This window comes from Megalops cyprinoides, chromosome 19, assembly GCF_013368585.1.
Source record: "Megalops cyprinoides isolate fMegCyp1 chromosome 19, fMegCyp1.pri, whole genome shotgun sequence".
Lineage (NCBI taxonomy): Eukaryota > Metazoa > Chordata > Actinopteri > Elopiformes > Megalopidae > Megalops > Megalops cyprinoides.
In genome coordinates this window covers 9,529,231-9,673,409 of record NC_050601.1, presented here as the reverse complement: position 1 = coordinate 9,673,409, position 144,179 = coordinate 9,529,231, and the positions used below count along the sequence as shown (strand labels likewise).

Genomic DNA, 144,179 nt, shown 5'->3' with positions numbered 1-144,179 from the left:
TGAAATGCGCAAAGAGCATTGCCAATAAAATACACCTAGAATATATCTGTGAAAAAAATAATAGTTTTGAGTATGTTAGAAGGAACGTGAAGTTAATTACAATAATGCCATGTGTATTCAAAAATAAAATGTTGGGGATATTTTGGCTGAACAGACCAAGCACTAAGGAGACAGAGTTTACACTACTGATTCATGACAAACTGAACCAAATACTTTTTTTAGAGAGCAACCCTCAGTATCTGTCAAGTGATGCCAGACCAACACATTCTTTTTCTAATGCATGCCTTAATTTTTGACTAATATTTCAAGAATATTCCTAAATTTCTGTATTATTCTGAATCATTATGTGTTTTAACACACATTGACATAAGTCGTTACTTATTGAGACATTGCTTCTGTGAAGTGGAATTTTGGTGAATCTGAATATGCTGGTGTTGAAGTTAATGCCATATTTTGATTTAGCCAGGATAAAGCTATGGGGCAATATCACTGTGCATTGTCTGCCCACTGGTGTATAATGTATTTGGTTACTGGGCCTTCCTGTGACATTTAGAGGTTAATTTGTAGTGGTTCGCAGTTACAGATTGATGGCTTGCCGGGGAATTTGCATTCTCCACGCTTTTTTATTGACATAAATGATTGATGTGCTGCACAGTCGAACATGAGGGCTGGTCAGAAGTGAAAAGAATGGAGCATGCAGTCAAAAGCGAAGTAGCCGTCTAGTGAATGCAATGTTTTGCAGATACGCTGTTCATGACATTTGGCCTTATCTCTGTTTTCCTGTTCAAAACAACATTACTTTTATGTTCCAAGAAAACCATCCTCAATTCAGTGCATAAATATTATAAAATCAGACAGTCTAAATCAAAAAAGAGTTTTAATAATTCTAGAATCCATTCACAAGCTCATCATATATTCATGAAACTGAGGAATAAAAAATTCTTCTTTATACAGTACATATATCATAGGGATATCTCAAGGAGTAGTACACTATTCTGTCAAAATCCCATTGGTATGACAGCCTGAAGTATTTTCTCCCCCTTAGATAATCTGTCACCATGAAAACTAAGGAAAAATATTCTTCCTCATAGTGTTTTTTCAACCCCCCTTTTTATGATGATATTACCATGGTTTTAACCCCATGGATCTAATCATTAGCACATGTTCACATCTTGGCCACCTCAACTCACAGAGGTGAATGCATAACGACTGTTTGAATTCACGCATGTGTGTTTTACAGTGTGTGATTGAATATGCATATCCCCCCCGCTTCCTCCCACCCCTTCCTTAAAGCCAGAGTAATTCTTTGTGGCTGGTGTTGATGAGTTAGCGCCCTGGCGGGTCAGGAACCGGCCATGCAGGGCGATGGTGACCCTGCCCTTTGATCTGGCTTTACCGCCTTGCCAGGAAGAGGAGACGGAAGGAGAGATTTTTCAAGGCTTAGTGCCTGCCCCTTCCCATACATTTTTTTTCAGTCAGGTGACATTCTGACACCCCCTTCCAATCAATCACCATGGTTTTTCTCTCCCTCCCCACTCATGCTCCCTCGTTTACATTTACATTTCCCTCGTTTCTCAGGTTGTTCTGTGTATAATCCACTCCTTTCTCTTTCTGTTCTCCTTCCACCACAGACCTCTCTCCTCTCTGTTAACACTTCTCCACATCAAACGTACTTTCAGAACTGAAAACTACTTCAGTTCACTACATTATTGATAAGGGAAATGATGCCTCAGTGAATGTATTAACAGCTTTGGTAATATTGGCAATATTGGTACCCCCGAAATGTGATCCAGGGACCTCTGTGATCCTCTGTGCATTGAGGTGCTCCTCAGTGGCTGGCATTGTTGCTCATAAAGCTTTATTATTGTGTGTCTATATAAGGGATCAAGCACTGAGCAGTAGTCTGGACTTATTTTTTCCCAACAGAAAATTACCACACAATTAGTGAAATATACATCCTAAGATGTGCTATTAACTAAGATTCCTGACACTTGGCTTTTAACCTCACCTTACTTGAATTAGATTAATTAAACAAACTGAAGATGCAAGAAAATAAAATGACATAACCATACATAAAGATTACTGTGGCCAAAGCACTATCTGATGAACTCTAATTAAGTGCAGATGCATAACAGATATAATCTTTATATTTAACAGGTTGTAGGAGACGGGCATCATTTATTAAGCAGGAAAAACAGGTCATATAAAAAGGCAATACAATACCTGAGGCAAAATGAATGTTTATTAATAAAATCTTTGTGAGTTTGTACTGTACCCAGTTTTGAAATGCAACCATTGTATTTGATCAGAATGAAATATGCACAAAAATGTTGGAACAAATTTCATAAGTTGGGATCTTTTCAGATCGGCATCAGTTGCAACTTTCATAATGTTTCACCCCAACCATTCCCAGTTAAATTTACATCTGAACTGCCGTGGGCTAATCTTGTTTATGTTACATTCACATCAAGACAGATCGACCCTGTACCAGAACACTGGGGAACAATGTGGGAACAATGTGTTTTTTCCATTTCTAGGCCTAATTAGGGGTTAAGCTTTCCCGTCAGCTGTGTGCTTTAAACTCCCACTTGTGCAAACAAATCACTTTCCCACCCACCTTCCATACTTTCATTTAAGCAGATGTTTGCATTTGCACTAGCAAAAAGTTCAGGATTCTCTGCAGAAACTGTCAGTGGCATCATAAATGCTTTTGCTTTTGTTAACACACTCAGTTCCCTAAGACACACAATACATGGTTTTGATTGCATGTGCTGCTCAAGGCAAAGGACACATCAAAAATGTATTGTAAAGGCAAGAAGAATCATTTCAGTGGAATAAAATGCTTTGCGTACGTGGGTCTATGTGTTACTAAACAGTGGCATACAACTATGAGTATTACCAAATGTGATATGGAAATGACATAATTTTTATCCCTCAGGCTCCTCACTACTAATTCCATGGGGATATGTTTAAAGTGTGTCATTTCACAAGTTCATATGGATTATCATAAATCTGAAATAAAATTCACATTGGAGGGAGTGAAGAAACGACTTTACTGAGTGCCTTGAACAGGGCACTTGACACACATAAATCTTAGCAATAAATTTTGCTAATCCATTTTGGCAAAAAAAAAAAAAAGATTCTTCTTGGAATTCTATACTGTCAAGTATTCATGTCTCCAAGAATGAGTTACCACGGGAAACTTTTCTGGACTTAGTAATTTTCTTTAAAGGAATAAACTCTTTTCATTGAGAAAAGTTGTTTAAAAAGGCAAACAGATAAATACAGTTTAAAAAATTCCAAAAGTGTCTTTTGCACAAAATAACTGTTGCATTTAAGTAAGAGAATGCACATATGCATTTCATTCTGTTCACCTGATATGAACCCAATGGAGCTGCTCTAAAATGCCTGGGATTGCCGTGCATGTGGTCACGTGCTGCAGCACGCATCCTTGCTAAGGTGTGGGAACTGCTCCAGATTTTTGTGTAGTTCACTTGTTCTGACAAAGAAAAGAATGACTGGATTCTTGTTTTGTAAAAACTGCTGTGTTTTGAATGTCTCTCAGTATACTATGACTGAGGTGCAAAGCTCAGCTTGGATCTATGATATGTATCTATGACATGTACTGGTTTTGTCATAAGAGATGGTTTTATGAAACAAGCAGTTCCTTATGACAATTGACAGGCTTTTACAGACTACCAACAACACATATTTTTGCCAAAGCTGACATTATTAATATAATGTATCATTATAATACATGTAATGTTAATATTGTAAATAATGCAACATTATACTTAAATATGCACATCTCAGGGTCAAGTTTCGTCTTTTGTCTCTATATATCTATTTTAAGAGACACATCAGTGTTCTCCAATGGCTAAATTTAAAAATCAAGTAAATCACTGCCAACAGTTGTAATACCATCACAGTGAAACTCAATGACATCTTTGAAATTTGTGCCAGATTATGATCTATAAGGATGTATATCCATTCTCACTAATGCCTGTAAGGGTTTTAAATAATGTCATTCTTCCTGCCTGACATAAAAGGTACCACAGAACAGATAAAAAAGATATTCTCTTTTTTTCTTGGAAGTGACATCAGGAGGGTTAGCTAAAAAAAATAATTTCAGTAAACAGAATCCATAACTTTGACAGATGACACACAATCTTGGAACCCCTGCACTGTCCATAGAAATACATCATTATTGCTTTGATTTTTTTCATTTATTTGACCCTCTGTACAGTGAATTAAGTTTATTCAGTTCCTTTAGTATTTGCATAAAACTGGCTGAAAAGATATCTCTTTACTTATATGATCTATCCTGCAAGTCTCGCTGTTCAGACTCATATATGAATAATGGGATTTTAAATTGGAAGACACTCCCACAGAGAGGCACCCCTTTACAGTGAATGTACTTTATCACTTGAATATATTAAAGGTTTATATTGTTATTCAAGTATGCTATCTAACATTATCTCCCTCATAGACTTAACTTGCATTCAGTTTTAATAGCTTCAATTTGACTTGTCCAATATTGAGTTTTTCATTACTAGATTAATAAAGATTTTTAAAAGCACATTTATTTGAGCTAAATTCTTCTTTTCTGTGAAATGAGAATGCCCAAGGGCAATTAGTTCCTTCCTCTTGAGGTCAAGGGAGCTTACTTCTCCTAAGTGCATCAGACTCATACAATGCCTTAATTAAAACATGAGAAAATAAAACCCAGGCAAAGCATTCCTTTGGTTTTACCAGAGTTTGTAGCAATCATGTGATGTATTTTTACTGCTTGGTACACCACACACTTTAGCTCTCGTTCATTTTTCAAACACCAAGGTCTTATTCAATAAAATGTTTAGTGGACATAACACTATAGGTTCCCCAGAAATGACCTTAAGTCATGAGCCATATCTGAATGCAAACCATTCCTTGAAATTTGAAGTTAAAATAAGCTTTTCTGTAAGAGTAAATGTTAAAGGCCTTTCACACATGGCTTTAGAATTTGAGTGCTCTTTCATTTGCAATCAGAAAAGGTAACACTGAGCAAGAGCATACTGAAGGCTGTCAACTTCTAGTACCGTCCCAGAGATACGGACTGGAAATTCTGTAGCAAAAATGTTCTGGGCAGGACATCCTGCAGTCCACACTACCCAATGCAGGTGGCATGCCACATCTGAGATCCTTCATTAAATCAGACGAGAAACAAATGTAGCTATGGTTCCCACTTTCTCCAGTATTGACAATTTCATGTTAAAATACAGTCCCCTGTCAGAAAGAAAAATGCTTCAATCTTTGCTAATATAACATGGATTATTTTAAATTGTATTCAATGGTTAATAAAAAAACAACAAGGATAGTCAGGAATAATTTTGCACACTTTTTTTGCACTGAGCTGAAATGTCAGAAGGCAAAAAAGCAACAATTTGAATGCCATATATGAAAGGCTTTTTAAAGGTGAATATTTCAAGGCGCAAGGGCACAGATGCTATAACTGATAACGGTGTCACAAAACTAACCAACGGATAGTACTGACAGTAAACACGTCCAAGAGAGAAAATTGCTCTTGTGCTGGCATCATTACCTGTCATCCTTACAAAAAAAAACCCACTAAAAACACAATTTACTTTAGTTCTTCAAGGAGTGAGACAGAAACCTTATTAAACCAACAGAAAAAGAAACCCTAAATGGCAGTTAATACAAAGTGCAAGTTCTCTCTCTCTCTCATCCTGGCATTCTGACACGTTTCTTTTTGCTAAAAGGCCTTAAGAAGCATGTGCTGAGGCAGAGCTTCCAAGGTGTTAACCCATCTCTGATGGTCAGCCTGTATGTCACTCTCTCTAATTGCTCCCCCAGTTTCGGCGTGGCGTGACCATGGTCATCGTAGAGGCCTGTCCCCCAGAGGTGTCACACCATCATTATCACTCTTTATTGCTAGAGCCTTCTGCGATCGCTCAGTGTCAAGCAGTCGCACCAATAATAATTGAATTCTTTCCCCATCCTATTTTTTTGTGGTATTGGTTTTAATTATCATCACTGAGCCAGAGATGGCATCCTCAGCCAACGTTTTTTTTTTTTTTTTCCTAATTAAAGTGAGGAGAGATTTGATTAAAGGGACGACCAGCTCTCTCATCCATTATTAAGTGAGGCGAGCAACTAAATTCATGAATTTAAACAGAGAAGACGGCCCTAAGACTTATGAGGGGTAGAGAGGGGTGGCAAGGGCAGGGGGAACGGGGAAGGGAGGGGAGGGACCAATATTGTCTCCTCCTCAAGCATCACTGCTGATCTCGTGTTTCATTAAAACATGATTGACAGTGATGGGGCAGTGAATCCTCGTGACCCCCAAAATGAGTGAAGTTACAATCTAGTATTAGTGATTCACTGATTTGAATCAATTATAGGGAGTCATTAATGAGAGAATATGGTGTTCTGGTTTTTAACCCTCACCCTTGCGTTGTACTCTACCTCACGTGTAAGCCACTTTAGGTAAAAGCATCTGCCAAATAAATAAATGTAAATAAAAATGTTGCACTCCCACTACTTGTCAGGCATCTGTTGAGGCAAAAATTGAATGGGTTGAACTACCCCTGTGAAGAAATACATCACCCGTTCAACAAATTTCATTCCTCCCAACTTCTCTCCATTTCTACACCCTCAGTCTCTCTAGTCAATAGAAAATCTTGCTGTACATCATTAGCAGACTGAAGTATTAACCTGCAAACATGTCTTCAAGAGAAATGGATCATTAAATTGTACATCCCCTATTGTATCTGCCAATGAAAGCCACAGCCATTCCACTACAACAGAGCAAGAAACAGCAAAGGTGAACATGGTATTGTAATATATGGTTCTAATAATGCATGGAGGTCAAATTAAAATACCTAAGTTAAAATGTACAAAATGTGCACTTATACAGAATTAGAATATTATTAGAATACTCTGTACGGTGTCATTATGAATTACTGACTAGTACTGACTAACAAACATGCACCTCAAAACAAAATATTAAATAAAAGCTATGTAAGCTAAATGAACAAAATGAGCATTATATATAACCCCTTTTGAGTCCATGTATGTGTGTGTATGTGTTGGGGGAGGGAGTGGTATATGACTTATCATTACACATCATCTGTCAAGTAAATGGAAAGCATAAATCAGGTAACAGCAGGCTGGTTACTAGAGGATTCAGACAGAATGATGTCCTGTTTGATTCCCTGACTCCTCCCAAACTTCCAGTGACTTTAATGACAGCAGTTGTACAGGTGGGCCAGTAGAAAAGCTCACTGTTTTGGAAGGGACAGGTGCACACTCAAGTAGACAGCTGAGAAACACACTGGACAAGTGACACAACCAGTTGTTTAAGTAACGAGTTTTCCACGTGGCCAGGCTCCTTCGTCCATCAAAGAGTTAATCAAATGACGCTGAGGCAATCGCCAAAATAAGCACGTCCCATTTCCCCAGATGAAATGAGCTACAGCAGGCCCCACTTCCAGTAAGCTTTCTCTGCAGCTTCTGTGACCACTCGGAGACCAATTCACATGGGGAACTAAATAAACACCGGGAGGCAGAGAAGCAGCTTCATTATTCTTCATCTTCACAATGCGCGATCATCTTTTAAAAATGTAGGTCATGCAAAATGCACTTCCACACTCAACACACAATAGATGAAATGGCAATAGTAGGGAGGATGTGTTACAGCAGTGTTACAGGTCTCACTGAATTTAGCTGGAATGCTTTTAATGCCATAATTTCAAATGCTGCTCATAACAAAATTATAGTGAAGTGTAAATTACCTAACTAAACTGTTTGTTTATGTTTCTATTTGAGAACTTATGTATGAGCCCTGAAGAGTCCCTTAGATTGAGTTTTAGAACAATTTACTTTTTTGAAGAGCAAATGGTGAAAGCAGCGCTGTGGCTTTTCTGTTACCATCTTTCCCTCCGTTTCATTTGATGACAGCTTTAAATTAAATGAGTCATCTGAGCCATGAACATAAATGTATGAATGGAAAAGTATACAGCATAAAAAAAAGCTACGAGGGTTTTAGGCTGATCTTTCCTCATCCGTTTGTTTTTCACGTCACTGTTCAACAGTATGTTCCTTCTCTCCACCACATTAATCTTTTCATTCAGGTTATGATATAATCTTCCCTGCCTTTTAACCTTGCCCACATCATACTCTGATACCTTCACTTAACATTGTAGAGGCTGACCCAAACTGAACCCAGCTTTCCTCAGCAGTATAAGAGCCATTAGTCGTCAGTTACACCATAATAGACTATTCCTACAGCCTTGCTGGGCTATAGGCTTAGTCTGGGATTCACTAGGAGCCGAGATCACTAACAGGCCCATGATTCCCTGCACATGTCTTGGGCCTTGTGAAATGACTCTTTGGGTTTTTGTCAGCAGTAAATGTTCATGTTTATCACAACAGCAACCACAGCAGATCAGTTGTCAGCAACAACAACGATCAATGACACTAAAAGGCACAGAAGGTGGGTTTATGAGAAGATTAAAGCTTGGGAAAGGCTGTAGCTACACCTACCATACATTGATAAATCAGCCTTGTAAACTCCATTGACTTGATGTGCGCTTGGAGCATCCACCTAAACACTACCCTTGGAGTTCCTTTTCACACGATTATTCAATTTTTCACAAAGCTAATGGCTACTTTCATCCATCAATTAGCTATAACACATTAGAGGATGAAATGTAAGTTTAGCCAGTGATGGTTGTTTAAGGAACAGTGGTAGGTGCTCTTTATGGCAGCTTGATTCCAATTTTCTTTTGCTCATAACTTCATACTCTTCTGTTACTTGTATCCAGTGAGCATCCTAACCCAACCTTTTGCTGCTTTTAGTGGTTTCATTCTCTGGATCAGACCGAGTGAACGGTTTCTATATATCAGAAATCAAGTCAGATTACAAAAGCAGGTAGTAAAGATTGTGTTGAACAGACAGCAATTAAAGCTGCTCACACTTCGAACAGATTTTGTTCTGTCTGTGCTTTTTTTTAACCATCAAACAAATACACAAAGGTGTGATTTGCGATACATTATGATTTAGTACATTCAACCTGTGAGGGTGCATGTATGAAGACGATTTAACAGTGAACAAGGGGTGAGCGCATTGTTTGCCTTCTTTAAAATATATAAAAATTCCATTAAACCTATATGTATATATGGACTATTTATATATTCCATAAATCTTAGATTGACTGACAAACCATAATTCCAGTAAGCATTCCTTTCATTTCAGACTGATTAAATGAACTTGATCAACTGTGGCATGAAACTCTTGACTTTATTTGTAATCGGACAACTAAGGGACAAACCATGATTCCTGATGCGTATTTCTTTTTGGGTAAGGTTTGTTTTCCGTGACACAGAGGGGATGCTGTAAAGGTCAGGGACCCTAAAGCCTTATCAGAAATTCACCGCTGCCCGTTTATTACGACCAGCTTAGGGCCGAGCGGCAGGCCGTAATGCGGGAGGTTAAGGTGAATTGATTGCCTGTGGACATGTTAAACGTGACCCTGCCGGGGCTCCTCTCTCCGAGCGTGCCAGCCACCCCTCCTCACTCCAAATAATCAGCCGGAGCGAGCCTTTAATAAAACCCCGAAGGGCCTCGGGGAGATCCCGCCCAGGGACGCATTCTCCCACCCTGGAAATAATAGAAGCCCGGCGGCCGGGGAGATTTATAGTGCATTATCGCACAAAGCGGCAGAGCGCCTCAACCTTCCCCGCGCCCCTTTAAACAAACGCCGCCTCGCCAGCTGCTCTCACGTCTAATTGTTAACAAGAGTGGCGGACACGCCCTGGCCATTGTTTAAACGCGGGCCGGACGGGAAAGCTGTAGTTAGAGCTCCGCCGTTTCGCTTGGCGCGAGGAGGAACCAGCCTGCCTCACGGAGGGGGCTGCCCGGGGATAATTAGGCTGGGGGGGGGGGGGGGCGGGGCGCACGCTCCTCCTGGCCATGTGCGCCCCCCTCACTTTTGAAAGGGAGCTCCTTGATTAGCTGCGCTCTGGCGCAGGGGGGCAGTCCGCGCTGCAGAACGGCAGCTTTGAGTCCATCAGAGGGGTCTCAGCTGTCAGCGCATGGCGATGAATTACACACTGTGAGGAGGTGTTGACAGCAGCAGCTGGACATCAGAGAGCGAAGGAAAGGGGAGGGGATTCATTGAGAACTCTGGCGGATCGGCCTGTCAGGATGTCACAGCCTGGAGGGTGAATGTGCCATCTGCTGGAGGCAGGAGAAAGTGCAGCTCAGCCTGGCAAAGTGATGTTGCCAGTTTTAAGGCGCAGGGTTAACATATGTTGTGGTCTGCTTGTTTGGCCTGGTTGGTTTGTATAGCGTCTTCAAATATAGATTTTGTTTTTATAAATCAAAGACATAATTTGTTTTTAATTTAGATTTTTTTTTTTTTTTTTTAATACTGAAAAGGTTTGTATTAGAAATGGCTTTCATTACCTTTTATTATTTCATATTTAAATATATCTTTTGAATAAATTACTTCAAATACATGGTGGTCATAAAAGTCAGTCTATTTCTGTCTTTATTTCAACACAAAAGTATGATATTAATTTCCCATGTCAAAGAATTAATTCAACAATATGTTTGTTTGCTTCTCTTACATTATAATTGCAACTGAAATAAGTACAGTATTAACACTTATATGTTATTTATTATATATTTACCACTCACGCCCATAAGTACATTTGATGCACTTCAACCAATGGTGTCTCCGTAGAGAGTTTTTTAACTCAGGTAAAGACTTGTCAGGCCACACTTTATGTGACTCTCATTTTTCTGAGAAAGGAGCTGCACATTATGTAGAGGCTGAAATTCTGCCATGATGATCCAACCAATGAGAGCAGACCCTCATAACACACACACACACACACACACAGATATACTGTAAGTAAGAGTTACTGTATATTTTTTCCTTAGGAAATGACTTGTGGAGGAGACACATCAGTGGATTTAATGGTGAAGTGAGCCGTCAATTTTTCCTCTGGCCTGAGGTCAAGGGAAGGTCTATTTGGTGTGATTTCACCATCCATCGCTTTAATGAGTTGCCTCAAGGTGCAAATGATATTTAATAGGTGTAACTTAACTCAAGCAGTCCTACCACATGAAACCCTTCACATTCACAAAGATAGTTCTTCCACTTGTTAAAATAAGTAATTACCATGTATGAAGACTCAGATTGATACTGTAATAAAGTACCAGCCATTATCAATTTGGGATTTAATAAAAATGAAATTTAATATTCATTTAATGTTCACAATGTTCTGTTTAAAAACTTTTTTGGAAAAGAGAGGCTGTCTCCAAGAGCGTTTTTTCTCAGATTCTTCTGTGCTGTTTTCCCAGCTATTCATACCTCATGCACATTTCACATTTTAAATTCACATTTCATGGTATATTCCCCTTTAATAGCTTCTTATATTCCCTTTAAGTAGCTTCTTCCTTTGTATTATTTTCTTCAGAAACTTAGAGTGAAAATGTCTATACCTGTACAAAAACACCTTGATTAATAGTACAGCAGCCCTCTTGGCCTGGTTGAAAATAATATCAAAATACTAAAGAATTCTCCATTCAAAGGATGGACACATTCATACAGTATGTGTTGAAATGCATTACCCATAATGATGCATGACGTTGTAAATTGCGAATTTTCATTCGATGTTAGCATACATAATTTACATTGCATTGCATTCAAATTCCGAACACAGCTTGGGTATAGCCTATAATGTGTGAGTGCCAAAACTGGCAAGAATTCACCCAATGCTATATAAAACATAAATTTGGTCATTTGCATGTTTGTGCAAAACATTATTTAGCAACTACTACTTTGCAGTATAGGATTAATAGAGTGAAAAAAGCACACATTTCTTTTCCTGTGTAAACTAGCTGACGTGGCACTCATGACATTGGTCATAACAACCATTTGTCTGCAATATAGATTAATTTACATCTAAATCATGTGACCATGATGCAGATATGTGGTGTTATCAGATGAAGCTCTATCTCCCACTACAAACTGATATATTTTTTTTTGAAAGCTCTGAAAAACTGTCTGGGTTTCATAGCCATTTTTCAAAGGTGGTAGTAGAAAAAAACAAAATCTGCACAGTAACAAAAGCGTGCCCCGTATCTGTGGTGTTGGCCCCCTATTAAGGTTAAATTAGATGTTGCTAATTGGTAACTGTAAGGTAAACTACTTATCATTTTTCAGAGAATAGCCTGAGGTGCTCATTTAATGCTCAGTTATGCTGCACTGCATGAACCCAGCCAGCTGGAATCTCATTGGTCCTTCCTTGTCAGATGGGAAATACAGGAACAAATATTTCATTCTGGAAATAATGCTAATTGTATACAAGTAGCCTACAAGCACACATATTCTACACACTTTTAATTGTGTTCAATCACCTTTAATTTGTGATTGAACTGTTAATCAGTCCAGAAGGACATTATTGAATAAACACAAACTGTTTAGGACAGCAATAAAGCCCATATTTGTCAGTGTATTGGTATTTCTTATGGGCAAATTAGATGTCACTGTTTATGAGTGCTGTAGTGCAGGTCTGCTGGTAGGCACTGTGCATATAGTAAAATCAATTTCTTTATTGATCTGTGACTAATTTGAGGTAGACAAATAGATTAGATGAATGTATACTGGCCCTGTCTGTTGAAAAAAGACCAGAGGGTAGATGAATTTAGGCAGATAAAGAGCTGAGAGGTCAGACACATTATACAGTCTTGTCAGCATTTGAATTTGGCATATTTTCAGGTATTTTATGTGGCAGAGAATGAGATTAAAATCAAATCGTCTCAGCTAAACTTACATAACATTAAGCGTTTGTTAGGAAATGCACAACACACAGAAAATTGTACACCAAGCTTTTGCCCAGTATTTCATCCTATTCCACCACAGCAAGTGTCTACACCAGGCTAAGGCATGTCCACCATTCAACACACGGCATCCTATAGTATGTGTCTGTTCCCCATAGGACTTGGCTAATTTACCGTGGGTTCCCACAGTAAATTGACAATTTATACAGCACATTTTTCAGACATACATGAGACAGTTCACCAATCAAATGAGGTGGTGTTATTCATTATATAGAGTTATTTAATGTGTAGGTAACTTAAATACATGTGATAATTACAATGTAAAGTTAAAGTAAATCAGATCATTTGTAAGCATTACAAGAGAATAATCTGGCAGTTGTAACTGAGGAAAATGTACTTGGTTCCAGCTGAAAGAGTATGCCCGAAAGGGTCAAAGTTCATGACACATCACAAGGACCAGGACAGATCTCGGGAGATGGTGAGGGAGCAGGCCCAAGGGAGTGCACAGGGGTCAACAGCCTCATTATAAGAAACGTCACTAACAATAACAAATCACTGACTTGCTGCATTCATTCAGTTAGTCATACACCTTAATTAGGTGTGGTTGTTTGTTTGACCCCCACCACCACCACCACCACCACACTGCCCTAATGTTAGTGTCATGGACGCAGTTAAAACTATACAGAACGGGTGTCCTCTGCAGGTCTGATCTGGAATTGTACACGATAGTGAGTCTCAGCAATATCCACTTACATATTCCAGGCTGAATGCTGGGATTCCCATTACAGATAAAATAGTTCTCCAATTGGGCAAATTTAAAGTTGGCAGTGCAGGAATACTCTCCTTCATAGTCTCTGTGCTCTTTAGTATTTCAAAGTGACCTTTTTTTAAAAAAATTGACTTGGCTCTAATAATTAAACAGAAGAAGCACAGAGATGAATGTTACTTATGAGAAATAAATAAGTCAGAGGGCCGTGTCATCTCTCATCATCCAATGCATGTCAAAGCATGCATTGCTCTGCAATCGCACACAATTGTATGCTAGATACATTAAACCTCTTCAGTATGCCTACGCAGCAAGGTAGAGTCTAGCTAAAAGATTTCTACTCACTCAGCTGCATAAGTTGGACCGCACTGCAATGCCTTTCTGTATTGTGAACACTGCTTTGTTCTTTTCCCACGAATATATTGTCCAGTTTAGCCCCACTTTACTGAGGTAATTAACCAAATAAGCCTCACATTATTATACAGAACATTACTACGCAAATACATTAAATAGCAATGCCCGAATTGAAATTATTTTTGTCAAAGCATGCATTGCTCTGCAATCGCACACAATTGTATGTAAAATGTACACTAGTAGAGCAAGCTAGCCATGTCTTCAACTGAAAATAAATGGGAAAGAGGAAGCCCCACCCCCTCAAAGAATATCATCCAAAATCACCAATTAATATTTAATGGTCCTCTTTATTTTCAGTGGTTTAGGGGAAAAATTGGCAATACTTAGATTTCACAAGTGTCCTGTGCACTTGCGACCTTGACTTTTCCTCAACCCTGACTTATGTAATTATGTCAGGTTATGTATCAAAATGTGGTCATACAGAAAGTTGTTTTGTGACTACAGTGTAAAATGTAATTGCTAAATTAATGAAAAAAAGAAGCAAGAGAATATTAATTAATATTAAAATGTAATATTAATCCATATTAAAATTACATTTTAACTTACATGGTATAAAACATTTCTTAAAGGTTCTACAGAGCAGTTAACACCTTATTAGACAACAGGTTCAGCAACATCAATCAGTGCTGGTAAAGAATACTGTACAGGTTCTGGAATTTCCCAGCTTTGAGCATACTCAGAAGAATTGAATCTTCAAAACTGTATTGTCATGTACCTTCACACTCCTGAGTTGTGCCTCTGTAAGGACTTCCAATAGGACTCCAGAAGCACACTTAAAGGGCTTTTATCAGACAGTGTTTCATTAAATACAGTTTCCAATTTATTTCAAAACCTCCTAAACTGTGTTTCAACCACTTCACTAGTATGAACATGATATTCATGGAAATTAAGGTACAGTCCACAGTCTGGTACAGTCTGTGTATAAGTGTGTACATTGCACATTAACATTTACACTACACATACACTTTATGCGTGTAAAAGAAATCAGACAGACATTAGGAAGACACCTATTAGTCTGTATACAAACAAATAAACCATCATATTGGCTTTTCACTATCTCAAGCTAAATTGCAACCATATGCAATTTTTAAAGGCTTTCTACCTTCTAATGGTTCCCCAGAGAGAAAGGGGTTAATTGATCCAGCTGTCAGCATCTTTTATCCATGACATGGAGAGCAGATCTCCCACTTGGCTGTAATACAAAGTGCTGAACAGAAGCCTTTTTAGTCCTCATACCAGAAATGTACCTGATTTTCAAGGTTCTGTAAGTCCTCAGTGAGACCTCCTCACAAAATAATGGTTCAGAATCTCAAAATAATTTTCCTGTCTAGGACACAGAGTGGCATTCAAGAGCTAACTGTGAGGCGCAAGAAGGCATTTCTACTCTACACACTTCAGTAAGTAACTCTTCACACAAGCAGTGAATTTATGTTTGACTCCAGCACATTTTGCAAACAGCAGGATTCCTTCATCTCCACACTGGTTATATCGTGATGTCATTCTTGACAATCAGTATAGTATTATTATAATACATCAAGAAATTTCAGAACATTTTGTATTAATATGTTTGTTTTCCCATTCAGACTAAACAATAGATTGAAATGAATGTTTAAATGTTCAATAGAAAAAGAGGTTTTATGTTAAGGATAAGTGCCCCAAGCAAGTAATTACATCCTCCAACTAAAACTGAAAACTAAAGTCAATATGTACTTGGGAATGTGTAAAGAGAACAGGTAATTCCTTGATATACTGAAGTTGAACATAGCTGATCGTTAGAAAAGGGATGGAGGGTGTGAAAGTGCTGCACTTCTATGTAGTGATAGGAGAGTGAGGCTTATTGAGGGGTAAGGGGTGGAGTTATGTGTCGTCAATCAGTGACTTACGAGAACCACTCAAAATACCTTGTTCTCCACAGCAATACACGTTTTTGGTTCAAATGGAATTCAAAGGAGTGGTACAGATTGGTGAGTTACATGACAATACCTGATGGATCCACTTCAGAGGTTTATGCAGCTTTACTCTCATATGACTAGTTCAATGCCAAACATAGGCATGGATAAAAAGGGCATTGGCTACTCCCTAAGGTGATAAACCCAAGCACAGGGTGAGTAAGACAGGAGATCCAGCCATGCTCTCTGGCCTAGCACATTCACAAAACCCTGTCAATCGTTTGTCAGTGTACAGATTTTATTTTTCCCAGTAAACAAACACAGCCTCTCCTCCAGGTAAAAAACACTGGTCTCTGCTACTGTGAGAAAAATCACAATCTTCCCACTCAGTTTCTCGCTTCGTCTGCCAGCCTCTTCCCTCCAGATTATCCAGAGACGCCAATTTCAAAGAGACAGCTTAATAGTGATGTCAACAAATTAATTAGATGTGTTAATGAGCTAAAGGCAACCCAAATTAAATTAATGCAGTAATGGGCACAGACAGCAAAATTAGCTTCATTTCCTGTAAATGACTCTGAAGTGTACACAACAGCTCAGCCTGCTCGAGCACTCCCATCCCCCCAAAGCTAATCAAGAACTACATTGCAATTAGCTGCTTAATTACAGGAGCTCTCAGCTCGGAAAAATCCAGCACCATTAAGTAATGGCTGTTACAGCGTGAATCTAGGCAGTATTTTCTCCAGGAAAAAAGCATATTTATACCTAATGGACTGTAATGACTGTAATGATTTCAGAGGGCCAAAATCTGCTAAGAAGGGAGAAGTTGCAGCTTTGTCTTCTATGGGTTTCTTTTCTCCATCTGAAAGCTGTTCGAAAGAACTTCATGACAACTAGTTAGATCTATCTTCTTTACTTAAAATTTCAGAGGATTCATTTGCGCAAAAAAAAAAAAAAAGCTAGCATATTGTTTGCGCTAGCATATTGCTCCACATGCTTCCAGTTTGTTTTAGCCATTCTGGGTGGTTAAACTTTCCCTTCATGATTTAGCAGTGGAGCTTTAAGTGACCCCAGCCTGCCCTGGACACAAGATGATTGAATGCAGCTCCACTTATCTCTTATTGAGAAAAGCATACAATTATGCAAAGGCATGTTTTTAAAACAATTGGGTGGCATCTTGAAATGACATACATTTTCTGGAAGTTGACTGACTTATAAATTTGTCACTACAAAAGATGGCTATCTGTTCACTTCTGAAGTTAATAAACAATATGTAGAAAATAAGGGAAACTGGGTTGCTCTAGACCACTGTCAAAGTCTCTGCGGGAGACACTTCATAGGCTAATTCAGTACTTCATTGCACTTAAAGACTAATTAATCCCTACTCCCAGTTCACGGTGGACTCCAGGGTAGTAACTCACAGAGCAATTGCCCATTGTTTCAAAGACACTCATCACACCAAACCCTTCCTTAGCAACAGCAGCTCCCTAGGAGGAAAGAGTATGTTTTTTTCAGAATGAGGTGACAAAGTGTGGAAGCTCCTTGCACACAGAGGAGAAGCTGAACTTCAGAGGTTGAGCAAAACAGGTTGTAGAATGATATGATATATATATATATATATTTTTTTTTTTTTGACCAATGAGGGCTTACTTAATGGAAGCTGTCAAGGACGCAAGACAGGTATGAGGTAATGAAACAGTTGGGAGGGGTTACACTGTCGAGGAAAATAGAGGAGCACTGGGGCATAATGGAGCACTGCTACTACACTGAGTCTGGAGTACAGGCAAAAGCCACATTCTGAGTGAGCCTATGATGCATCTGCCCTTTCCGAGGTGTCCTGATATAATAACTGCTTTCATTAATTTTCCCACTTGCAGTTTTGCACATTACATTTAACCTTCCACTGTACACAAACTAAATGGTTATTTATGCTTTCATTAGTGTTAAATAATGTGAGGCCATCAGTGAGATGAAATGCATGAATCCTTTGATGGCATGCCACTGACCTCTGAGCTCATGGAGTTTGCCTGGCTTCCCACAATAGATGGTAACAAATTCAATAGTGATGGAAGAATGGGGCTTCATGAACCCTATAATGAGCAGAGCTACCATATGCTGTCAATCACTGACAATAATGAATTTACCCTCCATAGTACAACACTGTGAATGTTTCAAATCTGGGAGACCGGTAACATATAATCATTTTACCCATTGCGGTTTATGTAATCTCACTGTCCCTTTACTGAAATTTACACATGAATCTGTGTTTCAGCCATTAAAGCAGAGCAGCCATTGTCTGAGGCGATTGGTCTGAGGCCCTTAAACTTAATGAAATCCTGCTCCAGTTCTCTGCCTGTGGTGGCAAGGAAGAGGCATCACCTGCTGCCGTGACTACTTCAGTGACTACTTGATTCATCAGCTGAAGATCACATCTGTTACATTGTTTAGAACGGTACCAGTAATGCCAACTCCAGGTAAGAACGCCATTTTAAATTTCTCATCTCACAGCCTTCAGTGCAGCGGGTGTGAGACAGTACGTTCTTGTGAGGCAGTGTGCTCCATCTACGACTCCCACTTGCCGTGAGTGTCTCACAGTCTTATGGGGGAATCAGAACCTGACGGACCAGGTGGCAGACCCTCGCTATTTTGTATTTAGTTATTTACTGGTTTAAAAGGTGTGTGAGCGAGCTGTGATTAACACCACTGTTGGAGGCGGCGCCGGGGGATCCCGGTGTAAACTCGATCCTTCGACAGGTGTCAGCTGCACCCACGCACCTGCCATTGGGTTGGCTGGGGTTTTCTACAGGGACCGCCCTGTTGGCGTTTCCCACGGCGCGGCTCAGCCCGCAAACACCATCTGTCAGGAACAGGCCTACCTGCTAGGAACATTTAACCGAGGAAGCGGAGGTACTTTCCGACAGGACTCCCTCGCAGCTGTACCACCAGTCCCCTTTCCGAAGGGGACACAACAGCCTTTCTTCTACCTTCGTAAGAAGACCCATGGTGCCTTAGTGTCTGCTCATATTGCACACCTCAAATGCACTGAGACAAGCGGCAAAGATCAGCCCCCCAGCCCCTGACCACCTGTATTCGATGGCTGCTTCAGCAAGAGAGAAGGAGTGAGGTTAAAAAAAAAAAAAACACCTTAAGTGTTCAAGACTAAATGAGTTTTTCAAATATAATAATTAAACTTCTTCCCTCAAGGTAAATTACCTGCTCTCTAATAGAGCTGCTTTCTAATTATAGGCTTTTGCTCCTGGTCTATTGTGGGAGCTTGCCTTACCTCTGGAGGTAGATGAGGCTAAAACAAGATTTAAAAATTCTTACATATGTATAGCATTGTTGAAAAAATATGCTAACATGTATATATACTGTGTTTTAACATCCATGAAACATGACAGCTAACATAATTAAATTCTCTAAGCAGTTTTCAAGGCAACAAAGTTGGTTAAACCAGGATTATATTGTGAAATTGTCTGCATATTGTAACTGATTTGATCAAAGTATTTAAACCCTCAAAGTGCGCGATTAACAATGTGGATTCCAGATGAGTGAAAATGCTAGAATGTTAGAATAATAATTAGAGTGTTACATCACACATCCGAATTGCTGAATGCCTCACCCTAATCAACAACATGGAGTTCTAACACTCATTCAAGTTGTCACATGACAATAGAAAAAGCAGACCGATACAAAGCTTTAACCACCATGAAACAGAGATTAGATTAAAATGGGATGGCTTCTTATGGGATTTCCATTCAAGAACATTAAGGAAAACAATGTAAGGCAAGAATGATCAAGCCAAATGCATATCCATCCCTTATAATCATAGAAATATCCTCAGTGAAACATGACAAAGGCATTATTTTTCCAGCCAAATCCCTTGAAAAATAAGATTGTTTTTTGTTAATTACTCTATCCTGCTTTTTGGCTCCAAAGCCATGAACGCAATCCTAAACTACGAACCTTTTCCCCACGGGTATCATCTAAAAGGTATTAATTTAGGATTCTAAGAAATATTACAGATGGGAAGAACAGAAATTCATGTTTCTGTCTTTCTCAGAGACAAGTAACTGACAAGCTAAACTTCCCTAAAAAAAAAGCTTTGATTCAAGAAGTAATCCAGGTGGCCATACAAGGTTGTGTTAGACCTATGTGAACAGACCTCCAGACAGACCTCTAAAGGTAATGGTTAATCGTTAGTTTTCTATGTACTGCTGTTCTAAAGCTGTTTCTTCCCACATATCATTTTAAAGTAACTGACTGAAAATAAATTGAACATTTGCTGTTGCATTCATCCATTCTATTCTGACCCATATTTTGAAATCTCATCTGCTAAAGTTTCTCTTTAGTTTATCTACAGTTTGTGCAAAGCAAACTTACGTATTTTCAGCTGCAGTTGCCCTTTAAATATCACAAATTTGTAAAACTTTTAAAAATGCTACTTTAATCAGGATACTCCCAGTCAGTCAGAACACAGATCTGAACAGTGTATCTACTTAGATCGGGGGGGGGGGCTGCTGAATCTATATTCCTCACACTTTAAATGTGACCCCCTAAGTGGGTGGGAGCAGGAGGGGGGGGGTGAGTGCAAAATCAAATCAATTGAACACGACCTAACCGATTCTTAGGCTTGTGGAAGACAAGGTAACAAATCAAGGAGTTTGTGATAGAGCTTCCTCCGCAGTCTCACTTAAAGCCTTCCTTAACTACCCTGTTTTTGGGTCAGAGAGCAATCTGCACATTCTTGTACCAGGAGGAAGACCTGTCAGTGTTACATATTTATGATATTTCATTATATGCAACATATCTAACCATCACCATCATTACATCATTGTCATTTAACAGGCGCTCTAATCCAGAGGAACTTACATACTGTAGGTTACAAATTTATCCATTTATACAGCTGGACATTTACTGAGGCAATTGTGGATTAAGCCCTGATGGGAATGGAACCAGCAACCTTTTGGTTACAATCCCTGCTCTTTACCAATACACCACACTGCTGCCGGAGTGTGAAAGAGGTAAAAATGGAGAAGTTGAATAATGTGTCGGAGGTTTTCTGTGGCGAGGACTGTGGTGAAAACTTGAGTGTTTTTTTTTTCCAAATCTGGGCACTGGTAATATGTCTGTGGAAAGAGACAGGTGGACCACTTAATGCCAGCTCTGAACCAAGGGCCAGATATTTGAAGTCTACCCATATTGCCAAACGCTAATTAATATGTAAATCTCATGCTGCTTGTTAGTTCTGCATTCATATTTTACTGCAGAGAGCTGCTGTAGGTTAAAAGGGATTTACAGTGGATTGTGGACTGGATAAGCGCCAGATCCCTGACAGTCAACAATCTATTATTTCTTAAATAGATTGACTAATATGTCTGCCGCTGCAGAGTGTGGAATCATGGGAGAAAACCTAATAATATATTATCAAGCCAAAGTAATTAAAGAGCATCATCTGATCTGAATTTGTAATTAAACATTTTTAGCATAATCACACAACACAGCAGGATTCCAAATGACTTCATTAAAAGAAGTCAATACATTATTTACTTGGATTCTTCTCATCTGCCTGTTTTAATTGCAGTGGTTAACACTCATGTCTAGTTCCTGGTTTGATTATGGCAATCCATACAGCATTCTTTGTGTCATTAATCAGTGAACAAAAACTAATTTTATATAAACATATTTGTATTAATAAATAATATCCTTAACATTAAACTAAGTGGTCTGTTTTAGTGAAAACGTTACAAGTAGAAAATCAGTTGCACAATATTTCACACTGCTCAGTTTTTCAGTAATTAAGTAACTTGTTTGTGTAGCTCCTGTGTGTTTTGCCTTCCCGTTGGCAAATACAAATGGCTCCCACAGCCTGAAAATGAAAGCTTTCTGACCCATGACATGTCAGACCACTCACTATCAATCGAGCTCACAATCTATTTCGTGTTTTACCTACTTTTTCCAGTAACCCATTAGTGAATTAAACAGTATCCCCAACTGAACCAGCTACCAAACTAGCCATTTTCTATATGCTATGTTGCATGATTCTATAGTCTTCATCTTCAGTTTTAACTCTCTACATCTCCATTGATACCCACTGAACTATGAAGATATTGCAGAAACAACATGATTTAAAGCAGGCTTAAGTACCAGGCTTAAGTAATAACCAACCAGAGCTGTGTGCCTTTTTTTTAGAATCCAACACTTAGAATTAACACATTATTCCTACAGCTCACTCCTTGCTGGGCAAATTTAGTGTGAGAGAAATGAAGCCGGACTAAAAGAGTGAAGACACAAACCGAGCTTCAGGCTGGTATTTAGCCTGTTCTGCTCAGTGCGACAGAGCCGTTAGGTGTGCATAATTAAATGGTCTGCAGACACCAGTGGCACACACCTGCTTACTCTTACACACAGGCAACAGCAAGATGTATCACGCTTATTGTTGCTGTTCTGGATGTAGGAGCAGACATGTGGGATGCAGGCAGTGGTATTTGTGGGCTCTTTTATCAGTTGTGTGAAGTGACTTACTTGGCCATCAGGAGAGCACGTGCACTCTGCTTGGCCTGACCCTGTGCTACACCATGTACAAGGGTGTGAATTTCCCGTCAGGAGAGTGTGTGTAGCACAATGAGTGGGGGTTTGAATTGCCTATCAGGAGAGAGTGTGCTACATCATCAGCAGGGGTTTGAAATGCCAATCAGGAGAGAGTGTGTAGCACCATGAGCAAGGGCTTGAATTGCCTATCAGGAGAGTGTGTGTAGCACAGTGAGCGAGGGTTTGAATTGCCTATCAGGAGAGAGTGTGCTACACCATCAGCAGGGGTTTGAAATGCCAATCAGGAGAGAGTGTGTAGCACCATGAGCAAGGGCTTGAATTGCCTATCAGGAGAGTGTGTGTAGCACAGTGAGCGAGGGTTTGAGTTGCCCATCAGGAGACAGTGTGCTACACCATGAGCAAGGGTTTAAGCAAAGGGAGAGGCAACTCCCGCCCCAGCGGAGCAGTTTACCTTTCTCCAGGCGGGTCCAAGATTGTAATTAAGATAAATGTACCTTCATGTTGGGATTCTGCTATCAAGTAATTAATCAAAATTATGTTAATTATTTCTGTAGGGCAGCAGAGTTATTAACTCGATCATGTCTGATTTATGTGAAAATTCATGATTTAATAATTCAGCCTTTGAAACTATTTGGTTTGGGAGCATTACACCTAAGCATCTTAGTTATGGAGCCAAAAATCAGACAAAATGCACACACACACACACACACACACACACACACACACACACAGCAACACTGCAATGCTAGTTAAACTCACTCTTTCCTGATCTTTCATAAAGAAACCAAGATATGGATCTATTTCTTAAGCTGTGAATAAGACATATTTGTAAGATTTTATAAGATTTTTAAGTTGTTTTGCAAAGAATTCAATTCTTCCATTTAGGACACTGCTGAATGTATTTCAGTATACTGAATGATCATAGATTCCTCTGACAGGCGAACAGCTGAATTGAAACTTTGTGCTTTTAAGGATATTTAACACTATAATGTAACATAATTAATGCGTACATCAATGCTGATAATTTAGCTTGTTAATTAAACTCAAAGGAGATAATTAAGGAGAAGCTACTGCTTGGCTTCCTAATTGGCTTTGTCATATTTTTGGGAGGTCTAGCAGCTGCCACCATATCAAAGCACTCTGTTAGAGCATGTGATCCTTCATGTGACAGGTAAGCTAGTGGGGTCCTCAGAGATGCTTGTCATTACTCAGCAAGTGATATACCCTGCTGCTGAGCAACCCAATGCAGACATTTGTTTGTGCAGGGACATCTGGAAATATATTTCATATGTTAGCAGTAAGGATTATTGCCTGGCACTATCAAATGTCTCAGTTTTTCTCAAAAAAGTATTAAAAATGAAAACTTTGAAAGGATAATGAGAGGTCAGGGCATTTAGGGCATTGATTACATTTAGATTAGGAGGAAGGGCTTGGTCCCACCCTGCACTCATCCAGATGACATTTACCCTGGATCACAGTAGTTCTGTTGATGCGTCTTAAACCCCCAAGCACTACCAACTATGAATACCAGAGGTTTTATTAAGACCCATCTAGATTACAGATTTTCTGACATCATCTATGACCTGCTTTTAAAAAGTCACACAAACACAAACAGGTGTGTCCTACTTTGGCACAAAGTAGTTTTGTATTGCTTTAGAATGCTCCCATATTTACACCTTACAATGATCCAGGTCACCGAGTCATTAAACCCATGTCCTATGACCCATTAGTCTCATAGGGCAGCAAATTTCCTTATAGGAAATTCAATTTAATTTTGACCTGTCTCCTAATGTTGACTTGTCTCATACTTACAGTATGAATTAAATGTATTAAAAAACAAATTTGTATTATTAATCTAGGAATGATGACGCCTGCACACTCTTTAAATGTTATAGTTAACTATTCACTCAAGATTTCCTTTCATACATGAATGAAGAAACACATGTGTATCTCCAACGGTCCCCATGCAAGCACTTTTTAACTTTTTGAATCTGAAAACATGTCTTCACTTGATCACATAAGTGATTAATAATTCATAGATTTGGACATTCTTATATAGGAGGTCACAGATTCAAATAACAATGATTTGTATGTCATAAAACTGTAAATTGCATGTACACAATGATTCTACACCAAAAGCAGAAAGTGTTACTAATTATACAACAGTATGTTTTATATGGAGAAACTTACAGAGAGATCATGCATACAGACAATACGTAGGTGTTAAGGTAAATTTCTGGGGCTGATTTGCAGTCAGTGTCCATCTGACATTGCAGAGATTATAATGTACAGTGTTTTTTAGGCAGTTATGAATCACTTTAAACAGCTGAAGCTAATTAAAGTGGGCTTAAACAATGGAGAACAGAAAACAGTTGCCAGAGATTTAAACAGGCTGCCCTGTATTGATCAAGCTCTGGTATAAATAGCAAGAGATAGAAATAGGAAGACATCCATCCAAACCACATATAAATGAACCCATATGTTCCCAGCCTTCTATTGTAAGCTGGCTGGCAGGTAAAACTGTGACCCAGCTAGACTTGCATTTGCCCAGCACAAAGCCATAGAGAGGACGTTTATTCAGAAACATGATCACTCATCGAGAGTCTAATACTACTGTATCAAACCTCTAATCTGCCCAGGATGTCGTTTGTTAACACAGCTAGAAATCCAGACGGCAAGCACTTTAACAAGAGTGTATTTATCTCAATATACAAGCTGCACAATAAACAAACTGTGCAATCCCTAGGATTTGCATGAGAAAAGCAATGGCTGGGAAGCAAAGATACAGCAAGCAGTCACAGTGCCATTGTCTGCTTCATGAAAAGGAATGGGGTATTAATATCATAAAGTGAGGAAAATGGAGTTCAATGAAAATCTGTTACCAGAGTGGTTGTCTGCTGAGAACTGCACTTTGTAATTCGGCATCAATACTCAGAGTGCCCCCAATGTAACGCACAGTCACAACAGAGCTAAAATGAGGTAATTACTTAATTAGTCGACCCAGTTCAGTAAGCCGCTTCTGACATACTAGCACCAATGCTTTCACAAATAGACACAGCTGATGAAAACGTGGAGTTAATTACATTTCAGTCGTAAAGGTAAAAGAGTGAGCCATGCAGAAGTGTACACAGTTTGGAGTTTCTGAGTTTTAACTATATGCAATTTTAAAAGACAGGAAAAAAAAAACATTACACTCTGACACAGTGGAGGCTATAGTGCCTGCCCATCACCACTAAACTACAAACAGACAGAACATTCACACCACATTTTGAAATACTACTTATAGAGCGCGGATTAGCCACAAAGACGTCAACAAGCACTCATTTTCAAATTCACTATCCCTCAGTTTAAAAGACTATAATAGTTAAAATCCTCACTAAAAAGTCTTAAGGTAACAAGTTTTATTCCCAAGACTGAAAAGATTTCCAGATGCAGAAGTGGCTGAGAAAAATACTCCTCTGAAATGGCTTCACTAAATGTCCAATTATATGAATGGATACCTTACAAAAGAATAAGATACAGGTATGGGTTAACCTTGATAAGGGCATCTGCCAAGAATATATGTTTGAAAATAATGATGACAGAGAGAGGTTACAATATAATCATCAGTAAATAACAGGTTAAATATGAAACCTGTAAATCATCAAAACCTGAGCCCAACAGATCCCCCTTCCTTTCTTCCCTGCACATTTAATAGTGTAACATATTTTGTCTCTGAAGAGACAATTACGGGTAATAGAGAACCATTTGTTTAATATAAACTCATCTATATGCTAATTCATAGATAAATACCTTCTAGATTTGTTTTGCCTATTCTTGTTTACACATTAAATAATTTGTTATTATAAGCACAAAGGGACATTGTAAATTTAAAAAAAAATCTGAGCTGTGGGCCACAAATCATTTCAAGTCCAACACTTGGTATATTCATATTTATGTGCTGTTGCACTGTGAAATTTGTATTTAATTTACACTGAATTAAAAACCCACAGCCTTCAGTGATATAAACTAAGTATAAATGACTTTCTCAGACATTCTTTATTCCTCATCAGTTTTAGCCATTTTTAATACTTTACTGAATACTGAAATGTGCTCTTTTGCCTGAACACTACCTCAACAGAGAAGTTAAGTATCATTTCCAATGCCGGTTCCTATCATGTATTTCCAAAATTGTATGGTTACAATACATTATTGTCATTTAGCAGACACTCTTATCCAGAGCAACTTACCTATGTTACAATTTTTACATATTATACATTTACACAACTGGATATTTACTGAGGCAATTGTGGGTTAAACACCTTGCCCAAGGGCACAGCAGCACTGCCCCCATGGAAAATCGAACTGGCAACCTTTTGGTCACATTCTCTGCTCCTTACCAATACAGTACACCGCAGCCCGGTTGGAGAGTAAGAACATGGTATAACATTCTCACAAAGAGGCAGAAAGAATGCTGTTCAGCAGAGCACCAACACATGAGCCTGCAGTCTTTGTTGCAAAAAGCCACTGCCATTGCCATCACTGCCACATGGCCATTCTACACCTCCAAACAATCTGCTACACTGGAGAGCCATTAGATTTGTGTTCATTTATGCCATCTTTGGGCCTCAACACTAATGCATTACAGACAGAGAGCAAGTGACCTGACTAACAGTCTTTAAAAGGACAAACATATACTGCATCGGCTTCAAAAGCTCATTTGATGAGGCACAGTGGATCACATGGCTAATGAGCATTTGTAATTACCCACCAGCTGAGTGTGTCTATGATCTGAAATGAGTATAAGAGATGCAATCATCCATTTTTGATATCTCCCTCAGTAGTTTGTATGAAGGCACCATCCACTCCCTTTCTCTCTGTCTCATTCATCAAAATTGCCACTTATTGAATCACAGATTATTTTTTGGTGTTTAATCTCTCCCGGCCTCCTCTGTGCTCTGCCTGGCGGCCCACGTGTTCTTGCTCAAAAGCTCCCCCACTTCATTAACCTTCCAAGGCTGCGGATAAGAGGAGGCACATCAAAGTAGCCCTGGAATGTAATGATTGCAAAGTTGCACACTGGTGACATTCCCATTAAAAAAAAACTCTCCATCGGAGTATGTTACTGATCTGAAAGGCAGGTGATTGAAAGGAAGGCCATTTTGAACTGCATCCCAGACATCTGAAACATATATCTAGCTCAAAAGAGCTTAACACACTTTTTTCAGCCAACCAGGGAAGATTTGTAAATGGAGAAACATACACAAGGGGCTAGTTGGGGTGTGATGGGTAAGACCAATGGTTCATAACAGTCCTGCACACCTTTCTGATATGAGCCATTTAGGCAGGTCACCTTAGCTGTTTGAAACTTTATTCATCTGAATTGCTTCAGTAAATACTTAAAATACATACATGGACACCTATCCCTCCTATGATATGACAGTATGGTCCACTTTGCCTAACAAAAAAGTTACTTTCCAGGGTGTCAACAACCTCTGCCCATGTGGCAATTCCCTTAGGAAATATTTTCTATGACATAGCATACTGTGCGGTCATGTACTTACATTTTCTTTTCTGTCGGCTTTCCAAGTGTAGATTTTAATTTTAAATAACACTGAATAGTTGATACCTTCAGACATAGCCAGTGGCTGGTTGTCAAACTGTAATTTCTACAGTGCACCACAGGGGGGCAGATGGCAACTGGAGGATGGACACAACCCCTGTGGTGTTTCACTTTTTTAATTTAAATTGTGGATAGGGATAAAAAAAAAAAAACATTAAATGTGATACTATGTACACTTTATCAGAAGCAGCCTGGATAATACATTAAGAACCTCAGGATAAGGCTACACCAATCTGCCAACTGAGATTCACACATGCAACATAATGATTACGAGCTCTACCTCACAATGCAGCTAAAAACTCTGTACATGGAGTACACTGACCTCAATTCTAATTAGTAGCATACTATAATAAGATGCAAACATCCATGCAGTATCAACTAAGACTAATGTGTGTTTTCGTTAACACCATTTAATGCTTCTGATTCAACAGAGAGAAAGGAGAAAATTATTTTCTTCTGGAGTAAGTAGCAAATCCTTCCACAGATTCTGTTAAAAGGCTTAAAATGTCACAAAATGCCATGTCCTGGACTGCTGCAGAGATATAGGGCTTTTAAGAGAAGATGTTCAAGTATTAAAAGCTACCCGAAATTGATGAGGTCACTGTTCTTATCACAGCTTCAAGGTGCTGGGGAGGTGGATATGAGCCAACAGTGACTTCTGAAAATGTGCATTTCGGCATGACTTCTTGCAGTTTCGTGTGGAATAAGGCCTTAGGCTTAAGGTAAACATAAAACGGCTTACTCGTTTAGCATTGCATCATTCATATAATGTGACTAGACAGAGCTGGATGGCAGTTTGCATACAAGATTAATAGGCACCTCAGGTGGTACTATGAATAAAAATAAAATCCAAGGGGAGTCTGCTTATAGATTTTTTTTTCCAAAAGACTCAAAATGAGTGTCAAGCTCCAGTCAGATGCTCATGAATAATGTTTAAGGTAAACTGCATTTTTTTTCCTCAGCACACAGCCACTGGTGCCCATTATAGTGGGAATTCAATCTTAGGTTTTCATGATTCTTATGATTTCTACTATAACCTACTAATTACTACCAGCAGTGATACAAGTTATCACTATAATTCTGTTATGGAATGAAGCCTGAATAGTCTTATTACTATCCAGAAAAAAATACAATGGTTTACCCTTTGTATCAGCAGTTACATGAGTGTGAATGCCCATTATGTATTTGGAAGACACAGTTCCCAGCATGTTCAATGGATTACTATGCATTTCTCATACAGTATACATTTTGGTGCCAGTGCAAAACAGACTGAACATCAGTAATCCACTGAGCCAGTCCTGTGAGCTTCTGGAATGAGACATTAGCATGTGTTAGAATTGCATTATGCGGCAGGATCTCCAATTTGTGTTGTAAGGGATTTTCACTGATCCACAAAGCCAGCAAAAGGGATGATGGTAAGGGCATATGAGGCCAGCCCATATGCTGCATAAATCTACTTTAGTATCCTGGCCAAATTAAGAACTTGCACTGGCACGAGCTGAAAATCATACTGCTAACATGGCTGGATTAGGACAGTTCCGAAGAGTGAAAAGTCATGAGCCATTTTAAGGTGATGAAAATTGCAATTGTCAAGCGGCTCCCTTGAACCATTTCATTTTCAGTGGCCTACATGGAGGTTTTTCAGAATGCGTAAGACAATGAATGTGCACAATAATATTTACCCGGTGCTTTGTGGGTATCCTCTGACAGGGACAGGGACAAATAAGAGTGGGCCATTTACACAAAAATGAATTTAAGCGCTGAAATTGAGCAGAGGGATTTCCAGTGCAACAGCAGTAAAACCAACACAGTGACACACAGGCAGTGCAGTTTCCATTACTCTCTGTGCTGAAGTTTGAAATAAAATAATATTGTAGCTAGAGGATTGCAATATCAATAACGTGATGTGTACTAGATATAAAAAAAAAAAAAAAAAAAAAAAAAAAAAATCGGAGAGCGCATCCAATGACCTTCAACGAGAGACATGCAGAGGCATGGTATAGGCTTTGTGTGGGATTGCTGTACAGAAAGTAGGACATAATTTCAGCAACAAAGACTTCCCTGTTACCCTGCATCTCCATCCTCCTCTTTGGGTAAATATTATGATCTTATGATGAAAGGGTTGGCGCTTCTGCCTAGATGGCCAGTAATTATAGGCTAGCCTCTTGTTTACCGGGTGGCGATAATGATCATGATGAAATTACCCCCAGGGGTTATAATTATAGTAACTGGCTGCAGAGACTTGGAGGGATGCAATCCCAGGGGAGACCAGGACATGGGTGCAGTCTCACAAAATGCCTTCCTGTTGTCTTTGTGCTTTTTGCTACTACTGACACTTTTCTGGCCCATTTCACATAAGCTGTGTGGACTGAATCAGCAGAAAACTCCATAAGCGTCTAACGATTACAAATTACAAACAATGCCTTGTAATGATAGTAAGTAGTAATGGTAGTAAGAGTATGGCCTTGGCAAAAGCACTTTCAGTAGTCTGGTTCAAAAAAGTACTGCCAGGGAGAATCCTTTTGAATGTAAATATTAATAACCCTCTAATTTAAAATTGCTATAAAAATGCATGTATAATGTTGAAGCCAAATTTTCATCGTACACTGACATCAAATCCTTACCTTTGATTTTTATTTGCACAAGAAAGGGTTTTCACCAGATGAACAAAACTTTAACTGCAATGACAGTTTCAGTACTGATTGTTACTTGCGCTGTACTTTGAAATCATCCCTCCTCAAACTTCAAAAAGTCCTCTCTTTACATAAAGATGGCAACAAAGAGTTCATTTAAATAAAGGAACTAGGTATAAATGTCAAAAACTTCCAATAAGACCAGCACGATCTAATGGTCCTAATGTGTTCAGAGCATCTACAAAAATAAATAAATAAATAAATAAAAAATAAACACAGGAAATGTTGTGACAACTTGCAAATGATCACAAGGCATGAGTTAGGGTTATCATTCATCAACACAAGGCACTGGTCCCATTGAACCAAATTAGCCTGCAAAGTTGTGTGGAATTATAGGATCAGGCCATTATGAAGAGTAATCTTATAATTATATACTCTTATAAAACTGCATGTCATCTACAAATTTGTGTGGTGTTCATAAATTACAAAAAAGACTTGAGTAGCTACTCATAAGGCCTACAAGACTCTGGTTGATTAAATCTAATTGAAATACATTTTAGCATGCCTGAGTGATCAATTTAAGTGTACCATCTGAAATGGCACTTTTTAAAAAGTTAGTTAAAAGCACAGGGATGAACCCAGACAGTGTTCCAAATGCTGGTGATGCACAGCTGGAGTTTTCATCTGGAGTCTCAGTTTAGATATATATTACAGCCATGCCTGCCCTCTGCTGGCCACTTTTAGAGGCAAGGCCATGGTGCCTCTAACATGTGCCTCCTTGAAAACTCTTTGAATCAAGAATCCTACATGTTGAGCAACCCTCTTTCAAACTTTTCAAACTTAATACAATAGTCAATCACAATGCAGGAATAAGAATGCATACACTTTTTGCCTCCCAACTAACAGTTGGGGCTCCAGACAAATATAAAACTAAGCCTTTTAAATTGCCAGGGGGACATCTAATATTCACAAAGTTGTGTATTAGCAAGGTACTGCCATCTTATGTTCAACATAACAGTGATGCAAGTGAAATATAGAGCACTATAACATCAGCTGTGTGATGACGCCACAGCAGCAAATGCATTACAACACATCTAATCCTAGAGTGTTTAAACAAAACTGCACATTCACACAATCTATAAACAGCAGCATAATATTAATTGGTTTATTTGACAGCAAACTCATGAAATGTAAAGAAATATTGCATAAATAAATAAATACATCCATTCAATTAGCTTTTTCCTTTCCAATGACAAATCTAAAAGATTAGAAAAACTTCTCTCCATACACAATCCTTGCACAGTACATCTTAAAAACCATCTCCTCCTTTATCATTCATATTTTGACATTCTTTTAGTTGGTCCACAACTAAAGTAGAAGTCTAAGAAGAAGACTAAAAAAGCTTTATTCCAATTCAAACAGATTACAGAAGTTAAAACATTGCAATAACAGAGTTGGAAAAAAACCTTGATTTACACAGTACTGTGGAATTATATTATGCGGGCATATTAAGAGGTAAAGGCCATAAAAATAAGTAGCCTTACAGTGGTAGAGCTGAAGCCTGCATAACATAAAAATGAGCAAAACTATTAAAAGGCAGACCTGGGGCCAATTTAGTCTGGGCTCAGAGGTTCTGCCGTAGTTGCAAATAACCCAACACTGCCATCTTCTGATCACAATGTGCCATGATCCCATGTGACTGTCAATATCTCAAAGAATGTCTTGCATTTTCCCTTAGAATGACAACTCTTCCATTCAGGGGTCATTCATGCTTTTCTTTCTGTACAAGGCACTATAACATGAGTAAACTATTGCAAAGCAATATTAAATTTAAATTGGTGCTACAAAATATCAAATTGTTTATTTTCTTCAAACTCAATATAAAGACATTCCTCCCCCCATTACCATATGTGGACTGTATTCTATCCTGTGTGAAAACTATAAAAACACACATCTAATACATTTTCTAACCTGTGACTGTAACTTCTAACTGTGAATGTTAAAGGCATCAGAACAAAAACGTGCATTTGCCATGGTGTTCTGATAAACAAGATGAAACAAAACGAACTTCAACAAATTAATGCCAGTAAACGGTGATGATTAAAAAAAAAAAAAAATCTGATTAACTAAGACCACTTACACCAAACAGAGCTAGGTCTTTGAATGAACTACTATTTATGGAGATATAATTCAAAAGAAACAGAACTGTTACCCACTACTAGTGCTCCTAAAAATAAACAATGGAACAGAACAGTCTGAACCATCTCATCGTGTTTAAGCCTAACTGACAGTGCATGGAGCCTACCACATTATACACAACGTTTGATTTTTTAAAAATCCTTTTTCATCTTAAAATCAAAACGACCTACACAAATAGGTTAGATAAACTTTTCCTTCTGACTGTATGTGAAAATCCCCTCAAACATGTATCAAGAAAATGTCACCAGCACCTACAGCTGAACAGCCCCACCAGTACAGGTTCCCCCCAGGGTGAATTCTTCATGGTGTCTTTTTACTTTTTCGCTTAAACAACTTTTTTATGGGAGATTTTTTCTTGCTTTTGTCTTTCTTTTTGCCTGTTTTAAAACAAAGAAAACCAGTGGCCATTAAAGCATAAATAAAAATGGCATAAAACCAAATGCAAGATGCTAAAACACTGCAGCAAGAGAATGATCCAAAAGGAAGGAGAACACCACATGCAGAGGTGCTATAATCAGACGTAAAAGCAGTATGGATTGAGAGACACCTGGTTATGGGACAAGATTACTCCTTCAACATTCAGTGGAGCAGAACAGGAAGTCTCAGGAAGATCAGCAGATCATGCAGAAGACAGGCACTCTGTGCCAATGCGTTTCCCCTCAGAAAGAGGGCAGGATCTGTGAAGTGGCCACAGAGCACAGCGGATGCAAGAGCTCAAAGCCTGGAGCTTTTTAACTGCAGCACAGCATGCAACCAACTATAGGGAACATTGTGCAACAGTACGCCTTTAGTTATCACGAGAGGCCCTTCTCTGTGACGCTGCACAATCGGCAGAATTTTATTCTTCAGGAATTTCATTTACATTTTACATAAAGGAAGGACGCATAAATAGAAGGGGTCAGAGGCATGAACAATTTGGATTTGACACTAATGAATAGATAGCTCATTGGATTTTTGTAGAGGTGGGTGTTTGTTGAGAATGTAGGAATCTGAGACTCACCAAGTTTCTCCATCATCTGATGCAACTGTTGATCTTCCTCCTCCTCCCTGTAACGAACAAAATAGGAAATTATAAACATGGGTACGTCTGTACAAATTGCATTTGTTACTGCTAAATCTCATTCCAGATGCTGAAAAATATCTGTTCCAATTTCCTCATTGTGCTTCCATAAATTTTGAATGACTACAAAACTTTTCACTAAGGACTGTATTCAGTCTAATCTTCTGCTCAAACTTAAGGAATGAATTCAAGCGGTGTAACATGGGGACAAGTTGCACAGATGCACACACAGAATGGTACAGGCCAAGGGAAGTCTGTCCTCACCTCAGCCTGTCCTCATCCAGCACCACCACAATGGCATTCCTGTCATTAACGATCTTAATCAGTTTCACCATCAGCTCCTCCTCCTGCTGCTTGTCTGCTGTAGTCTTTAAATGCTCTAAAAAAAAAAAATCAAAAGGCGACATGAGAAAAAGCATCAGATTACATACGTACAGTTCAGTAGACACAGAGTACCACAAGTCAGGATTGCCACTACGGGCACGATCTGGAACATCACAATGTACGGACCGATGCACTAATCGGCAAGGAAATGAAAAAGCTATGAGACTTTAACAGCACATTACCCAGAGGGTTCAGAGGTTCAATGAATAGAGAGAGGTGCTTCCCTCTCAAACTGTGGCTCTCACCTGGTTTATCCATCAGTTTCCTCAGCTCTTCTTCCACTCCTGGCTGCTGCTCCTCTAGGACTTGGGTCTTTGCGCTGGAAAAAAAAAAAAAAATCACATAAAATGTTACCTTACAGTGACTGCATTCACAGCCAACAGCAGGAAAAAAAAAATATATCAAACATGCAAACATAACTTTCAAGAGGCAATTTCAAGAGAGTCATCTGCAATTTTTTTCTTCACTGGAGAAAAGTTCTGTTGTACGTCATACCCAGATAACACACATTAATAAAAGACTATAGTTTTAAATTACATCCACGGATATATTTCAAATATTTTTAAGTGCTAAATGGTTTGTGCTCAATTTCAGTACATTCTTGACAAATCATTTCACTTTTGCCAAGTTTCTGAAAAGCATTTAAAATTACAATTTAAAGGTTTTCAAGCTAGTTTGAGTTGCATTTCACATGCAGCTTTCATTACGTTGGGGGGGGGGGGGTGTTGGAACAAAGGGGGTGAAACTTTGATGCAGCAATGCTACGGAGAAATGAAGATAAGCTTTTATTTTAGCACAATGTTCAAGAAGCCACATGTCAAAGACCTCCATCTCCCGTATTTGCCCCTGTATAACCATCCCACTGACAGATATGAAAAAAATCCAACTGGGTAAGACTGTCATTCTTACATTTAGCTCGATAATAGGATAACATCTTACATGTAGACCAGCTCTGACTCCCTTCTCATATAAACCTGCTTATTTTGGATCAGGTTGAACCAATCCACCATTAAAGCATCCAAAGTGTCCTCCTCTCCTTCTGCAACACAAACGTGAAGACACAAGATTTACAAAAAGGTTATTTATAAGTGCGATTTTAAGGAGATTAAGTGTTATGCATAACAAATGCATAAACAACATTTAAACTTCACTGTGGAAGAATTTTTGCAGATCCAAAAAATGAGAAAGAACTCAGTGTTTGGGCTCAGAGAACAAAAGTTCTCAGAGCTGATGGCTGCAGCATTGCACTCCAATAAATATCAATGTTCAATGAGATCTAAAATAAGTCACCTAATTTTCTTATTTTTAAAAATATATAAATTAAATTCTAATAATGCTGCAAAAGAACTGGAGAGGGTTGAGCATAGTGTTTTGACAATGAAAATATTTTATCCTGTAACCTGTGCTTAACCTGTGCAGAAATAATGTAGCAAATGCACTATCATGGGAAAAACACAGAGCATATTTTAAGGGGAAAAAATCTGCAGTATGCCAAAAACGATGCTAGAATACAGAAGTTTGAGTCATTTTTGAGAAATATCCCACAAAGATACAGGCTTAAATGTGTGCCTTTTCACTTTTCAGTGTTAAAAATGTGTTGGTATAGCTGTAGAGAGTTCTAAAGCATGTAAAATAAATAGAATTAAAAGAATGTCAAGCACGGAATGTTCTAGAGGTGAAGAAAGGCATGAAGCATGATAAAGTCCTGAGATCTGCATTGTATCAGATGGACAGGTGGCTAAAGCAGTGATCCTTTGCTCTTCACAAGAAAACCACAGATTGGTGCATGCCATATACATAGTGATCATCACTGTAACCAGTTCTTATTCAGCCAATACCTCCCTCCACATTGAACTTCATTCAAACTCCAACTGCGCTCACTTGGTTATCGAAAGGGTAGGGGAGGAATGATTTCCACCACTCACCTGCCTCACATTGGCGTAGTCGTTTCTCCATCTCCACTCCCTGTTTCTCCAAATCATTCAGGTGGTCCTCAATCCCCTGCAGCTCCTGCAGGATCTCTTCCATGGGGATGTAGAGAGACTTTCCCTAAGAGAGATTAATCAAGAGGTTAATTTGTTAACTTCTGGAAAGACACATACTGTAGCTAGATAAAGAACAGTCAGTGCAGAGCACTGACACAGTGAAAAGTGTCTCAAAATGCTTCAAAGTCTCTCTGAAGTGTCAATACCCCAAAGCAACCACATGTGGGCAGCAGATGCAGACGAACTGCAAAAATGCCCAGAAGGGCATGAACACTTCTGCAGCATACTACAATTAACGGGGAAAGATTTACCTTTAAATTTAGTTCAGGACTCGTGGCACTCCTGGATGAATAATCTACAATAGAATTTCCAACAGACACCCAATGGTTATTATCCTGACCACAACATGTGCACAAGCTTCAAAATGTTAAAAACATGAAAAAAGAAATGCGGCATTTTAAAGATGGTTGACCATTTAGACAATCTACAGTACTTAGACTATGCATAGTAAAATTTATAAAGCATGCATTTCTCACCCAACTATCAACCTTAGATAAGCTACAACTTAAATCAGTTCTAGCACTGCTTACTCTGATAGCTAGGCCACAGCAGTGTCAAACAGCGATACATGTCTACAGCACAATATGACAGGCGATGCAAGCTCTCTGTACTGCCGATACAAAGACACAGCTGTTCCTGCTACTATGACCAGAGGGCTTACCCAAACTTCCAGAGCCATTTTGTGGCTGCTTGTGAGTGGGGCTACCGGGAGAAGTACTGCTGGGAACCACAGCAGGCAGAGGTGGCAGAGAGCCTTCGGTCACGACATTGAGGAACGGCTTTGACAGAGATTCATCGTTTGTTTTCTCAGACGTGAAAGTGGGGTTGTTTGTATAATCTGTAGTCCTAAATAAATTGTGTTAGAGGCAAAAAGAACATATATTGACAAACATATTGACAACATAAGGCCACTGAACTCAGTCTCACTCATGTACCCATAAACAAGAGGTGGGGAATCACAGTCCTGGGCCTGGAGTACAACAGTACACAAGATTGTCTAGCTCTCTTTCAAAGAGTGGTGATTTTAAAGCTGGGCAGTGTAGATAAACCTCTTCAATAAAGGCAATGCTTAGTTGCATCAAGTACTTAAAACTGTCTGTCACTGTGCCAATTTTAGCCTTCAGGGACACAACCAATCTCAGCAAATTATTCCCATTTTTAACCAATACTTGCTAGTACCAGTGTGAAAATTACTATAATAACATTCACCCATGTGTTCTAGTTGTGCTCAGAGTGGGGCTCATCTGAAAATTTTACACACCAATCCATAGTGTACTTATAACAGTTCTTTTCTGGCTCTATTCAGCAAATGGTTTAGAGCAATACCATACCAACCCAACTTCCTCACCTCTTAAATTTTAGGAAAGTCTGAGTGGAAAACTGGAAAATGGTCATCTGGGGGGAACTCAATGTACTGATTTCATGTTGTATAAGGGGCAGGTTCAGATGCAACACTCCTTGGGACTTGTGAGGATGGGGGAGAAGGACAGTGGCTGTACTCTTAGCCAGTCCATCATTACAGAGATGGGTGAAGCAGGAGGTATCAACAGGCTGCAGAATGAATACATGAAAGGCCAGACTGTCAGGTCTCCATTTTGGAGGAAACATTTTGCCTGCTTCCCCAAATGTTGGGAAATAACACAGATATATGCAGAACTTACTGTAGTCTTTGCCCATTTGACACTGGTTTAAGCTTTGCTCTCCAGTCTGCTGGTGTTTCCAAGGTACCAAGATCTGATAGAGAAAAATGAAACAGATGTAAATTCAGGAAACCTTATATACACAGGCTTAAATACACAGGCTATACAAGGCTGAGACTGAATTCAGTTTATCTTTCTACAACAACAAAAGCAAAAACGTACAATTTCATCCCGTTTGATCAAAAAAAACAAAAAAAAAAAAAGATATTATGTGAACATGGGGCTTTGTTAAAGCTCACTTTTGGTGTGGGAGGAGATGGTGCTTTGAGATTCCTTGTTGGTAGTCTTCAGAAAAGGTGCCTCCTTGTTGGTGGTGGTTTGGAGATGAGACAAAGGCTTCAGTCCTGCTGTTCCATGGTTGTACTTCCAGCTGGAAGTGTCACCAGAAAGACGGTTTCCAGCCCTGAGGGGACACAATCAGGTTGACAGGCTCCGAAAAAAATCGCACTTGTACTGCCTGGGAACACTCAACTGGTAAAATATTTCAGGAAAAAATAATTTGCTGAACAAATGCTAAAAATGACACTGATAGCACAATTAAGTACCACGTAAATTCAGTGTCCCAAAATCACCATAGCATTACATACTAGCTCCTGTACAAGAGAATGACACTTAAAATAGCCTAACATTACTACCAACCTGCTGATTCACATATTAACTTGAAAAGACTAGGGGCATTCATTATTAAGCACAGTTAGGTATATGGCTATTCACATTCCCCCCCTATTCACTATCCCCACCCCCCACTACTGCATGAGAATTTGCTCAGGGGGGGAAAAAAAAAAAAAAAAAAAAAAAAATCAGCTGTATCCTTTTATCACAATCCAAAAGCATGTGTCATCATTTCTTAATTATTGGGATTTGTGTTTAACGCTCTTAAAGTTACGGTTTAAAATGCAGCAGATGAGTCACCGTGGATGAGTGTCACCCAGATGAATAATTTAGCATGCGTGTTACAGCTGTATTGTGCAGACTCACCGGCTGTCTGCAGCCTTGAGATCTGAATAGGATGATGTATTGTTATTGTTGGTATTTCCCTCGGCCATTTTCTTTGTCACTGACGACCCAGCTCTGTGTTTGTCGTCCACGCCTTTTTGGACTTCCCTGCTCAGGGCTGCGGTCTCCGGGGCAGTTACAACACCCCTGCTGGGGAGTGGAGGGTCAGCCGTGCTGGGGGAGGACAGGAAAAACCTCTGGCGGGCAGCCTGCGTCTTCTGAGCCGAGGGGGTCCAGGGTTTGATGGCAGGGGGTGGTTCAATGGGCTTTGCGCTCACAACGATGGGCGTGGACAGCACAGAGACGGGGCGTGAGGTGGGGCTGCTATTGCTTTTAGTTACAGCTGCAGTCGTCTTGCTGCCTTTCTGGATACTCTGGTGAGCAATGCACACAAATGTTCCCGGCTCAGGCCCAGCCTTATAGGCTCCAGAGAGGAGAACATTAGAGCATTCGCAGCACCTGTTAAAAATATGGAAAAGATATTTTACATGGGCATGACTTAAAACATGCACACGGGGCTTTAATGCTTAAGGATAGGTCAAAAACATTTACTTGAAGCAGCTTCTGTGGTAGAGCCTCCCATCCACCAGGTGGCGCTGAACAAGATGAACGTGGTGTTTACAAACCGCACAGGTACTGCTCAGGGTCCCAGGCTTATTGGAGCTCTCAACCAAAACCATCTTCTGAGGAAACAGAGGGGAAAAATTATATTATAAAGAAAGAGAAAAGTGTCAAAGCAGAATAAAAATGCACGTGGCATCACAAATATAAATGAATTACTGCAGTCTGCAAACACCTACAGTATGTTTTCCAGTACCATAATATAAATAGAAAACTACAATTTGCTAAAAAAATACTTCTGTGATGTTTTAAGTCATTATTCACTAAAGCTTGCCCCAACAGTAATTGTAGTCAACAGACAAAATGAACATTCACCTACCTGCTGAAAACAATCAGCTGAAAGCATATCAGTCAATGTCAAACATATTATGTATGTATTAAGGATACCCTGTAATTTGGCATTTCATACAACTTCGGCAAACTTAATTACATTTTATTCTCAGTAAAAATGGCAACCAATTAATATTAAAAATATGTTAATATCCTAATGTTTTGGATATAATAATTAGTGAACACACATAGCCAATGGCCTCCTCTACAGCTGCAACATGTATTCTCTCAAAAATAGTATTCTCTCAAAATTAGCAAAACAAGTAAAACACATCAGAGGCATTCTCTTCACTTAACATTGTGAATATTCTACCCTCTCCCCCTGTGCTCTCACTTAACACACAAGTGCACCATTTACAGCTGCCAGAAGTGCAGTCACCCACAGCTTCCTGGCCACACTCCCGGCCCTTTGTTATGGGCTAAAACACTTTTGCCTTTGTCTTCAGACCAGAGCGTCATGAGGGAGGCTATACTCCGTACTCGCACCCAGCACCACTCTCAGGCAGGAAATGCTGAGAACCAGGCCACAGGCCGGAGAGGGAGTGTTTTCACACACTGGGTACAGCTCTGAAGTAAAATACCACCCAGGAGTTTAAAAATAACTAGTAGGCCTGTTGTCATTGTATTGTCAAGAAAACAGAGGAGAAATGGGGGGGGGGGGGGGGGGGGCTTGGTTTCACACACAATGCAGGGCTTTGTTTTAGCTCACGGCTCTGAAGAGGACTCCAGCCAGAGTGCACTGGGATGTCATTTTGTCAGACAGCCAAGCATAGATATAGAGCCTTTATTTTGTCTAAGGAGATATGGAACACATACACAGTACATGTGCTGCATGGAGGGATGCACCTGCATTAAAGGAAGGGCTTAAACTGAGACCCCGTCTGCAGCGCTGAAGTGTTCACAGGGAGAATGTTATTGGACCCGTGCACTTTATCTAGGCTAAAGAGAAACAAACAGGCACTTGGAGTTGATGACTACTTTTAGCATTGTAGAGTTACTGTGAGAGTCTCGCAGATACAGGATTTATCCAGTTGTTACCAGTTTACTGTCAATTCCAAGATCAATTACATACTTACAAAAGTATTGTCCGAAATAAAATCTGCATCTGCCTCTCAAATTCATATGCATTATCATTTATAAAAATTATTTTTTTCAATGAGTGTCCTTGACATTTGTTGGCCTCTTCATGCAAACAAGCTGTAACATTTGTGAAGACCCACCACTGTCAGCACAATGAAGCGTGCTCTATACTTTGACAAAGGCTCTAGACAGAAACAGCACAGGCACTAATAAATGTGAAATTTGTAGGTACTAGCAGTGAATGGGGGATTTAATACATTCATTGTGGCACTGAGAGAACCTTATGTTTGCCCAAAGGTAGTGTAAGCATGCCTTACTTGGTCAGCTGGGGCGGCTGCTTTGGGCGGTGGTCTGAAGGGTGTAGTGACAGCAATGGTGGGTGGTGACCGCTTCTCTGTGACAGGTTTGTGGAGGAGAGGCTTGGCAGTTACTGGCAAGTTCTTCTTCCCAGACGGCTCCTCTTTGGAGCCCTCAGCAGGTCTTTTAACCCCTCCCACACCCCCACCTGGAACATCAAAACACGACTAAGCAACAGTAGTGGTGGGTATGATGAGTATGCCAAAAGCTTCTCATGCAAATCAAAGTTCTTGGGTATATCTGCTGATAGAGCAAACAAAGTTAAAAATGCAATGTGAAGGTAAGACAGACATGATGGCTTTATCATTAATATTTATAATTAATGACATTCTAAACAAACCAACTAATCAGCTGGTGACAAACATGTGAACTGTGTGTCATATTCCTTTATAACCATTAAAGGCTTTGAGCATGTTTCTCATGAAACAGAACTACTGACTGAAGTGAAAAAGCTTCAGACACTCAAGTAGTCAAGCAGGAGCTTACTGGGTGAGCGGCCATTGAAGTAGTTGTAATACTGGGACACATAGGTGAGAATGCTGAGTCGGTCGGGAATCCTGAGGGCCACCATGTCCTCTGCATCCAGCAAAGCAGGGATTCCCAGGTAATCTTCCGCCACACGGAATGCCTGCAATAAACGCCATGATGTTAATGAGCACAATGTGGTCCTGCATCACCGAAATCCACCTGCATTTCCACAATGCAGACGATTACATTTTACAGCAGAAGACATACAGGGTTTAAAACTGCACAGGCATTTTTGGTATAAGTCAAAGTTAAAACCATAAGCCTACATGTTTCCAGCAGGAGGCAGAGAATAAAATTATACTTCTTGTAACATGATCCACTGTGTCCAATATTATTGTGTGTCCTATGATAACTGTCCATAGTTCCTTTAGTTACATTTTATTCTGCAACTAGAAAGCCTATGCTAAAGTCTCAATTTCACAAAATGAAGCTCTTTTTAATGGGCTTTTAAACATAATGTCAAGTGTTTTTGTTTTTTTTTTTTTTTTTTTTTGACTTGACATTGTTGTGTCTTGGAGGGGTTTTCCATGTACAGTAGCTCAGCAGCAGCTGCCCAACTAATTGCATCTACAGACCAGACAATGAAGGGTTTCCAGAAATAGAAAAGACCAACAAACAGAGGTGGGCTCACGCTGAGAGGTTCTGTGCAGGCAGCGAATAATGAATCGCACATTTCCTCTGGACTCTGAGGTCTGGGAAGAGGATGGAGTGAGGAGACAAAGGGCCATTTTCTGGAATGGACCTGCACATGACTGCCATCTCACAGCACCGCTTTGCAAAGCACCAAACCCTTTCACATCAGTAGTGCTGCAGTGAATTTCAATGCACAGCTATACCAGTTTTTTTTTCCCCCTAACTGACCAAATTAAGCCGCATTAGAGTATGTGCCATTGTGGGGTTTCAAACAATTAGACCATCTTATACATGTGATGATCATGTCTTTGCTAACATTTATTACAGTTTCATTCACACTGAATGAATCAGTATTTTTCCAACCTGCCTCCTTTTGCATCATTGCCATCATTATTGTTACGGTGTAAAAATTACAGATGAAAACTTGCTCAAATGACAAATGCAGGCCCTAGTTCAGATATAAATGCCATGTTAATAGCCCCTGCACTGTGAATGGGGTTCAACAGACCACCTTCACCACACCAAGAGTATTGTATGTGTTATTTTTAAACATATGACAAGAGAATATGTTGGATAAAATGGATAGACTGAAACTGTACACAGGAGAACATGACTGGGGCATCCTGCTCATGAATTATACAAGAGAAGTTTATCTTCACAAAGAGGTAATTCTATATACACACAGTAAGAAGGAGAGAGACTCAGAAATGGTGTTAGGGCAGCAAGGAACAGCTGTTCCAACAAACTATAGCCCCTTTTACACATCAGCAGCAAAATACCAAAGATGAAATCTTTTATTGTTCAAGGAGCTCTATTCACACAATACCACAACTTTGTCAGTTTCCATTCTTTCGATGGAAAATTACTGAAGAATTTCTTGAAACTGAAGAGTGCAAAAATACTTACCCTTAACTAGAGATAGGACCAATGCAAAATGAGTTTGTGTGTGACATCCATAATGCAAAATCCTGCGTTGCGACATTTGTAAAAGTCTTGTAGAGGGCTGTTTTACCTACATTGTTCATCCAGCAACAAGCCTCATTTTTAAACAAAGAAATAAACTGAAACAATGTGCAAACATTTTCAAATGTGTATCGTATGACAATTGTAAATTGACCTTTATCATGTGTAACAAGTAGCACTCCGATGACACCAACTCATTCATAATGAATATCCTCAAGTACCTTATTTCAGCTCATGTTACTCATAGATAGTAGAATGCAAAACACAAGGAGCCACAAATGTAACACAAGTGTGTGCTCTGTGTGTTTGTATTATCAGGAAACCTTTATTTCTGAAACCGCTGAAATCAACTGATGAGATTTAAAAAAAGCACTAAATACCAGAAACTTCGCAGCTGTGCCATTCCATTTCCTAAACAACCATTGCACACTTCCTGACATTTAAGGAAGGAGGGCCAACAATATAAAAAAGGCCACTGGGTCAGTCTGGTCAACATGCATCCTGTCAGATGGAGACATTGGAGACTACAATAGCTGTATGTAACCGGAGGAGAAAAACCCTCCCTGCACAGCAATTCATGCCTGACAGCCCAGTCACTACTACAACACTCTCCAGCCTAATCACAGAACAGAAAAATCACAAGTTGTCACCTACAACTTTTAATAGGAGATTCAGGGTTAGAGGAGTTGAAGCATCTTGTGTTGGAATGTACTGTCAGACCACATAAAAAAAAAAGAAAAGATTTCACTAAGCCTATTGGAGCATATGCACTGACACACATCACCAGTCTGACCTAAGAAGTGAACCAGCATCCTTCCTCAACAAACTTCCTTTAGCCAATGTCGAAGCAGTAAATCTTACTTACCAAGTTGTTGTTATCGTAAACATTTTCCTTACTGAGAGAGGCATAGTTTCTGAAACAGAACAAAACAAGGAAATACGTCACTATCAAATTATATTTAAAGGTTATGTCCATCTTGTGAGAATACCGTTAGACAGTAAAACGATGCAGGCTGAAGCAATCAGACTTAAACTTTTCTCCGCACACTAAAATCCTTAATTATTTTCCCAAACTTATAGTGTCATGACTTTAATACCTACAATTAATACACATAGGCCTACACATATCCACGCTCCACCCAAACAGAGTAACACCAACAAACTGCTGTATTAAACCCATAACACACAATATCTTTCTCTTGAAAATTACTTCTGTAGATTGGCCACTAATGTGCTTGTTTGGCAATTCAAATAGCTTTTCCTCCATGCCACACTTAATCTCACAAGTATTGTGAACGTATTGAAAGGAGGCTGTGTAACAAGAGCTAAGGAAGGCATAGGAAATTAACCGATTTGATAAATTTTAAATTTCCCAAGTGTGTTTAACGGTCCGATATGAATAAAAGCTACTGCTGTTGAAAATGTTGATCAAAACTAACAGCGTAGCGTGTATGTGCCAAGAAGACAACCAGTAAAGATTGAAGACTTTGTGAAGCACTATGACAATCTGTAAATTGTGTTACGGAAATGCTAGGCTAATTAGACGCGCCAATCGCACACAGCTGCAAAGACCGCATGCGTTTCATGCATAAACCCAGTAACGCCATCACAGCTCTACATTAAACAAAATAGCATTCACACAAACAAGAAATACCAAACTATAAGATTACAGATACGACTGTTGCAACAATTCCGTGTCAGTAATCAGAAAGCCAGAGATTACATAATAGAAACAAAGCGAAGCATTTAAATATGTTTTAAATACTTGATAGTAAATAGTAAATACTTATAGTCTTGAATTATTCTCTCAACACTATTACAGAAAGTCCCGGCAAACGTTTTCAAACATCCGTGCAACATTTCTGTAATGAAATATAGTTAAATTCCTTACATGAGGTCCGGTCTGTGCTTGTGGATAAGTGCACAAAATGCCAGTCCGTCCCTGAACGAGGTCGTCATATTTGTGATTGTCACATCTCTGTATCCATCACATTGAATTTTGCACCATTGCTCTAGTGCTTTGATGGCTGCCATCCTTGACAGACGTTAATGTATACGAACAAAGTTATAAAAATGCTATCTGAGTGCGCCAACAGGTCTTAAATTCCGGCAGTGTTAGAGTGGCGCAGAAAACCAGTCCGCATAAACCGACGTAATCGTAGAGGTCTGTCCCGAGCAAAGGAAACTATCAACTAACGCAACTGAACGGTACCTGAAAAAGGTTGTTGTCGTGACGTAACTGGGTGGAGCTTGATGGAATGCGATTGTTAATTGATACGTTAAAGGTTAAAGGTAAACTAAATAATAACAATAATAATGATAAATAATTCTGCACTCACATATTAATTACACCTGCGCTGTTTCTCTCTCTACACTACATACATAAATAAAAATGATTATTTCGGCGTGTTTTGTATATGCATAATATTTTAGGTATGAGGCTGAGCAACAGAATAATATATTTACTCTTCCACAGAGAAGAATAAAGAAAGTGACAGGAACCAGGTTTGGCGAACAGTCTTTGAGTTTCATAGCACATACTGCTGTGATTCACTATGAAATCCCATAATGAAATAATATCATATAATATCATTCTAAGACATTACTGTCCGTTTCCCGTGATCAGGGTCTACGCCTATATTCAGATGAACCTGGGAAGTGACAAACTTTGTCTTCTGCGCTATAAACATCACCCCACACATTATCATTCCAGCATCCCATAGATCACCAAGCTTATTTTTTCCTGTTCAGTTTTTCCTCTTCAGAGTAATAATGATTTTAGTCATTATTATGCCAGCTTCTTTGTGGGAGTGCCATGCAAAGGACAGAAACACAATTCTGTTATTTATTGTATTTTATTTTTCTTTACGTGTTTGCTGTCTGTCGAAATAAACCGTTCCAAAAACCATGAAAATACGCCTCAAAATCCTGATAACTATGGTCATTTTAGTCTGTTATATAAATGCTCGGAAGTAAATCTAGATCTGAAGGAGCACTTTCCATTAAAGAGGTAAATTAAAATTCTCATCATATTTCCATTTGAAGTATCAGTCTATGTCCTAAGAATTTTCGTCTGTGGGTAATCATATTAGCTATCCTGATTCATGTCTATTGATCAAGTAATCTCAGTGTAACTGTGTAATCTACAGAATTCTAAAATCCAAATCGTTGCGTATAATATTTCTGCCATGAGATTAAATAATTAAAATTACGTTACAAAGTGAAGGCTTTATTCATAACCCCTTTCGTGATTGTATAGGCAACTTACAAAACAAATAATCATAATAATAAAAAAAACATTAGGCCTAATGATAAAAATAACACTTAGGCCATAAGTAACTGAATAAAGTGGAGTGAAAAAAATATGAATTTATTCTGTATTATTCCATATGTTTGACCTTCAGTGAAGTGTCCTCCTTACAGCAAAGTTACACACATCGCTGGAAACCTATACCAAAACCACAGAGGCTATAGTCTTTCCAGATCGTCTTCATTGACTGACCGTCGAAGATCTTCTTCTCTGTCACTCAAGTAGAGAGCAGCAGGGGAATTAGTTTCCTTCATAACTCAATACTTAATTACAACATGCGCAGGTCTCAATGAGACTGAAGTAAACGAAATATAGTCAGGCTACCTGGATATCGCACCCGGGGAGACATTTAAAATCACAAAAAACCCCACACATTGACATTTGAGATTTGCGTGGGCGAAGGAAATTCTTTGTCAAAAACGCAAAAAAAAAAAAAAAAGGATGCAGTTGATGATTGACAAATTGATAGTTGTCCACCTGCCAAAATTACGAGTGAGGAAGTTTTATCAGCAGGTCAACTTTGCCAGGTGTATCTGCCGCAAACTGCTGTCTCGCGTGAAATCAAAATCAAATAACTTATCAAAATCATTTGGCCACCGTCGAAAGAACATGCCTCAATACGCATATTTTGTTTTACAAGGATACTAACAGGATTGAATTACTCTGTATGACATAGTGTGTCTAAACTACACGAAATACTCCTCAGTGACAAGTGACATCGTAAAACGTTAAAATGTATTTGAAGTTGATTTTAAAACCTGCATTGCGTCTGTGAGGGACAGTGCGCACTACATATTCAAGGCTTACAATTGCATCTTTCTAGGCTCGCTGCCAGAATCCAATTTACAATAAACATACTGAGTCGAGGAATGCAAAACGCTGACACAACAGATGAACTGCGCAGACAGAAATATAAAATATATTTCATAGAGAATATTTTAAAGCATTCAACAAGGTTGCAGAAAAGCTAATGTCAATTGAAGAAAAAAACTTTTTGAGTCAACCAACTCGCAAGATTTTGTAATGCTATCAGGATTTGTATCCCTTAACAAATCTGTGGAAACCGTTATATTCTGTTATAGGTTCTGATGCGGACTGTAAATCCGAACTGGACAAATAGAAACTATGCACTGACATTAGATTGATATTCGACTTTGACCATATTTATCCTGCTTTTTCTATTTCTAGCCTGTGTTCAGGGTCACAACCCCTGCCTAGAACAAAGTGTCTATGGGCAAATAGGATTCAGTTCCCCATGATCTATTTGTTGGGTTCAATTGTCGGGAATACACATTCAGGAAAAAACAATAAATAGTAGCAAAACAGGATGAGATTTACGGGGTTAAAAAGTATTAGTGATTTTAAAAACCCCAGGAAGGTTATCCCTGGTGCCCCTATTCCAAGACAGACTCCCCCTGCTTCTCCCAGTACAGCTCCTGCTCCCCCTGCTGAACTGTACTTAAATCCTGCCACCAGACCAGTGGCTACAGACACCGCTGCTGCCCTCACTGCTCCTAGAAGTGCCCCTGCTGTCGCTCCTGGTCCCAGTGCTGATGTCACACTCTGTATTATTGTCAATACTGCTTGTCCAGCTGCTGCTGCTCCCAAAGAGATTTTTCCCAGCCCTCTGTGCACCCGGGAACTCATGACAACTACTGTAAGTACAATCATAGATATAACTGTTGACATAAGAGCAATTTGTGTACCCACACCTAAGTACAGCCTTGTGTTTTTCCTTGAGATTTCAGTTGCTTGAAAATTATATATCATTTTTATGTGTACTAATGCTAGACCGGATAAAGAATAAAACAAACCAAAATGGAAAAGCAGAACAGAACATGAATATGGCCAAAGTAAAGTCCAAATAATTATATACATCACTGAAGAGAGTATTAATATTATCCAACCGAAACCTGCCATCCATGCGGCTGTCAACAATGCAATAAATACCACGGTAATGAGTGGGACCCAAACAATGCACCGACCTTCAGTCTGAGTAATTGTTTTGAGTAATCGCAGTGACATTTCATACAATGCAAGAATTACAAATATAAAACCCATAAGTCCCACCAGTAGTCCTGCAGCTCCTGCTGCTGAGATAGTTTTCTCTGTGGCGGCTCCCAGAGCAGCTCCAGTAGCTGTAACTCCCAGCAGTGCTACAGGGCCAGCTGCTGCCAGAGCTTTCCCCCTTGCTTCAGGTCCTTTCATCCTCAGCACTGTAGAAGCTGCTAATTGTCCAAAAGTTATTCCTGTCATTAGACATGCTACTGCTAAAAGGAGCCCTGTCAGAAACCCAACTGATCCAACTAAAGCCACTAGTGGTACATCTTCATTTTTTTCTGTTTCCGTTGTGTTTGCAATCAGTGGATGCGTTATTAAAGATTTCATTGCCCTCTCTACTGCTGATGTTGTGGTGCCCAGAGGATACCCTCCCGCTGCTCCCAGCACCAGTCCTAACCCTGCTGTTCCCAGGACCATCTTTATTCCTGTGGGGCAGAGACAAGATTGCCAGTGATGGAAAGAGTCTGTACTGCAGAAAAGAATGAAGTGATAAAACATGCGTATGTGTGTGTGGTTACTAGTCAACAATAAGTATTGAGTTGAGACTTTAAGACAGTCTTTCTTGCCGTAAAGCAAAGACCGTGGTAGAATGTGTATTGTTTCATTGTTTAAGGGTGCGTATCGGACTTCAACAGTTCTTGTAAAGGTGTTATTTGTCAAGTCTTTTTAATACAGAGAGCTATTACTCACTTCCTGCACAATTCCTGTCCACAGCTTGCTCTGCCATCTGTGTTTCTGTACCCTCCTCCCTCATATGGATTACAGCTACAGAAACAGGGTGAGAGAGAGAGAGAGAGAGAGAGAGAGAGAATGAGACAGGGAGAGAGAGAGAGAATGAGACAGGGAGGGACAGACATGAACTGAGCAACCTATTAGGAGCCATTCAGGATCTGTGGTGTCTCCGTATGTACCGGGGGAGCCTTTTGAAAGACTCTGCTCCTCCGTTTTGGCCCATTGAGATCCAGGGCTGAGGTGGAGAATGGCATTCTACTGTCAACCCAGAGCATGCCTGTCAATTAATAGAATATAAATAAAAAAATGTCAGAGCAATAAACTTCCTTCCAAGACAAGGAAACTAAACTACTGTATCAAGCATGAATCAGAACCTCAATGGATGTAGATCATGTGAGGGGATATGCTGTTCAGTGCTCGCCCACATCTGTCTTCTGCACAGAGGATTTAAAACACGATAGCTGCTCACAAACAGGGTGTATGTGTATCGTCACGTGATAGACAGGGCAGGAGTACATTTACTCATATTCCATGAAGAACTAGACAGTCAGGTTTGGTAATCTTACCTCTCAGAGTATACTAGTTTAAGTCATGTTTAAAGCACAAATATATCATTTAATTTCGTTTTCCCCTTTAAGCACCAGCTGAACTAGCATTTTTTATTTTTTTTTACTTTACTTCGAACAGCATCCATTAAATATTCCTCAAAACTGGAGATACACGGTACCCAAACAGCCTTCCATTTCAAAACCCTTCACCTGAAACCTAGCCACAACTGACATCTGATGAATTTTCAAACTTATACACTATATAATATGATATATGATATAGATTATATGATATTTAGGATCCCAATCATTTACAATGTCCATACTGTTGTTACTGTGAACGACAGTTAATGATTGTTCGTATACATTGATATTATGTGCCATAGATGTGGTAAAATATTCAGAGGTCTTACCGTGCTGTTGTCCTGCCATGGCTGACAGTTTGGGTCACAGTTCCTGTTTGTTGGTATATCTCTCCCTCCCTTACAATCCCTTAAAAGTCTCTGATAAAGATGAGGGTCAACCTGCAGATCTCTAATACTGAGGAAAGCCTGGGGCACACATCTGTCTTCCTGCACTTTTAAACAACAAGTCGTTTCATTGAGCCCAGAAGAAAATGCCTGCTGTCTTTACATCAACATACCATTCTCTTCATTGCTATCCTAATTTGAATGTGACTTGTCTGAAACAACACATATGTTGTTAAGCCTGTTGGATTGGTTTCCTTTTTGGCAAAGGTAACATTTCTTTCACATCTATCAACATTTATGGAAAACTTGAAACATATGAACTTCTGCAGGGTTCACTAAAGTATCCATACTCCATAGCCCTCTGTCACTAAGCTGTGACCTTCAGTGCCAAACCAGTGGAAGTAATGGCAGATTGCAAGCAGTGGCTCAGCTGTGCTCAAGTGTCCAACTCCAAAACTTCATTGCAACAGCTTGTGAGGCACCCAGGACACTACCCTGCCACTGAGTTACATGGCGAGCAGTGTGCATCACGCAGTACAGGTGCACCACACAACATGCGTGCCTATGACCTGAGGTAACACACTTTTGTATTATCTTCACCACAAGGGGGCGATCACAAATCATAAAATGTCAAATTAAAAAAATGGCAAAATTAGTGCCAGGTAGGATTTACTGGTAATATGAAATGCTGATACACTGGCACGCTGAGCGTGAAAATCATCAATTCAGAACAATGATCAACTTTAGGGAAGATAAAACAGCATTGAAAAATATATATTAAATATTGTTTAGAACAAGACATGAAATAAACATCTGTGCAAAAGACAAATTATGTGGACAAATACTGAGCAGAGTAACCCTCCACATGATTTACATCTACATCCATCAAGATTCTGATTCATGTATGATTGTTTAGTTTCCTGTTCCTGGATGTAAATGTATTGTTTCTTTGTCTCTTTTCAGCATCACAAATCCTATTCCACTGCTGACAGTCCTGCCTCTGCCCCACAGGGGTAAAGATGGTGTACCTGGCAGGGTTGGGACTCTTGCTGGGAGCAGCAGGAGGATAGCTTCTGGGCACCACTACATTAACAGTAGAGAAGGCAATGGAATTCATGATAAAATGTCTGATCACCAAACCAATCACAAACACAACAGGAGAAAAAAAATGTGAACAAAGAATAAATGGGGACTTTATATAAAAACAGATATCTGAGATACAGAGGGGTCAGCCCAGATTGCTGATTCAGAACTTAATAGGTAGCCAGTGAAGAGAGACTAACACTGAGGTTATGTGCTCAGATTGCCTTGTTCTGGATAAAATGTGAGCAGCTGCATTTTGAACCAATTGGAGAGCCTTCACGGGAGTTTTTGCACATTTTGACAGCATTACTTTACAACTATTACTATAGTCTAATCTCAGAGTAACAAAAGCATGAGCTATTTATTCTTTATTCTGTATGTTCTGATTTTTGCAATATTCCAAAAGTGATAAAAACAATTCTGGAAATATTTTATAGGCATTTTAAGCGAGAGGTCTGGGTCAATGGTCACACCTCAATCTTTGATGGTAGTACAAGAAGCCAGGGAGATGGCATTTAGACTGAAAATATGATCGAACCCTTTACATGTTACTGAGTTCCAGAGGGGGAAGGTGTGACATTTTTTTCTTTAAGACAGACTTCCATTTTAGAGAGTTTGTCAGGTTTGACTGATGTAAACAATTGAATGTCATGAGTAGAAGTTAATGCCATGTCTACTAATAAAATTGCCAAGAGGTAACATACAGTATACGGAGAGAAAATCAGAGGTCCAAGCATTGAGCCTTGTGGTTTTCAATATCTGACCCTTGAGTTATCACACCGGTAATGTTTTATTATTCAGTGATATGTTTCTGTCTACATTTAATGGCAACAGTTTCAGCAATAACATCACCAAGAACACATTGTGTCACATACACAAGATAAATATTTTGGAGTAATATACATTTTAGGCAAGGGTGAAAGAGAAATAGACAGAGGCAAGAGAGATGTCTGTGACATGGTGAAATCCATTAAAAACAGCACTGTACAGCTCAGAGATGGCCCAGGTGTATTTATCAAACAAGCAGTGGTATTTGTACAAATGATAATACATGAGTGGCAGAGAGGGAACTCGGGCTTCACTGCAAGTGCACTTTATATCATAATGGGAAACAGCTACTTAGTCTTTAATCCAGAACAAGGTCATTATTGAATGGAGAAATTAGATGAACTTGAAAATTTCAATGAAAAGTGTGGATTCAAAAGTACTGATAAGAAAACAGTGGAAAGAGTTGACACAATAACTGACAGTAGACAGATTTTATAGTCTATTGATTGGGAAACAGTAGATATCTCATTCACTGAAACAAAAAAGTATGCCACCCATACACACCAAAATCCTTTGAAAAGAAAAGAATTATAAAAATTTGGCAAAAATGTTTGGTCAGTGATTTTTTTTTCTTTTTTTTCACACCCATTTTCTAAACTGACAGACTCTTCATGGTGAGGAATTTTAAACATGCTGCCCTTGCACCTAACCATGCATGGGTTTAGGCTGGAAAGGAGGAGAAGTGACTGCCAACTGGGGTGTGTGGGAGAAGCTGTCAGTCACTGTCTGTGTCCACTTCAGGAGCTGGGGATGGCTGCCTCATGATTCCTGTCCACAGCTCACAGTGAGGCTGCACTGCAGGCATGGATCTCTGCTTCCTTTCTCCGCGCCTGGCCTCCTTCTACTTCCTTCTGGAAGGGTGTGGCTGGTAAGATGGGTGGCGCTGGGGGCTGGGTCCTTGGACAGGGGTAACATCCCTTCTCCTGCTTCCTGTCTCTGTGGCTGTATTCAGAGCTCTGTGGGTCCTGGGCGCTTTGGCCAGACACGACTACAATCTCCTCGCTGTCTTTTTCAGAGGACCTCTCCCCAGCCACGCCCTGCAGCTTCATCTGCCGACGCAACTTAGCTCTGCGGTTCTGAAACCACACCTAGAGAAACCAGCGTGGGTAGGGGAGGAAGGACTAGGAACTCTTACACTAATAACACTGGGCCAGTAGCAGACTAATAGTATAACTGCTAAAGGTGAAAAAGACCTTCAGAAAAAAATGTAACAGCATTGTCTGTAAATAGACGTACAGTATTTTCAAGTGCACATACCTAGCTTACATAATAAACATATTCATTATCACTTTTTCCATATATCAATCTGAATATTTAAATTGGAAAATATTCTATTGTTAAACATGCTGATTGTTATGTAATACTGCTGCTCCTGCTACTGCTACTACTGCTCACAATAGTAATGACATACCTGGACTCTGGCCTCGATGAGGTCGAGGCGGAGGGCCAGGGCCTCTCTCATGAAGATGTCAGGGTAGTGTGTGTTCTTGAAGGCCTTCTCCAGCTCCTCCAGCTGCCAGCTGCTATAGTTGGCACGTGCCCGCCTCTGTTTGACTGGCTGTACTTCCTCTGAAAGAATTATGTCAGCATCTGAAGACAAAGGCTGTAACTGCTCAGCACCGGATAGTTAGCATTAGCAAGTCCTATTAAATGCATAAGAATAAAAATAGGTATTAAAAAGTGTTTTCATTTTCAGTGTGCAGTCAATGTGAGGTCCAACAACTGTTTGGAATATAACAACTAGTGAAATCCCAAACTACTTGGATTTCAGTTAAAACTAATAGAAAATTGAAATGGAATGCAAAACAGAAGTGATTGGGATATGTTCATATCATTTTTCTGATTGCAACCTTATAAAGAGGAAACTAGTCACTAAAATTTGAGACATATATGAGCCTCCATATATAGCCTCCAAAAAAAAAAACTTTCTTTGGGACCTGCAGTCACTCTTACACACATACACACACACACACACACACACGATATGAAATGTGCAAAGGTTAAAACAGACAGATCCAACATCCTGCTGACTTTTGAAGCAATCTGAAAATGTACGCTAAATCTGGTTGTCCGCATGAACTGAATTTCTGAACCTAATCATGGGATATTCCAGAGTGCAGGGCTTACCTGTGCTCTCTGCAACGTTCACCATTCTGCCTGTGTGCATGGCCAGGAGCAGAGCCTGCTTTCCGGGCTCAGGCTGCAGGTAACCTCGCAGGATTTCATAGGTGAACAGGGGTCTGGGGACCAGGAGGCTGGGGAGGCGCTGGGAGCTCAGTCCCATGGGAAAAGCTGGGAAAAAACGCATCGGGGTGGAGTGGAAGACAGAGGGTGAGAGAGTCGAAACCAGTTGCCCTGGACTGAACATTTCTGGGCTACAGAGACGTCACCGTCTGTACAAATCCGCAGGATGAGGGAGTCAAATCCCCCACTTGAACAAAGTAAAAAAAAAAGCAGAAGACTCTACAGGTGGTGTTACTTCCAAAAGCCAGTCTTACTGAAGGAACAACTCTGGGAAAGCAAAAAAAGTTGTTTCCAAAAGCTCTGCTCTTCAACCACTGAGCAGAAAACCAAGAGGCAAAAATGTAGAAATTTCCCATAAAATAACTGTTAATCCATGTGGACAAAGATCCTGTGAGAGCTGAGATTTAAAGATGTGGAGTCCTTTGAGAAACAACAAAGATGGAACAGTTCAGATTGGTCTAAGCTCTGTTAGGAGCTCACATAGTTGTACTGGAGGTTGTCTCACCTGAGCCAGGTGTGAAGCAGTCAACTGTCAAGGTCCCTCCCTCATTCTGAGTCACATAGCTTAGAAGTGTGTACACACTGTAGAATGGGGAGGGGGATTCAAAACAACTTACCAACTGACAAGAAAAAAGGAGATGAAAGGACCTAGAGACCTAGATACAATTTCTGAGCAAATACATCGTGCTACTTAACCTGATACCCCCAAAGCACACACATAGTGATGGAAAAAAGAGGCTCCTTATTTTCACAGTTAGAGAAATAAAACAACCGTGCAATTTACTTTTATCATGAATTTTCATGTGATTCAGTGTCATGAATAATGTTGAAAATTGTGCTTGAATTTAATTTCATTTCATTGGTTTTCACTGTGTTTTTAAGAGAGAGGAAAAACTGGCCAAATAATGCATGGTGAGCTGAGGACACAGTTCAGTGATAATGGCATTGGGTCAGGGATCCTCTGCCTTTGAAAACACATCACTTTCTTTGCCAAGATCCTCCTTTTCTCCAGATGCGGAATGGAATCTCTCAGTCTTAGTTAACCAGTTTAAAAAAACATGATTCAATTAACTCAAGGTTCCCCTAATGAATTACATTCTCTTACTCTCTTATCACGCAATGTTAAAAAACCAAGGAATGACCTCAGAAAAGTGTATATGACTGCCACTGTGGCTTTGTCATGAAGGAATGCACATCCATAATATATCCAGATAAGCTGCTAGAATAAAGATAGCCTAAACGATGCCTGGTAATTGAATTCTAATGTAATCTCCTGTAATAAAATGTTATGCTTCTTTTCAATTACCAGGTGTATTGGTTAGAAACTTGTTTGGGATAAGCAGTTGAACTTACTGAGTTGACTGGATACAGGTGCACACAAAATCCTACAGGATGCACACAAAATCCTACACGACCATATCAATATCTATGAACCTCTACATCTTTACATGTCCACACACACATGCCCAACAGCTCCTACACCACCATATCTATATCCAAAAAACTCTTTACATCTCCATACAAACACACACACACACACACACTCTTCCTCCACATCTCCACACAAGGATGTCTGCTACAGGCCTGGTGATGAAGGACACGGGCAGCTCTGTCAGATGTGCGCTTCATGACTGGTGTCTGAGAGAGCAACGCAGGTGTGTCATTCAACTCACAGATACACCTCGCCCCATGACACGCCCAGCTGCTAATTGGATCAGACGGCGGCAAGAAAGCCCTGTTGTCACCGCTGTCACCGCTAATTGGCGGACTTCGCTTTCTTTGATCATTTCACATGAGGAGCAACGAGCTGGGCAGAGCCACGCTGTACATATATGCTGCGTGAATCACAGTCTGGTCAGGTCCCAACTGCGGCCGGCTGAGCTAAGTCACCGACTCCTTTCTCATCTTACACTTTCATCAACAGCTGCTCAAACACAAAGCACAGCAGTCATAGTCATCAACTGGATGATCTGGATGCTGTTAATTGATGAGTTGATCTAAAAAAAAAGATAAAAAAGGTTTATTGTTTATCTAGTCAAGAAGAATTTCTGATAGTAACAGTTGTGTTAATCACGTTGTTCAGAAAGCTGTACACCAACCAAAATTTGATTAAGTTGACAAGCTATGTTTACTTGGTTACTGAAATAATAGGGCTAGCATCTGTTTCACTTTATGCTAACAGTAATAGGTAACATTAGACTAAATGTTACAAAACATTTAAGAATCAAAGCAAAAATTGTTATAGCGGTGACTGAATGCACTGAAAATCATATCTGTATGCCTGGCACAGAACATACAACACAAAACCTGTTCTTGATTAGGGGTTTCTTCTGATTCTTACAAAGAAAAACTAAAACAGACCAGCCAGACTATCACAGATGTGCATTCTGTCATTGACAAATATTACTGTACAGAATTTCCACTAGTTACTCCTTGGAGGTATGTTACCATCATCCAGAAAGGGGCCAAGTATTTCTCTCGTAGCACCTGACAAATAATATCCTAATATCTGGGTGAACAGGTTCATGAAGGCAATATTTAATGACAAAGACATTCCAGTTAAAGTGGGACACTGGCATTTATAATCTCTGTCCTGTCACAGCGCCCCACAGCACTTGGTTTTACCTTTTCTATAGACAGAACAGATTAAGGGTGTCCCTATTTCAAGGAATGTTAAATACATTTTTTTGCACGGCAAAGTTGAATGCCATCTCCACTTTTCTCCTTTTGGAAAGATGTGGGGATTACTCTGGGATGTCAGAGCAAATCCCATAGTGTAGTGATCCTGCTAATCAGGGTGAGAAGGCAGCCCTGGTGATTCAGCCATCAGAGAGAAAGCCCGAGTACAAATGAGGGGCATGTGGATAATTGAGGAAGGCTTTAGAGGAACAATGGGATCTGTTCACACCTGCTCTAATCCAGACCCCCAGGTATCCTCAGCTTCATGGATCCCTTCCATAGATAGTCTTCCATAACAATCAGGGTGATATTTGGTGGGCTCACTAAAAATGAGAGAAAAGATGCATCCTTTCTTTGGATAGAAATTACCCCAGTTCCATTATGTGTATTAAGTTGAAATGGCCTTGGTTTATCTAGGATTTGAGCACTTGGAAAATAGAGGTGCTGACAGAGGCATGAGGTGGACACCTCTTTTTAAGGGGGAGCGATGCAGAGCGCTCAGCATTGTTGTGGTTCTGTGGAAAGTTACTGTAGGTGGGTCCTCAGTCACTCATGACAATAGGCTGATGGTGAGGTAACATTAGCATACAAGCCTGCTAGCAATACCAATTTCACATCATCCCCAAGTTTGGTGTCTTAAAAATGGGATAGTAAAAACAACAGGTACATTTTGACAACATTTCCGATGCAATCTTCCACCAGTTTTGGGCATTATTTTATTGTTGGCTTAACCCTTGGTGATGTCATCGGGGGTCTGCCCTCCACCTGGTGTGCACACTAAGCCCAAGTAAATATTAGTTTGACTGCCAAATTATTTTTCCCAAAATGGTAACATAACAGTAATGGAAGATTATAAAGAACCTTTCAAGAATTCCACATTTTTACACTTTCCAGTGTAGTGTGTGTGTGGGTAATACACTTCTGCTGATTTAAAACAAAGAAACTAGTCTTTATTTGAAATTAAATTTTGAAAAATAGGACTGACAAAGCTGTAACAAACGCACTGTAGAAATAAAAATAAACCATTTGTCACATACTTTCCCTTCATCACGTAACTTCAGGTTACCCAAATGCGTATCCATCTTTGTCAGTTTTGCCATTTTCTGCAGACCTCATTTAGTATCTCCAATGGCCTGGTGCCTCTGAACAATGGGCCTATGTCTCTGCACTCAGACAGACTACATGCTTGATTACCATCCATTTCTGGGACTGATCATACTGTAGGTAGGCTAATTGCTTTCAAAACTAGCAGTGAATGATGAATGCATTATAGTACTTCCTGAACCCACAGATTCAAACAGTGCAGACTTTTCTGAAAAGAAGACATGTTCAGAACACCCTGTTCAGCTGGTTCTCTGCCATCATAAAATAAAGCGAGCATAAAATGAAGCGATGTTTAGGTCATGGGGTTTGTTAATGTACTCAATGGTCTTGATTCATTTATTAAAGTAATGTATGTGGCCCTTGGAAAAAAATATAAAGTGTTTGTTGGAACATGGTAAGCATTTATACATTAACTTTGTGAAGGCCACTGACTTGGTTTGTCCAGATAAACACTTTCCCTGTGGTTCATGTTCAAGCACTTTTCCAGGAATTTTCTAATTAATTTTGAGCTCCAGCTAGACTTGTGCCATTGCATAGTACCATTCATTTTACCATTAATTATAGACCATTTTTCAGACAGCAGACCTAGGTTCCTTTAAAAAGCCTCAGTGTCACGCATCACTTGACCACTGTCTTGGCATAGTACATCTGAGTGCTTTTGAAGCAGCACCGCTGTAACTAATGCTGCCACAGATACTGGCTGAATGTGTCAGCACAGGACCCTCAGTTAGAGAAACTGCATACAACGCACAGCGACATCAATGCACATCCATTATAGTGACACTTTAGCAGCTAAAACATAGAGCCTGCCAAAAACCCCCTAGTTAAGATGAATTGTTATCATTAGTCACAATGTCATAGGAAAATGACATGTCATGTAATTTGTAGCCTCAGATGACAGGACACTGATACAACCTAAGTGCTGGCAGACATAAGGGTCCCCTTCACCATTACTTCACAGCTGACAGTGACTGAACAGAGTATGCAGGGATCAGAGTCTTTAGTGTCTCAATCTTAAGTGTCTCTTCATTATCTTTAATGGAAACCCCCCTTTTAAAAATCAGCTATCAGAAAATTCACACTCTCATGTGACTGAACTGCATGTGACCACCTGGCTATGCTCTAACAACAGTTTGTCTGCTGTCGAGGTGGAAGGCATATAAATTTGTAAGTGAGATGTCATTTCAGGATTCTAATTAATTCCACTTCCAGTTGGGAAAAATAGAAAAATGGGCAGTGTCAAAATAGGACTTTTCTAATTGTCTGCTTTATCGTGTGAACACTGGGCAAAGAAAAGAAAAAATACTTGCGCATTTTTGGCAGGGCCACACCCCCCTTCCTTCAGCGCCTATGTCTTACCTGGATCTGCCCATCAGTCAGCAGTGCTGATTGGTTTAGCTTTGGTTCACCGGCAGCAAGCTAAACCCGAGAGCTTGGGCCGGTCTCCACGTCAAACTCCTCAGAATCCGCTGGCCACAGCCCAAGAGAAATCACACTTTAGACTTCAAAGTGAGCAAAAAGGGCGGCGAAAGGCAGTTTACATTTCTTTACGCTAGCCAAGCGCAACTCATGCGTGGAGGAAGAGGATCTGAGGGGGACGCTGCTGCTGTGAATGAGTGTCTCTGAGGAAGAGACAAAGCAGGTGTGAGTGGGCAGGCAGCGGCCTGCATCCCTGCCCCTCCTACAGGCGTGAGACACAAACACTTCCCACGTTTTCACAACTAGCTAAGAGCACGGTCAGACTAATTCATTATAGGTGCTGTCATTACACATCACTTTTGTACAGTGTGATATTTTAAGACAACTCTGTGCTCTGTCTACTTAATGCTGCTAAAATGTACATTTACTGAGTATTGGTATATATATTGCCACATCTCAAAAAAATATGAATTACATCTTAATACAAAATACCAATTGTATTTACATTACTTAAAGAATTTTAAAGTTTAAAAATGTACATTACTCATTTGTATGCTGTTTGAAGTGTCACATTTCAAAAATGCAAAGTAATTTAGATAGAAAACAAGAGAAGGAGGTCATTATTATCAGAAAATGAAAATATATTTTTTTCAACGTGTCCTTAAGTATTCAATACATACATACTCGTACAAATTACACAAATGAAAGCAATGCTTCCATCATTCAACACACTCACAAAATCAGTCTAAGTTTACTTGTATACGTTTACAAGCACAGCATGTTTTAAAGCATCTTCTGTGTTTTAAATAATAAGGTCAAGAGTCAAGAAAGTCAACAAAGTGGCGTCACACTTATTTCCACTAAAATTGCTCTACTGGAAACAAAAGCAGAGGAGATTATCATGCCAAATTGAGAAACACATTCATGAAACCTGCATTAATCCTGTTAGTCCTGACATTTTAAAAGGATTCAGCTGAACAGATTAGTGGACGTGACAAGACTTCATCGGAGGAAGGACCTGTCGTCATTATCAGTTTTCCTGTGTCTTTCAGCAGAAGCGGATGACAGCACCTCCAGTACCCTCAGATGATATTATTCCAGTGTAAAAACAACACAAAGGTTTCTCTCTTCTCCCCTTACTGAAAACTGATCTGAGGTGACACGATTTCAGCACTGGGGGGAAAAAAAAATCATAGCTCGCCCATATGCCCCCTTTTAAAGTAACCATTTTTATTTTTGCTATAAAACAATTATGAATGTAGGTGATTGGACGTAGGTGAAAGTGACACATGCCTGCTCTTGCTCTGTGGTCCTGAAAACCCAACCCTCCTTCCACTCCAGAAAGAGGTGCTTTGAGGTGGAGACTTAAATTATTGTCGTATACACATACTGGCAACAGATAACATACATGTAAGCGTATGTACCACACTTCTGTCAAAAAGGTCATTAACATAGCTGTGAGAGTCCTGATACAGCTTAATACACAAGGTGTGCAGTTCTTTCAATATATTTTCTCAAAAATGGCATGCGCATGACAATGTATTGAAAAGGTTTAAGGTGAGCGCACATCCTGTGAGTCAATATACTAAGTAGAATATTTGATCATATGTTGCATTCAGCATATACCAGATTCAGAGGTTCTATTATTGGGCAAAAAATCAAAGACACTTCAAACTTTCTTTACAAACTTTTTTTTAATATGGGGTTTGCCACACCAATATTTATTATGCGAAAAAAAAGCTATTTCTAAGGGACAGAAATATTACAACAAGACATGAGAGTTTTATATCTACCATCAGTTGCTCTATGTGTTTTAACATGGAATTAGAATCCATTTTAGCTGAATTCTTAATTTAATGTAACAATGACATTCTTAAAAAGAAAAAAAGGTAAAAGTAAGCACCCAAAAGTATTTGTGACTGGCTCCTTAAAAGTTACATTTGAAAACCTGCTCAGAATTTTTGTCCAAGCATTCTTTACAAGGAAACTTGAAGCTTCACCGAACAGACAGAAAACTCCAAGAAGAATGAGCTTTTACGTTGTTGCTTCCATGTGGAGGACTTTCATCGACTCAGAGATCATGGAGCTGGTATCAATCTGACCGTAAATTCCCACCAGGAAGGCCTTGTGCAACAGTATATCAGCATGCTCTGGAAAAAACAGAAACAAAATAATGCAGCTAGAAGACCTCTACAGCAGTTTAACTCTACAGGTGATCCTTTAGGACAACTCATGCATTTCTGCCTGCTTTGTTTTTAAAAGACTCCTGAATTGTTCCGAGAAAGTATTTTGTTGGACGAGCCAGCTATTTAAAAATCAGCCTTGTAAACGCCACTCAAATGCTTAACTGATGACTCATTGTTATTATTGCCATAGTTATGGATTTCTTAGCAGGATTCTGAAGTTCAATTTTAACTTTTCACATTCAGATGAATGCTGGTTAAAGTAACAGTGAGTGAAACTGGTGACCATTTCAGAGAGCAAGTCTGTGTGCCTTTTAAGTTACTGTGTGACACGCTGACGCAATGCACCTGAGAAGCAAGCAAACAGTTCTTCTGAAGAGCCTCGAAATAAACAACCTCAATTAAATGTTTCAGCTCTGTTTTGATGACTCATCAGACGACAGAAAACCAAGGCCATATCTGAGGAGTCACCCTTTCCCAGCAAACAGGGCCGGGGCGGAGACGGGGGGCACGGCGGCGTCCCCGTTACCTTGGCAGAGCAGCACGTATTCGGGGAGGTTCCTCAGCGCCGTCTGCACCACGTCGAAGTTTCCGCTCCCCAGGCAGTACATGAACGTGGGCAGGAACTCGGTGGCCATGCTGAGTCAGAGAGAAAGCGGAGGGTCACTGCGGTGCGCGTCCACACCGAACCGTTTCCGGCAGAGAGCTCCGAGGAGCGCTGTGCTTACCAGGGGCTGTTCTGAATGCAGCGCAGGGCCAGGCTGAAGGCCATGTTCCGACACAACTCCTCCGGAGAACTCATTAGTCTCTGGAGATCATTCTAAGGGGGGGGGGGGGGGGGGGGGAAACATTGGAAAAAAGATTCATTCTCAGATTACATGATCACACGTGTTTGTTATGTTGGCTTTGACGCTATGGAAATAGAGTAAATTCCAAACATCATATTTAATCCCTCACAATGTGGGCTTACATGGAACTCTGGCTGGCTCTCTGGGAAGATAAAACCCAGGTTAAGTATCACAATGGACATCAGTTACATAAGAGCCATTTATTTGATGTATGCTTCGTGCCTCCAACTAAACACTTACTTTCCCTGGGGCGACATACGGACTACCTTACTGACTATTTTTCACGGCAGCCCTGGACGCCCTTTAATGGAAACTTACTGACCATTTTGCACATGGCAGCCCTGGACACCATTAAAGGGGAAAAAAAGACACTCACAGTGAAGTACTGGATGACCTCAGGGCTTCTCCTGGATTTCTCATCAACCTCACTGAGAACTTCCAGGACATCTGTAGTGACAGGAGCCATTACATCAGAGAGGGGGACAACAAGAGCACCACACACTGCCTTTGCAGTGACACAAGGTTTTCCTGCCCTGTAGACCAACATATCATGCGTTTGCAGTGACACAGCTTTCCTGCCCTGTAGATGAGCGCATGATGTGTTTAAAGGGACATACGGCTTATGTTACCCTGTAGATGAGCGCATGACATGTTTGCAGTGATATGCGGCTTTCTTGCCCTGTAGATGAGCGCATGACATGTTTTCAGTGATATGTGGCTTTCTTGCCCTGTTGATGAGCACATCGTGTGTTTGCAGTGATATGTGGCTTTCTTGCCCTGTAGGTGAGCACGTCATGTGTTTGCAGAGATATGCGGCTTTCTTGCCCTGTAGGTGAGCACGTCATGTGTTTGGAGTAACATTACCTTCGATGGCCTCTCCCCTGGAGATCTTCTTGAGATACTTGGTCATGTCGGCGGCGGTCAGCGGGGCAGAGGCTGAAATGCTGACCAGAGGGAGTGACCCTGTCGAGGAGTCATCTGCACGAGAGAAGGCAGGGAGGTGATTTCACTCTCCATCAACAAATCTTTTCATCCCACTCCTACAGGAACATCTGACTCAACCACAATTTACACAGCTGGGTGTATCTGTCAGCTAGGGTCCATCATAACAACTGTCACTAAACAAAAAGCATCCTATTTCCACAATGGTGTTAACATTTTGAGTCATTTCACATTTCCCTGTTCAAGAATTCGTAGAATAGAATTTTATCTGCTTAGCTGACACTCTTGGCTGAAGCAATCAAGCTAAGATTAAACAGAGACCTTCCTCAAGGGAACTACAGCACTATCCATCCACAATGCTGCACTGTTGCCCTTTAATGGTCTTCACTGAGTGTGTATACGGAAAGGAGTGCGTAACCACGACTGTGAGAGGGCGTATGGATTGGGCTGTCCTACCATCTCGGTCGTCAGAGACGCTCTCAGAGGGCCCCGCCCTCACTGGCAGAGTCAGGCCGGCCAGCAGAGACTTTAGCTGCACCAGATCAGGATTTTCTGAAGAGAGTCCCCTGGAGAATGCGTGCACACGTGCACGCACACACACAAACACACGCACGCACACAGGTTAGTCACCACCATATCCGTCACACGGCCACTCTCTGATGCTAAATCAAGTTTACCTGCACTCGGTAGATTGTAGCTGGCATTCTAGAGTGTTGTGTAATTTGCATTGTGCTCTGCCTGTGTATCTATCATTCTGTGAAACACCCTGATCAAAGGAATCTGACATAATGAATAAAACTACTGATGCAGCTAGCAAATTGAATTAGTGTTTGTAACTACTACTAGAAACAGTATTATCACTTAAAGTGCAACACAAATACATCCTCTAATGCAACCAAACTGACAAATCAATGACTGACTGAAATCGTCATAAACAGTAAGCTCGACAGAGTGCTCCTTTGGGAGCACAGGGCTCCTGTACTCACTGTAGGATGTCGGAGTGCTTCTGCAGGTACGGGACGGCTGCACTAGCATCATGGGTGATGTACCTCTGGATGAACTGCACAAACTTACTGATGAAGACGGACAACAGCCGGGAATACTTCCTGAAGTTCTGCAAGGAGAGCAGTGATTGGTCATCAACAACACAGGTGCACTGACCTGGGGGTCATGAAAGTGACTCAGCGGGGGACTTCGTCCCGCTAACAGAAAGTGCCAGTTGATCTGTGATGGACATCCATACTGTTTATGGGTGCCCTGCTTTAAATCCACAGCTTTATCTATTCAAACTACAGCAAGCAAATCAAACTGATACCATCTACCAGCACAAACACTCTTTGAATCTCTACAATGCACTGCAAGACAATAACAATGTCTGAATATAATCTGCATATGATAAAGTCTGTCTCCAATCACTTGAGCAAGCTTGTAAGTGGATGATGTACCATAAAAAAACAAGGTATATCATTACTAATGTAAAATGACACTCTTTTCACAAATTAACATTATCAGAGACAACAGCAAAAATTATCACCACCATCAAGATGATGCGATCAATGGCTAGTCTTCTGCACGTGTGTGACTTCCTCACCTGCAGGACCTGGATGAATGACAGCAGTGAGTCCTGCAGTGCCCTCTGGTGGTCAGTATGGAAAACCAGGGGCTGCAGCAGCTCCAGGATGGCGAGCACGTCGTTGAAGAAGGTGAGGTGATTCTGCTGCCGGAACTCCTGGAAATTCAGGTGGATGCGTCCGTGCAGGAGGGCCGCGATCATGGGCAAGTGTCTGAAAGGCAAACACAAGCCTGCTTTAGACGGTTTCCTCATGGAAGGAACTCCTCTCCTTTCCAGCTATACACGTTAAACAAACTGCTGCGGAATTTTGTTTATTTCATGTTTATTTTACGGTAGTATCGCAACGGGTTTTGGATTCTGTGATCTAGTGACTGATGTATGGTAGTATACTTGGCTTCCCTTGTCTAGTCTAGGTTGAGTCTAGACTTGGCTTCCCTCCCTTGTCTAGGTCGCAAATGTGTTGCTAGCCTGGTTTGACACTGTTGCTTATTCAACTTGAATGGACACACTTATGTTCTGGAAGTCTCACTGGAAAAGAGCATCTGCTGAATGAATGTAGCAATGCAATGCAATGTAATGGAACACTTCCTTTCATGTTTCCGGATGATGCAAACTAAAAAAAACCCACTGAAGCTGTCGTCCCTGGTTCACTGACTGAACAGCTGCTGCAGTAACCATGTTTTACCACTGGGTGGAGCTATAGCCATTAGCAGCAATGCTAACAGGTGCCTGTTTCCTATTAGAATGACTTGGAGAGTAAAGCGCACCTGAGCAGGAGGACAGGGTGGGACACAGCCAGCTTTCTGCACGCCAGGTTGGCGTCTGACATGCGGCTCTCGGCGGATTTGGAGTCCCCGCTGTCGGCCAGCAGCGTGATCAGGCGATGTACCAGGGCGTCCAGCTGGGAGGGGAAAAGCGCACTTAACACCATCGCACCGAACGAGGCACATCCAGCAATTATCACCTGCCAGGCTCGAAACACAGCCAGCTAACAGCACGAAACAGTTCTTTGCGTGAGGTGTACAATATGTTGATTATTATTTTCTTTTTTAAATTGTCATTACAAGGTGGTGAAGCATCACGACAGGTGGTGTTTTCAGACAATATTTCCCTGGAATCATTCTGGCCGCACTGTGTGTAAGGTCTCTTCAGGCCCCTTTTTAACTCTTGACATTTTGACACACTGGTGAAAAGACCATGCATCTGTGTTTATATTAAGTCTGCGAACTGTTACAGCAATTCTTTCACGAGCAGATGTTAACCGAAGCGCTCTAAAACATTGGACAGGGGAAACATCCAATCAGGAAGTGACATTACCTTACAGGTGCTGCCTTCAGCGGCCCCCTCGCTGTTCAGGGTGGCTTCAGGCAGAGTCACGTGCTGGATGACCTCTGGGAAATGCAGGTAGATCTGCAGCAGCAGACTCTGGCACCTCTTACTCATCACACTACAAACACAGGAGTGACAGTGAGTCTGTACTCGGTATACTGGGAACACAGGAATGACGGTGAGTCTGTACTCAACCTTCAGTCTAATGCTCAGTTTCAGAGACTGCTTTTTATCACCTCTTGTTTTCTGCTATTCTATCAAACATCTGCATTCTACGCTGTGAAACTCTGTCCACCCTAAAAAGCTGTGCTTCCTCCAAGAACTCCTCTAAATACGCAGGAGTGGAACAGAGAAAAGCAGAGCTCTTCAGCCTTAGCCCTCTCTGCTTTCGTTAGACTACAATGAGCTCGGAGATAAGAGGGCAGAGGACGCCTGCACACCCTATTTCATACCAACACACACAATTTCTCTTCTTACACAAACTGCTTTTTTTGTTCCGCTAACTTGAACCATTATATGCTCAGGCGTCTAGTGACATAGGCTTTGTTTATTAGCCATTTTAAAAGGCCAAACTTTTAGCTTCTCTCTTACGTTTACTACATTTCTCCTTAAGTGCATTAGCTTTCTGCCTGTAGAACCCATATTAACAGACACATGATTTATTTTAACCAGAGAAACATGATTTCTGACTTATAACAGATACAGGTTTTTAAAAAATCCATAACCCCACACTGATATGACAAAGCTGAGTTATGCAGACAAATTCCCGTTTGGCAGCCACATCACACCCGTACCTCTCCTCCCACTTCTTCGTGCAGTTGATCAGATACTCTGACACTTTCTTCACACTTTCCAGGTCTCCGTGGACACAGCTGTGCAGCAAGGGCAGCCGTGATTGGATGAGGGAGCAGGAGGTCTGGTCCGGGCTCCTCTTGCTGTCGGCTGAGCTGAGGCTGTTCAGCTCCGATTCTGACAGGATGAGATCCACCAGGCTGATCAGCTCCTCCGGCTTCAGACGCAGGACAAACTTCTCAGTGCGCTTCTGGGAGCAAAGGACAAACCTGTGAAAACCGGGCCCCGATCACCTGGCTCATTAGGAAAATATGAACATGTCTTGTCTGTTTTGTTGTTTAGTCCTGAGTTGATTCCTTCTCGCTGAACTGTTGGAGCAAACCCCAATTCCATGGGAAACAACAAAACCAAAGTGTGCTTTTTACTTAAGTCACTCTGCTCTACTTTGTCTTAAAACTGGACTTGACTGTGAAGGAATTTGGAACTGATTCTTTTAGGGTCTACAACACAACTTTACAAGGCATGGAGGAATGTCCTATGGAAACCGAATCTAAACTAAATCCTGGGAATATGTTTGGCTGATAATCATTTACAGTATAAATCTGACATGTACAGGTCATTTATCACTTGTTTGTGATTGGTGCTGCTGACTACTTGTTTTTGGCTGAAATTTGTTGATTACTCTCAAGCCCCAAGCTCCAAACAGATGATCATTGTTAAATAATAATTAAACTTCTCATCAGTTCTCTGAGAACTGCTTCCAAGTGCTTAACGCGCTGCAGCACAGAGTCTGAAGGCGGGGCACCTGCGGGGTTTTCTGGTCACGGCCCTGCCAGATACGAGGGATGTGGCTGCAGGCCCACAGGAAGTCCAGAGCGGATGTGGGGTCCACCCTGTGCGGGAAAGACACATTCAGTGCTGTCCACTGCAGGACACCTCTTCCACAAACGAGGTACTTCATACACTACATGTTCTACAGCACACCGCTGTTGGGAATGAGCACTCACATGACAAGAATAAATAGAGTAATGCAGTAAGGTGGGAAACTGTGGGTACAACTGCACAAGAGCTCCACTGGCATTCGGCATTCGAACCATGACCCACTGGTCCATTACTCTGGCAGTGGCTCACCTCTGCTCTCTCTGCGGGCTGAGGAGGGTGCTGATGCATTGATGGAGCGTGGTCCAGTTGGACTGATGGGTGAGTAAGGCCAGGAGGTAGGGTCTGTAGGAGGGAGCTGGGGCCATCTGGCCTCCCTTTCCCTGCAAGGAGAGGATCAAAGAAGTGACGCTCTGTGCCTGACACACATCATTACAGTGGCACGCGCATTTCTGTGACGGCTGGGCCCTGTGAGGTCACCTTGTTTAGCGCAAAGAGCAGTTTTTGCTGTAGGTCCGGGCAGACAGAGGTCACCTCAGGGTCAAGCAGCTCCAGCCAATCGACAAGCAGCCCTGAGCACGACCCCGTCTTCGTCACCTCAGAGCTGTAAAACGGAAAAGAAGCTTTTAAAGGACATGTCACTAATAGCAGCTTTGGCAGCAAACTGGACACACATTAGTGAAAATTCTAGGAATTCTGATCAGCAGTTTACCTAGCAATAATCGTTCAACTTGTATATGTAATTTGAGCTTGCAATTAAAGTCAATGGGTGTTGAAAAATGAGTACTGGGGAAAGTATTTAGTTTGGTATATGAGGTACATAGAGTCAATGGCCCTTACAAGCCCACTTACACATGCCTAGCATCTGTAAACACTTATTTTCTGTTACTGTTTTGTTTAACCATAGTTCTAAATGGTTTTACTGGAGAGGGTACTTAGTGATTGCTTACTGTGCTTGTTGGTATTTACTGTTCTGTGTTGAACTAAGAAAATTAAAATAATATATCTTTTTTAGAACCAAATGGATTCCCCACATGGTGGAGATGTTGAGCTTTTCATGTTTAGAAGAGTAAACATTATATAACCTCAGAGAAACGAGATGGAAGAATGTCTCGGAAAATATTCCCTGTTCCTTCCAAAATAAACCAACCAGCTGCTGAAAAACATTTCTAAGCAACACATAACATACCAGACAAGGCCAGTTAATCTTACTTTATAACCACCTAAATAAGGACATTTTAAAAAGACATAATTGAATGAAACTCATTTCTCAGGAAAACAGCTCAGGTCCTTACTTGCTGGAATCCACCTCCATCTTGACAGCTCTCTCCTCAGTTTCCTGAAGCAGCAGAGAGATTACCATGGATACGGGGCCTGTTGTGGAGGTGGCGGCTCCCGTTTCCATGCCAACAGTCATCAGCAAGGACAGGAGTTCCTCAAGGTAAGGGGACTTCACTTCCACCAAGCCCTGCAGCACTGAGAAAGAAACAAGTTGCTGTTACACTTGGTCTTTAATGTGACAACACCTTCTGCCTGTTTATGAGAACTGGCACTGACACCTTGTAAACCCAGTCGGTGCCATTTTTGCCACTATTGTGAAAGACCTCAAAGTCCAAAACAAACTCGGCTAAACTGGTCTAAGGCACATCAAGTTTTCCCAGAGGAAAATAAACATGAGGTAAGCCAAAAACCACACGTGAAAAAATGAACAGTCATTACTGCACTCTTGTGTAGACTGGGCCTCCACATTGACCACAGCCAGTTTATGCAGACACAACTTTGATCTGACTCATGGCAACTTGAGACGTTCTGAAAACAAGCAGACAGCAGCTGGTGCAGTATAGTTCGCTGCTTTTTTCTGAAATGTAGTTTTTCCCTCCAAACGCCAGACTCAATGAAATAAACACATGGTAAATACAGAGACTTGGAGAACACAATGGAATTAGTAAGGGAATACACGCTTAGGGTGAAGAAACATGACCTAGAAACACTGTCTGCTGTATACTCCTAAATGAAATACCAACAGAGCATCACGATAAAAGAGTTTAACTTCACACTGATTAGCAGATTTGAGGTACATGTGATACGACTGGATGCTGAAAGGAAAGACAAGGACAGAAATACCTTTCCTAAGGAGTTCAGGTTCTGCGTTGCACCTCTCTCCAGCTTTCAGGGTGGCGATGACGGCCCTCACAGCTACCTCCGAATCACGCCGGTATGCTAGCGCCTCAGCCAGGTGAAGGAAGCCAGTTCGCACTGGAGAGGCAAAAGCACACAGTTTACGACTCCAAGAGGCAGTTGTGGAGGATTGCATAACTCTGGGCCATGCATGGAGAAAAGACTGGCAAACAGCAGTAGCAATTATGGAGGACTGGGGAACTCTGGTCCACACATAGGGAAAAGACCGGTCACCAGCAGTAGGATGTTAAGGAGGACTGGGGCAGACTGGGCTACACATGGGACTGGCAAACAGCAGAAGGAATTACGGAAGGCCACGCACCATCGCTGAGGCGATGCTTGTGGGAGTACTGGGCGGCGAAGGCCTTCAGCAGGGCCTGAAGGGGGCCTGGCTCCACCGCCGGGCTCTCCAGCCATGTCAGCATCTGCATGGCAGCCTTGAAGAAGAGCGAGGAGAAGGCCACGTCCTGAGGAACGCGCCTCTGTAGGGGGGAGGGAGAGCAGAAAGGTTGGGTCACCACTCGTCCCTGCCTGAGAACATTCCTTAAAAGCGCATCAGGAAGTGACACTGCACCTGGTACTGGTGGAGCTGACGCAGCAGAGGGCAGGAGAGGGCGTGGCTGCGGTGCATGGCCATGACGAGGGCGCCCCCGTGGGTGGAGTTCAGCAGAGCCGCCAGGGCCTGCAGGAGGCGGGTGACCACGCCCCCGGGCTGGGCGTGTCCCTGCCGGACGCGGGCCAACTCCTGAGCCAGGGCCTGCTGCAGGGCCAGGGGGAGCTGCCGGGGCGGAGAGCTGGGCCAGCGAGGGTCCACGTTCAGAGGAAACAGCTGTGGGAGCGAAAGAGAAGCCTTCAAGTACAGGGGACTCAATGGAGCTATCACAAGCTGAAAGAGCTAACCCTCAGAGAAGGATAAATATTATGACTGTGTCAAACAGAGCGGAGGAAATGAGGCTTAAAATTAAAAACAATTAAGCTATTTTTCGCAAGACGACAAGGCTCCTGGCAGGAAAGTAACAATAATTTAATCTCAAGCTTTATTTCATTTCTTCCTGCTGAAGCAGGTTTTTCTAAACAGGGCACATTTTTAACATATTTCAAAGCCGCCATCACTATATAAATAACGAACAGAACATAATAAAATAAATCTATGCTGTTGAGTACCTGAAGAAGCATTCCAGTTAGGTCATCCTCAGGCCCGATTGCCGGAATCTGATTGGCTGCTCGCATCTTCACTGTGCCAGGGGGTGTTTCTACAGTAACTTTAGCCCGGCTTAGTTCTGCACTATCTGAAAGGGTAATTCAGAAAAGGAAAAAAAATCTATACCTTGGCAGACAAACGCCTTTTATAACCAAATAGTCGGGTGCCACTGTTATGAAACATGGCTAGTAGCCAGCAGGTTGCAAGCTCAGGTACAGGGTGGGAGACAGCTATCTTACCCTTAGAGCGTGGACTTCACCTGAAAATATATAGTAAATGTCCAGCTGCTTATATAGGAAACATGTAAACAGATAATGTACTGTAACAGTAGCTTGTATGTTTGCATTTACACGACAGAAACACTTACCCAGAGTAACTTACAAAGTAAGGCTACAGGAATAGAGTAAGTAAGCTCCGTACATGAAACAATCTGAAAACTATGAACCCCGGAAACTATGAATCTTCAGTGTACCCAATTACACAGTCAACAAACCAAGGTAAGCTGGGCTAAACTCACATACATGTAACCATGTGCCAGAGAAGAAGCCAGACACTGACCTCTGTGAGGGGGAAGAGAGGCGCTGAGCAGGGTGTGGAAAGTGTGCCCCCCAGTGGCGCCCCGCTCGTGTTGCACTTCCACCAGGTGAGCCATGTAATCTGAGATGTAAAACAAAGACAGCTCTCTCAATACATTCAGAGCAACAATGAACCCAGCCCACACAATAGGGGTTGACATAACTCCAACAGGTGCACCTGACAGTAAAACAGCTGTGGAGTACACTGTGGATTCAGGGGATGGCTGCTTCTAACTCATCCTGAATGTGTTGTCCAGGGGTGCCCTATCCCTGTCTTGGGGGGGCAAAACTGCTGGAAGGTTTACAAGCTCTCTCTGCAATCCTAATACCCCTCAAAGCTGTGAGGAGTGGTGAAACTGGTTAAGTTAAGGCAGTGACTATGACATTCGGGTGCTCAGGTACTCGGGTGTAAAGTAAACCCGCTAGAGCAGGCCTAGGCCCTGTCTGGGGTAGAGCGCTTCTGAGGGGCCTCACTTTTGTCCATGATGTTCTGCTCCAGGGTCTGAGGATCGTGGGACACGGCCTGGTCCAGGTACTGCAGCAGTTTGCTCATGCTGGACACTGGGATCCCGAATGACTGGACAAACAGCAGGAGCTGCTGTGGCTCCAGGTCTTGCAAGGCTGGAGAAGAAAGCGATGCATACTGCTGTCGTGACTTCCTTAATTCAGAGGCAGTTCGATTTGTATACCTTGTTTCTACATATATTCTGGCCCCGATGTATATCCCTTGCCTTTCTGACACTTTGCCCACACAAAAATACATATACGCTGAGAATAAATTTTAGAGAATCTATTTTTAGTTCAAAAATATGTTGCAAATGTGTCAATTATTGCCGTTTGGTACATTGCAATATATTTCTGCCATGCACCAACATTTTAAATGCATTTGCAATATGCTCTTGAGCTAAACAACATATTTCTCAGCATATTAAAATATATTTAATATTCATGTGGGAGCACAAGGTGCAGTCAAAACTAATGTGTGGTTTACATACATTCTAGCCCATACCTGCATCCACCAATCGGGAGACTTCAGAGCGGATCATCCTCAGCTTCAGCCAATCAGGCAACAGAAGGGCTTCCTCTGAGGTGTCCACAAGGAAGGCTGTGGGGAGGGGCTTCTTGTCGGGGAACCAGATGTCCAGGAGGTTATAAAAATCACTGTCCCCTGAAGGTCAACACACAAGGACATGCTATCCAACCATGCTGAGTATGTGCAGGAGATCATGTTGGGCTTTTTCATCAGGTAAAACACACTGGAGCACATGGCTAGTGGTTGTTTCTGTATAAGTGAATATGGCTTGTGGTATAAAACAGAAGCAACTTTCAGTATATAGATATTGGAAAGTTGCTGGAAATTTGAAAATTTGAGGAACAGGGGTTCATTAATATCAGTGAGCTTGATTTCGAAACATCAGAGTGAATGCGTCACTTACCTTTTGGTGGGCCCAAGGTCAGCAGTATGACCATGGCATGGACCACCAGAATGTGCATGGTGGCAGTCTCCCCAGTCGTCCAGCGCAGAAACACCTGGTCCTGAGACTCAGACTGAAGTGTCGAGCAAAAAAAAAAAAAAAGGAACTCTGTTACAAATGCTAGTTTAGAAATGGCTAAAAGTTTTCATAGCCACAGAAATGAAGGTGTTTGTATGTTGGACATGGTGAGATAGGTAAACAGACCACCACCACAAGAGCAAGTAGCCTGGACTGGCAGCCCAGGGATGCACCCTGACAGCCAATGAAATTAACTGTCAAAATATGAAAATATGAAAATTTAAGCAAACAACTTTGCTTAAAGTTTGCAAAACCCTTTTTAACTCTTTTGAACTTCTATATTTCCGATGCCAAAACCGTGTGAAACTGTCCGATCAGATGAGAGTGACTGTCTCACCCAGCTGTAGAGGTCCTCCCCCTCCTTGGTCTTCCTCATTCTCCGGATGTAGGCGGAGAAGATGGCAATGAGGGCGGAGAGCACGGCGTCCGACTCTGGCCTGCACGAGTGTTTGCAGAACAGGCTGTTCATGATGGTGGAGCGCTCCACGATGAGCCGGGCCACGTCCTGAGAGAGCGACAGACACAAGAATCAGATGGAGGGCTGGCGAAAGAATCACACACACACATCCATGCCTGGAGAAGCACCAGCCCTACCAGAGCAAGGTCATTGTGAAGAGCCTGCTCCTCCACTGGTGCATGCTGGGAGAGGTAGATGAGGTAGGCGCTGATGGTCTGAGGATCCGTCTCCATGTGAATGGCCTTGGGGAACAGAGGGCAGACCATGACCACATAGCAAAACTGATAACCATGCCCTCTGTCAGTATCCACAGCAGTGACGTCCTGTTTACCATTATTATTTATGTGGTTCAGACACCTACAGACTTAATTTAAACAATTTATATGGCTTGATCTACAAAGCAGATGGCTAAATAATTCCCTTTCGAATTAACACCCTATCCTGGGTCATCACTGTAAAAGAGAATTGATTCTCAATTGACCCCGCCTGGTAAAACCACAGTTAAATGAGCAATCCAGGTTAAGTACCTAACTAAAGGATACAAGAGTGTCCCACCCAGAATATTAACCTGCTGGTTACTAGCCCAGTTCTCTCAGCCCCACTGTGCACTGCCACTCTAAGATGTAACATCAGAGGGATTAGCAGTATGTGGTGTGAAAAGACATCTGAAATTACTGGGGCAAACAGCAGGCAGCAAAGGTGCGCTTGTGCGTTTTCCTCGCCCTTTCAGCTCTACTGACCTGCTGCAGAGCGCTGGACGTCATGCCCCGCACGCTGTCGAACAGGGGCAGCTTGGGTAAGTCCTGCAGGAGCCACTGGTACCCTGGAAGCAGCTCGGCGTCTCTGGAGTCCTCCTCCATGGGCTGGTCCCGCTCCTCGCCGTCCCGCAGCCCCCCCTCCGAGAGCACCAGAGACAGGCCCTACCCCCACAGCAGCACCAGTCAGCACTCCCGCACTACACAGCCACTTCATGAGCACTACATAAAGCTTCATGAACACTTATACCAGCTGTCTTCGTGTCAAGTGTGTCTTAAGAGACAGTACCCAAAAAGAACTGCTATTCTAAACATTTATGTTATCAGACGACTCTGTGCAGTGAAGACGCTATGCTACTCTTGTGAGGGTGTAAACAGTTTGAAAGTGGGAACTCATGACACAAATTCACATACTGCAACCTACCTTCATGGCCAGCACTCTGGAGGCGACCTGAGAGGAGCTGAGGCGTCGCAGGAAGTAATCCAGGACCTCGCATGTGGTCTGCTCATCTGCTTTAGGACCCAAGAGTAAATCCTGCAGGCGTCCAAGGAGCTGCCTTTGTTTTTGCTGTCTCTGTGGTAGATGGGGAAAAAAGAACAGAAAGAACAGAAAGAGCGTTTGGCTGTCTAAATGTTTGGGTTCCAGGAGACGAGTGATGTGGTGACACTTCTTTGCTTGGATTAAACACAGATGCAGGTTTGTTCAGAGACGGCTTTAGGGAAAACCGCATACTTGTCTTTTCTTTGCTCTTTGCTCCTTGCTCTCTCCCTCCTCCTCGTCTTCGACTGGAGACGAGTCATCTGCGGCATCGTGGAGCAAGAATTCACACAGGCACTGCACGGGCAGCACGTCCAAGGACCCCTCGCTGGACTGGACAAGGTCGGCCAACCAGGGCATTGACTGAGAAGAGGCCTGAGGAGGAAAAGAAAGAGAGGAGCTGAAGAGCTTCCCAGCAGAGGTCAGGTGACAGGGAGCAAAGTGTGCTGGGAAACGGGGCACCCTCACCTGTCTCTGGATGATGTTAAGCAGGAAGTCCGGACTGCGGCTGCGGCACAGCAGGTGACCCAGGCGTAGCGACTGGTTAAGACTCTTCACCTGCTCCTGGATGTGAGGTGGGGGTCTGCGAGGGGGGCCCCTGTAAACAAACAGTGACCAAATTGTGATTTCATTTTGGTCCCGATTGCCACTTCTGTATTTCCTGGTTTTCTTTATGAATGTTATGGCATGTAATTATATTCATGTTATGTCTCCATTTTATTTTTTATCACACCCGTGCTTTTTCATGTTCCATGTAAAATCTCTTTCCATAACTGTCCTTAAAAACAGCACCTCCTCTACACACAATCCTGTGCATGACTGGCACTTGTACGAATTCAATTATATCCTAGCGTCATGAGGATCTCATGGAAAACCACAGTGGAAACACACAGAGAATGGAATGCACTCAATGTGGCACAACAGCACTTCAGAATAACTGCCTGGTAAAAAGGCCCCAGAGTCATTAAGAGTCAGTGAAACAGAATACATGACCAACAGCTGACCCATTAAATTCTGACAGCAGGCTGAAAAAGACTGACTGGGTGCATTTTTGTCTGTGTGCATGTATGTATGTATATGTATGTATATGTATATATGTACATATATGTACACATATATATATATATATATATACGAGTGTGTCTATGTATGTATGTATGTGTGAGTATCGTCGTATGTGTGTGTGTGTGCATGTGTGTGTGCGAGTGAGTATATATATTTGGGTGCGCGCGTGTGTGAATATGTGTATGTATATGTTTTTCTGTATATGTATATATGCGTAAATGTGTGTATTCAAGTGTGTATGAGTATATGTGCGTGTTTGTACATGTATTTCTATGTGTGTGTGTGTGTGTGTGTGTGTGTGTGTACACAGGTGTAATGCAAATGCTTGCTCTTACTGCGGGTCCAGGCTGGTGAGCTGGGACAGCAGCAAGCTGTTGTTCTCGGTGATGGTCTGCTTGGTGGAGGCAGCCGCCAGGTGGCTTTCGAAGGCCAGGATCTCCTGCTTCTCCCGCTGGGAGATCTGCAGCTCGCGGTTGATCATCTCCGTCTTGGTCTCCTCGTCTGCCACAGTACATGGCGGGTAGGAGTAGTTACTGCCAAGCACAAAGGGACACAAAGAACGATTCAGTGGAACGAATCAAAATCCAACATTTGCAGCGTGTACACAACTCTTACCACTCTTACTTACAATAAGGGCTTATCACAGTAGCACATGACCTTACACGATCAAAAAGAGACGCAAATGCGCACTTTCAGTGAGCATTTGAAGGAATGTACTTCAAGGTAAATGTTATACAATATAACCTCTTATGTGCACAGCTGTGAATGACTTACTTCGTCATGACCATCTCCATCAGCATCTTCAGCGTGGGATAGCCATCCCAGGCAGCCAGACCTGCACAGGCACAGAAAACAGGCATAAGCAATAATAAGTAACCACTGTCCGACAAAGTATTATATTTGGTAATGTAGTTAGCAGTGCTGTTGGGATTCAGCAAAGTTGCAATACTTTTGAAAAAAATAAAAAATTTTATTAGTATTTAGCGGGCAAATGAGATTTGACTCCAACCCATGAAGGTATCAATCTTACCGATCTTCTGTGGGTTGAAGGCAGCCACCACCAGCAGCAGCAGCCAGGCTTTCCAGTACAGCGTGGAGATGGCCAGGTTTGGAGGCTGATACCTTCAGAGACAGAAGAAATCGTTACTTCACAAGACAACTGAGCACAATGTTCTTCTGCGTTTACAATTATTGATCAAGGAGGGAGCCGTCAGTGCGATTCAGAGAACAGGAATGAGCGGGGCTCTGGGACCTACCCAGCAGGCAACTGGATGTTCTCTGGGTGATGGTAGGTGCACAGGTTCAGCACGGCATCGATCAACTGGATTCTCTCCACTTTCAACACGTCCAGGTCTGGAAGATGAGAGAAATACAGGCCCTTGATTCAACTTGACTAAAAGGCCATTACTCTTCAACTTTGAGAGACAGTTATTTTCTGGACTGCTCATATTGCATGAAATGGGGGAAAAAGCAAAACCACTTAAATGTGTTACTTAAATGTGTTCACCACATTGATGTTACATTGAACTTGTGCCTTGGTTTATAGGGCAGAGGATTAAGTGGAGCCAGTGGGGTGGGTTATGATGGGCTTACCGTCAGACTGCACCCCAGCCGCCCTCTTCACCAGGTGGTCTGCCAGCTCCATGGCGTCGGCAGGCCCCAGGGGAAGGTCGCGTGACAGTCCTATGACCAGGATGCGCATCAGGGTGTCCTCCAGCAGGGGCACCTCTGAGCACAGGCGCAGGAAGAAACTGCCACGGGCAGAAAACATGTCATTACTCTACGAACCAGCACGGGTCCTCAATGCGAGGCAGAACAAGCTCGAACAACAATGCTCATTTCCGAGGAGTCTTACTTCCGATCGCTCTCTGGAGGCCAGTTATCCCACTTGTAGTAGGTCTCCGGCTGCTCAGTGAAGAGGACTTTGTGGAGGCTGGAGAGGGGGTACAGGAGAGGATATGAGTGGTACATATTGAGTGTCACTGTTATTCCTTTTATTTGCAGGCAGTCCTACCCAGGTGAGCTTATACAGCTTATGTTTTACATATCATCCACTTATACAGAAGGATGTATATTAAATCTAGGGTTCAGTACGTCTTGCATAAGGGTAGAAGACCAAGCTCCACTTGGGTTTTACCTACAACCGTCTGGTGACAACCCCAGTTTCCTATGTACATATGTGAAACAGAAACTTTGTTCTGACACTTGCTGTGATGCATACCAGTGAACGTAGTCTTTGGGCCCCACTTTGCTGATGGTGGGCACCACGGTGTGGAGCCACCACACAGCGTCCCTCTGTATGGCAGCAATCTGATTCTGAAAGGACCGCAGCACTTCCAGATCTGAAACACATCCAAAACGAGGCTCGGGTAACCAGCATGAAAAGATAAGTGCCTTCCCACAAACACAGTGAGGGGTGCACCGCAGCCCTGCTGAAAGGCAAACGGAACGATGGCTACTCACTTTTCTTTTCCCCTTTGTCCCAGGCGATGCCCGCTTCCTTCACCTGAGCTGTGATGCCCAGCATCATGGAGACGGTCAGCAGGTCTGTCACCTGGATGACGAAGCGCTCCTGCAGAGACCACACCGAATCTCAGTACAGACGGGTTATTAACCACTGGACTCACTTAGTACAGTGGATATAAGGATGCTGCTTTAGCATAAGGCTCACTATAAGGCAGATTCTTTTGTCAGTCTTCACTATGGCCTTTTCGTCATTCTAATGAAAAGAATGATCTGAAACCTAACAAATAATCCTTTATCAGTTTGCTAATATTTTGGAAACGTCAACAAACATTAGCCTACAGGAGGTCAGAGGCACTTTTGTGTCTGAGGATGGTGACCTCTGGCATAAACATCAAACCCAAACCTAGGTGCTACAGTACAGTGTTATGCTATGTTATGCACAGCTTATGAAAAGCCTGCAGTCTCCAGTGATAACACAGTGGTGGAGATCAGCTGACCTTGAACTCCATGTCCACATAGGACGCCTCCTTCCTCTCCTGCATGAGACCCAGGCAGAAGGACTGGAAGTTGATCTCATGTTTGGTCTGCTTGATGATCTCCCTCAGCAGGGCTCTAGAGGCCCGCAGATAATCATCTTTGTTGGTCAGAAGATCCTGGAACACCATGGCCAGAAACTGTGGAGAGGGAGACGCAGACTGAGCTAGTGACAGGAAAATGAGTCTTCATGAACCATAACATTTACAGGGCTGTCATGTGAAATCAATAATGCTTGAACAATTGAATTATATTGCTATGATATATCACCGGTAAAAATACAGATGCTTTAAATGAATGTAAACAGTGACCATAAAGCTTCTAGTTTTTTGCCTGGGACATTGTATCAAATGACATCGAACATACTCAATACAGTAATTATTGATAAATTTCCCATTTTTCACTGAATTAAGCTTAAAATCTAACCGTAAAGGGAGTTCCAGATGAGTTCCAGTGTGATATTATAAGCTCCATAAGCAACTGTCCAATAAGCTTTGGAAATGATTTTGAAACCAATTATATTTGATTTCATAAGAGGTTCTTCACACAGTAATATTGCAAAGCCAAATATATATGTATGTAAATCAACAGCAAACTTATTTCTGTGCCAATGTGAAACAAACCAATGGTGAAAATGACTTGTAAACCAACAAGAAAAGTTCAGCTCCAATGTAAACTTCAAACTTGCGCATCGCTGTTTTTGCTCAGGGATATAAGGGCAACCGCACACTTTTGAGACCCACATTCTTTGGTTTTAAAACACCCTTTTGCTTGTTGCCGGAATGCTTAACATATTTGTGCTGAGTGAACAAGCCTCAGAAAATACTTTGCATTGCTTTCCACCACAAGCAGACCCCCGCCCCCCGCCCCCCGCCCCCCGCATGCCGTGAGGCATGCTCCGAGAAATAAACAGCGGCTTCACGTCCAACGTCATCGGCCAGCTGACAGGTTCCTCCAGGGCAGGTGCTAGCCAACAACACGACACAACAAGGCCCTCCTATGTTTGCACTCTTCCGCATGGCATCAGTGCTGCATTCAGCAGAAGCTGTTACCATTAGCACAGTCTGCCCACATACTTCTCTGAACACTGCTGAGGTTACACTTGCTCTAGCCTGGCCTGTGAGAATGTCCAAAACCTGAAATTCAACTGCACATATTTTAATTAGCATAAATTTAATTTTTAGTTAATTTTAAATAATTTTTAAGATTTGAAAATAAAAATATTGTTAAGTACATTTTGTTATGAATCCTCAATAAAAAAGTTATAATAATATAGAATATAAGAAAATATTATAAGATGTCCCTGCCTTAGATGAGTGACTGTCTGCTCTGAACAAATCTTGTTTCACTGTGTCAAGAAGAATTGATTCTTTCAGTGAAATCATGAAGCTTCACGCTCCCAGTAATAATGAACGTTATTACTGGGGATGTACAGTATATTACATCATAGCATGAACAATAATGCTGGATTCTTCCAGCACAACTGTCTGATCCCTTTGCCGCCTGATAATAAAACAAACAGCACCAGAATCTTCTCCATCATGCGCATGGTTTTTCTGCTATCCTGTCCGCACAGACATCCTCCTCACCTTTGGCGCCTGCTCTGGGCTGTGCTGCAGCACGGTGTGAAGGACCTGCATGTTGTTGGGGTTCCTGGCGTTGGATAGCTCATTGAAAATCACAAGCTTCACCATTGTGCCCAGGTTGTCTCTGTGCGCATTTAGAAGCTCCCTGCGGGAACAAGTAAGGAAAGTGTCATGGGGTGTAGGGAGACAGTAAATCAAAGTCAAAGTCAAAGTCAACTTTATTGTCAATTCTCCAATATGCACAGGACATACGGAGGATTGAACGGGTCCCAAAAACCCAGGGATGGGGGGGCAGCGGGGTTCTGAAAAAGGCAAGAGCGCTACCTGACGCAGAGCATGTAGTGGTTCAGCAGGACTTTGGGCTTAAGGCGAATCTTGATGAGGTTGGACACCACCTCCATGTCCTCTGTCCCATGGGTGTTGCAGTTCATGCAAAGGGACATGAGCAGGTCCTGTGCTGGGCGGGTCAGCTGCAGAGACAGGGACACAATCCCGGCTTCTATAGCACACGCACCCAGCACACCATTTACATTTACATTATTGGCATTTAACAAATGCTCTTACCCAGGTTACAATTTTTACATGTTGTCCATTTATACAGCTGGATATTTATTGAGGCAATTCTGGGTTAAGTACCTTATCCACTGCGAATTGCACAAGCAGCCTTTTGGTGACGAGACCTGCTCCTTACCACTATGCTACGCTGCCGCCCAGAATAGAGGCAATAGCTAAAACATATCACAGCTTTGCATTTCATTCATGCAAAGTATACTAAGTGGGGCTGCAGCCATGCGACCAGGAACAGAGGCTGTTTCCGGGTTCATTTGTAATAGTGCTATCAGGTCAGTACCAGAGCTGTTCTCCCTGACTCACCTTGGGGTTCTGCAGCCACATCTCCAGCCTCTGCACGGCCATCAGCCGCACCTCCTTGTAGCCGCACGTGGCAGTCAGGAGACGCAGCAGGTTCCTTGACACGTTGTCCATCGGCTGCCGGCGGTTCAGTTGGTCCCGCAGGACATCCAGGACGTAGTCCTCCACGCTCTCTGCCAGCTCCTCATACCTGCAGTGGGTGACAGCCATTTTGAAACATGTGGACCTCAGAGCTCTAACACAGCTAGCACAGAGGGGAACCCTGCAAGAACATAGTGTAGGTCAGTGTTGCTGAAATGGGCTTTGGGGCTACCTGGGCATGACCTGTCCCTCATCCTCAGGACTCAGCTTCTCTTCGGCGATAAGCAGCTCAGTCTGGCTGTCATCCTCATCTGGAGTGGAGGGGTGGGGGCTGCTCCCTAACAAGGAGGAAATAAAATGCTCACAGTGAAAGTTCAGCATCAAAAGCTGCCCCAAGAAGTTTCAATAATCAACTGGTGAGAGAAATCCCTGCCTTACATACCGGCACTGAGGTCTCCGCCTGAGCGTCCTGTGTCCGTCTGTAGTAACATGCTCTTCGGGGGCATCTTGGTGGTGAAGGCTGTCTGGATGTTGTCCACAAAGTTCTTGCAGTGAGAACTGTCCACCCAGATCCTTTCTCCCAGAGAGTCCTCGATGTATACCTGCACCATACAATAACCTGTACTTATGGGGGCAGTCAAACTTAAGAAACACTAACACATTTTTTTAAGTAACCAGCAATTAAAAACATTTTTCTTCTGCTTTGCACATGCCCTTATCCACTAGAAATTATGTGCCTCATATTGCTTCACAGAATTTTAGACAGTTGGATGCAGAGGCAATTCACTCAGGTTTAGTACCTTGCCCGAGGGTACACCAGCAGTCCCTCCAAACAGGCACTGAATCTGCAACAAGTCTGTTACAAACTCAGCTTCTTAAGCACAACACTGTCACTGTTAGAGAAACAGAACAGAGAGCAGTGAAAGAGACTGATCAGGTCTCACCTTAACAAAAATCTCAGGCCAGTTCTCATCCTCCTCATAGGCTGCCATCAGCAGGTTGCAGGCCAGCACAGACACCAGGCTGTTCCCCTTGGCCTTGAAATTGATGGAGGCATCCCGTCGCAGCAGGCTGCACAGGGCCTGTCCACACAGAGTAAGTTATAAACACACATTAAAAAGCGCCTAGGCTTGTTCCCTGAAAAACAGAGTAGTTTACCATTAACATTTAACACAGATATCTGATTGGATCTTGAAACCCTTCTAAATTATTTGAAAAAATTCAAAAGTATTTGATTGTGAACTCTAGCGACAGTGTCCAGCTAAATGCACCAAGCCAACGGCCCTCAAAAGGCTGATTCATAGATGTTTCACATAGTTTCCCTGGGTTTAATTTCCTCTATGTGAACAATCTTGCATGCCTTTCAACGGTGGGCAAAGTGACACTCACCTCAATGACCCCCTCGGTGGCAAAGACATTAGGCTTTATTTTGGCCAGGAACATGAGGCTCAGGTACAGTGTGCTGTCAGGTTTTGCACGGTTCATCTTCAGCTGCTTGACCGCTCCACAGAGAACCCCCTCAATGCGGTCATCGTTACCCTCAGATTCCGCAGCTTCGATCTCGTCCAAGAGGACTGCGGGTGGAACTGCAGGGAAAACCACCCAGCACATTCACAGAAACATTTCATGACTTCACAATCAAATTCCAAAAAAATAATACTTCAGAAATATGCATCATAAGACAACAGATAAGATATGATAATACTTCATTATTCCAAAACCAAAACTGAAAGTGCTTTGCTAACACTCAAGTATGTGAGAAAACAGAAGCACAAAACATAAAACAATAGTACAATAAAAAAATGCAACTGCACTAGGTGAGCTTGCACTTACATGGTTATTGCATGTAAGAGGTTTCACAAGTAACTGCACGTAATTGCACTGTGAAGGATTATATGGTGACCTTCCCATGACAGAAGCAGGAGGAGTTAAACAGTTTTATTGCTGCAGATACAAGGGATCTCCTGTAATGCTTTGGGGGGGGATCATCCAATCTCGCTTAAAGACACTGGCTTTTCCTACTGGTTGTTAGACTCTTACCTTCAATAGGCACAACCGAGGGCTCCTTGATAGAAGGAGATATCGCCCTTTTGTCAACAGCAGCAACATCAGCCAGTCGTCCCAAGGCACTGACCGGAGGAGTGGAGAGTTTGGGACGCTTGGAGAGGCTGGACAGACCAGAGGAGGATGGCAACGACGAGGTGGTCTCTCTCTTGCGATCAGGTGGAAGACCGGTGGACGCAGGCTTCAGCAGAACAGCTGGCGCTTTGGGCTCACCGGCTTGGCTCTTTGATCCCAAAGCTATAAAATCACCAGGAGGGGGGTGGCCTGGACAGAGCAGTTTTTGAATAACATAGTGAATTATATTATATTTCATAACAGTAATACCTAATTACAGGAGAATACAACTGTGCTAAGGTATATTTGGTGCCATAACCACACTGAAGATGGCACACAGTCGTTAACTACAGGAGATTATAACTGTACTTGGGGATATTCAGTGTCTTTAGCTACTGACATGGGTGGTGGAAAAAAAAAAGTTTTTTTTTTTTTTTTTTAATGTACTTTTTGTGTTTAAATGCTGCTGGGGTAATTTACGGATTTCACATACCTGAAGGTTTGGCAGTGCTTGGTCGTCTTATTGTTGGCGGCTTTGGGCGATTCATTGTGTTGTTAAGAAATTGGCGTTTAAATAAAAAACCTGAAATGTCAAGAAAAACGACAAACGTTTTCAAAATAAGCACCGTTATATCCGGCTAGCTACGTCCAGCTGTCCCTGTAACCGGCTAGCCAGTTAGTTGATTTCCTAGATGGCTAACTTAATTATCCTCATAGCTAGCCTCACAGCTAATCCAAAAACCCAAATATGTTTTATGATGTGTTACCAGACTACTGAAATAATCATCTAAGAAAAGGACAGCTAGCTACCTAGCTATCTGACAACGTCCCCAGTTGCTAGCTTGTTACCTAGCTAGCTAGCTAAAGTTCCCTGTTGTTTATTATACAGGCTACTAGCTAGCTTGCTAGGCGCAACTGCATGACAGCAACACTACGGGGTACTGTTTCGGACTAGTGAACTCATTTTAACGTTTAAGTAAAGACTAATTCGACACCACCTTATTTTTGATTTTCCAATACCCTGTAACAGGCAGTGATGCTTACCCCGATGATTGAGCTAGCTAGCAATTCGGCTAGCTAGCCCGATTCGTCCATTGATAGAAAACCTTTCACCCCGGAACAAAATTCGAAGTTCCCAACCTGCGCAGAATGAACATACAACGGAAGTCGCAACCCAGCCGTCACCACATGTGATCCTTCTAGCTGGATATTAAATATTATTTGTGTTTTTATTGCTATTGTTATTTCGGGAAAAAGACTAACATGCAGTTTGAAATGCCAGAGTGTCCAAATATGTGTGCCGTTTGCTGAAAATAAGTATTTAATAACAAGTCCCTCTATAAGAGTCTTTAACTTTAGCGGTGTCTGTCCACAAAAGCGACATTTGTTGTTAACTTTGACAACTTTTTGCTCATGTGCGTCGACAACACATCAGCATGTGTTCGAATGGGCATGAACGCTGCAAACATTTTCGTCAGAAGCAGGGAATTGTGGGCTTTTAAAATAACTGTAGTCCTGTAGGCAATTGAGGGTGAAAAAATAAAAGGGCATGGATCTTTCGAGATTAAAATTTCAACATTTGTTGGCACAAGCTAGCACACCACATTTCAAGATGTTCAAGCTAGAAGAAATAAAAATGAAAATATATTCTAAGATAAAAATGCACCGTAATGAGCACGATCTAAGAATGAGCAACAGAAATCATCCCCATAAATGAAACAAATGCTCCAAATTATTTAACCTTTACAAGTGTTGTTAAATTCAGAAAAGGAGTTTACAGCAGCAGAGTAGCAGGAGTATCCAGTGTCAACAACAAATTAGACTCATGTCTCAGACGATTTTCTCAAATACTGTAGGCAGCTGGTTGTAAAGTTTGGAGACAAAGGTATTAGTATGTCACTGTTAAAACCTGTAAATAGAAAGAGAAGGACAAGTGTACTTTCAAAAGCGTATGACACATTTTACAGCAATTTCCCCTGCCAACAGTACGACTCTTATCTTGTCACATCTGCGTTGGTTATAAATGATGCATCTTTAGGTTCCATGGTACCTTTCTCTCCTAAAAAGGTCATGGCTTTCATTGGGTGTTTCGGCTGCATGTGTGCATGAAGGACACTGATGGCCATACATTGGCGAGTGAACCCAACTATGGTACTCTATAAAAAAGATAAGTCTGAAATATGTTTTGTAAAGTCAAAATTAGCCTGTCTCACAATAAATTCAGACACGTGAATTTTAGCAGCTGACATGTTTGAAGGCAGAACTGCAGTCTCTGAAATCTTTTTTAATAAGACGGGTAGGGTTTCCAGGAAACATCCCTGGACTGTGCTGTAATATGATGTCAGTGCTGGAAGCAGTCAGCACTGGGTTTGCCAGGCTTAAGAAAACAAAACTTTTACTCAGAAGAGAACACCACAAAGCATACACTTCAAGGCACACAGACAAACATGTGAATTTAATATTGGAGTAAAAGTATGGGAATGTGTTTACTTGGTTACGGTTCCTAGGAATGACTAAAAAAATCTGTTGGACACTAGAACATTGAGATGCAATCTCAGCATGGATTTGCTACTTTCCCTGTCATTCACCCAATATTGGTAACAGTCATTTTTTATTCACCAAGGTTACTGAACAATAATCAGACTGCACCTTAGCATACACTCTGATGATCTTTCTAACACCATGAAGTGGTAAATCATAATAATCTCAAGAAACATGTGAAGACACTGCTCTTCCGTGCTCACCTGATCACCTGAAACACTACCACTTAAAGCAATTTCTTATGTCTAAAACTTGTTTTTTTTTTTGTTTTTAAATAAATAAATAAATAATTCTATGGTTTAATGCACTCTCTATCGTATCTCTACCAGCTACTTTGTATCTTATCTGGCCAGCTATTGAAAGTTGGTCATGCAGCGCTTCTAATGTTGTTGACTCTTTATATGGCTTTTTGCTTGTGTTGTACTCTACTTCACTTGTAAGTCATTTTGGATAAAAGCATCAGCCAAATTGATAAATATAAATGTAAATATTCTGCCAAATTCTGTAAGACTGTATTTTATACATCCCCTTATTCACAATTTTCTCATACCATAAGGTACACAGTATGAGAGAACAAAGGCAAGAAACTTGCAGACAGGAAAGCTAAAACATTAAGTGAAACAAAATGCCAATGTATCACATTTCACAAGGCTTACAACCGAAACTTAAAACAGCATTTAAATATCTGGCTATAATTTTGGGTTTTCACAGCATGGATGAGGTGAGCTGTACCATGGCACAAGATGACTTAGTGAATGACAGGAAATCTAATAGAATATTCTGAGGCAGCATCTCAATTTTCAAGTGTCCAGTAAAGGAATTATTTTTGGTAATCCCTAGCAACAGTAACGAAGTAAACTCTTTCCCATACTTTTACTCTGATATTAAATTAACATGTTTTTTCTGCGTATCTTCTGTTCATGGTCTGTGGATTCAAGTCTCTCTTTCTGAACACCGGGTGGCGCCATTAGTCACAGTTGCCCAGACTCGGTAGACAAGTATACTTCAACGTTTCTCCAGTGTTCGCCAGTTAAAACATCTCTGACACACAAGACGTTGTGGCATAAGTCAAAAACTATAACGTGGCTGTGGTGGACCACAGACCTTTAAGGAAGCCTTAAATTGACTGGTCATCACTAGGATTTAATGCAGGAGTCACCAGCAAGATTTATTTATTTATTTATTTTTTTGCCACAAAATCTGTCCTTTGCATATGACTTCATTTTACTATTGTAGGCCTATTCTATAAAATCTTCTCAAATGACAATTTTCATATCTGGGGTTTTCCAAAGTACCACTTTTATATCACATGGTTTGTACAATGTGAGACACCTGACAGCACCTCAGCAGAGAAAGTAAATGAATGAGTAAATAATAACAGCTTGTTGGAAACTGTAGGGGAAAGCAATAATGCACTTTACAAATGTGTTTAATGCTTTGATCAATGCTGCAATGGGAAAAATACTTCTTTTATTCCCCTTAGATGAACCTAAATGCAAACATAAAAAAAAAAAAATAGTCTGTTTTTTTAATGTCATGAGACGATGACTCAAAATCCTCAAGTTTCATTTTTAATCATCCTTTTCCAGTTCTTCAACTGTGCCCTCGGGGGCTTTTACGCAATACATTCATCAATGTGTAAAAAGGAAACTGAAAACACATATGGGAGTTTTGTGGTTAGTTTTGTGAACGAATAACTTGCACCCTCTCATACAAGATTTGTGGTCAATGGTTAAGACACCCACTCTTTCATCACATCGCCAGTAAGAGCACAAGAAATTGGAATATCATGAGACACATATTCAAAACATGCCATGGAGCTATGTCAAACAGATATAGCTGGTGCATAGAATACAGGCCATGCGTTGAAAAAGTTGGGAACAATGAAATTATTGGGAAATCATTGCAAAATATAAGGTGAATAGTGTTCCATTTGAATGACTGTCTTCCCAATTTGGAAGGTGGTTTCAGATAACTAACTTGTTAATTGGTTTCAAGATGACAATCAAGACAGACTGAGCAAAACACATCTGGGAATATAACGCTAATACAAAACTGACAAGAAACGAAAAAAAAAAAAAACAGTGTAACCACAACAGGCTTTCTCATACTGTAGGAGCACAGAAATAGCTTAGAAAACTGTATCATATTTGATTAACATTGGGAATAGAAATGCCAAGATCATAACCATATCTGGAAAAATGTCTGACGGTCACAGAGAAAATCCAGTATATTGTCTACATAATCAGCACATCCTGATAAACTCCGACATGTTGTGGAAAGGTAATCTCTCCTATGCAGTTGTACAATCCAATGACAAAAGCACCCCATATGATGAGCAGAACTCAGATGTGCAGGCTCTGGCCCTCACCACTTCCCGGATACCATTCCTTCACTTGTGTGCCCATTGCCACAGCTGATGCATCAGAGATCAACATGTTGGCATAGTAGGAAGGCATGGGAAAGAAACAGCAAGCAATGAATCAAGACGGTGTACGTGACCACTCAAGAATGATGGTCTTTTGATCTTTCCTGTCTCTCAAACTCACCTACAGCCTCCAGGTACAGCTGCATAACATGTCTGTGGTCATGACCAATGAAGACGTAAATATTACAGATTCCACCAATCCTGCACCAGGTGAGGGCTGGGGCGAGCTGGAGCACAACATCTGGAGGGCACATTTGGCCTTTAAGGAAGAACTCTAGCTTTGTTTGTGACAAGACTGGGCTCTCAAACAATTTCTCTTATTCCATGCTTTAATTCACATTTAAGTGTTGTGCCTTGTTTCTCAATGAAGAAAATGCAAGCAAATAGAAAACCCAAATGCTCACAATGTGCATTCTTATCACTACCAGCCCTAGATCTGTGACAAAGGGCATTGATAAATGCAATGTGGGGCGAAAGCTTAGCATGAGCCATCCAAACAAAATGATTACTCATCGTCTCATAAACCTCCTTGCTTTCAACTTCAGAGATGCATGGCATGAAATATTCCCACATCCCAATAAGAAATTGGAGCCAGTGGACTGTTTAAAAAAGTGATAGTGATGAGTCATCGATGGCATAACTGTTGAACAGGGGAAAAATGCTCAGAACCTGCCTGGCTCGATGCCCAGGTGGGATGGGCAAACTCCACAGTTAGTTAGTCAGTTCCTTTAGGAGGAAATTAGTAAGGGGACAAAAATGTACCCTTTATGAGCTACTTCAAATAATCTGGAAAAAGAGACTGGAAGAAAGCTATAACATTACAAAGAAAACACATGACATTTTATTACTGATCCTTTTGTTGAAGCTAGTATTACGTATTACCTATATGAATAATAATAATAATAATAATAATAATAATAATAATAATACAGCAGATATTCAATTGCAATATTTTACAACAATTTAAACTCTATATACTTAGTTGTTTAGGAGACACTCTTATCCATGGGAACATGCATAATTCACATTTGACATTTTATCTGTTTGTAAAGAAGGATATTTCCTGGGGCAGCCTTACTGAGGAATAAAACAGAAGTGTCTTATCATGTATATTTTTCTTTTTGAGAATCTTTTTGATTGGCATATGAGAGCTTGAGTCAAGGATGATTAAATAAGAACAAGATCATTTGTCTTTTCTAATGGACATGAATATTATTTACAATGTACATAATTAATATACAGAAATATTTTTTGAAGTATTAAGACAAATGTTCTTGTTGATTCAAAAATGTTAACTTGAATATTCCTTTATCTTCTGAGCTCACTTATGAAAATGTCTATCTATAAATAAGTATATTAGTATAGATTTAATTAAAAGTAAGGAAATCTCAATCAAGTTTCAAAGTGCAACTATTTATTGAAAGCAAGTCATCACATTTTTTTTCAGACCATGCTCTCCAACCAACTGATCACTCATCCGTGTTCAGCATGTAAACACCACCTTAAAGATGAACTCCATGAACGCCCGACATTATGAACTAACCTGCAGGTCACAGATCAGACCTGCTGTTTGCAGCAAACGTGACAGAGCAAGACAGGACAATTACACCATCGAATAGCTTCCTGCCGAGGATTTAGGAGTGACTCGGACTGCAACTGTTGCCTGAGCTCATCTCCTGCTTGTGCACGGCCATCCGCGGCGCAGATTCGGTATGTATGTGTGATGGGCCCATATTGAGCACGGATGAACAGATTAACGTACGATCCACGTGCTATAGAGACACGCTATTCTGCGCAGTGCCTGCACTGGACAAATTCCCGTGAACAAGCAGCTGATCTTTCTAGGTATAGCCTAATGACCTGGTAAAATTAGTCTTAATACCTTCGTTGTAATGCTGAAGTCGGAATTCCAGGTAGTCGCACGGCAAACGCAAACTGAAAGTAAAATTCCTAGTAAAATGCCCCTAGTAAAACTCTTTCACAAAATAAAAGCTATGAAATGATTCTGTCCACCACTACAGGCAAGGTAAATGAATGACATGACAAGCTATTTCACTGACATTTTGTGGAAGATTGTGCAGTTTGTGGGAAAAAAAAGTTTATTCTGTTAATTATTCTGTTGACAGACATGCCAAAATATTAAACGGGGGCTCTACTGGCAATTTTGCCGAAATACAACATAAATCATACAGAGCTATTGGCTATTGTTGTTAATACGAGCTCTGTAAGTCGTTAGATGCACTGAATATTGCAACAACTTCTAAAGTATTTACCAGCTCCATCTACTGCCCTGGCTATTTCTGGCTTCTCTTAGTTTCCCGCCTGGCTGACGTCAGCACAAAGTTATTTTCATGAATGGAGGGGGCGGTCACGAGGAATTGGTGACGCGAGTGCTTGCGGAAGCAGAGAGTGGAATGTTGATACATTGTTGTTGTTTTGTAGTTAATTTTGATTTGGGATACATTTCGGTTCGGTTGCTGGAAGCGTTCTCCCGGTTGTAACAACAAACCCCGGCTCGTAACCGATCTCAGAGATTTGCGCAATCCCGACAGAAACGATCCGCGTTCACAAGGTAAGGTGTACGAGCTTTTTCGAGAGTTACCGTATTTTGAAATTCCTGTATAAGGAGCTGGTGTTTACGTAGCTGGTGGCGGTTATACGCATCTTCGAAATATTCATGTGAGAAGACTGAGAAGTTGATATTCACACATCTAATTTGGATAAACCAGTGCGATAGCTGACACAACATTACTCTACTAAAACTATAGACGAGCGTTTTTTTTAATGTAGGCTAAATTGTATGATACAGTAACAAAATCTCGGGTCTTATCCTAGTCGTGCGAACACGTGTTGGAAAGGTCAGATTTTTTAAAAAAATTTATTAATCCAGATAAACGTCTTGAACAATTAGGTCGGATTTAAGTATGGTTTAAATCCATTAAATGCACTTTTCTTATTAACGGTAATGAATTTGTCAAATCTGTCGACTTATGAAAATATGCGTTTGGGTATAGCTAAATAATATTAAATAGGCTACATGGAATAATTTCCATATTTTACGCAGCGGGGATATTAGTAAACTTCTGAGACACCGTTTACGCTGTTGCTAGCTCGCCTATAGTCAGCTAGTCTTTTTTACATTACGCCATAAGAAAACAACACGTGGTCTGCTTTTGGGAATTCTAGGACAAAGGGCACGGTATTCGAAGAGACCACCAAGAAGAAAGCGGAAAGGGGTCGGCCATAAAGAATGAAATATGACGCGTCGCATCCACCATTGAGATCGTGCCACACTTTCGGGGGTATAGCTACGATTTCCTACATCAAAAGTGCCCCTGTCTGTTGATCATTTTAGAGAGGGTGATAGAGTAGGGAGGCGTGGTGGTAACTTCTAAAGTGAACTTGATGTGAGGCAACTCTTAAGAGGCAGAAAAGCGTTAAGATGATGCATATAAGTAATAATAGTAACTACAACTGTTGTTAATGTTGAAAGTTTTAACCGTTATGTTACTTAGTGTATTCCGAAATGTGGCAATCTCCCGCTCCTCCTAGAGAAACATTTAGATAATAGGATCAACACGTGTGTCAGATGTAAGAGGTATGTTTTATTTTTGTATGAGTAGTCATTAATTTTGAGCATATTTTTGTTATTTCAGATATTTAGTGTATGTAAGGGGGCAAAAAAACTTCAAAGATCTAAATCACAATATTTGCTATGATGAGCTCAACCCAGCTCATCAACAATAATACAGTGCTGTTAACCACATATGGGAATGGTAATAAATAATTTTATGTGGCAGTGTTATTGGCAGGCATTGTAAAGATGCCTGGAAGCTAAATGGCATGCGTGATAGGTTACTTTCATTGATTTCTTGTGATAATGGCTCAGTTTACACTTTACCCCTTCTCTGTTTGTTAAAAGCTTATCCTGACAGCAATAACTCAAGTCACACTTAAATTTCCGAATGTTAAGAATGATCTCATCAAGAATGTCCAGTGATGTAGCAAAGTAGTGCCACCCCCTGCCCATTTTAGCGCACTTTCAATAATTTAAGATCAGTTGGGATGGAATGAGGAGCACAGGGACATGGTGTTGAATTATGAAGTCTGTTGCAAAGGGAGTAGCAAGGAGGACACAGGAGTCTCTGCATTTTTACTGGTGTGCGTTCAGGGGAAACCCATTAAATTAATGCTGCACAGTTTATTCTGGTCAAAATGTATTTGGTGTCTTGTCCCGGCAAGGAGCTACACCCTGGTAGGAAAGGTGAGTCAGAGCTCAGTAGTATGATTCATTTCCACATTGGCAGATGGCAGAATTTTCCTTGCTTATTTTATTAAAAGCGAGAAAAGCAGATGATCTTTTAAAAGGACAAAGTGGGTGATTCTGGTGCGCAGTGGTGTTATTGCAGAGGGCAGTTTAGAACATGATAGTTACATTGTGTAGGGTAGGAATGTTTGTGGCTATTCCTGTTGAATCAGAGCTGCTGTAGGATTGAAGTCAGGACCATTTTTGACGTATTTTTGTTGTATTTTTTGACTCATTTTGACTGATTAAATTGACTACTTTGACTGAAAAAATCTCATAGGAGGTGTTGCAGTCTTGGTCCCAGATCTTCGCAGCAGTGGCCATTCTTGACTTGGAAAATGCAAGCTGTTCTGGCAGAGAGCAAGATGAAACCCAATCTGCTCTCAGACCTGCAGGCATCCGTCAACATCATGGTGACGAATTTGAGAAGGCACAACTCAGAAAAGCCTGTTGCCGGGCAGGCTTTCATTCCAATTTCTAGATTTAGTGAAATAAGAGGCAGAGAGAGAGAGTTCGAGAGAGAAAATACATGACCGCTGTCATATTTGGCTGCTGACTCTTTTTCTGGCCAGAGATCAAATTGTTAGACGTTTGACCTTTTCTGTCACTGTGATTTACGTGGGAGACATCCAAGCAGGTTCTTATCAGAATGGGGTGGACTGAGCTGGGCTCACTGTAAGAGAACTGTGGGCCATCTGATTCAGACTCTGAGTCAATTAGGTGTCTTGTGGTGACCTCCCACTCTTGGTGTGTTGTCTCAGTTTAGAAAGGCAGGGGTGTTTGTGTAATGTTTCATCGTGAGGTACACACATAGTACAGTAACACGTTGGAGGAAGAGGAGAAGGACACCCACACTTTTTTCCCTTTCTTTCCCTCCAGGCCCTTCAAAGTGTTGAATATTATGGTTTTTTGTAGAACTGTATACTAAGATTCGCATAATTAAGCCATTTTAAAATAAACTGTGTTTTGTACAAGGAGGTGTCAAGACTTTTTCAAAGGTGTTGAGTGTTTAAAATGATTTCTCACTGTCTTATACATATGTGAAACACTCCCATTTTATCAAAGAGGCCAAATTCACTTTGAAACTCCACTGTGAGATCAAAGCAATTGATGCAATGAGTTTCACAAGTAGTAGACTCAACAGTAAAATGAGTATTTTTCTTCTAAGACTCATTGTAGTTTTACAGAAATGAGAATGAGTGTTCTGAAAGTGAAATGACACTTGTGTGCTTTATGCACACAAAACACCATATGGTCAGTCTATGAAACAAGGGTTATTATCCCTTTCACTAAGAAAGCCCAAAAATAATCCTGTCACTGATTCAGCACGACCAATTTCATTCAAACATATCCCACAAGCTGAAACTCCCTGACTGGCAGCGTCTTTGTGAACCGGTTTCGGAAAACAAACACAGCCAAAACATTTACCACTCGTCCAATAAAACAGTGCTGTTGACAGGAGCATGTCCAAGCACGTGGGATATGCAGTCAGCATATGCTCCTAGCCGTTAGAGCCATTTTCTAGAATTTGCATGCTGCACTTCCCCGCTCGGCTGGCTTAATGGATCTGAGAACAATATCTTCACCGTTTTTACTGTCTGCAGTGGTGGAGGAGAGGATTAGTCTGCATCATTTGCCTTTATTCAGGACAGAATCAGTTGGTCGCATCCTCCAGATGTTTTGTTGGGAGTCTAGTGGATGAATTTTTGTTTGTAACCATCGTTGTAATACAATGTTGCCTGAGCAGATCAACATAGAAAGGGTTGTATTTGATGCACAAAGAGATTGGTTGGGATTTGGCATAAAATGTTGTTTTGTGCCTTCACATTGCTGTAATTTCAAGGATTGGAAAGGGTTTATTCCTAAACTCTACTCACACATATATAGGTAGAAAACATTTGCCAGACATGCCTCAACAGTGTGAATTGCATCACACTCTTGCAATGTATTCTTGGGCAAAACATGAACCGCAGTGAAAAAGCTTCCACTGAAGTAAAAATAGGTAGTATTTGTCTCAGTTTGCTGCATGCTTTGCATTCTTTGGAATCCTTGTGACTCCAGTTGGAAGGTAAATGTGAACAGTTGTCTTCCTCTCCTCCCTTCAGTAAAGTCACAGTGGTCGTGCCAAAGCTTTTCCACGGATCCCCGGGCTTTTCCTTTCCGTCCGGGAAAACAACAGGATTTTCCAGGATTATTCTTTTTTTTTCCAGCGGAGGGGGCGTGATTCCCTGCAGCTTCTCCTTGGTCTTACCAGAAAACAGCATGACTCACGGCTGTGCTATGCTGACTTTTTTACATAATGTTGCACCGAATGTGCTGCGCTGTGAAGCAGACAGTGAGGCGAAGGAGGGCCTCTCTGCCTCACTGTTGGAACAGAGGAGCCGCGTTGCAGTTACACACCCCGATCCACACTCAGTCTGCTCATAATACACGTAGTCCGTAACTTGAGTAAGGAATTGTCACATCTTGTCAATTCTGAAAGGGTTTTTTTTTTTGTCGTCACTTTCAGAGTCTGCCGGATGAATTGGGTGTTACCAGGAAAGACAAAAGTAACACTTAAATTCCTTACTCCAAGTGAAGGTCAAACAACTTTGTAGAGAGGTGTATTTATGTTCTCTGTTGAACGTATTATTAAAATGACATGGTAGTGGTAAAGTTACTTAACAAATTGCTGCCACATTTTAAAACGATCACAGTTACACAGCCAAGGTGCTTTCTAGAGTATACCTGTCTGGCTTTGATCCTTTCATAACTTACACACAAGTCTTAAATTCAAGCCCTTCACTGAATGACAAAAGTGAGTTAGAATCAGATTTCAGACAGTCTTGTTGTTCTCATGGCCTTTTTGTTAGTGCTTCTGGTTTTCAGACTATACCACATCCTATCACTAGTGGTCCATTCATGGCACTTGTGTTGCTTTGAATGTCACACAGTAGTGGTACATTTGATAAGTGGGGTTCATGTATGAAAAAGAGTTTTTGTAGGAATATTTGTAGAAAAGCTTCAAAATGGCATCAACAATGACATCTATAAAAAGTAAAACTGTAATTGTTATGAAATATGTCAGTACCTTCAAAACCAATCTCTTTGTGAGTTTGTGAGGGACTTAATCCCTTCTCTGCTAATAGCTGTTGTGCCTTGTGAATTTGCATGGTAAATTCACTTATCCATTTTGAATTTCATTTGAATGTGGTTAAACTTCACTAATCAAATAAAAACCAATAAACATTTATATTTTCATATTTGACCACCTGTGGACCATGCTCTGATCTAGGTCATGGGTTTGTTTTGTGATGTAACAGCAAAGTGGCATTTCTGAACTGAAAAATCATGGTGAAGAAGTATAATCAATTAAGCAATGGAAGAAAGTACTGGGATTAGCTTTTGAACACATTTCATGTAGAGTATTATGACGACAAACTATTACTTGTAAACTTGCCAAGGATTGCACTTTGACGTATGCAGGGTTTTCCCTCGTTCAGTGATAGATTTTGGAGTCCTTGTTGTTGGATTGGTGTTTGTAAATGCAGGAGGAAAAAAACTTCTGTGGCTCATTGTGTTAACGTTTATAAGAAACGCCAAAAAAGTATGCCCAGGAGAAATGATGAAATGTGCAACAGTCTGCTTTGATCATAGAGCCTCTCTGTCTGGATTTTATCTCTCAAGGTTAGGCAAGGCCTGACTCACTGGAATGCTGTGGACTCGCGGCTGTGCCATCCGCAGTGTGTGGGCGGAGTGCGCCCAGCCATTCGAAAGGCCTGTTTACACACATTGTGGATGTAGGCCACATAGTTTTGCACAGATGCACTGTGGTACTCGCCTTAAATGCATGTTGACTGAGTGTGGTTGTCTTAAAGGCAGCCGCCTGGATGTGTTTTCTTTCCTGTTTCGTCCTCTTTTCCTCTTCTTCTGGTCTTGGGTTTTAAATACTTCCCTTGTTTGGAGAGGTCTAAGTAGGTTAAATGTCACAAGCAAACTGAGCAAAAGCCCTTTTCAGAATATGCTACGAGGCATGATTATAACTGGCAACATGTATTTGGAAACCTGTAAAGTATCCCAGTGATATGATTCAGGATATCAGCAGCATCATTCGCAAAGCTGTTTTCAAATGTCTGAAAAACAGTGAAAAAGTCGGTTTGTAATACAGCCTGTTTGTAATACATGTCTCATTTTTTTGTGTCCGAATTCCCACAGAGAATTAAATGGCAGGATCTGCGAGCATGACTTCAGTGTACGGGAAGCATAGCCCTGTGGAAAATCAGAGTCATGGAGGAGTTATCACACGCTGAGGGGCTTGCGATAGGCTCATGTTTCCAAAGCCCACGCCATTCTGTTGTGTCAGCTCTCTTTGACACATGGGCCCTCTGTGTGACGATGGCCACCCTCATGATATAGCCTGTGTGACCCGATAACAGGCGGTGACGCAATCGCCACCTCTCCCATGACCATCAGACTGTTTTTATTTTTAACCGGGATACTTCCTGTATTCAAACGTACTTCTTAATTTGTGTCTTTCGTGGTGTGACTGCAGCACGAGGTTAAGGACCGCCCTGACAGGATGCACTCTGAAAAAGTGACCAGAACTCACAACAATTATCAAATTGTGTTCATGAGGCAACAACATGGTCTTATACTCTGCATGGAGAAATATAATCTCTGAACCATTTTGTGTGTTGCTAATCAGAGCCATATACCAGCATTCAGCTGACAGGATATTTGGGTGTATTTGGCTGCCTTGTATCCCTTTTAGGCTGCCTTGTGTTACATTTGCGCTCCTCACTTGGTTTGGTGAAGGGGTCTGGTGTTCGTGCCCCCCCGGTGTTCTAGAGAAGAATTCTTAGGGCTGTTTTCTAAGCAATTATCAATCATTTAGTTGACAATTCTTATTCAACTGGCAGTTCTGTTTGGAACTGAAAATGAATTGTAAGTATTTGGGAAATGAAATCCACAGAATTCCACCGGCACATATCAAGTCAATCAGGCAAGCATATTCATAAGTGCATAGTATATCCAACAAAATGTTTTCACAGGGCTTTGTTCTCTTACAGACCCCCCTACTAAACACACCTATACACAAACTCCCGCCCACCCACCCATACGCATACACACAAGTTAAGAAAGAGTAGTTATACACAAGTAGAAAAACAGGCCCCTTGCTTTCTAACTTGTGTGTGTGTGTGTGTGTGTGTATGCATGTGTGGGTGTGCCTGTTAAGAGCGTGGTCCACACACATTCACCACCCTCCTTCTTTTGCTTCTCTCTGAGGGTGACAGACATGTTTTCAGCTCCCCCCACCCCCAACACAAGCTTGCTGAAGGAAACAATTGCTGTGGAGAGTCTTTTGGTATTCTGAGTCAAAGGCAGCACAGACCCATAATATGTGCCTGTTACTCTGCAGAAGACATGAAAAGCAATGAAGTCAGGGACTCAGCCCTGTGGGACTTGAGTGTTTTTCCACTGAAAGGGGGTAAAGAGAGTCAAAGAGCAGGGAGGGGGGGCTCACCCCAGTACTATTTGCAAAATGAGCATGTGCTCAAGGAATTTCGAGGAAACAACGTGGCCTCTAAATGTCTCTGTAAAATTGGAGGCCTCACATGCGGGGAGGGGAGTAGTTTTCCACTCGGGTTTGGTGGTGTTGCCTGGAAAGACACTCGGGGGTCTCCCTGTGACGCAGCCCTTTTCTAAAGCAGGCGCTGAGAGCCAAGCTGCTGTCTAGGAATTTTTTTTCTCATCTGCCTCTGTGCAGCAGGAATTTCACTGGCTGGACCGTGCACAGTGCAACGCAAATATTCACAGCCTTTCCTTTTTCACTGAACTGAAAAGATTTCCCCCGTCGCTTCAAAAGTTAACCAATCAATTGCGATGTTTACTCCAGATGGAGTACAGACAACCTGCAAAGCAGACTCCGAACAGGCAACAGCTTGTTGGAACTGTCAAATTTTTTTTCAGTGGAATTTGCGGAAAGAGTGACTGAATGTAATCTTACTGTGTATTGTCAATGTCAAGATACAGTATGTCTGTGGAGCTAAGTCAGGCAATTATCCCATCCCCACGGTAACATAAGGATATGAATAAGCGCAAGCACCAGCAATGCGGTTTACACAAGGCAAACCAGATGGGTGACTTGGTACTTGAAAGAAGGCCACTGTTATACATTTATATGTAAACACGCTGCCAAAGACAGTTCATTTGCTGTAACGAGACCCAGCTTTCCTTCCTGTCCCTGCTAAACAGTTCTGGAGAGGGGACCGCTCTCTGTTGCTGTGCTTGTGAAAAATTCATGAGCAGACAGGCCTGGAAAGTATTTTGATTATGGATTATTGGCAGTTACTACTTTGCACATGTCACTAATGATATGTAGACATGCAGATATGTAATGGGCAGTGGGCTCTCACTGTTAATGAATGTCCTTGAGCGACTGTCTTCGCTGGAATTCTGTGGGCTCTTGTTTAACCATGTTACAAAGGAATTTGAGAAATCACGTGAATGTGGTTGTGTGGTTTAGTGGCTGATGGACCTGACATGTTACTGGAAAGTTGCAAGTTTGAATCTCTTTTGGGGTGCTGTTGTTCAAATGTATCCATATGCATTTAAGAGATAAAATCTAAGACATGCCAGTCAACCTAGGATAAGAACATGTGCCAAGCAAATAAATAACATAAAAATGCATCCTACATTATTTTGAAGCTTAATGCTAGGAGTATTGAAAGATCTCGCATCTCCCAAATGAATGCCGGTAGAATCACGTGTACTGGATCCTTTAAGCATGTCTCACAGGGCTACGCAAAGAGTACTCCATGGCCTAATGTAGTATCACTTTGCTGTTCCACTCAAATTGTTTAGTTGGCAGAATTTACTGTCATCACACTGGGCTAAATATAACCAGAGGAGTTAAATAAGGACATGTGGTGCAGTCCAGGAAAGCCCACTGTAACAGGATCCAGCCTTCGAGCCCCGGCCCTAAACCTGATAAAGAACATTGTCTCAAAGCAAAAATACAACAATGACTGTGTGGGGGAAACTATGCCTCTGTGACACTTCACCTCCTGGAATTTTCCATATTGTATGGCCCTGCATTGCTGTGGGTTCCAAATTTATCCTTCTTGAAGTTAAAATATATGGCTACTGGTTAAGGCTGTCATGAAATATTTGTAAGGGGATTCACTATTTCAAGATCAGAAGATATGTAACTCACGATTTCAATATTAAGTTTCAGTATTCAGTATTTTAGTTATTTGTTAAAAATCAGCAAAAAACTGAAGTTATGCATATTGATATTTAGACATAAGAACCCTAAAAATATTACTTTATGATCACCTTAATGTGCTACCCTAGAAAATAACATGACAAACTTGAAAGATTTTGATGTGTGGCAGGAAGAGACAAACTGGAGAATGAGAAATCTGTTGAATTAAGATTATTGTTCGTCATTGATTTTATAGCTTGTTCTGGGAAAGTAGATGAGCTAAGAAGAATACAGCAATAAAAGTGGGCGTGTTTTAGAGTTTGTGCTACATGTGTTCAGTCCTGATTGGATCTAATAAGAGTGATGAAAATGGGTGTGTTTTAGAGTTTATTCTGCATGTGTTCAGTTCTTTTCAGGTCCCATAAGTGTGGTACTCTTCTTCTCCCATTTTGTTCAGGAAGGAAAACACAACTGTAGCTGCATACAGCCTTGTAGACCATCTCACAAAGGCACACTGTTTACTTTAATCAGACAAGTGTTATTTTTTTTAATGACAGTTATTATTGTAAATACATAAGAAACCTGGGATGTGGTCAGTGGATAAAGAATACAGAAATCAACATGCCATAAATGTGTACAAAGTATGTATACATGTCCGGACTAATTTAGTGAACTTTGCTTTATTGATATTCTCATCATAAGCGAACTAGCGTGTTTTGGCCTAAACATTCATAGAGTGTGTTGTTGGTGCACTCAGACTGCCTGCTGGTGATCTGCCTTCTGTATCACTCCTCAGCTCTTTAAACTGCATTAGGCCTGTAATGCATGCCATGTGTGCGGCAGAGTTATGAATGCCGCTTGTTTAATGTTTGGAGGGTCATGTGTGTATCATTTCCATACCCATTCACTGTTGCCACGGCGAGCTCCGAGCATTACCATAGCAGCAGTTCCATATTGACAGCGGCAATTGGGTCCTGAAGTGGAACCTGGACAAGAACTCTCTGTTTCAAAGACAAAGTGGACACTTTGTTTCCAGCAAGGCCCGTCTCCAAAGCTTGTAATTAACTGTGCAGAGGCATCTATTAAAAGCCTCTCTCATAAAAATAGCACAGGATGAGAGATGGGACAAAGAGACACCAGCCTTGTGGAGAGCATGCTGACCTATTATTACTGCTGTCTCACGACGGTACAGAGGACCAAATGCGCAAACATTTCAGCAGTAAGCAGACAGGGTGCTGCTTGGCAGTCATGTCACGGTGCAACTCTGCCCTCTGCTGGCAGCTTTTATTGGAAAAAATGAGCAACGACTGCACCACAGAGTAATTCACATACCGTACACCTCTGATCTGTCACCTTCCCTATTTTCATTCTCTGTGCAAAGATGCAGGTTATATTTTAACTGAATGGAATCTGCAGTGTCATTTACATTCTGCTTTTTAAAAATGTATTGTAAAACACACTGAGAGGAATTTGTTGCATGCCACTGGAAACCCGTTGAATTTGCCTTTATTTATTTTCTGTTCTGTTTTCCAGCTACATTTCTGAAGGATCATTGGCCAGTTGGATGCATGCAGGGTATGACGGCGAATTTTAAAGCAAGCAAGGCATTAAAGGTCGGTGTCCTTTTGATCAACCATGCATTGAGGACTTATAAAGCGTAAAAACCTCTAAACTCTTCTTTTGAGGGAGGTGATGTCCGCCTGATGGTTCTGTGACCTGTTACTCCCCTTGCAGATAAAGAAGGAGGTGGGGGAGAATGCCCCGGTCCTCAGCGATGACGAGCTGGTGGCCATGTCGGTGCGGGAGCTCAACCAGCACCTGCGCGGGCTGACCAAGGAGGACGTGGTGCGGCTGAAGCAGCGGCGTCGCACGCTGAAGAACCGCGGCTACGCCGCCAGCTGCCGCATCAAGCGCGTCACGCAGAAGGAGGAGCTGGAGAGGCAGAAGACGGAGCTGCAGCAAGAGGTGGACAAGCTGGCCCGCGAGAACGCCAGCATGAAGCTGGAGCTGGACGCCCTGCGGGCCAAGTACGAGGCCCTGCAGTGCTTCGCCCGGACTGTCACCCGCGGGCCCCTCTCCCCCGGCAAGGTGGCCGCCACCAGCGTCATCACCATCGTCAAGTCGGCCAACCGCAGCCCCGGCTCCACCCCCTTCTCCGCCCCCTCTTAGTGCTTACGGGACTGGGCGCGCCACGGGGGTCTGTGGCGACGCCTTGAGAAGGGACAGCCATTGCCTCTCTTCCCAACATACTCTATACCTGTGCACTGTGTGAAAAAAAAAAAAATCCCCAGTGCTTGCAGGGCAAACTGGCTGCTCATGATGTTCCATCCCTGACCCACAGTTATCAGATCCGAGCACTTACTAAAGTGTGAACAAGTACTTGATGTGACCTAAGAGGGTAGCACTGGCCTGAGACAGGTCTAACGGGCCTCTGGTGTCTAGTTTTTACAATAGAGACTAAAATGATATATTATCATTATGGTAGTTAATCAATATGATAGTTAATACTAATCATAGTTCAAGCAGCATGTATGTATGCTGATCTGAGGTTGTTGCTAAAGAGTTAAATGACCAGAGCTTATGAACACAGAATTGGGTTCATTAACTCTGTACAAAATTACGCACATTTAGTATAGGTTACCATAGGTCTAGCAAACTAAGTGGAGAGGGACCACCATGGCACTGATGTGAAAGGATACAAGGGCTGTTCTTAGAAAAATGTCTGTAATACACTCTACAATTGTGTGCATAGCTGAATTGGCCTTCAGATTAATTTCACATTTTCTGAACAGACATTAGTTTTTGAAATACCAGGGAAACTGCTGTGCTGGACGTACCAAATCAACGGCCCCTATGTAATCATATCAGGCAGATATGTAGATATCTGTCCAGTCCAAGTCCAACCAAACCGCTAATATGGGTTTGATATTCTAATAGAGCCACCCACTCTAAGAACAATTTAGGTGTGTATGTTACATTGAAGTATGTCATACTGAACTGTGCAGAGACATTTAGACAGGAAGAAAAGATATAGGAAAACAAGCTGGCTTTCTCAAGCTCGGCACATTAATTAATAATCATTGCATGGCACTTAATACATTACTGTTAAATCACAGTATAAAAAGTACACAGAGCACTTGCTAGAAATATATTTTTGAAATATTCAAATACTGCATAACCAGAGGATGCCTTGTGCTTCTCGGAGCAAAATTAGGCCTATTTGCATTCTGAAATTTGAGTCAGAATAAGGTCTGTATGAAGCTTATAATAATTCAATGTGATCTATTTTTTATAACACAAGGTGTTTTTTTTAGCTCATAATGATGGCTTAGGGGAAAAGAAACTTTTGACATTCGTCATCTTAACAAGACAAGCAGTTGCTTTTATGTGATAATTTCTTCTGAACTCCTGCAATTGATGCCATATTTCATGGTGGGTAATCCATATTGGATGTAGTGATGAGATGAGCTGTCTTGAGAAGTAAATGCAATCCAATCATTACCTGTATATTACAGATTTTAAACTACTTCCTCTACTTTAGTTTCACCATGAAAGAGAACAAACAGAAGCTTCTAACTGCAACTTGCACCCCTCTGTGTGGAGAAATCCGTCCTCTGGAACCATTCCTTCTGCTAGCCTAGGTCGCCAGAAAGTGCCATTGCTGGTGTTGAAAATGCTGACAGAAATATGCTGTGTATTTACACATTAATATATTGACACAAACATCAGTGCAAAGAGAACCTTAACACGTAAACCCAGCCATAGGAATCTGGAGAGGCAACATGAGCTGGATATCCGATAAGCAACAGATGCAAAATATCTGCTGAGATGCGTGTGTTGTAAAATCAGTTCTAGGCCAACGCTATCGCTAGCGTCCAGTGGTTTCTGGCTCCATGCTGAACGTGTCTTATCGGTTGTTCAGTGATTAGTTAAGATCTCTACGTACGCAATGCAGAGTTTGAGCCTTATGTGGATGCCAACCATTTTTATGAGGCTCAAAATGACGTTTAAGTCCCTTTGAGAAATGGGTATGGACTGTTTCCATTGCTCTTTGTTAGCCCATAATCATTATTATTGTCAAGAATAAATTCAAGTAAAGGTTGTAAAAATGATTTTCAATTCCAAACTACAAAAGATTACAACAATGTTACAAAAAAACAAGATTAAATCTGCGTGTGCAGCAAGCCCCAAAGTGGCTTCAGTGATGTTCATGCAATGCCCTCTGTCCATTATGATGATGTAGGTCAGTGGCTGTATATGTCATCATTTGTACAAGCTGGTCAGTGAAAATGGGAGAGAACAGGTCTTAGAGCTCTCTCTAACACAGTGTTTCTTAATCCTGCTCCTGGAGGCTACCTGCTCCGCACGTTTTCCATCTTTCTCTGCTCTACCTACCTGACTGAACTCATCAGTGGCACTTTTGATTAGCTGAGCTGAATTAAACCAGCTGTAAGGATAGATAGAAGATATGCAGGACAGGGGGCCTCCAGGAGTAGGATTGAGAAACGCTGCTCTAACCCATTGGACATTACTCTTTATCGCCCCCTGGCGAGGTCTTTCTGTGTTGTGGAAAGCTTTGTGGGGGGCATTGCTGCTGTATGGCCAACTGTTTTACTAATCAAGGTCATTGCCATGCTCTTATCATTGCCATTTTGTATTCCCACATTCATTTTATATGTATGTTTATTTTATAATATTATTATTTTTTGGTTGTTTTTTACTGTCTGTATTTCATGGCTATGTATAATCCCTTAGGAGTTGTGTGCTTTTATAATTAGCCCCCTGAAAACAGTAATACCTATTTAACAGGCTGCTTTTGGCAGTTTTGTTATTTCTCATATGTGTATGACAAGGAGTCACACTTTTAACTGCGTGTCCATTCTGCTGAGGTTACAGTACATATAAGTACATTATAACAGTGCACATTATCCTTATCAGTGAATCAACTAACTGACACATGAACGGTCAGAATGAACAGGCAGAGCTGGGTAAGGACACCCTAAGGACAGGCTTATTTTTCAGTATATTGCTTCATGTTGTTTCAGTGGAGGACAATGGATGTGTGAAAACTGGGCTTAGAGAAAGTCATTCTTTGCTAGTATTGTGCTAATGTTAATGTTTGTGTAGCCGTTCACCTGCGGAAATGCTTTATCAGTGGCTCTTTGGGTGAGGCAGTTACGTCCACAAGGTCCTTTTTTTCTCAAAGACATGCAAAGCAAAGCTGTCACTGACATAATCGCTCCGTTTCCTGAAGATTACTGCTGATGCACCCAGTGCTCTATCCGTCCAAGAGCCATTCTGCTCTATCCATTCAGTACGTAGCAGCAGTCCAGTGAGTAGGTTTAGTATGCTGTCTTCCTCATTCGATTAAGTGGATTTTATTATCCTTTGTGTAAAATGCTTTTCAGAGCATTTGTGTTACTTGCAAAGTCACTGGAACACAATGAATCAGAAATTAATTTCAATGTTGACAATGCATCCCCGTCAGTGCTGTATACTGACACCCAGTGGTAATCTTGAAAACTAACAAGTTTTAACCTTTTTCTTTTTTTTTTTAACACAGTACAGTACAGGCAGTATTCTTGACTGCCTCGAAGTTTAACTTTTCTGACTCTGTATCCTCACATCTAACCTGACGCAACTCCATCTGTGGGTACTAGTGTATGTAAAGGCAGAGGCAATTATATATCGCAAAACTCACAGAACAGGCTAGATCAAAATCCAGTTATTTCCTGTCAGTGCACAGGAATGCATATTTGTATACTCCCTTGTATCCAATAATATAATGGGCAGGGTTAGAAAGGTTGACTCCCAGGGGCTGCTGTTCACATATGAGAAATAATAGAGGAAAAAGAGCCATTCTAGACTGAATTTCATATTGTTCCGTGCTGAGGATCATATGAACTGAAAAGCGGATTGGGAATACAGGACAAGGTGGAGGTGAAACGGTTTCATGCCACGGCTTTAAGTGTGTCGGGTTTCCTTCATAGTGCTATGTTAAACTCAATTTGGGTGAGCAAGTAGGAAAAGAGAATTTGGGGGTTGATCGTATAATCCAAGAATTGGGTACTTTTATTTTGTGCTGTGTGTGGCCTTTCAGGCGGACCTGGTTAAATTATTTTGTATCTCCTTTACATTCATGAATATATATCTGTATTTAAGATTTGCATTATATTTTTTGCTCTCACAGTTCTTGAAGCTATTTGCCATGAATGCACATATGAAATTTTAACACATATGTTCTATGTAGAGCATACTTGCCTATAAATACATATAAAAGCTCAAAGACATATGAAGTATGCTGCTCCAGATTACTATTTTGTATACATCAACATTTAACTTAAATTGAAAGGTAATGGGTGAAAAATAGAACAATATTTATCATAGTTAGCTGAATTAAAAAAGAGATTTTATGCATCGACTTTAGTAAGTCATTTATACAACGTGAATAGGATTTTAACTTTAGATGTGCAACCACAATATCTATATTGTCTTTTCTGTTGTTCTGAGGCACAGAAAGTAGTGCTCTGTACTGCATTGTTGCTGATGGTGACTGTAAATAACTAGAACATGGGAAAGCAGGAAAACACCAACCAGAAACTGTACGCTAATCAAGTTTTGTCACTTCATTTATATATTTTATTTGAAGTTCTGTATTTATTTTGTTTGGTTTTATTTGATCCTTTTACTTGTGATATCTAAGTTATTGGATTTCATTTACATCTGTTTAAAGAACTACCCTCCTGTGCAAGTACAAAATTGTTCTTTTTCACTTTCAGACTGAAAAGTAAAAAGTAAGTAAATTATTGCTGTAAATACAAATCTGCTGTGCCTGTTTTATATTGTACTTTTCAATAAACCCTGAAAAGAGTTTTTAGAGTTGGAAGGTTTTTTGGAGTATTTTAATGAAAAAAATCAAGCAGATTCCTGGCCATAAGCAGTATAACAAATTACACACATATTCTGGTAAGGGGCTACTTCCTTAACCACAGTCTAGCACCTTTACAGATACAATCACTGTTTTCACCATGCATGCTCCAGGATGAACTCGGAGCGCTCTTCCAAATAAACAACAAAGCTTCACCGTATAGAGAATTGCTTTTATTTGGTTTAAATGCACATTCGAGTGAATCTATGTCAGTAAACAACCCCCTTTCATTAAACTAGGTCAGGTACAAACTGCATGTTTAAATGACAATCCTACATGAAGTCTCATTCCCAATCAGCATTGTATGGGATGTTCTATCATACAGCAATACAAAACAGCAAGAAGATATGAGCACTGACCAAAAAATTCCTAAAGAGTCACACAATATTCCTCTCCTCTAAACATTGTTCAACTTATTGGCACAAGGAAAAAATAAAACAAACTGAGAGGGTGAACTGTGTGGTAACTCTGCATCACATGATACTGAAAAGAACCCATATGACAATAGGAAAGTGACACATTTTTATTAGCATGGAAAACCAGAGTACTTGAATACATTCTTAAGTCAGTGCATTCAAATTACAAAAATGCCGACTGTGCTTATTCCTACATGAGAAAAATTCAAAATAATCTCTTCATTTCAAGATGGAGGTACTGCAACAAGTCTTCAACAACCAAATAGAGTATACATGGCTTTAAAATACGCTCATAGATGTGTCCATTACATGGTCTGCTGACATCAAATGAGCATCACTGAAAAGCTTATAGTAACAGCTGCTATATACATAATATTTTACATTAATGTAGATGAAGGAAATTAATATTTACATTTAATTTACAATATATAAACACACACACACACACACACACTTTTACTGCTTAACATGAACTGTAAGGCTGTAAGATCAACTATTTAGAACACTTGTGAAAACACATAGCAATAAAATAAATGGCGTGTATCAAACAGTCATGATTATATTAGATGACAGGTGCCTCATTCTTTATGAAAGGTGAGAAGTCTCCAAAGTATTTTTCTGTGCAATCATGAGTAGGGAAGGTACTAAAACAAAGATTTGCGTGCATAGTTTTTAAAAGTGTTTAGTCATTAAAACAGGCTGATAGACGGAGCTTGTCCTCTCCACCCGTGTTTGGTATTGCAGTGTCATGAATAATTTCAATGCTTAAAGAGGATATTCACAAAGATATTGCAATCCTTTATGCAACACATTAATCTCGCAAAGTCATCAAGGGACACAGAGGGACACCAGTGCAGAACAGTCAACATTTTGAAGCAAAAAAACCAGCATCAAACGCCTTCTTGTAGGCAGCTTGTCAGCCTTCATCTTGTTCATCCTCACAGAGCTCATCCTGTTCGTCAGGAGGTCCACAGCAGGCTGCCGTATATCAATATTCTAACATGCAAAGGCTATTATTAGTCAGAGCTTTCTCGTCCTTCATTTCCAACATTACTGAGACCCTCTTCCAATATATGAATGAAGACAAGAGTATATACTTTTGTGGTTGGTGCGTTTATCTACCTGAACTTCAGACATGACTCAATACGGTCTGCATATTGTATTTTACCGCATAAAATCAGTCCTCATTAACCCCCTTTAGATGCATTGGATGGCATTATTTGATTATTTGGAGGTTATTTGTCTCTGCCATTGTTATCCAGCTTTGGTGCTAATCCACCACTACATTTTAATTGCAAATGGTTAACTTTGGTCAGCCTAATGACAATATGCTTTGCCCTTAATTTTGAGAACTTAATTTATGTCAGCGTACTCTCTTTTTGAATTCTTGCACAACATGTTCAGCAATCACTGAACTTAAAGAGAACGGAATGTGTGACAAAGTGAAGGCCAAAGCATACTGTGGTCAAATCAGACATCAGACAAATCAGAGGCCACAGATTGAATGATCGATGCAGGTAAAATCCAATCATATATGCAGAGATGAGAGGTAACCCTTGGGGGCAGACATTGGCTTTTGTTTGGCTGATGTGACGAACTGCCCCAACGGGCCCTAGAACTCGTCGTCCGAGGTGATCAGCATTATCTTGTCGTTCTTCTTCGTGCTGAGGGTGGACCCGGGCGTGCCGTTGTGGCTCGGCGGAACCACCTCTTGGGTGGACTGCTGTGTGTACTGCTGGTAGGCCGGGGAGAAGTTGTGGATGGCGTCCTGAACCATGTCCCCCGGATTTATGGTCTCCTTCAGGCCACTGGAGATGCTCTGCATGGGGGCGTTGCTGGCTGCAAAGCGCCATACGAAAGCATGTTTATAGTAAATCTGCATGCATCTCTAATTCTACTCATCCATCACTGTGTTATCCATTCTCTTAATGTTGTGACTCTTTTTCATTATTTATGCTTTCCCCCTTTTTCCCCTGGTTTGGAATAGCCAGTTGTGCATTAAATTAATCTTAAAGCAGCACTGAAGATAGTGTGGACTGCAGGTGCTTGGTCATTCTTGGCCATAGACACGTCTAGCTTCAAACCCAGGCCACTCAGAGCAAGTTTCTTAACTGAATGAGCCACTAGTTAGTTGATATTTTAATATGTTACAGCATGTCAGAATCATGTGAACCATCTGTTGCACATTAGCAAATGCATAAAAATGCATAAAATCTATTATTCTATAGCACTGCGAACTGCCTATCGAAATCAAAACAGATTATTTTATGGTCTTTCATGGTCTCCAGATAATACCCCCAGATGTAAACAGCACTATCTTTCTGGAACAGTCCATAAAATGAAAAAACACTTCCTTAATTCATAAATTTGAAGTTTAGGCTCAAAGACAAAAAGTCAAAAACTTTTCCCCCAATGGCAGTAAATGCACTTACACTGAGGGGCACTAGACTTCATTATGTTTCCCGCTATCCTCTTTCAGTACTATAATAGCTCAGGTTTGTTTGTCTATGTATGCCAAGAACAGCATGGTTGCATCAAAGTTGTCAAGGCATAAACATTCTACATTAATAGTGATGACACTTCATTTATCTAGATAGCAAATAAATAGTAATCAATTTTTAAGAAAGTTGCCTTTAACAGGATCAAACACTCTACATCAAAAGTAAAAACTATTTATTTACTGAACATTTAAATGGAATAGTAGAATAACTTTAATTTTTCATGGAACTTTTTAGATGCATCTTCCCTTTCATGGTTCCATATGACAACCACAGATTTCATTAATATCCAAACAATTCTACTGTCCCCATATTTGCCAGCAAAGCAACTGGTATTTCAAATGAGACACTGTGCAATAAGTTGTAAAAGCAAGTAAACAAACAAATAATTTAGATGAGACTGTTTCGACTTCAAAAGGCTGTTTTAATTGCGTCGCAGTACTAGCGAAGGCCTCATTAAACACTTAAGCCTTTTCACACGAGCTCAACGACGTTTCACTCCGTGCTTTGGAGAGTGTCCATGCTGTCAGCATTGGTGCTGTTGTTTTAGTTGACCTGCCGTGAAAATAGGCTGCCATGTGCAATCCTGCCACATGGAATTAAAACACTTGCGAAAACCTACATGGGTAAAAAAACATCTGAATATGATATTATTACGTGCTACAACGATTCTCCGAGTACCATATTCATTCAGGCCTAGACCTTGGAATCCGCATTAATGTGTTAAACATTTTTAGCCCAGGTGTCAGTTTGACAATAGACAGGTAGACAGGGGCAGCAGTCCCTGCTCAATGGACTGCATTGGTGGCCGGGTGTCACAACAGAAGAGTGACACGGGGGAACCTGCAGAAGCTGATGGGTACCTGACCAGGCAAGAGCAAATGCGGCTGGCAGTGACTGCGCCTATGACAACCTGCTCCGTCTCTCACAGTTCAGCTCCTGGGACACGGCACCAGTGACAAGGCACCAGTGACACACCGACACAAGACGCAAGGAGCCGATAACCCCGGCTGAACTCTCCTCATATGCCAGTGCACAATGCCAGTTTTGCTGGATAAAAATCACATGAGCATTTTTCACGCCATCGAATCCTGCGCTAGTCCTCGGAATACATTTTCATTATGAAGTGTGACACCTTGTGCCTCCCAGCCGTGGAAGGGCTAGGCCGTTTCTTTCATATCCCCAAAACAGATAACTACCGATTTGATAGACAGGGCATTTAAACAAGAAACATCTTCAGGGGTAAGAGACTATTAGGGGCAAAAAAAAAACCCCCAACTAATTCAGGCAGTTTTTGCTAAATTCCATAGCAAAATATCTGACAAAAGCCATTCAATGAGACTCCCCAGCTTAGGGATTCCCTTGGGCATTTAAGCAGTGGATGCATAAAGTCTTCTATGATTATTTTTACGAATGCCCCCTGGCCGGCAGTGGGGAGGGCCTCTTGGTATAACGCTCCCTTAAGCTCAGCCATTCTTTGCGTTGATGGATGAAAGCGCAGCCAGAGGTGACAAGAGAGCGGCGTGTGCAGACAGCGAGCCACATCTCATTCTCATTCTTACTCTCAGTATACAAAGACTCCCGGTTCGCCTGCGGAACTCCCCGTGCTTCTGGCCGCGGGCCGCAGCCCCCCTCCCCCGCGTAAACCCCCCCGTAAACCCGCCGTGTCTAAACAAAGCCGCGGGATGTGCGGCGGTGCAGACGAGATGAAATCGCGGCCCATTTGAGGGTCGGCAGCGGCGGAGCCGCAGTTAGGTCTCTGGGGTCACGCGCTCGCTTGCTCGCGGTTAAGATGCAGTTTTAGCGCGCCTTCCTGAGCTTCTCCTCACAGCCGGCCTGCCTGGAACTACACATACATTAGGGTTTCAAAAGAATCGCCAAGGGGGGCGCCTTCTGCCAGCTGAGGCTCCGCAAACATCAAAACCATACAGAGTCGTGACATTTCCAGCGCAGAAAAAGCAGCTGACCCATGCATTCCCGCCGTCCTGACTCAAACTCAGCAGAGATTTGGGGGAAAAAATGCAAAAGATTTAAGCTTTTCACAGGTTTTTATGGGCCAAGCTGTGGCCTGACAAGACTGCCATAAACTGCCAAATGCTGAAGCTTTGATTTACTCTGGCCTATTTACGAGAACCGAGATGAATCAGCCCGTGATGACAGCTAAACTGTCAAAGTGGGTGATATGCCCCATTGTAATGTGCAACCCATTGCCTCTCCCTGAGTCAATACATTTGCATTCTACAATAAACTTAACTTATCTTTTAATTAATTTCAGTGAATGACATCCTTGAGAGTAAAAAAAAAAAATCTTACTTAATTAGGACTGAATCTGGAGGCAAATTAAATCTGTGAACAATACAGAGGGGTTAAAAAGCTCTGAACACAAACTCAAATAGAATATCGTTGATTCATTTTGTCAGAGATTGTTTTTGATCCTTGAGAAAGAAGAAGAGAACATCAGCGGTCAAATGAGACGAGGATGAAAACCCTTCATGCCTCAACGGCGCTTAGCAATTCTCTTTCTTTTTTTGTCTTAAAGCCCACGGCCACCATGGGATTTCTAAGGGGAAGAGAATGGGTTGAAATGATTGATATTGCAAGCCGCGGAATCTTTCCCCGACTTTTAGTTTGTTTCTTTTCATGTGAAGAAGTGCTGACGTCAGAAAACGGCTCCTCTGTTTAGATATTCCGGTTCTGTGCCAGTCAGAACACAGAGGACATGAAAACCAATTCATCTCTCGGCAAGGTGTCCTGAACCAGTCTTTTCTACCGAGAGTCACAGTATTCAAGTCCCAGAGGAAGAAGTAAAAGACTGAGTTGCCAGCAACCCCAACACTTTCTTCTGGGGAACTTTCTGCAAAGCTGTGTACTGCGCATCAACCCTGTCTGGGAAGTGTCAACTTGCCAAGCGCTGTAGCGGTACTGATGAAGAACGAGCATTATCAGGTTTTAAATATGGGTTGAGATAAGCCAAAAACAGCAGAGATCAAGGACTTCAGGAGACGCCCTTCAGAGCCTTCTGCAGGGCAGATTACATTTAAAGGGTATGTCAATGTCCTTTCCAAAGTCAAATATGTACACAAGCAGCAGCAGCAGCAGCAGATCTTATGGCGTCTCTTACTGTGGTCTGTGCAGATTGTATTTGTTTTAATGAAGAAAAGCACAAAGACATTCTTGCTTTAATATGAGGGTGTCTGCAGACAAATCAGCTGCAGCATCACATTTTGCTCAAACATGTCAACAATTTCCATAGTTTCCATACCTGTGACATACATTCAAAATATACCTAGAAAGTATGCAAAATGTGTTCATTTCATGTGTTCTTTTTTCACTGATCTTAATTGCCTGCATTTAAACTTGTCAGCCACCTCAGCTCTCCTAAATGCTCCAGATAAGCCAACATGCCCTCCCCCTCTTGACTAACTACAGGAAAACTTTCTCACCCCTGAGCCATTACCACATACACATCATGATTTAAAATTTGCTATTAAACTGCTACAAAATTTTAAATAATGTTGTGAATTTCCTCTTTTGAATGCTTGAAGCCCTAGTAAATTACCTTCTAACAACTTCCACTCTACACAAACAGCAAGTGTGGAATAGGGTAGGACATGTTGCCTGAGTATGTCAGTCAGCTGCCACCGGCCTCTCTGCTGCGCCTACATAAACACGTCCCCAACCCCTTTGAGTGAACCGACGGTTTGGAGGTGCACAAACCTGGTGTTTCGGCCTCCTTCTCCTGGTACACCGTGCAGGTGAAGGCGTAGCGGAGTGCGATGGCGGCGAAAAACATCTCGATACAGGTGATGAAGTTCTGCCAGCCTGCGGCGACGGTGCCGGCCCCCACCTCGTGTCCGTCGATGACCAATGCCTCTGGGATGACGCCGCAGCGCTCAAGGATGGCCAGCACCATGCCTGAAGGGACAGATGTTGTACACTTAGCGTGGCTCGTGTCAGACACGACTTCACAACAATGTCTTCATAATGTCGGGAGGTATTTCAGATGAAAACAAAAAACAAAACAAAACAGCACAAAAAAACAACTGAACTCAGGATGAAGAGTACATACTTCCTTGGTTAACGATGACGGGTGCGGACCAAAGAAGGAACCGAAATCTCAAACTGCGCTGAACTTCAGAAGTTTACCGCAAAACAGTCGCACTTTCCTTTCTGGTCGAATCAATGAAATGTTCGTGAAGAAGGTGGCCTCACCTTGCCAGAAGGAGAGGAAGATGACGGATTTGATGGTGAGGAATTTGAGCACGGGTTCATACGGCCTCAGCAGGTCACTGGTGGCGAAGTAGAAGAGGAAGAGCGCGTACAGGGCCAGGCTGACGGAGATGTTGTAAATGATGGTGATGTAGAGGTATCCACCCGTCACACTGGACAAAGGAAGGGAGGAGAGTCTGATTCCATCTCAAATCATCATCATCATCATCATCATCATCATCATCATCATCATCATCATCATCATTCTAATGGTAAATGTGCACTAAACTACTTGTTACACCAGAAGTAAAAAAATAAAGTATTCATAGCTAAAGACAAAGAACATTACTTTAGATTATGTAACTTTGAGGCCCTCGTCTTTAACCATAAGGAGCATGGCTAGAAAAAATAAGTATAAGAGGCCATCCTAATGTGGGCACACACTTTAAGTGATTTAAACTGTGCATATTAACTGTGTACGAATATAACTTTCTTCCATTTATCGTTCCTCCTCAGTCTTCATAAGGAACTTCCAGCTAATTTTAGCTACAGGCAAAAGAGAGGAAATCAAATGAATGAAATGTGAGGCTCACTTAAAGTCTCCATCGTGATATTTTCCAAAGGCCTGTAGCAAGATGGTGATGACAGCCATGATGGGCTTTACAACGCAGAACTGCAGAGTTGCCTGGACATGGACACAGACAGACACAAACAAACAAAGACCATTAGGGTTTGATTCAGACCGACATCGCTGCTTGCACCCACCAGTTTTCAAACAGATTTTCCAATGAATGAAAATGTGCAGTACCTAACACTTTTAGGGAGAAAACATTAATAATCATTATAAACACAGAATATTCAGTCAGGTGCACAAATATTGCTATATACCAGATAGACATACTGCACAAGCTTCATTATGGGCAATATGTTGTATTCTGATATTCATCTTCACACTATTGATCAGTCTATATATATCACCCTGCTGGCTCTGTATATTAGCCATGGCTGACAGACACAAAATCAAAGCAGGAATCAGTGGCTATTCTGTTTACTTTTTTGAGTATAATTTCCCCCGATTTTCAAAAGCAAAATTTAGAGACTGCTTGGGGCAACTGTCTAAGCTGTGTGCCTTTCCTATGTCTGACCTACTGCCACTTTAAGTAACTGTTCCCAGTTTCTGACATTAAAATAGAATGTTCCGAATTATTTAAAGTTGCTTGTAGATTTTCCCAATAAACTTTAAGCAAATAAACAGTGACTTACATTAACTTGATACTGATTTTGCAGTCACCATTCTAGATTTATGCCTAAATACTGCAGGTCAACATAGAACTGGAACATACTTCTATCGTGTCATGCTGCTAAGCTGTATAAAACTGATGGATTTATAAAACTATACTGATTTGAACAGATATGCTACCTGAAGGCATGCAAGCCTATTCTTTGAAAACATTGCACGCAGGAGATCCGTCATGCCAAATTATATTTATCTCTTCCCATTTTTATCAAATATTCATTTCTAGTGGACTCAATGTTCTGAAGACATCGTTGTCAAAACAAATTTTTGTCTGTGTTATGCAGTTAATGGTTGCAGGATTACACTAGTCTATGAGAACAGTTTTCAGCTGACAGCCCTTATTATATCACAGTGGATATTGCTATGGTTTCATTCTATTTAGGTACTTTTTTAGTGGTCAGCAGCAAGATTATCTTATCAAATAATCACAGAGAATTCACAGAAAGGTCATTTTCAAACCTAACCTTTTCCCTTTACTATTTTTCAAAGCATAGAGGAAAAGTCCTAAAGTTGCTCTTCGTAGCAGGAAGACCATTGAAACTCACCTGTTTACAGAATCGTAGAAAGCCAATGGAGTAGCTGCATCCAGCCAAACAGCAGGTTCCATACAGGCAGCTGGATCTAGACATAAATTAAAGCAGTAGTCATGGTTACTCTTCTAACTTGATATTTAAATACCTAGCCATTTGCCATTTTCATTACATTACATTATTGTAGTTTACCAGAGCAACATAGGTTACAGAGGTGTACTGTTAAAATATTTGTCTTTATCCCATTTCTCTTTTTCAGCCAATTAGGAATAGTCAGTTGTGCTACACTAGGCTCATGTCTTTGCACAATATAAGTCCCACAGTTTACCACAATTAAGTGAACACCCACTGGAGGACGGGCACATCCCTACTGATGTCATCCAAGTGACTCGTAGGCATTTCACGAGCCACTACAGGGTGACACAGTGCCAATATGAGCACACCCTGACCAACAAAGCATACCCCAAGCCAACTGTGTTCTCCCGCTGCTCCTGGACTTTTTTTACCTAAAGAACCAGCTCAGACTCACACCCACACTCAGCTTGTGTGGAACGAACTGCCTTACCCAGCTGAGCCATTTTTAAATATGCAGACTCTGTCATTCAGAGGTAAGCACTACAAATGTTTTTCAGCAACTGAAAGACATTGTTGTGAACAGCCTTTTGGCACAAGCTTCCTCAACTGACAGCAGTCAGTTCACTGATACAGTCATCGGTGTAAACTGATCTCATATTAGCCTGCAGTCATTATTTAACACAGTGAGTAAACGCATGCATTACCCAAAGTGTCTGAATACATTATAAGGTAAGAAAAAGCAGTAGCATGGCATTAGCAGCATAAATAAATGCAATGCAGAATGCGACAGTAGTGTGCGACTATTGGCCATTAATGAGGTTTTGTGTCAGGACATTGAAGCTACTGGATCAGAATAACAGGAGGCAATTAAGAGGCACTTTATTTAAATAATGCAAGCACAATGAGGCAGGCAAGAATAACGCTGCTGAAACAGTCACTTGACTGAACTGCCTCCAGCTGGAGACAACCAGAAGGCAAGTTTCACTCTGTATTCTCAATGTCACTTATGACTCATTCCATGTCAAATGACCTCAGGAGAAGAGGTTTCCATACCAACTGTCTCAAAATTCAGAGACATTTTAAGGTCATGTAAAGTTATGAAAGAGGCATTACCCAACTGTTCAAAAAAGGTTGTATGGATAAAAATGAATTAATTTTTGAATCTGTCAAAACACATGGTCAAAAATGGTTTCCGGTTCTTTTGAAGTTCAGAAGAAGGTGACCTCTGCTGTCATGTCACAAGAAAACCTTTAATCCAGTATGGGAGAAAAAGTGCAATTTATGCATGTAAAAATATTAAAAGCAAAGGGTCCACCCACCTTTTTATTATTTTTAAATAAGTAAAACCTCAGTAACTATGTCATTACAAAAGAGGCCATAAGGAATATGACACACAAACAGATCTGGAGGTGGGTCTCCACAAAAGCATAACTGCATAAGCGGTCATGAAAGGGGAGCCAGCTATTGTGTCACTTGTTGGGCGGTGGAATGGGAACACTTACTGGATGGGCTTGCCCCGGATTTCAGACATTATGGCACTCTCTCCCCCCAGGTACTCAAAGGACAGGCTCAGGAAGTTGTAAATGACAAATGCTGTAAAATCAAGGAGACAAAAAAAAAGAGCTCAAATGTGAGAGCATGCTCTGTGTTCAAAAGCCACCTACAACAGCTCTGTGAGAAGACGAAACTCAGGAAAAGCCTTTGGTTCTGAACATAAATTTAATGATTTTTTTTTTTACCTAAAGAACAGGCCTAATGACCTTGAACATGTCTTAAGGTCAGTTTTTGAAATGTGGAAAATAAAAGACAAAAAAACAACTGTTTGTTGTTTCTGAGCAGTGCGAACCACCCTACAAAAAAACTGCATGCTTGAGGATTTCAGCCCATCAGTTTCCTTGAGTGAAGAGTACAGGCAGAGGGGCTCAGATGCGTCTCTGACCTGAAAATCCCCAATAATCCTTTGTTACTATTTCAAGTGGGCTTAGGCAAATCTAATGTAAGGGCTGTCAATTGACAATCTCACACAGCTCCGTGCAGAAATCAGCTGGGCCTCACTTTCATTCTCTATTTGGTTTAATGTTCAAATAAGCTCTTTAAGTTGGAAACTATCATATTCAAAAACTATTATTAAAACATGCAATTCCATCTCAACTCTTGAGAATAATCCATAGCCTTGCAAATAAATGATGTATGTAACATTCCGCAATTCTCCCACTCTCGTTTTCAAATTACACATAATCCTTTTGCATGTAATTCACCTCAGCTGTCACACAAACTCCTGTCAGCATGTGATGATGACAGTAACACAGAATAACTGTTAATAAAAGCAACGCGGTGCCATATTCTCTTACAAGTACATCTAAACAATGAATACAAAAGGAATAAATACATTACGGATTAAACATTCATGCTATTACCATGGAGAGAACATGTGAATGCTCATCTGTGCTTATTATATAAAAAATTTCTTTAAACATAAAACCATGATATAAGCAGGATGCCATCGCCAAATATAGAGTTTAACATGAATGTGACAGCTGAAGTCAGTCCCTATTTTTGGCAACGTACAATGAGAAATTGCCTGAAAACAGGAGAGAAACAGGTCAAAGTCACACCCTCTGGGCGGCTGCTACACTGTAACACTGCACCATGTACAATAGCTCCTCTATACTTATGGGCATTAGAAAACAGGTGAGACAGAACAGGTTGGGTCAGTTCCCCTCAGCAACGCTATCTGCAGCATTCCAAACAATGCCCTCTGCTCCATTTCCTCTGGACCCAGAATCACCACGCTTTCACTCAAAAACAAAACGGAGGTGTTCAATTTCAGCACTGTTGAGTAATTCACTTATCCAAGTATCTGTGTTTATTTTTATTCTCAACAATATTTTTTAGTAATTTCTGTGGCCATCTGCTGAGCTTGTAACGATGTGATAAGAGTTGCAACAAAGTAACACTTGCCCGAGTCACTCAAGAGTTAAGAACAAAGTGTCACAGGAGTTAGACTGTATGTCTACCGACACCTCCCATAGCATGTGGATCAGTCAAACAGAGTGCTAGAGATAAACAGGCTGTAGTGTTATTAAATTACATTACATCATTTTACATTCATTTAGCAGATGCTGTTAACCAGAGAGGCTTCCAGCACGATAGAACATAAGCATATCCATTCAAGTTATGAGGAATAAGAGGATGAGGAGGAGGATGAGGAGGAGGAGGAGGAGGAGGAGGAAGAAGCACAGTGTCTCTCCGTTACCTTCATAGCAATCCCGTATGGAATCAAAGTAAACGTAGTACTGGTCGTTGCTGATGAAGAGCAGGCTGAGCCAGGAGTCGAAGGCGTAGATGGGGACGATGAAGAGAATCCGGATGATGTAGCGCTGCTCGTTTGGGATGGTGTATGACCGCAGGTGCATGTAAATCTGAAAAAATAAATAAATGCATGCCATGATTGTACGGACACACTGTGACTGTGACTGTGATGTTTTGGTGCTGTAATGATTACAGATGTAGGATCTACACCTGTGGGTCAGGAGTTTGAATCCTGGCTAAGCACCCCTGTTGCACCTTTTTGTGAAAGAGATACAGATTGTACCATATCCAATGCAGTATTTAATATGGAAATAAGGCAGATACAGGCCACTGTAATTTACTCTGTATGAGGGCATCTACAGTGCAAAAAATGCATTAAGCTGTATATGTGAACATGCGTTGATAGATCATGCCTTTGGTTTGTGCCTGAATCACACATTAATCAGCGCTGAGTGCTTTAATTCTCTGATCTGACCAGGCAGGCAGTGTTTAGATGCAGCATATCATAGATAAAAAGGAGTGACTAAATATGGCCTGTAAAGATGAAGCACATTCCTGTCAGCTCTGAGGTCACAGCCAGGAATGTGGACTCTTGATAGGTTGGCAAGAACAAATCAGGGAAAGAAATCAAATATATAAAAGGGAAACCAAAAACAAGAGGGGCTTGAGGAGGTATCATATGGAATTAATAAGATGGTAATGGAAATTTAAATTACAAAAAGCTGCAAGATTTTTGCAAGCTGCAAGAGGTACACAAAGCAATTTTTGGCTACTGAAGGGAACCAAGGGACCCTTGATCAGCCAAATCAAGGGTTTTAGTAAACCCCTATGCGGTTATCATATCAATTGTTCAAACTTATTGGTAACGGTGCTCCAGAAAAGAAATGCAATTTTCACTTTGCAACTACAAACCAACATTAACTAATACTTACACCAAACTTCCACAATCTAGCTTTAAAACTGTCTCACACACAATTTGTTGGCTACAGTTAAATGTGTTACCATTTTGCAGTTAAAAGCAATTTGTCTCTATAACACTGGCATCTAATGCCATCTCAAACCATATATCACTTTCTTACATTTTTAGACTGTTTATAGTAATGCAGTGATTCAGTGCATCATGTACTGTGTGCCTCCAGGCCCCATTGCACATACTGATGTTTTTCCTCACTGGGATTTTGAGCATTAAGATGAATAAAGGCCCAACAAACAGATACATAAATTCTGCTTCTGAACATATATAAATCTTACATCAAGGATATTCAGGGGAGAACTGCAACAGAAATGAACCAAAAGAGGTCTATCTCTAGATGTTCTTCCCATATCAGTAATACTGAAATACAGAGAGTTAGACATTTCCCTGGTGTGTTCTGAGTGAGGACGTCATGTTCTGGCTCTCATTTCCTCCATGGCTCCTTGCTGCTAATACCAGTGAACAGATTGATCAAACAGCTATTGCAGCTCCGTTATTTGGTACAGGAGTGTGATGGATTTGATGCTCTTGAAAGGTGAAGCTGGTGGCAGAACGACGTCATTCGTTTTCCCCAGAGTACAGCAAAAAGCCCCAGTCCTTCTGCCTCCTGACAGCAAGACAGCTCTGCCCTGACTGAACAGCACAAGGGCTGAGCGGCCAAACAGGTCCAATCGAGGCCCATTAAAGCAGCCGAGATTTTATTTATTAAAGTAATATACAGAATAACCTTCCTCCATTAAAGCTGTGGGGCACCTAACTCTCTGGGCTGGACCTGGATGGTGTGCCCTTTACTCTATCATAAACAAACTGAAAAGGGGGTGAGATGTCCTTTGCCAAATAACACACCCTAGAGAATGGAAATCAGCACAAACAGAGTGCTGGTGCTGTTGCTAAAAGTTGAAATCTGCAGCAATTCATCTGAAATTCAACAGCCTGTGACAGAAAAAGGCATCTCTACACTATCCGAAATTTCAACAGTGCAAGGAAGCACTGAGGTAATCTTCAGCGACCTCAATTGTCAGTCTCATCATGCAAGCTCCAAGTACAACTCTCGAGACATCTTTTTGGTGGAAAAAAAACAGAGCACAACAGAATACTAATAACAGTTCTGAAGGTTGCATAATCTCCTTGGGATTTGCTTGTGCTTACCTTATCCAACCCTGCTGCTGCAGACAAGTGGACAACAATTTAGCATAACCATTGCTATTAGCACAATTCAGAATGCGTCATTGCCAGCAGACAGAAGCAGAGAGCTGAATATGAGAGTCAGGCCACAAAGCAATTCAGAATGTGTTCCAAACCTGCACACACACAAACAGAGATCCCTTTCCAAGATAACTGCAATACTAACTGCCAGAGACCAAACAGACAATTTAATTAAGGCACAAAGTGTCCTCTGACGAAGGGTATGGCAAGCTCATCTCTTAGCTGGCACCTCCTTCGTTTGCGTATTTACAGCAGTAATGGAGCTCCAGCTGATCTGCACCGCATGGCTTTAAGGGAGTGTGATAACTGCCCTGATCAGCAATATTGATGCAATCCATAGTACACGTTGGCAGGCATCACACTCAGTTTCACAGTAAATTCTAATTTATAAGAGCGGAATGTGTCAAAAAGGAATACAGCGAGATGTAATAAAATAACTGCCAGTGAAAAGAAAAAAAAAAAAAAACAAAATTAGAAAACTACTGAAGACTTGCGCAACCATGTTATATATGGCTTCTGTTACCTGACACCTTTTGCAATACATTCTTTCAAACTGAGATCACTGAGAGTAGATAACAAAGACACTTTCTTTCCATGGTCACACTATTGTTTTTTTTTCCTCTATGATGAGAAGACACATGAGGAGCATTGGTTGTTTAATAGAGTTTAATTTCACTTAATTGAATGGACACATTTTAGAAACTATGTTGTTGAGAAAAATCCCAACTGATCAAATAAGTTAAATCAAGTTACTGGGAGTATTTGATCCACTGTACATAGCAGCTGTAGACTAATGCTTGTAGTTATGATACACAACCTTATTAGTTCTCTGGCTGGTCAGAGCTGGTCACTTATTATATGGTGTTACGGTGGATGACGGCTATGTTGCCATCTCTGCAGAATGCATCAGGAGCAGGGATTCATGTGGCTTTCTCAAGCATTTTAAATATACCAGGGACATCCCCTACACTCAGGAGATTAGGACATTATATGACCTACCATTTAGAAGCATTCTATAGCTCATAAATTGGTTTGAAAAAGGAAATACTGACATCTAAATGACCCCAGTTACATAAGAATTTTTAAAAAATCACATCATGCAGTCTGCAAATTTTCTGAATGGGCTTGGTACTGTGGCTCTAATTGTCATGTATTGTGTTCATGTCTAGTAAAGAAGCATCACAGATCCCTTATACCACCATCGTTGGTGATGGGGAGTTACTGCTTAACCACTGAAGGCTAACACACAAATAGGGAAGGGCCTGTACAAACTGGCATGGCTCTTTTTCAGAACCAAGACAAGATTTAGCACAGGGTTCTGGTCTGGTCTGCCCATGACAGATAGAGAGCGTGTGACAACGTGTCTGTAGGAGTGGGGTGGGGAATTAAGGGAGTAATGCGATCATTCAGTAAAGGACTCCAAAAACCAAGTGAGGAACTCCCATTTGTCTGGGAGAGTGCTCATATTACAAACACCGGTATAAAATATTAGCTTTAGGCATAGGTGGAGGGTGGGGAAAGCATTAATACCGTCAGTGACAGTGCACTACCCTACACCCATTTGCTTTTCATTTGCCTGTGCTATAAAGCAGAGCTCCTCTTGTGCTGTTCCTTATGGGCCATGTTGCTTTTTCATTTAGTGCTGCCATTTGTTTTCACTCTTTTGGTGATTAACCACATTGCACGTCTGCTCCTCACACACCCAATGGAACCCATTTTTCACACCATTCATTGTGGAATGTGTAGACATTGTGAATGTGCAGGTGTTTCTTAAACACACACTGAAGCGGACCGTGAACTTCAGGTCAAAGTCTTTTTAAGCCTGTAACGAGGTGTCCACTGGATATCCACACAAGAGATTGCCTTCATTCCAGCTCTTGGCCTTGGTTGCTTTATTGATGTCACTAGTTGGATCAGTTTGGTCGGGCTGAAACACATCTGTAAATTTCTAATGGACATGGAGCTTCCAGGAAAGCAATGCTCCGAGTGCATAAAAGCTCAACTTTAAAACAAATTTTAAGTAGGAACTCACTGTGTATGGTTTGACTGGTCACTGTGAACACTTGCTCAGTTGAGATCTTACCTGGTGGCAGGTGATGAGCAGCGCTGACCAAACAAAGATTCCCGATAGGGCCTGCGCAGCTATCGTGTTCAAAAAGATCTCGTCTCCAATGATAGTTCTGTTTCCAGCGCGGACCACAGTCACGTTTTTCATGTCCGTCTCATTCGGAAAGTCGGAGGACATGAGAGGAGGTGTGGCACCCTCTGTGGATGCTGCTGGCCCCATCAACAGGGTACCATTCACCATGTCTTCCAGCGAACCATTCATCTGCAAAGAGCAAAATCTTCATAAACATCCCACAAATGTACTCATAAATGAATTAAGTTACATGGTTATGATTTTTTTCTTTTCAAAAAGTAGTCAAAAACCATACAACAATAACTGCACCAAAAGGCACCTTGGGTTGAAAAACTAGGAAAAGTACTTTGTTGAACATACCCTGCCTCTTATGTAAATTAGCACCATGAATTCTGTTTACTTGATGGATGCTTGCAGCATCTACACAAATAATATCACAGCGGTGTTTTGAATTGTTCCACAAATAGCTGAGGCTGCTACTGATACTGCATATAAGTCTGAAAAAACAAGTTGGAGTAAATATTTTTCAGGGAAACATCCAATATTTTAAACAGTAATCCATGACAGAGGGAGCTTTGACACCTATACAGAGTGTATATACTAATACATTTGTGAGAAAGGGAGGCCATACATTTGGTTGAAAAATGTAGACTTCTATCAAAATAACATATTCAGTAAGTGTATTGCTTATTTCTATATATGTATATTTGCATGAATATTTCTCAAACAGATGTGATATTTAGCCACTGATGTGAATGAGGGCAGTACAATGGAAAAAAAAAATTCTTGAATTTTGGCTGAGACTGCACCACAGTGCCACTAAAAGCCAACAACTCATCAACATCAGCAAAGGTCAGTGCAGGATTAGCAGCAGACCATTTTCGTCTTTGATATTAATTACAAACAGTCCAACACAAAAGATATTTTCCATCATCATTATTTTACTTCCTTCATTTTAATGGTTTACTTGCAGAACAAATTAGGAAACTGCTTACGGCTGCCATGTTCTAAAATGATGTGGATTTCTTCACACTCCGCCACACCCCAGCAGTAAACCTTTTTCTCAGTAATATAACCTCATTTTCCATGTGGTTTCAAATATAGCCTCTGCTAATCTCTGCTAATGTTTGCAATAACATATACAGATCCAAACCAAAACAACATCAAAACCCTTTACCTGAGCACATAATCAAATGCCAGAGCCCAAGGCTAAAACACATGAGATGACAGAATCAGATTTTACATTATATTCTTTTCTTAGAATAAGTCACGTAGTAAAACTTAGAGTACAGGAATCTGAAACCGATTTCTTTTTTGTGGGTCAGCATGAAAGCTCACAGCCTGAAGGAGAAACAGATATCAAGCTGAGTAGCGTGATGACCTGAGAAATCTCATCTCCACGCTCATCATCAGATTCATATCCTACTTAATAAAATACAAGATATATATTGTAGGCAGAAACACACACTTAGCCGTTCTTGTAAACAATGCACACATAAACTTTGAATAACTTCAAACACAACCGAGCTTTAAACGACATAAAGTACTGAAAATCTGCCCGCGCACGTACACTCCCGTATATTTATGTTTTACCTTAACACACACCACATGCTTGTTTCTTTACATACACATAGTAATTGGAATAAAGCGCAACATTGGTATTTGTATCATCAAATTATATCATCAATTTACCAAAGGACAAATGTCTCATCTGTTTTGTATTGTAACAAGTACTGTAATATTGTAATATTTAAAAACATCATCTTAGTGGCAAAACAAGAGCATATTACAGTTAATATGGGGTAATGATTTTAAAAGACACTGTCATGTTCTATTCTACACCTTTGTCTAATTAGGTTTTAAAGCATTCTCAGTCCATCAAAGAACTCAGTAGACTAACCAGCCACCTACAATGGGAATTTACCTTCGAATGTATTTAGATGATAAACTTCAGTCTAAACCCGGTGAAGCTATTCTATTCTGCCGCTGCTATCCGTTCCCAGCTCCGTGCAGGCCAGCTGGCTGGCTGACTTGTCTTTTTGTTTCCTTGCGCGCAACTTCGTGAAAGGGCATTATCTAGTTACCAACGTACCTGCAACCAGGAAGTACAAGGACCTGTCACTCTCAGGTTTCCCAAATTATACGGTTAACTTTAACATAACAAAAATCGTCTTAATATAACATCGATTTAATATGAAAATCGCGATGTTAAAAAAAGAGGTTTAGATTTAAATTTCTAGCATTAACAAGTATGCCACAGGTGCAACAGGTGAAATGGCTCCCTTATCTCTACGACGTTGACAGTGAACACTTCGTCGTTTAGCGGGTCAGATAACCTGGGGATGTCAAGTCCACAGATAATCAACTAGGTTCGATACGACCCGATAACAGAACGGTACCTAATGATAGTTCAACGGCAATCGCAAAACCAAAGAGGTTTTCGCTCCGAAACACAACTTACTTTACCTGGGCAAGAACATCAAGCGGCAACAAGTGCAGAACAAGCAACCGGACAAACTCATATCATGTGACTTACCTACGGTCTTCATCACGTGACAGTGGTTACCAAACTCGCTGTAGACTACCTGAGGTTACAACCTTTTTCTAGTTGAAAATAGGGATGCTTTTAACCCTCTGAGCCCATTTACAACCACACAACCACAGGGTCTTTAATCAAATACACTTTATTATCTTTATTAATCATTACACAATAAATGCAATATTTCACCTTTGATACAAAAATATTACATGAAGTGCCATTCAAAGAAACCTGTGTCAGGGCAATACCATAGGTTTCATCAGATTATTGGGAAGGGGACACTACTGTTACCATTCATGTAAATTCTGCATTACAGTGTAGTAATGACTTACATTCTGTGAACAATGACCCCCCCTTAAAAAAAAACACAGAGCTCTACTGTACATGTTCACATTTGTTCACAACATTTGGGAAAAAATGGCCAAAGAACGTCAGCTGCCAGATCTACATCAAAATACCACGGACTACAGTAACCCTGTTTAGAAGACTAATTTCCTCCCTGAAAACATGTCACTTAGAAAACTTTTTTAATCATAACCTGTACACTGTCATTCTTAATCTCGCTTTAGATTTTCGTCCCAGAAAGCAAAACTCCTGAAAATGTTTTTGCTGCTATACGTTTGCCTCGGAAGACAGAAATGCAATATTTTAACCTTTGACACTCAACGTTTAACAAAAATTGTTTGCAGCTCTCACACTGGCATCAAGCCAGTCAGGCAGTTTCACCCCTTTCGCTAATGTTATCCTCTGGTCAGCATTCTGTGCGATGTCCATCGCTATGTCCTGTCACCACACCTGGCAGCTTTTGATCATGTCCTTCATGGCTTTTATCCCATCGATGCTGCTGTCTTTCAGTGCCAGTCCAAGCAGAACAGGCCTGTTGCCTGCCTCTTGTGAGACAAATGTCACAAGGTGTTTGGCACACACATGGGTCATGGCCTGCAAAACGACATTAAACAGGTTGTGCACAGGGCTATCACACATTGACGCCTTAAGATGTCATTATAATTACATCGAAGCAGACTATGAGGAGGAGTTACACTGAACCATTACCTCATCTTTTCCCAGAAGTACTTTGGTGGTGAACATCGGAGTGCTGATGTCAGTGGCTCTGGAGTCGGGTGTGACAGAAATCAATGTTCCTATCTTCCCATACTGTGTGAGGACTACAAATATATAGTTGCTGAATTCTGTGCACACCACTTGAGTTGATATACCGTTGATGATCTCCTCTCCCTGTTTTGATTTGATCAGGGGCTGTGCTGCCATTGCTGCCCCTCTTATCTGGAAGAAAAGAAAGTGGGGAAGACTGTGACCGACTTGCTTCTGTACCCTCACACATTCAGTTCCGTTTACACTCTTATGTTCGATGTGAACTAATTTGTTTAATTAGCTTGCTAGCCACATACACAATTACGGACATCAATATTCGATAAGTAGCGAAACAGACATCACAACGGATGTCGTTGATGTTGCTTTGTCACTTTGCAAGCTAGCTAGCTAGCTAGCTAAGTAACGTTAGCTACATGTAGATAATTAATACAGTTTACAATCCTTCAAAATTATAAGCGCATTAGTTAGCTAGCTACGTGAGCAGCAGTCATTATATAAAATTTATTGCAACAACGCAAATTTCATTTGCAATAACCTAGTGATTCAATGCTAACTCGAAGGCTATGGAAAGTACATGGCAAGATCTGCATCGCCCGAATTGACTACGGCATGCCGAGGCTTCACTAGAAGCCTCATGTGTTGAGGCCATACAGTAGTTATGTGTCTTTAAATAATCTGCAATCGAATGAACGAAAGATTCAAAATTAAGCGTTAATTACAAAGCGTGAGGTATATCTTACCGTTTGGAGTAGATTGTTAAGAGAAAAACGTGTCGAAATATGCACTAATATAAAGAAAATGATACCTCAAACCGTCACGCGAACACTAACATTATCACATGCATTTCCGCTACTGTCCTACTGCGCAAGCGCATAGCCGTTTCTTTAGCTGAGGTTTGCTGCAGCTGTTGCTAGGGTTACTTGCACAGTGTCACAGAAAAAACTGAGATAATTTTCTCTGAATTCATAGCAGTAATCCATAGACTTCTGTTGTTCAACATCACTTTAAAGCAGGAGAACTGCAGTATGAATTTATAGGAAACATAAATCCTGTGAATGGCCTGTGCAAATCGATCGACTAAATTAACGGTAACACAGAAATGCTGCGGGATGATCATACTTCAGTAGAGTTCTGCTTCAGAGCAGAAAATAGTCTTGGACTTAATGTAAGTGCATGTGAATTTGGGATGAACTGTGTAATATTCATTTGGACACTGCTACACATTACTTAAATGAATATAGAATTGTCATACCACAGCAGAATTCGGAACCATTGATATTTAGTAATGTATTTTGGCACATTTCAGCACGACACATTCAGTCACGTAGTGGTAAACCTACTACATCTAAAAGCATTACAGCAGCTAAAACTCTAAAAGCATACGCCAGCACTATTCTGCTAAAAACAGAAATACAAATAATATTAAATTCAGACTAAAAACGCGATCCATTGAAGTGTATCTGTAAGGGCACAGACAGTAATGGCTTGTGTGAGAGATGATCAATGCAAATCCAAAATAATAAATTCAATTTAAGGTAATAAATTAAGCAAGCAACAGTAAAACGGTAGGGGGAAAATGTAGAGGTAATCTTTAAAGAAGATGTGTCTTTTAGAGATGAATAAGGACGTAAGTGGAATGTGCTCACCCACACTCACACCATTAAAACAGCTATATTAGTGAACTCTTAATCTCGCAGTGACAGCCCTGACCTTTTAAAGGCTGCAGGGAAGCTGAACAGACTTTGAAAAATTTAATCAGGGTTTAGTAGAGGTATCTTTAAATAGATGAAAAACATTTTCAAGACAAAACTGCCTTCAAGCGACAAATTCTTGAAAAGCTATTACATAATTGGCAGTCTCCTTGTGCATAATGTATTGCGGTAATAATCCTGACCATTCTCCGCAGAAATACATATTGTGTTTTAATATATATTCACAATGTGTTTTAATAATTATGCAGCAAGAGATTTCATTAAACTGTAAGAATAACAACAGATAAACTGTAATCACATGTGGAACCTTCCAGCAGCTCTCTACTGATTCTTTTCAGTCTTAAATTCTTTTTGAAATGCCGTTTTTAAATTTGTGCCTGTAGACCTTTCTTACACAATTCAGAAGCCCTTAGTAAGGTCACATAACACAGTGAAAGTCAATATTCATTTATCAGCTGTGTAACTCCTACCAGAATTTAATATTTGTTTATGATGAAGACCATGGCTGGTGTATATAAGTGTTATAAAATTTTAGCATTATAGATGTATATATGTGTTACATCTGTAAACCTTTATGACTTGTTCATATACTGTGGTTTTTACAATATATTAGGAATAGCCTATATTCTATATTATTCTCAAGGACAGGTGAAGGAGAGGGTTCATACCCAGTTATTTTAAATCACATACATACCTTTACTATTGGTGATACAGGAGTAGGCTTTCATATATTGCATGCTTGTTTCATTTCAAAAAGTGACCCCCCAGAAACTGTATCATGGTAAGTGGCTCTTTCATCATGCAGCTGGCATAGTTGAATGGCATGCAATAAACCTACTTAAGATGACAAGCAACCAATTAGCAGATTCTGAGGCTTTGTGTTCCAAGCTTCCAAAAAGTAAATTTAATCATAACACAAATATTGATTTGCATTTCACTTGAATCATGATCTCATCTGTACAGTACATTCACCCAGTAATAGCAATGTAGAACAGGGATGGACACTTCCAGTACTGAAGTCCAGGTGTATGTAGCAGTGCTATTAAATTACAAATGGACTGATACCTGTAACGACAGGAGAAGAGCTTCCAACGAATATAATGACTTCAAATAAACAATTAAGAGTTGGAACATGAAAACCAGTATAACCAGCTGTTCTCCATGAACATAAATGTCTAATTCTGAAGAAAAGTGTGTATCTCCTTGCCAAAGTAGGAATCAGGTTAACATTGATAGGCAAAGGATAAGCTCTGACTTGCTGAGAAAGCAGCAATGCATTCGACCAATGTCTTTCATACTGGATACCATGAGGTAGACACATCTGTCTCCAAGTGAACACCCATGCCTTTGAGAACACTTCCTTTCATGTTCTCTGCTTCCATTTCATCACAGGTTGAATAGATGCTTCACAGGCTCTGCTGAGTCTGGTTGGTTTGACGCTCTTGTTTGATACTCCGCTGGAATATTTACAGAAAGGCCGCTTTGTGCATCAAAATCGCTGCTGCACCTGCAAAATTCTTCAGGAGACTTTGATTCATGTATGTGCCTTCGAGTGACTGTGAAAGAAGTCAGTATCTCAGCAGTTTTGTCGCCAGCCTTGTCTCCTTTATATGGCTGGAGGGCGTACAGCTTGCTTTCTTCTCCTTGTCTTCTTCAGACCGAAGCTTCTGTAACTTCTATGGAACATCTTGTGACAGCTGACTGGTTGCCCAGCTTACTATGATACACGTTGCCTGGAATTGCAATGAATTATTTGGCTGATAAAGGAGTCAGTAAACACAGTTCACTTCATTATTTTCTCATCTTATGCAGTGATCAAATGCAAATTCAAGTGTTGTATTTTGAATGTTCATTAGATTGAATACGGAGTTTAGATTTGTCCGTCAAGAACAGTAATTTGAGTTAATATCACGCAACAATGTCATAATGAATACCATTTTTAATACAGTCTAAAATTATATTAGAAATTGCTTTTGGGCACTAAAAGATTTTCCTTTATTTGTTGTTATTAAATTTGTGTTGTTAGCATTGGAGCATTGTATTCATTTAATTAAACCAAATACTCACTTACTCAGCAGGGCGGGTAATTATGGGCTGTTGCAAGAAAAGTTTTTAAAAGATGGATTTAGCAGACCAGCTCAAACTCCTGCCGGAATATTAATTTGTGGTTGAAGCCCCTCTTGTTTCAAGAATCCAGCCACAATAATCCTGTTAGGGGTTTAGTAATAGGTATGTTACCTTAGTAATAGGTATGTTACCTATTACTGATATGAAGAATTTTGTTTTGCGTGTATATTATTATCAGAACATATGCCATTAGTTTTCTTGCCCTGTTCACCTACACATTTCAGACAGTGGCAGTAAGTAAAATAAATTTCTCTGGGCCTATGATATCTGAAATATGGTCACATGCAGTCTGTTGAAAAGACACAGCAGATATGTTGGGGGGTCATTTTTATCTGCAGTATGCAGCAGCCTGTTTTTCACCAGTCAGTGTAGTCTTATAATCGACTATGGATTTAATATGCTGGTTGAAATTGATCAGTCTCTGTGTACTGAGTGCAGAGATTTGGCTCATTTGGCTCATGTCTCTGTATGAAATTAGACTGATTAAACCCCAGAAGGCCCAACTGTTATTTTCTTGTCAGCTCTGTTTCCGAGTTTCTGAATTTTTAGCCACTGAAATAATGGTCGTTCATAAAAGAAACTGGCAAACGCATTCATGGCTTACTTCTGTGTACCTCCTGATTTGTGCTCATTTGTGACCATCTCTGGCAATGAGGTATTTTTGTCTTCTCTAGGGCTGTGGTTTTCAACCTTTTCATACCAGGGCTAGGCTTGCTGTGGTCTTACTTTTGTCCCTTTCTCCAATGTAATGCAGAAAATTGGGTTTGTGTTAACAGAGACACATATGTCTAATTTTTTTGCATGTAATTCAAGTCTTTCCATGATAATGCTATAGTCTACGGGCTTACTGAAAGGGCATGTATGTTTTAGTAGTAAGATATGTACCCAGCCATTTTGTTCATTACATGTATTTATACGTGACTGGTGGGCATAGCTCATTTCACAACGTCTGGATAAGAGGCTGTTTGGGAAAATACATTAATCCATATGGGATGTGTTGAATGATTATTTAATAACATAATTAAAATAATTAAACAATGATTAACATAATGAAGATAATTTCACACTTTTGGGAACAGCCTTGAAAATGTTACACTTAGAATAACATAGCTGACATTTCCCATTTCCCACGATCAATTTGTACAATGTAACATCTGCAAAAGTGATTGAGGGTACAACCCTTACTCTAGGCTATAACAGCAGTGCCCCACTTGGGGTATGAACATGTAGCCTCCTGTTTACAAACCTAGCCTCTCATGTACGTGTGGCAGACAACTGTCAGAGATGTCAAAGTCAGATTAAAATTCAAGTAACAGCTTGTAGCACTGCTTGGGACCCCAAATGGCACTCAGCACTTCAGCACCATGGATGCACAGCACTCCTGTGGGGGCAAACAGCCCATCAACTCAGCACTCATGGAAGCCGGCGAGCAAAACTACATAAACTGCAGGCAAACTGCAGTGTAGGGCGGCAGTGTAGCATAGTGGTAAGGAGCAGAAGAATGTAATGGAAAGGTTGCTGGTTAGATTCTATGCTGGGGCACTGCTGCTGTACCTTTGGGCAAGGCACTTAACCCAGAATTGCTTCAGTAAATATCCAACTGTGTAAATGGATAACATGTAAAAACTGGAACCGTTGGAACTGTAAGTTGCGCTGGAGAAGATCGTCTGCTAAATGCCAATAATGTAATGTAAACTGGCCTTCTTCAGCTGTGTGCATGCTGTTCTTATAGGAGCCAATATACTGGTTTTCATCACAAAATCTTAAGTGTCATTACAGTCAAATTCAAATTCCCAAACTAACATCTGGTCACCTAATCAGCCCCATTTTTGAACATTTTTGATAAACTTTATTTATAATTACAGTGTACTTAATTTGGTCCCTTGTTACATTTGTCCGTTTTTATCTAGTTCATGGTGGTGGATAAAGTCTGAATGCTTGCACTTCTATTTTTACACACAAAATGAATGATGGAAGAAATGATTCTGTCATTTAAATGGGTTTGGTACACAGCATGGGAGGTAAATGTCTATTCTCATGTTTGAACTGCTGATGATATGTGGACAAGACTGTGGTACTTAACAAGAAATGAGCATTGTTAAGGTCAATTACATTCTCTGATAAAGTTATTTTACAGGATAAATGTGTTCTGGCTCAGGTCAAGCCAGTTGTATCTGGGGTTAGTAACACACTTTGGGGTTGTGTAAATTTGATGTAGAAAGGCCTGCATTTTGCCTCAAGGGGGGCTGACCCACAGCGAAGGCAGGTCAGTGGAAAAACGGCTGTAGTGTGTGCTCCAGCTTTTCCCCTCTGTGCTTTCTGAGGGAGATACATCTGCCTCTGCTCCATTGCCTGAGGACCTGACACCTCCGCGTACCAGATGAGGAAACTGTCTGCAGGCCATAAAACCCTTCAGTTTATTTTGTCTTTGGCTTTTTTTTTTTTTTTTTAAGTGAAAGGTAAAAGAAACTCACAAAGTAAAGGAAGAATGCTGGTAATTTCTTTTTTAACTTCTATGTAAAAACTGAGCTGATAAATGAACACGCTTTTGCTTCAGCTATCATCAGTGTTTCAAATCATTGCTCTCATCCTCAACATTTTAATTTGTTTTTTTGTTTCTTCGTACTTCCGAAAATTAAACCCCTGAGGGCTTTGCGGCAACTGCTCTGTCTCTGATGATCCCACTGGAAATACTGCCTACACTGTGCTCTTTTCCACTATGGTAGCTGGAAGCCAGGGGAACTTGGGCTAAAGGTCTGCCAAGAACTTAAGCAAGAAACTTGTAAGCCCCAGTTGCTCTCCACAGTCCATCTGAAATGAGAATTGTTGCCTCTGATACACTTGATCCCACCAAAGAAGACACAGAATAAATACAGAAGTGTGCTGCAATGGCAACATGGGCACACTGAAACAAACAACAACTAAAAAGCACAACCACCTCCAACAAAAAGCATGACCTAATGCCAGCACAACATTTGACCACTTATTAGTTGTGGTCAAATATTACTCAAGTTCTTGAGTAACAACTATCATATCACCTTGTTTGCATATATTTGTGTAAGCTTTAAGTTTCCCTTTTGCTACCTTTGGTAAGGTTAGCAAGTATGACTTCTCACAGTTTTATCCAATAGCTAGATTGCTGTGGGGTGAAACAAAAAAAAGGCAACCATGCTTCTGGATTCAGTTTTAAAAGTGACAGTGCAGTAATGACCCTTTCCTTTAGCCCTGTTAGTCATTCTTGGCTTAGAGCTAAGGTCAGAGATAGTTACAGTACTGTCACTTTTTATACAGAAGCACAGCGCAGTAGCTATCTGTACCCATAGCTCCTGCTGGCCTTTCTTGGCTCATGAGCATTAGTGAGGTTATTGGCAATAGTTTAAATCTCACCTGTGGCACTACTAAGCCCTGAAAAGACAGTGGAAAAACTCTGTGGATTATTAGGCCTTGTCCTTGTAAGTTCCAGTTCTGAAAATGGAAAAATGGCTAATAAAAGCTCATTAAAGAGGTACAGTCTCCATTCTCTTAGACAAACTAGGCATTCAACCCCAGTCATCTTACATGACCATGATGCATTTGTATGAGGTTGTCATCAGTAAGCAGACCATTACAGCCCTTCTTTAACTGGTTAAGTGCCGGATACTGCTGTGACCATTTTTGCAATACTTTAAGTGGAAAGGAACCACCCAGCGCCTCATTTGAAAGATAAAATTGAAATGAATCCATATCAGTTTAATTGTAGACGGATACAAATATGACCACAGGTTAGAACAGCTTTGTTTTTACCTTTTCCCTCCATGCATGTTCTGTGGAAATTGATTTTTGTGGTTGTTCCTGATTTCATATAAAACAGCTCACAGTTGATATGCATTCATACATAGGTACAAAGCTATTGGCATTCAGGTGAACGCATCCACTGAAATCAGGCTGTAAAGAGATTCATTCATCACTCAGCACAAATTCCGACATTTATGGCGTTGTATGACGGAGAGAGAGCGATAGATTGGGGAGTGAGGGAGTGGCAAAACATGTCATTTAAAAAGAAAGAAAAAACACATTTTGGGTTCATAAATTCCCCCCTGTGACAAAGCCCATAAACTTGGTATCTGTTTTGCATTCTCATAACACAGTGTGTGGACGTTCACTGCTGTGCGTCACTACAGGAGAGAGATAATGATGATTATGCCTGGCAGGGTTTAGTTGAAAATATAGTTCATCCTCCTTGCGTTTCTTCCTTTTAAGTGTCGGCTGGACTCTTTATTTCCTGCCTGGCCTCTCAGGCTTTCTGTGCACATTCATTCATTCCAGAGGCAACATACTGTCATTATTACAGAGACGTTATAGACATACAAAAAACACGAAAGCATGAGAGTGTTCAAATTTTATTGAAAGAGGTGAATGTTTTATTGAAACACATATGATATATATATATATGTCTCATGTTATACATGTTATACATGCCACAGTCCATATTAATTGAATGTAAAGTCTTTTTCATACAATGTGGCTGGTGATTGACCACTCAGATGCATAAAAAAGAATACCATATTAAAAAAATTAATTTGTCGAAAAACCTCAAACTTGTATATACATTTCCTGGGGTTTGCGCAGAACTGATAAAATATGCTGACCATTGCAAAGGTGCCCACTATTTGTGACTGCTCCTGAGATAGGTGATTGGGTACAGCTGGTGAGGGGATTAAAGGTGTTGTGATGAAAATCAAGGAAAAACCCCACAAAACTCACCAATTTTCTTCACTTGTATTAATGGCTTAATACTTTCAGTAGGTGGAGTCTGGACAAAGCCAGTTTGCTTGTAAAATACTCAGAACCACTTAACTTCAGTTATCAGTCATATTGGTGTCAAAAAATATTTGTGATAGACAACTTCTATTTTTTTAATCATACCCTTCTTAATGCTTAGCATGTCTTTAAAATAATTTTGGAGCCTTTAAAATTTGTTCATTAAAATTTATTGTGAATGTGCATTTGCCAATATGCCAACATCTACTCTCAGGCCCATTGCAGCCTATGAACAGTACAACTTGGATACGTTTCATGGGTATTTTTTATAGAGAACTGGCAAGTAGCCAGTGAACTTTCAAGAGAGGCTTGCTTACTGTCCCTAGTCAACTTTGACAGTGCGGTAATGTCAGAAAAGTCAGGATTTTTTAATTAAAAAAATTGAAAACCACTTTAGAAGATGAATCTACTGACACATGTATCACAGGAAGTGATGTTGTTTTTAAACTGAGTTTTTGCACCTGGTGCACACAGGGACATCAGTAACATTGCAGGCAATTATCTCATAATTAAAAAAGGAAGCCACTTTCCTTTTATTCATGAGATCATTACTATATTCACTTTTTAAAACCATCAAGTCTGTTTTTTCCCTACAGCATATACTTAATCAAGTCTTTTTGATATCGTTTGAATGGATATTATGTACCATTTTCCTCCCCTGGTGTATTTTCAAAAGATTGCTTTCTTAAGACCACGCAACCCAATCCACAAGTGCAGATTTGCGTTTCCTCTTACAGCTCAACAATGCATCTAATTGAAATCACTTCCAAGCATCTGGAGGTTTGTGTAAGATGGTTTCTCGAGGAATCAAAGCACCTTTACGTCATCGTTAAATACCAGAATTTAATGACACGTGTTCCTCTCTTGGCCACTAGAGTGCTGTGCTGTATTGCAGATAAGGGACAGGATCTCTGTGAACCTTTTGAAAGCTTGCAGCAGGAGCAGTCTCAAGCGAAGACCACTGGATTGTATCTTAAGAGCTATTTTATCAGGAAAATGTCAAAAATGGGGGAATGGGAAAATGTTAAATTATGTTGGCTGTGATACAAAAGTGTCTTATTTTGCTTTTCTATTGAAAGACAAAGACGTTTTTCTCATAGCCAATTTGTACATCTTATTTGCCTTATATCAACTGTCATCTCAGTTTTCACAATGCAACAACAGGACATGTCCAAAACAGAATGCATCAGCATGCTTTTGAATAAAACAGAACAAAACCCAGTCTGAAGGTGAAATAAAACTGAGTAAGAAAACTGATGAAAAAATAGCCCTTTACGACAGCCATGCAAGTGAACGATGAGGAGCATTAGAGTCTCCTCTGCCAATAGGCTTTTTTGGTAAGGAGAATTGAATATCCGTCAAAGACAGAACGGCAGGCAGTTATGATGATCGTCAGTTCTTATGCCAGAGGGAACTGGATGGCATTTAAAACCAGCCATATAGGTTCTGTGACTACTCAGTGCAGACCAGTGCCTGTCTAGTATCTGTATTAGTGATTGCTGCAGGCATTTACAACAAGAATCTCTTTGCAGAATAATTTAGTCCATTATGGATTGTTTCACCACCCAGCTAAAAGGGCCTCGGGGCAGAAAGGCAACACCCAGGGAGAATATTTGTTTGGACGTACAAAGCATTTGAAACAAAGATCACGCTTACAAGAGATTTTGACTTAACGTGTAGTTATCTACACTTACCCTGGGCTTTATTTTCAAACACTTCTTTTCCTCAGGTGTAAGGGTATATATACGCCATTTTAAATTCAAGTTGGAAACAATGTCCTCCATATTAAGGTCAAACTCTTGATTGAAGAACAAAAAAATACAACAGAAAAAATATATATATTTTTCTTAAAAATTTTCTTAAAAATTAAGATTAATGCATGGCATTTAAGACATGTAAGCAGAGAAAAATGATCCAATATGTACATCTTTTCTGTTACATCATGTTTTTGTTCCTATTTAAATCAGGGGTATAAAATTATGAAGGGCACTGTATTCTTTATAAACATAAACACTTGGTCATTCTTTAGGGATCAGTGCTCTGCGCCTTTTAAGTTACTTTTAAAGAGCTGTGATGGAGTTTTCACACAGCGTTTTTGCACAGCAGTCTGAATGCAAATATGCTACGTTGCCAATTAGCTTTCCAGCAGAGGTCTTTTCATAAATAGATTTAGTTACACCTTCACTTTAAATAGAGTGCTGAGAGAGCATTCATTTAAAGTAAAATATCATCTTAACTTTTTCTTTCACTTAGAATTACCATGCGCATGAACGCAGACATGATACTATCCAATGCGCTCTACTGTCGTTGTCACTCAAGATTTTTGCTCCTGCTTTACTGAATTTGGACATAACATGAGTGATGATACAAAATTTTATTCTTTCAAATGATGGATGTCTATACAATTTATTGCAAAAAATCTGTATACTTGTTGATTTTAAATTTACAGTCTAACTTATTTCACACCATGTCGTTGACTGCACATTTTTAGTTTGACACACTGTGTTCTGAGCTATTCTCTGGTGAAAGTAATTGCTACAAAGAATGCAAAATAAAGAGGTGGCTTTGTGGAGTTGTCGTTGAGGAACACAGCTTATTACCAGAAGAATAAGTGTTGAGGTCTCACCTGGGTCAAAGCTATTTTACCCTTGTGCAAGGTAATTACCCTAAATTGCTTCAGTAAATGTTCAGTGATATAGCTGGATCATGTGTGCCCGAATTAGGGCATCTAACACAGAAATAAATCATGCCATAAAAAACAAGATAAGATAGCACTGTATTACAAATAATATCTGACAGAAGACCTTTGTCATATTAGCTGCCAGCTAACATTCTGCTAGAAAGTAAAGCAGTGTTACTGTGTTATAAATAAATAAATAAATAAACAAATAAATACATGTCTATATAGCATTGCAGTTATATTAACTGTAGGATAGCTATGAAAAAGAAGACATAGGAAAAACTGATGAATTTCATCCATCTTTCACTGTAAAATTTAGACCTTTCCAATCCTAATAGAACTTGTGTGCCTTGATTTATGAACCGTAAGAATGGTGATAATTCCCGAGAGGAGGGCGCAAAAGCAGAACACATTCCGTGGATTAGCTGTTGGTGTGATCAGTCAGTGTTGCAGTAGCAGTGCCTCATTTCCAGAAGAGATTTTAAGAGTCACTTCATTGTGAGGGACAGGATGGTGTTCCCACATTCTAGAAGGAGCAAGAACTTCAGCCAACTGAGTTGGCTTACCTTGCAGTACACAGACATGTGGAGCTCGTACTTTTGGATCCTGTCAGCAGGATGACCCCATGGGACAGGACCAACATTCAGGGTTTTAAGAAGCGACCTTGCGCACAATAAATGACATCAGCATTTCTGTGATACATGGATACTCAAAGCCAAAGGAGAAATGTGCAAGATTTCAGAGGATTTATTTAGCAAATGTAGCATAAGATCTGATAACAAAATGCCAGACCTAAATTATATTAATGGAGTTCCCTTTCAATAAGCTGTAATTAATGACTTTCTCTAATTGGATGTTAATACTCATGCAAATTTGATTGATGAGTAAATGAGCTTCTATTTATGTTAAAAGCCACTTGGCACATGCAAATGTTACATTACGGTAAAATGAGTTACCCTGATAGAGGTTGACAAACACCACTTTATAGATATGCAGAAGAGATTGCTTTTAAAATCTAATGTATACAAATAGATTAATTAGTGTGTCATTGAATGTCTTTGTACTTTACAACCAAGTGATGTCCCTCATCAAATATTAATTGGAGGGAAGTAAAAATGCTTTAGTTAATGGAGTGAACTATTAAAAATGCATTTAAATGAACTGAGACCTTATGTTATATACTGTTTCAGTATTCAACTAATTACTCATTAATTATCTTGTGTTTTCTTTGGTTAAGCAACAGCTTATTCACTGTTTTGATTTGTGGGGTTTGATATGAGTTCATGATGAATGGATAACAACACTATGAATCTAAATCCAAAGTGGCAAGTAGAACTGTTGTCTAACACATGAGGATAGAGATGAATATGTTCATTGATTGAATGGTTGTTGCATAGCGATTTGTTTATTTGATTTGGCTGAATCAAGTCAAAAACCTACTTTTACGCTGTAGACGTAATTGAAGCTCTACTGCTCAAAGGTTATCTAGGTTATTAATTCTGATACAGAATATTCACGATTCAATATTTGATAGCAATGTCAAATATGCAATAGCTGTGGTGTTCCGAGCCCTAGTGCTCATTAGAAGTAAGTTGGAATTAATTCACTGAAGGAGGAACTCTAATTGTGATACATGTTGTCAGATAAATGCTTTGACTTGTGTAAATTTCTGACTCTGGTTATGACTTTTTCTATCTGGCAAAGGGGTACCATGGCAGCTGAGAAATCCATCAACCCTATAATCACCTGTAAATACTGATGACTTATTTCCAATCTTATATGGAGGAAAGCGTGCTATGGTTCAGGTGCAAGGGAAAAAGCACACATTCCAAAAGGGCTTACTATGTATGTATCTTCAAAATGGAACTGGCATTTTAAGTCATTGCATTGTTTTATTCTTACATATCTGTTTTAAAGAAGGGAAAATGCGGAAAGAATAAAATTGCCAATGGCTGCTGGTGACATTAAAACACAGTACTACTCACAACATGCCCTGACACTGTTTGTGAGTAGATGACTGCATGTGGGCCTGTGCCCTGGTTTTTTAACCTAATAGTATACAAAGTGCTACCACTGCACATACAATGCAAATAGTGTCTTGCAATAAGGGCTGCTCTTTTTTTGGTACTTTAGTGGTGGTACCCTTGCTTATGACAGGGGGAACACTTCGTCACTAGATATATGAAGTTTTAAGATTTAAGAAAAATTTCCTTCTAGTGCCTTTTTTTCTGAAAGTAGTAAGCAACAAATCTAACACTATGCAAGACCAGTTTGAAGACTTCACTAAGTGAATTCACTAAAATTGCACAGATATTTTTTTACCTGCAACACATCTATGCCATTCATTGTGGCCTACATGTTTGCATCATTGGGTATACATAATTCCATCATAATATCTCATTGTGTAATGTAGGCATCATGACATAATTATGGTGCTTTCTAGCATTAAATTGAGGTCCCTGTTAGTCCTATGAGGCAAAAAAGAATGCAAGATTGATGGGATAATGGTGTTCAACCTACCCCTTTGTTCAAGAGGGCTGGCACCAGTGCAACACAATGGCTTGAGTGCTTTGTTTATTTTTTGAAGCAAAGTTATTCATAATTGCTTTTATCCTTCCCACGCTGTTTCCTGTCTCCAGGTACAGTTATTGTTTTCTGACACTTTCTAATTTAAATCTGATAAGCAGGTGGCTACAGCTTGATCTGTTTCCCGGTGGAGTCTGTAACATGAGTGGAATACAGGGCATTGCCCCAGGTCTCATGGCAGCTACATTTTTAATGGCTTTGTTTTTAAATGAGCAGTCTGAGATGCTTGTAAATACCCAAGAAACCTGAGAGTGAAGAGATTCCAAATCTGCAGAAATGTAAAATGTGTCCTATCCTTTCACCCGTGAGTTAAAATTATACTACAGATTCAGATTGGCTTAAAAACTGATACAAGGCACATAGTTCATAAATATGGACCATAAAGTGAGATGGTTGGCTTTTTGCATATTTAAACGGTGCCTCGTATTTTTCGATTTCTGTTTCTGAATTAAAGATCTGAACACAAAATGACATGCAAATTGTGAAGGGTGGCTTTGCTGAGCCTCATGTTTCAGTAAATGCAGAAAACATAACTGATTACTTTGTAGGGAGGGGGAAATTTTTCCAAGATACTTTGAGGGCAGCCATCAAGGTTTAAGGGTTTTAATGGTCTGTGAACGGGAGTTTTATTCAATGCAGTGTATAATTTAATGCACAGAATATCTCTGATGCTCCATGTGAAGTTGCAGTTTTTAGTTTTCTATGTGGGCCCATCTTCATGTCTCTTCAATCAAGATAACCACTTAGAAGCACCATTTCCTATGAAAGAATGTTGTCCACATGTAGACATGCAAATATACTGCTGCGAGTCAATGAAAAGTGGGAGCTCCACATATGTCTCTCCTTTTCCTCGAAATTAAAAAGCAACTCTGAACAGACCGCTGAAAGTAAATTGGAACGTGCTGCTAGGGATAATGCAGCAAGCTGATTATAATTTTCTTCTTATGGTTGGTGAAAAAGTTTTATCTTTGATCAAGTCAGACCAGGTTTACAGGCCTGGGAGTACAGGGATAAGCAGAGGCAGCTTACTTCAAATCTCAAAGCAGTGCTGACATGAGTATCAAATCCACCTCTAGAAGGATCTTAAAACACCTCATTTGAATTTCTAAGTTCTCTAAATTCTCAAACAGCGTTTGTGCTAGCTCCTCCAGTATGTAGGTGCTACAGGTATTAGGATGTCTGCGCGGATCCAGGGCACAGGAAAGGTGATGTTCAGATTTTGCTGAGGCAGACATCGCAGGCATCTTCAGGTAAGCAACTGTACTGATCAGTAATGAAAAGCCTAATAAGTCATTCAATATCTGTGAATTGAAATTTTGTATTAAAAAGATGTTTGACCAATATTAGCAAGTTATTGATTATGCAGTACACTGAATATACTTGAAAACAATAAGGTTAAATTGCTCTTATATGTTTTTATTGGTTTTGTAAAACTTACAAGTATAACCTATCAAGTATAAAACCTTCATGTATATAGTACTTATCACATGTTCTTCAGCGATTCATACTCCTCACACTCCTCCACCCAGCCTGGGGACGACCCGCAGGTATGGGCAACCCCCACACAGCACACCACACACACACACCACTCGGACCGCTCGGGTCTTCTCCCACACCCACACGTGCCATTAACCACTCCAGACGCCCCCACTCTGGCCCCTCCTGCACCCAACCCCTCAACAGGAAAGGGGGGTTGCACTGCTGGGACAGGCCCTCACACACGCGCTCAGACAAAGGTGCAAAACAAACGGTGGGATGTAGCTTGGCCTGCGCCTCACTACATCCCAAAATAAAAACCAAAAAAAATGAGGCGGAGGGCATGCTCTCGCCGTCAGGCCTCCGAGCGGATGCCATCGTCCCCAGTTGGCTCCTCCTCGTCGACGCCGCACTGTCAGTTCGAGCCCCACGGCACTGTACTGTGGGAAGGGGGACGGCAGCTAATCAGTGTTACCCCGGCCCCCCGGTGCTACCGGT

General features: G+C 40.9%; 6 protein-coding genes and 1 long non-coding RNA gene across 8 annotated transcripts; 1 reads left to right on the top strand and 6 right to left on the bottom strand.

The window, feature by feature from the left end:
• Positions 1-33,118: 33,118 nt before the first annotated feature.
• On the bottom strand, positions 33,119-45,639 carry micall2a (mical-like 2a). The gene is made up of 18 exons (XM_036552832.1): positions 45,494-45,639; positions 44,468-44,516; positions 41,965-42,106; positions 41,439-41,626; positions 39,643-39,773; positions 39,073-39,549; positions 38,334-38,497; positions 38,056-38,128; positions 37,850-37,945; positions 37,743-37,808; positions 37,056-37,240; positions 36,646-36,689; positions 36,275-36,398; positions 35,289-35,388; positions 34,595-34,668; positions 34,230-34,344; positions 33,906-33,952; positions 33,119-33,282 (listed from the first exon to the last, which is right to left on the bottom strand). Exons 1-18 carry the CDS (start codon positions 45,634-45,636, stop codon positions 33,206-33,208), a joined length of 2,295 nt encoding a protein of 764 aa, XP_036408725.1. The 5' UTR covers positions 45,637-45,639; the 3' UTR covers positions 33,119-33,205.
• A 3,210-nt stretch (positions 45,640-48,849) lies between these two features.
• LOC118794862 lies at positions 48,850-50,866 on the bottom strand. The gene is made up of 3 exons (XR_005005772.1): positions 50,667-50,866; positions 49,664-49,738; positions 48,850-49,398 (listed from the first exon to the last, which is right to left on the bottom strand). It is a non-coding gene; the product is annotated as an uncharacterized LOC118794862 (long non-coding RNA).
• Positions 50,867-53,413: 2,547 nt separating this feature from the next.
• Positions 53,414-55,002, bottom strand: si:dkey-43p13.5 (paired mesoderm homeobox protein 2A). The gene is made up of 3 exons (XM_036552831.1): positions 54,762-55,002; positions 54,046-54,203; positions 53,414-53,722 (listed from the first exon to the last, which is right to left on the bottom strand). Exons 1-3 carry the CDS (start codon positions 55,000-55,002, stop codon positions 53,414-53,416), a joined length of 708 nt encoding a protein of 235 aa, XP_036408724.1.
• Positions 55,003-61,992: 6,990 nt separating this feature from the next.
• On the bottom strand, positions 61,993-85,722 carry ints1 (integrator complex subunit 1). 2 transcript variants are annotated; one of them, XM_036552726.1, is made up of 48 exons: positions 85,648-85,722; positions 85,097-85,186; positions 84,526-84,813; positions 83,875-84,071; positions 83,430-83,567; positions 82,928-83,087; positions 82,718-82,823; positions 82,408-82,594; positions 81,859-82,004; positions 81,538-81,679; positions 79,912-80,088; positions 79,412-79,520; positions 79,170-79,290; positions 78,804-78,881; positions 78,542-78,699; positions 78,205-78,301; positions 77,979-78,070; positions 77,723-77,783; positions 77,284-77,481; positions 76,352-76,481; positions 76,079-76,258; positions 75,770-75,919; positions 75,331-75,510; positions 74,728-74,832; positions 74,471-74,638; positions 74,017-74,128; positions 73,590-73,748; positions 73,055-73,201; positions 72,564-72,662; positions 71,969-72,093; positions 71,379-71,633; positions 71,127-71,286; positions 70,751-70,882; positions 69,922-70,102; positions 69,107-69,230; positions 68,879-69,009; positions 68,553-68,640; positions 67,750-67,997; positions 66,944-67,073; positions 66,394-66,527; positions 65,645-65,837; positions 65,040-65,167; positions 64,510-64,619; positions 63,976-64,089; positions 63,488-63,558; positions 62,992-63,083; positions 62,793-62,902; positions 61,993-62,230 (listed from the first exon to the last, which is right to left on the bottom strand). In XM_036552726.1, the coding sequence occupies exons 2-48, from the start codon at positions 85,149-85,151 to the stop codon at positions 62,115-62,117; spliced, it is 6,582 nt and encodes a 2,193-aa protein (XP_036408619.1). In that variant the 5' UTR covers positions 85,152-85,186; positions 85,648-85,722; the 3' UTR covers positions 61,993-62,114. The 2 variants fall into 2 exon arrangements, with proteins under 2 accessions (XP_036408619.1, XP_036408620.1); XM_036552727.1 differs by having other exon boundaries at positions 62,115-62,230; positions 67,750-67,994.
• A 6,253-nt stretch (positions 85,723-91,975) lies between these two features.
• Positions 91,976-105,455, top strand: mafk (v-maf avian musculoaponeurotic fibrosarcoma oncogene homolog K). Its single transcript, XM_036552664.1, has 3 exons — positions 91,976-92,144; positions 102,598-102,677; positions 102,799-105,455. Exons 2-3 carry the CDS (start codon positions 102,633-102,635, stop codon positions 103,231-103,233), a joined length of 480 nt encoding a protein of 159 aa, XP_036408557.1. The 5' UTR covers positions 91,976-92,144; positions 102,598-102,632; the 3' UTR covers positions 103,234-105,455.
• Positions 105,456-108,924: 3,469 nt separating this feature from the next.
• On the bottom strand, positions 108,925-127,163 carry tmem184a (transmembrane protein 184a). The gene is made up of 9 exons (XM_036552746.1): positions 127,115-127,163; positions 124,592-124,837; positions 120,274-120,439; positions 118,520-118,610; positions 116,958-117,033; positions 115,709-115,800; positions 115,119-115,288; positions 114,624-114,821; positions 108,925-110,247 (listed from the first exon to the last, which is right to left on the bottom strand). The coding sequence occupies exons 2-9, from the start codon at positions 124,835-124,837 to the stop codon at positions 110,021-110,023; spliced, it is 1,266 nt and encodes a 421-aa protein (XP_036408639.1). The 5' UTR covers positions 127,115-127,163; the 3' UTR covers positions 108,925-110,020.
• Positions 127,164-127,407: 244 nt separating this feature from the next.
• psmg3 (proteasome (prosome, macropain) assembly chaperone 3) lies at positions 127,408-129,145 on the bottom strand. Its single transcript, XM_036553400.1, has 3 exons — positions 129,041-129,145; positions 128,241-128,471; positions 127,408-128,126 (listed from the first exon to the last, which is right to left on the bottom strand). The coding sequence occupies exons 2-3, from the start codon at positions 128,454-128,456 to the stop codon at positions 127,974-127,976; spliced, it is 369 nt and encodes a 122-aa protein (XP_036409293.1). The 5' UTR covers positions 128,457-128,471; positions 129,041-129,145; the 3' UTR covers positions 127,408-127,973.
• Positions 129,146-144,179: the final 15,034 nt, after the last annotated feature.

What these genes read in the sequence shown, in the direction of transcription:
- micall2a (XM_036552832.1), bottom strand. Translation starts at nt 45,636, where the DNA reads ATGGCAGCCATCAAAGCACTAGAGCAATGGTGCAAAATTCAATGTGAT. An exon ending in ATCCTCACAAGTCCCAAGGA is followed by an intron (nt 37,809 to 37,849) that starts GTGTTGCATCTG and finishes ACATGAAATCAG; the next exon opens with TACATTGAGTTCCCCCCAGA. An exon ending in AAATGGCTCTGGAAGTTTGG is followed by an intron (nt 36,690 to 37,055) that starts GTAAGCCCTCTG and finishes ATTCTATTGTAG; the next exon opens with ATTATTCATCCAGGAGTGCC.
- si:dkey-43p13.5 (XM_036552831.1), bottom strand. Translation starts at nt 55,002, where the DNA reads ATGTTCAGTCCAGGGCAACTGGTTTCGACTCTCTCACCCTCTGTCTTC. An exon ending in GAACGTTGCAGAGAGCACAG is followed by an intron (nt 54,204 to 54,761) that starts GTAAGCCCTGCA and finishes TAATTCTTTCAG; the next exon opens with AGGAAGTACAGCCAGTCAAA. An exon ending in TCATCGAGGCCAGAGTCCAG is followed by an intron (nt 53,723 to 54,045) that starts GTATGTCATTAC and finishes TGGTTTCTCTAG; the next exon opens with GTGTGGTTTCAGAACCGCAG.
- ints1 (XM_036552726.1), bottom strand. Translation starts at nt 85,151, where the DNA reads ATGAATCGCCCAAAGCCGCCAACAATAAGACGACCAAGCACTGCCAAA. An exon ending in TTCACAATGACCTTGCTCTG is followed by an intron (nt 74,639 to 74,727) that starts GTAGGGCTGGTG and finishes TCGCTCTCTCAG; the next exon opens with GACGTGGCCCGGCTCATCGT. An exon ending in CTCTCTTCCCCCTCACAGAG is followed by an intron (nt 72,094 to 72,563) that starts GTCAGTGTCTGG and finishes TTACCCTTTCAG; the next exon opens with ATAGTGCAGAACTAAGCCGG.
- mafk (XM_036552664.1), top strand. Translation starts at nt 102,633, where the DNA reads ATGCAGGGTATGACGGCGAATTTTAAAGCAAGCAAGGCATTAAAG. An exon ending in AAGCAAGCAAGGCATTAAAG is followed by an intron (nt 102,678 to 102,798) that starts GTCGGTGTCCTT and finishes CTCCCCTTGCAG; the next exon opens with ATAAAGAAGGAGGTGGGGGA.
- tmem184a (XM_036552746.1), bottom strand. Translation starts at nt 124,837, where the DNA reads ATGAATGGTTCGCTGGAAGACATGGTGAATGGTACCCTGTTGATGGGG. An exon ending in TTCTACGATTCTGTAAACAG is followed by an intron (nt 115,801 to 116,957) that starts GTGAGTTTCAAT and finishes GTCCATGTCCAG; the next exon opens with GCAACTCTGCAGTTCTGCGT. An exon ending in TATCACGATGGAGACTTTAA is followed by an intron (nt 115,289 to 115,708) that starts GTGAGCCTCACA and finishes TCCTTTGTCCAG; the next exon opens with TGTGACGGGTGGATACCTCT.
- psmg3 (XM_036553400.1), bottom strand. Translation starts at nt 128,456, where the DNA reads ATGGCAGCACAGCCCCTGATCAAATCAAAACAGGGAGAGGAGATCATC. An exon ending in TACTTCTGGGAAAAGATGAG is followed by an intron (nt 128,127 to 128,240) that starts GTAATGGTTCAG and finishes GTCGTTTTGCAG; the next exon opens with GCCATGACCCATGTGTGTGC.